Source organism: Gadus morhua, chromosome 16, assembly GCF_902167405.1.
Source record: "Gadus morhua chromosome 16, gadMor3.0, whole genome shotgun sequence".
Taxonomy (NCBI): domain Eukaryota; kingdom Metazoa; phylum Chordata; class Actinopteri; order Gadiformes; family Gadidae; genus Gadus; species Gadus morhua.
In genome coordinates this window covers 17,191,828-17,331,998 of record NC_044063.1, presented here as the reverse complement: position 1 = coordinate 17,331,998, position 140,171 = coordinate 17,191,828, and the positions used below count along the sequence as shown (strand labels likewise).

Sequence of the window (140,171 nt, the reverse complement as noted above, 5' to 3'; positions counted from 1 at the left end):
TGGAGGATAGAGGCATGATAGCCATCAGGTCAGAGGGCACCTTAATAGACCCCCGGTTGTTGACCTTCACACAGAGAGGAGGTAGTTAATCCATGAAATGGGCTACTGTTCAAGCCCCCCCCCCCATCCACCCATCCATCCATCTATCCCCCAAAAGTAGGCCTATCATCTATGGAATGTGACAGTTGTGTACCACGATATCAATGGCCAAACGTAGTTGCAACACACACACACACACACTTGTGTCCGCAAACACGCACATATATAGGCTACACCGCACAGAGGTATAATTGAAAAGTGCATAACAATTATAGCCACAGGGCCAAATCCTTAATAATAAACCGCTGATATGCATATTTCCCAGAAGCAATCATTGCATTGACAAGACCACAAACTACCATTTGAGATATATTGTGCTCTGATATATAATAAAACCATGATGAGGATGAGTTGTGGGGTTAGCCATACCCTCAATCATACTTTTGTTTCTTGGGACCGGGGAGAGTGCCCATTCTCGACCGATGGGCCACTCCTAGCCCCAGCCCTGGTCCGAGTGCACCTCTTACAGGCTTACGTAAACCAGTGCACGATATTCCGCAATTAGTTTTCTTACCCACTACGAAGTGATGTGACTGACCATAACAATTTGTATCCTCTTCAAATAGTGACAAAACAGTTCATCCTTAGTCTGTCAAGCATAAGCATATAAACACCTGTTGGTAGTAATCTACTGTCCTATTAAATTAAAGGGATCTCTGACAAGCGGTTGGATTCAATTATCTTCCCAAATTATCTGAAAAGTAAATGGCTCTGCTAGAGTGTGAGGCTTTACAGGATGTTTTTTTTTTTCCGAATATGTTGTTCAGCCATAATCATAGGATCCCTATAACCAGTGGCGAAGCTAGACCTCTTTTGGGTGGCCTCAAGCCCACCCAAAAATTGCCTTAGCCCACCCTATCAGTTCGTCCTCAAATCTCATATTCAACCTCTTTTTTTTTACACAAGCATGAGAGAATGGATGTTGTACACTAATAAACAGGCTCAAATGGGCTAGTGAAATTGAGCGCAACCTTCCTGCAGGAATCTCTAACCTCTGATTTGTGGGTGGGAGACTCCTGTTTGACAAAACCAAAAATGCAGCACGAGCGCACCTAACATAGTTTCTGCTGTTTTGTCAAAAAGGCTAGCTAGTCTTTATCAGAAAATCCACTATTTCCAGCTGTGTAATAACATGACCAGGTAATAATAATATTCATTTTAAAACCTTGACATAATCTGTCAGATGTTTTAAATGACAGTTGACCACAAGGCGATTCTATGTATGCCTCCTTTTGAATTGCTTCATGGTTTAGTCGGCAGAGGCTTGTAATGCTGCGTAGCATGATAAGCATGATAAGGTGCAAGGAGCAGAAAAAGTTGACATGGGTGCTAATTTTCAATTAAGAAAAAACGCTGGCATTATTTTATCAGCTGAGGGCGTATTCATTGCCAGAACAACTGATCAACATCTAATCAACAAGTACCACATGTTCTATTACTATGAGACTCATGAAAACGCCCTCAGTTGATAAAAGGTGTCGGGGGGGGGGGGGGGGGGGGGGGGCGCGAGCAGCAGACGGGACTTAGTGTCTTATCTATTTATTTATTTTAATAAGTTACTTATTTTATTTTAAATAAACATAATACCAAGGGTCAGAAGTTTTACAACAATTTTGATCTTACAGAGTCATGACATAGGGACTTGGTGTCTTTATTCATGCTTGAAAGATGAACATATATAATTTTTTTTGAAAGGGAATAAGCTGATGAAGCTGACAAGTGACCAATGTTTACTGTTTAAAAATATTTTAAATTAAATGCAAACCCCAGTGAATCATTTGCTCTTGTTTCTCTGTTTTGAGATTCACACAGACTTAGCAGTCTTGTTTAAATGTTACAAATTGAGTTAATACACTGAAGTTGGAAATATTTTTAAGTTGTTGCAGATGTTATCTCCGCTAATTTTATTAATCTAAATAAATAAATATTAGCAGGTTCTCAATAGCAGGCTATTTCAAATCAGGGAGGGCGCCTAGGGAGGGAATGACAGTAAGTTATTGAGAATCACTGTTCTAGAACATGTTGTAGGCCTACTTGTTGATTAGCTCACGTTGTTATGGCAATCAAAATGCCCTCAGCTGATAAAATAATGCCAGCTTTTTGTTTTTTACTGAAAATTAGCACCCTTTTTTTTTGCATCAGAACAAGATTTCAGAAGATTTATAAAAATGTATTGGTCCCTGAAAGGGGGACAAGATAGTTTAGTGCTCCCGAAATAGTGGTCTGTTAATCATAGTATTAGGCTAGTACATGTTGTATTTGTTGATTTTTTTGCATAAACATACATCAATAAAAATGTATGTTGATACAATTTATAAAATTGTATTGGTCCATGAAACTAAGGTGACATAATTTAGTGCTCCCGAAATAGTGGTATGTTTCTCATATTATTGATCTAGTACATGTTGTACCAATGTGTTTCAGTAACTGTGTAAATAAAAAAAAGGGAAAATATGGTCATTTTTGAGTGAAACTTACACAAAGGAAATGTAATATACCTCAAATTTGTTTGTATAGTTCACAGCCATGGATTATTCCTTCATCCAAACGGTATTTTTTCCTTTCATCACTTTAGTGGTTCAGAACTGCATTTTTTAGCTGACATTGCCAGCTATTGGCTTAGAGTCATACAACAGCATAGTAATTAAGATAGATATAAAGGTTGTGGAATAAAAAATTTGAACAGGACTTTATTTACTTCATAGACCCCTGTGGCTTCCTGGTGTTCAGCCCCCCCAAAAGTCAGAACCTGGGATCGCCCCTGCCTATAACACTCGAGGCCCTCTTACCCGGGAGAGTCGATGAAGAGGCTGTCAACCAGCGGTACTTTGGCGCCCTCTAGTGGAGCTGTACGTAAACACAGAGCTCCCAATCCCACATTGTGGTTTTGCTGACCTCCTGACTATAAAGTCGAAATGTCTCTGAAGAAAGGTCACTTGCCTTGATTTAACCAAAACGAATGAGGATGATTTAATGTTAATGAACAAGATATTTGGCCTCCATTACCCAGACAGACGCCAACGAGCTGTTATGTCTAGAGTGATTTCACTGTCTGCTCGGTCCGTTCTCCCACTACACTCACAGTTCCTGAACTAATGGAAAAGCCGAACGATGCCCAGGCATAGTCGATTTACTTCTTTCCATCTGCCCTTATGTCCTAGGTAAACAATTGTTTATTTATAGCTTTTAGTTTGAGGGAATAATATAGTAGGAAAAAAACAATTCCATATGTATGAGATATTTAGCAGCCAGATGTCAATCTATGCCTCATTTTGTAACTTGAAGAGTAACCGAGCACTGAGTCACCATTCCTCTTGCATTAATGTCATCACCGAAATGAAAAAGGAATAGAGAGAAAACCATCTTGGTGAGCTGTTGAGTCTGATGCACGAGCTGTGAGAAGCATCCGATAGAAACATATCAGACAGACAGATAAAAAGACGAACAGAAACAGCATTTGCTCAATCCAAATCTTCTTTTGATAGGCTACTCATTTGCCCAGATATATTTTTTACAACCCACATGTTTGGCTGTCCGCTGACATCCATAATAATTATATCAATCACGTTGTTGTTAGATGTAACTCAGCTAAAACGAAAGTTAAACAATAAGTAAATATTAAGATGGCTACCATGTCGTGGTCTGTTCGAAGCTCCACGTGGTGCACCAGTCCATTGATAAGACTTGAGTCACTATATCAACTACTCTGGAGAAGCTTTGGGGCGGTTGCTAAATGGATCCAAACATTTTTTATTCCATTAAGTCAAGGTTAAATGCACCATTTTAGCTTCTTCGAAGTAAGGATATTGTAGCAATGTCAACCATCCCTTTAATGTTAATATAAAAACGATATCTTGATTGAGGGTGATTTAAGAGCTACGTTTTGAGGTGGTTTACCCTTCGTCCCTGAATCGTCACACCACTATAGCGCCTTGAGGGAAATGGTACATAACCTTATTCCTCAAAAAAGTCGGTATGTTCCTTTAAAGGCATGTACCTTTAAATGCATGTACCTTTGAAAATGTATAGGTACATGCATTTAAAGTTTAAATGCGTGTTGATTTAAATGCTGTTTGCTTTAAATGCATGTGCCAAAGCCTACAAGTGGTCTCGCCTCCCAGTAAAACATTGTAAGTCTAACTGTACGTTTTCAACTCTCATTTACAGCTTTAAAGCTATCGCTCAAGCGTTTTATCGCTCCTATCGCTTTAATCGCTCATGTCTAATAGAAAGTGAATGGGCGTTTATGGCTCAAAACGCTTTACAGCTTTTGGTGTGAACGCACAGTAGAAAGTGAATGGGCGTTTATCGATCAAAACGCTTTACAGCTGTGAACGCACAGTAAGGAGGATTTGAAAAACCACATTCAAGTTCGGCCGAACACGAGGTTATTTTACGAAGAACATTGGCCAAAACGCTACTAAACAACTATTGCATATTAAGTTTCTACTTTATTAAAAGTATAACTTTGTTATATCATAAATGACGAGTCCTTGGCTGAATGCCACTGCCAAACTCAATCAGTTCAACAATCAGTAGTGCCTTTCAAATGATGCAGGGAACGTCACTTCTCAATCAGAGCACCTGATCAGACCTTATCTGTCCCGAGTCCTTCAAGCAACATTGACCTTTTTATTATTATTACCAAATACCAGCTCTGATCATTCAAACCAACAAATAAAAAAGGCCTCCAAAAGGGTTGATTGTGTTGGGACTGTTCTAGGAGAAACAAGGTGTGTGGAAATAGAATGGAATGCAATTTTATGCGAATACAGCCGAGTTCTTCCAGTCAGAGTAGACCAGGAAGCCTGTGAACGTGCTGTCGGTCTTGCTGCTGGAGTAGAAGCCGCTGTATTCCCCCAACGCCATCTGGACCCAAACCTGGTCGCCAGGAATCAGGTGGAGCATCGTGCCGCCCGACAGTGAGGCCGGTTTGGGCCAGTTGCCATAAAACTGAAAGTAGGACGCCATGGTGTGGCCATTTTTTATCAGGTCAAACTGCAGGCTGGCGCGGTACACCGTGGCGTGGACCGCAAAGTAGTAGACCCCGGGGATCTTACAGGTGAAGCGGCCCGTCTCTCGGTTGAAGTCGCCCTGCTCGTTGAGCGTAACCTTGTCGAAGCGCACCGCGTCGCCCACCGTGAGCGGGGTGGCCACCGTCTCGGAGAGTTTGGCGGTGAAGGCGGATTTGGGAGCGACGGCGCACTCTCCTTCCTTCCCCCGCTCCCCCTTTTCCCCACGGTCTCCGTTGTCTCCGGTGATACCCCTCATTCCCAGCTCCCCTGGAGGTCAGGGGAAAGCATGTTAATGGCTTCAATTACGATCGAGGCGGTGTCTGTATTCTTGTGATGATAGTGCATGTTAATGGCTTCAATTACGATCTACGCGGTTTCTGTATTCTTTTTAAAAGGTGACGTATCATAACGCCAGGTGCGAGTGTGATTAGCCATTACAAGCCGTTTTGAAAATCGGCCTCTTCTGACATCACAAGTGGGCGTGTCCACCTAGACGTGTGTTGGATAGATCAGTCTACCCGCATACCCAGTGGACTGCAGCAAACGTTGCTCATCTATCCGTCATACGTCTAGGTGGACACGCCCACTTGTGATGTCAGAAGAGGCCGATTTTCAAAACGGATCGCAACGGCTAATCGCACTCACACCTAGCGGCTTAATGTATCACCTTTAATAACACAGATGATACTGAACACAGGGCTCACCTTGCTGTCCCCTGTCTCCCTTCTCTCCCTTCTCCGCCGGGGCGGCGTCCCTCCCATCCCGACCGTCTCTCCCCGGTTGGCCCGGGGTCCCGTGGACCCCTGAGGAGCCCGGGATACCAGGGTGTCCCGTGCACAGGCTGGGGGGGATCTTGTTGTCCTCCAGGAGGTCCGAGAGGCTCACCTGCAGGCCACAGACGAGGTTGAGCAGGAGCAGCGCCAGGAGCCTGGGGGAGGTCATCGCAGTGATCCTGCTGAGCAAAGACATAAGACGACACATTAAACAACCGACGTTCACAATGGGATGTTTAGGGAAGCAACTGTGGACAGACATCTTTCACAGGGGGCTTTTTAGATGCTGTTTAGATCTGATCGGATGGAGGTTACATTTTTATATATTTTGATAGATAATAGAATTATAATTATGAAGAGGTTTTTTTCTTGACTAATTTAAATCTTATACTTTGCAAGGATGAAGTATGTGGAAAACATAAGAAGTGCTCTACTCCATTTATAGCTTTATCTCGTCTCTGATTTTTTTTATATTAAAGTCAAACCCACCCCTCTGGGGGAATTTTTACATCAGGTTTCTGAAGGTCTCATTTTAGTTAATACAGGTGCACTTTTTGCATAATTTTCCCTAACCAAGAGTCATGTTAATGAGGAAGGTATTCCTCATAGAATGAAATGCAAGATGGGAGATCTTCACTTAGAAACACAAGTACAAATATGTTTTGAGAAAGGCAGTATATTGAATTGCTTGAATAAATTGCCCTGGCATGAAATAAAATACATTGAGAAAATGATCGACAATATAAAAAGAGAGCATGAAAATAGAATACAATACAACATAAAATTTCTCGGCCAGTAGCACAAAATACCAAAAATTCTCTATTTATTATCACCATAACATTTAGCACATACACTTTCCTCAAGCATTCAGTCAACACTGGAGCAAATGCAACACTTCTAAGTGCTGCACGACCAAGTAAAAACCACTTGATGGAGTGCAGAGTAGCTAAAGGAATCAGAAGACAGCCTAAGTAGTGTGTCTTGTCACAAACTAGCCAAAGTTTATGGTTACAACCAGTATTCAATACGAAATCTTCTGTCTGCGTGGGCGGGCTGGCCAAGGAGCAGGACAGTCAGTTGCCATTACAGGGGCTAGGAAATATATTTAATATAAATATCTGGAGTTGACTAAAACAGTCGTTATGGACATTTGAAAACTACACATCACACTCTCCGTCCATATTTAAACATATCCAAAAGATCTGTCCAGAAGAAAATGTATTAAGTAGCAAAAGGCTGTTTTGGCCCTAACTTCCAGGAGAGAAGAGGGGGAAGGGGTGGCTGTCTGAGCGCTGTGTCAGCGTTCCAGGAAGACAGCTGTCTGCTCCCACTCCTTTGTTTCCCCATGAGGTTCATACACTCTCACTGTTTCATATTTTTAATTAGAGAGCAGAGCAGGACCCCATGTTCAACCCTGCACCATGGGCATGTTTATCCTACTGCTCAACTTAATGTTAGTGTGACTGTTATACAAACACATTAATTCGGACTATTTCAACACTAGGTCCCGTTTGTTTAATGATATACATAACCAGAGATATTACTAGAATTACTCCAAGTCCAAAGGCCAAACATAAAAAGTTGGGATCTGATGCAAAGTTTATTGCATCCATATCCAAACCTTTTTCATTGTATTCGTTTTTATAAAAAAAAACTATTTAATAGTTCACAGGCTCTACTCTACTATAACATCATCCCATTTTCTTTTCTCCTAAAAATTTGTCGTTCCATCCCCCTATAAATAATCCACCATTAGGATATATATACATGACTAGCACCCACAACTGGAGAAACGAGTGTTATCAGACTTGGCTCATCTTCTGGTGTGGAATGCCCTCCACCCACAGACACTGTTAGCGTTTTATCATCTCGGTGGCTCCGTTCAACAAAAATATAAATAAAATCATGAAAAAGCAACTTACCAGATGGTGCGAGTGAAGCCGTTGTAGCGAAGCTGCCCTTCACGTCTGTGCGGATCAGAGACGAGCAAGCCGAGGTCCTTCCTACCATGAAGTGAAGCTAGGAAAAAGTGAGAAGGGCAAGGAACTCTGGAAAAGAAACGGCAGTGAAATCCAATTAGAAACAGAATAGCAGGAGTGAGATGATTTAGTGAGGGTGGAGAACAGGGAATGTGAGAGCCTACTGTAGGAAGAATTTCCTGTGCTCTTCAGCCAGCATTAATAATGGAGTGTACTGGAATGCACTTTATGTAAACAGTTAGCCTGGGGAAAACATATTTGGGAAGTTACACCAGTAAGAAGTAATAGATGTTTTTGGACAATATGTGCATGATTGCATCAGATGCCGGTGGAATTTAGTTAATCACAGCCCCAGGGAACAGGGCTGTGGTCAGTAATTATGTCACCACTACAAACAACTGAGGTTTAATCTGCCTGGCTGGCTCTCTATTACACAAAGCCATACTGTCAGAAGAGAAAGGGATAATGAGATGTCAATATACTAAGCAGACACAAAGATGGGTTTCAAAACACAGACACACATTTACCGTGTGTGGTTGTGCTGAACTAAAGCTCAACTCAATGGTTGTCAAACATAATGTGCATTTATCAAAAAGAGGAACTTTGTTTCCGTCTACTTATACCAGATGGTTTTTACACAGATTGGTAAATGTGTGCGTGTGTTTAAGTATTTATATACACGTGTGCATGCATGTATGCATGTGTGTGTGTATTTATGGATGCATGTATGCATGTATTTGAAGCGTTCATGCACATTCCCACGACACACATTAACCTTCCATATGGCTTGGATTTACTGGACTCCCAGTCCCCTTTTAGCAGCCTTAAAACCACTTATTCTGTATGGGATACACTGAGCAGGTGAGGCTTTGGTTGGGGGGAGAGGAGTGTCAATGTCCTTTGAAATGAGGCCCTTGGTTTTCATTAGCTGTGAGCTGTTCTGCCATAAGGTTGGCCATGCAGAGACTTCACAGGACCCCTGTGGAGCCAGGCGGCAATAATTGAAATGAGTTGAGGCAGTGAGACATGTTTTCAGTTAGTAGCACCGGCATCAGCACTTTGCAGGCTTGTTCTGTAATTGGCTGGTCTCATCTATAAAACACTAAGAGAGGAGGAACTGTACATTTACATTTGTTGTCCTCCGTTCAGAAAGAGTCTCTTGCTTAACATTGGTTAGTAAAAGAAAAAAAACAATACCCAAGCCTTTATTAGCGTTGGTTTGTTTCATTACCACTGGGCATATACATAAGCTTTTTACTGGCCTTAAATCACACATCCTGTGATGTGAAAAACTAGAATGCATTTGTAAACATGATCCTGATGGTGTGTTGAAAGATGAACATATCCCTTTGAAGTTTAGATCTAGAATGCAAAATGAAGTGGACACAATTCCTTTCGTGGAAAATATTTTGAAAAGAAACATATAAATCAGACTAGTCAGGGGTAAAGAGTAAAGGACACATGTTTATTATTTAAACTATCACTTAAATAAAAAAGTGCATAGAAAATAAACATGATTAGAAACTTTTCTTTTTACATGTATTTACAACTTTGCTTCCTAATTTTACATTCAACCCTATTTGTGGTTTTTCTTTTTTTTTTTACTGTTGTAATTTCCTTCATTTCTGTGATGAGTATTGAGAGAACACTGATAAACAAGACCGTCATATTATTATTATTATTATTATGAGCAGGAGGAAGTTGATAAGACAAAGGTATATTCAAGGCATTAAAAACAAGCCTGTGTATCATCCAATATTCACTTCCTGTGTGACACCAAATTCCCTCCTAGGCTGACAAGTTAAAATACAAACAAATGTTTAGTACTCGCTCAACTGCTCCAAAATGTCGATTGCAAAAATAACAATTTTGGCTTGTTGACCGTTGCTCAAAATAAATAACGTAAGTGTATTTTTTTAACCAACATTATCATCTTGGTATTATCATATATATATGTATATATATATAAAATATATATATAAAAATAGTACATGATAAGTACAACCAAAGCTTCAGAGGAAGGAGTCAGCAAGGGAGACACAAAGGGTTTTCCAAAATGAAGCAACATTTTGGTTGGGATTTCATACGTTTACTGGTCGGTCTCCACTAACCAGACTCCATTTATACACATCAAGTAAGCAGTTTCAAAATCCCTGTTAAAAATAAAATGTACAATAAAAACAGACAAAAAAAAAAAAAAAAAAGAACCGTCACTACAACAATCAGAAAACAAACATGGCTGACCTCAAGAAGTACACAACCACATTAACGGTTACATTTCTCATCACATAAATATTGTTCCTTTCCGGAAAAATAAAAAGCTAAGTAAGAAATGTAATCCGCAAAGCCCCTTTTTCATGTTGAAGGTGCATTCACAGACACAGGAGAATTGGTACTGATATCACTATACAAGATGGACGACCGTTAGTCTCATTCAGGTATACTGTAACACAAAAACCATTATAGAGTACATTGAAACATTGCTAATAACCATAAATCTGATGATTTGCTACTGTAACTAAGTTTGTCTGTCCATTCCATATATTGTATAGATACTAAAGCACAAGAAATTACTATGCATGATTTTGTATATTATCATTGTTATATATAGTATAATTACAGATGATGTGGGTGAAGAGCCACTGGTGTGGCGTGGTAAAATGAAGACAAGGATGCAACAGAGGCTGTTGACTTACTGTATAGCTGCTTATTAAGGAACACGGAAACAGATGCTATAGTCGCTAGTTATTATTTACTGGTTTACTGGTCAAGCGTTTGAAGCGGAGACCCAAGGACAGACGGAGCCCTTAGCATTAGCAACCCCCTCACCCCAAATACACGTATGAATGACCGTATTCCCTCATTCAGTAAAAACCGGTTGGTACGAGTAGGTAGAAATGCCGTCGTGATGTACCCGTCATGTCAGTACATCCCCAGTGGTTAAATTAAACAAACAAAACGTAAACCATCGCCGCCTCCCCGCTACGGGTTCATGTCATAGCTTCCCAGACCGCCATGTTTCACAGATAACACAAAGTCTCTCTCCGTGGAACAAATGGAGCCCACAGAAGGGATCGCCACAACTCAGATGTTGCTCAGGAGGATAATACATTCAGGTTTTTGTTTTTTTGTTGTATCTTAGCAGCAGAACCCAGCAAGCAAAATGCTGATGCAGAAACATGATTCACACCACCCGGTGAGAGTTGGTGTTGACTGCTCCTGGCCGGTGGGGGACCACAGCCTGGCTGATATGCACTGCACGGCCGCTAGATGTACACCGCGGCCCCTGCCTTAGCAGCGTGGGGAGTGGGAGTCAAGTGCACTTCACTAGGGGCCTGAATGCCACGTTCACAGGCCCCGTCAAGACCTATCCCACATTAAGTTTTCCTCTTTGCTAGGGGGGGGGGCCTACGGCTGGGGTTGAAAAAAACAGCTTGGTCTTAAGCGGGAGGGATGAGAAGTATCGTCCTATGTGTAATTCAGTGCCTCTATCATAACAAACGTGCAGAGGTGGAGCCCTCAGAAAGGACCGTTACAGTTTTGACTTTCTACGTGAAACGCTCCACTTCTGCTGCAAGTGTAACTGTTCTGTCCGTAATGTTTCTATGAGGGGACGCTCAGGAGGGAGGGGGCTGGCTGAACTCCAGTAATGGTCTGTGGTCAACCAGGTAAATATGCAAATCCAACGGGGAACGATCACTGGCCGCGTTGGCATGTTGGCTCCAGGATAGCAAAATAAAAATAAATCAGCAGCCGAGAAACAATAGGTTTAGTTTATCCAGCAAAACATGGAAAAAAAAAAAAGACCCTTTAAACAACTAAGGCAAAACACAAATTACTGATTTCACTTGTACATGCACTGTGCAAAGTGGTTTGAATTGGCTGGAGATATGACTTATGCTTTTCTTTATTTGCGTTGCATCAATAACATGAAGGCACCTCTTCATTATAAACTGGGCCTGCAGACGGGACCACAATCTATAGGAAACCGTTGAGTTGTGAACAGATGTGGATCTGACCAGTGTAGCCTATCCTGCCAGGGAAAAGCATTATTGTTTTTAGGTTGGTCTTGTTGTCAGAGCGTAACGCTGGGTGTTGACATTAAGGCGGGAGAGAGGAGATATTCACCTATTTAATACGGACCAATAATTTAAAGTCTCCCTCTCGAGTGCATATTAACAGAACTGCCCTCTACAACTGGAACATAGAGAATTAGAATAGAAAAGAATAAAACACAGCCCCGACCGAAATGGCCTTGGATAGAGAGCTACTGGTGGACTGCACTCAATGGAACCAAGCCACAGACCAACGGCAGTCTTTGGAATTAAAGAAAACATTCAGGCTACAAATTAAACAATAAAAATAATTAAAATCAATTTGGGAAAGAAAAACAAAACAAGAACACAACTTCGAAAAGGCAGCAGAATACAAAACGTAGAGACCAAGCATTAGTGTTTGTAAACCTCTATTTCCTACAAAAATGGCAATAAAATAAATACAATCTCTTAAAAAATATAAATACCATCATTAAGTGCTATTCACTAGTGAGTGCTTTTTTAGTTTTTTTCTGTAGAAAAATATACATTATTTACATTTCTTTTTAAAAGCAAGCATGATATTTCCCTGTCCATAATTAAGAAAGACAGATAACAAACAAGAAATTTAAAAGACTTAATACCATACAAATAAAAAAAGTTTTTAAAGTTTATAACAATTGGCTAAAAAGAAGGGAAAAATACCTCGATGGGAATTCAATTCAAGGGGCTGATGTTTGGTTTCTCTCTGCTGCTGTAATTTGGAACGTCATTAGAAATCCAAAATAACCTTAACTTCCAAAGACTTGAGCTTAATAGCGACAGCACACTTGAACCTGCAGTACTACGTCTAACAATACCTGGCGACGGCCCCAGCGGGGAGACCGACTAGACCCATAACGGGACCCCTTTGAGCACAACTCTAAGGTTCCCTCGTCCCTTGGCAGTCAGTCCACCAGTATCTCCAGCTGCCTAGCTTCCTCAAGGCCAGAAGCTTCCAAACATTAAAACCAGCTCTACCTAGCTACCTAGTCCGACTAACAAACTCTGGCTGAATTACACTGGTAAGTTATTCTAAAGCAAACAAAACAAAAACAAAGAAACTGAACTAACACTTTTTTTCTTCAGAGGTGCCTCCTTTACCTCAGTTTCTTCCTATGACCATTGCCCCTCTGCTATTGCAACCTGTACATGCAGGCTTCCCAAGACATGCTCCTGGGCATCCTGCTATTTACAGACTTTTCCTCCAGACCAGAGTCTGGGTGGGTATGGGATTGGTGACACATCCCCACAGCTCTGAAGGCTTCAGGACACGCGCGCGCACACACGCACACGCACGCACACACACACACACACACACACAACTCTGAATATTCCTTTCCAAGTCCCTAAGGCCCTTCAACAATTGCACTTTGGTGTAAAATCGATCCTTTCCGTTCACGGTTTGTTGTTTGACTTTCGATTGGAACCTCTAAGCTCTCCAGCATTGGGGTTCAAAGTAAGGTTATCCTATCTGATGAGGCCCAACCTTTCTGGTGAAATTAAGAACTGGCCAAATTAGCAAAGGAAAGAAATGGGGCTATTGTTATAAATTCCACTACAGAGAAAAGTTGAGATTTTCAATGATGTCAAGTTAATCATAAAGGAGGCACAATCATTGTCGTCTTGCTCATATCCAACAGCCCCTTCAACCAACGGCAAGAGTCATCAGGAACAAACTCCTTCCTCCACTTCTGGTGGCACGCTCCTCTCTGGAGCCAGTGCTGCTGCTCGGGTCCTTAACAGCCGGGGCCCTTACTGAAGCCGGGCCGGGCGCCAAATCATCATCATCATCATCAGTTGAGGAACCTGCGACACCTCTTGGCGCCGCAGTTGCAGGGCAGCTTGCTGCCGGCGTCCTCCACGGGGAACTTGTAGTCGTAGGTGAGCTCCTCGCCGGGGCGGACGCGGCGCGAGGCCAGGATGACGATGTGCTTCCTGCCATCCACGGCGACCACGCGCGAGTGGCAGTTGGGCTCACAGGCGTGGTTGATGAAGCGAGCGGCGTTGCCGTGCACCGTGGCGTCCACCACCTCGTGGTCGTCGATGCGGAACATGTAGCAGCCCATGCCCTGCAGCGGGAGGAATGACAAACGCTAAGTAGGTTGTTCGATGTGAAGGTTGCTGTGCTTAACAGGCTTTTCAAAGCCCCAAGCCCGACATGTGCAAATTTGGGTATATATTTGTGGCGGGAACCTACAAAATGTTTGGAATCATATTGTAAGGGGGAGAAAAGCAAACAAAACAAAAGGTCCCTTGGAGATATTAAAGAATGTAAGGGTCTTCTTTCTGCTCACTTCAAATATGACTTTTATTTTGCAAAAATGCAAAAAAGATATTGATCTGTTTCTCTCCCTCTCTCTTACCTTGCCCTCGTAGAACCTTTCGCGCCTGTCTGTGAGCACGGAGCGGATGACGTTCCCGGAGTACTCAATCACCATCTCTCCGGCCTCAATGGTTCTCTTGCAGAACAGCCCGCGACCGTGGATGGGAGATCTGGGGGGGGAAACACGCAGGGATGAGGTTATAATAGGTGACCTAACTGACAAACGTAATTGATTGTACCTGCAGGGCATTTTTATTCACGCCGTCGAATGTGTTGTTTGTGATCATTGTCATTCACCCCGTGAATGTGGATATTTTTGAGCTGGATGATTGTTAGAAATTCACTTAAAATCGGTGCGATATGATTATTATTCTTTTTTTAATTGAGCTCTAAAAACTAATTCTGCCGTGTTGATGCCAACTTTAAGGCCAGAGAGATCTAGGTTAATTGCGCCAACTCTGCATGGAAAGATCTCATATTAAACCTCAAAAAGTGAGCCTTGCATTTGAGGATGGCCGGGGTATGGAAAACGAGGGGGTGCATATGTGCATATTGTCACCCTCTTAAAGTAATGGCCTAAGTCATATTTTCAAGTTGTTGAGAAAACATAAAAAAAACTGAACCATATATATATATATATATATATATATAGAGTATATGATATTTATGAATCATTTCAAACAAAAGGTCATGACAATAGATGATTATTGATATACAAATAATGATGATAAAATTGCCTAAGTCATTCTGTCTAGTGACTTAGCCAAAATAAATTGGCCTAATTCACACTCTTGACATAGGCCACACTAAAGGGGGAGGATCACATGATCTGTTCAACTAAGGATGTTGGGGATTTTACCAGAGGTGGCCAGCATAACAAAGGGCTGATTTAGGCAAGAAAACCATTTTGGCAAAAAAGTGACTTAGGCCATTACGGCCTAAGTCACTAAGGCCATTAAGAGGGTGATGATATTGTACCTTTAACAGAAAGAAATACTGCAGTTCTGTCTGTTATATTAAGATATGTCCTATAGGTTCCTCTGTTTCCGTTCAAGTGAGGAAGATCTCTTTTCTCCTTACCTGTAAACCCCAACGGTCTCCTTGGATGTTGTTTTAAGCTGGCTGAACCTAACGGCCAGGGGGAGCTCCAAGGACAGACGCCTGCAACACCACAACATAGAGGGACACATTCAGGTTGGTGACCAGTGCTCTTCAATGCCTTGTCAAAATATATTACAACAAACCAAACTGAACATTAAAGAAGGACAGGATGCTGAGGGAGCCCACCTGGCCATCGTGAGATCCTCTTCCTCTTCCTGTGGCCGGTGCTGAGGTGGCTGGCGGTGTTTGGAGGCCAGGAAGTTGAACACGTCGAATGCAGACCTCCTAGTTGCAACAACCAGTCAGTCACCCAAAAGGAGCAGGTTCAAAACACAAGAACACACAAACACCAATGTTAGCAGGAACGATAGGACAGTACACAAAAGAGGTGGACAAGAAAGTATCTGCTTGGCAAGACTGCCATAAATTCCATAATTGTCATCTGACTGTTCATTTTATAGAGACTTTATTTGCATCAATACCTCCTTAAACAGAATTCTTCATTTATACCTGATGGCATTCATGTAAACCTTGACATCTTCTACTCCTACCCCGAAGTGAATCAAACACGGAATAGGGAATGTTCAGTAAATGGCTCCCACTGAAGAGGGGCTGATGAAGACTCGGTACCAGGGTCGGGAACCAACGCTCCTCCGGCTACAGTATGGGCCCGTCCGGGCAGGGGCTCCCTACCTGTGGTGGGTCTCTGCGCGCGCCGCCCCGTGGGGGTTGGCCGGGGGCGCGGTGGTGTCCCCGGGCTTGTGGAAGCGGAAGCGGTAGCTGCGGCAGTGTCTGGCGCCGCAGAGCTGCTCCAGCAGGAAGACCACCGCCTCGTGCACCACGCCCAGCATCCTCAGACCGTTGACGCCTGGGGCCGGAGCAGGGACACACACGCGTAGATGTGAGCATGGATCTTCAATGACTCACCAGGTTGTTGGTGTTTTAAAAAGGAGTTAGGAATAATAAATCATACACGTGCTAATGAGGATGATGATAATGATTAATGAAGCTCACCTTCGAAAGACAGCTCTTTGAGTCGGGCGTCGGAGCGAGCTTGCTGTACTTTATCAGTCAGGGATTTCCAAGCCTCTGTATTGAGAGGGCAGACAGAACATCCGTTACACACACACACACACACACACACACACACCATGAAGGCATTGTAGTACAAAGCGGTCTGGCTGTTGTAGACCGTTTTTATTCCCTCGAGAGACAGTCGAGACACATTGTATAACAATGGTAGCATTAGGCTGATTATTAAAAAGGGGCTAAATTGTTAAGTACTTTGCAGTGTTTTCCTCTCACCTTCGATACTCTCACAGCGGATGTGGAAGCCGTCCTCACTGCGGATTTCAAAGATGATGCCCTTCTTAGGCTTACTGTCTAGGACAGAGTCCTCTGCATCGCCTTCCTGCTCTGGCAGCGAGGCCACCAGGGGGGGGCCCGGGGCCCCAGAGCCCCCCCCCGGGGCCTTGTCCTTCTCCACGGCTCTCCCCGTCAGGGCACATGTTTCAGAAGACTTTGGATCGGGGACACTGGAGACAACAAGGAAGACCAAATTGGGTGAGCATCGGAGAACTGCATGAGGACTGGATTTGTGCATCCGTTGGGGTGTTGGCAGAAAACCTACCTCTTGTTGGGTGGCTTTTCTGTGGGTGTTGCCGTGTCCATAGGCCCAGATGAACTAAACTCTCTGGATCTACAGAAAACACATATTTGGTCACAAAACATTTAGCATTCCATCCAATAAATATTACAGGACTCTATTACAAGCATCGTTCAAGATAGCCTTTGGGTCTGTTCCATTACCAAAACAAGGAAACTGGTTTGCTACATACTTTCCTCACACACTAACTTGGGATGCCGCAAGTGGCTCTTAGAAATAGAAGAAGATAACATAGCCTATATTTCTATCAATCTTCCATCCTTCAATCAATTCACATGTCTCACCCCAGGTTTGCGGATGGTCGTCTTTCGGGGTTGTTGTACGGCTCCTTCTTCTGCAAGGTCTTGAGTTTCTTCCCACTAGATTTGTCGGGGCTCTGCCTGCTTCTCTTGGCCTTCTGCTTGCCTTTCCCCGCTCCACAGACGTTGAGTGTGGACGATGCAACAGCGTTGGAGCGCTGAATTTGTTCCATGGTAGTAGATCTGGAGCCCGGAGAGTGTCCGGGAGCCTTGGTGTGAGTGAACACCCCGACCATGCCCTTAGATGACCCCACTGTGGTGACTTGTCCCGGGGCTCGGGTCACACAGGCTAGGGTGCCGGTGTTCTGACTGGTCTCCATGGTCTGGGCTCTGTGGTGGGGTAGACGGTGTAGGTGCTGCAGCTGACCGACAACGCTGTCCTTCTCCCCCGGTTGTGTGACGGCCATGCTGAACGTCTGCGGGGTGGGCAGGACACAGATGCTACTGGCAATGCAGGTCTGGACAGTGGAGCCCATGTGGGACATCAGGGGGGTTCCTCCTGCTGGCTGAAGCACCATGGGCTGATCAGACAAGCCCAGGCCGTGGGGCCCGGCCTTAAAGAGGAGGTTGCCGATCGACCCGGTGAGCTCGGTGGCACCGAGGACCGGGGTCGTGAGAGACACAGATCCTGGAGCGATAAGGCCAGTCGCTCCACTGGGAGCAACCGACACAACATTTAACACAGACTGATTGGAGTTAAGACTAGAGACTGTGCAGGGCAAGAGGTGAGTGGAGTCATGACGCATACCAGCCTGGCCACCAGCAGAAATGGGCATTCTGTGCTGAAGGATAGGCTCAAAGTACATAACCCCGCCTTGTTTGGGCCTCTTGATGATGTTGGGGACCTTGCGTTGGGAGGTGGTGAACTCAACTAGTCCTCCGGGTGGACCAGGAATGCCAGCAGTGATTTGAGAGCCGGACAGGTTGATAAGGGTCATGTTTGGAGTGCCCACTTCAGATGGTGCCAGAGTTGGCTGACCGCGGGACCGAGCTAGCTTTTTGGTCTTTCTTGGCTGCAGACGGGAAATCGGTCGCTTCTTGCCATGTGCAGAGGCCAACAAAGCTGGGGAAGAGGCCATGGAAGAGGGGCTAGACACTAAAGGACCCAATTCACGAGGCCGGCCAGCGTCTGACACAAGAATCTGGGACTGGTCGTGGGGCTTGGATGACACTCCAATGAGGAGCCCTGAGGTTGTGCTGGGGATGCCAGTCTGAAAGCCTGTCTGCGTTCCTGTGAAGGTGTGGATCTGTGGGTGGTGGGACATGGTGCCCAAGACTTTTCCCCCTGCCGGGAAGATTGTAGAAGCTGAGGAAAGCCCAGTATTAAGCCCAGTGGTTAGGGTCATTGAGCTCAATACTGCGGAGGTGCTGGTGTCCATCACTCCCGTGGCACTGATCTTTTGGGGGACACCATTTGGAAGAGTCTGGAGAACGTATAGCGGCTGGAACTGTTGGTTGACCAAGATTAGCTTTTCAGGGCCTTGTTTAAGGACGGCTGGACCGGCCACCTGAGCCTGGGAAGGGCCTGGGCCGTGGATCGGGCCAGGGCTGCCCGCTGAAGCCGAGGAGGAGGCAGTGATGTATGTCTGGCCTTGATGAGGCAAAGAGGGGGAGCTAGGTAGACCCGGGGTAGCAGAGTTTCTAGCTAGGTCCTGGGTCCCCGGGGACTCCACCACTTGGCCAAGAGCAGGGCTGGGAATGAACTGTTCAGGAGTGTCGTGCTCTTCTGCCAGCGGAGTATCCCTCGTGGACAGCGCTTTGCCGTCATGCTGGTTCTGCGATGGCGACACACTGGACCCCTTTCTCTTCTTCTCAGCACTCTTCTCCCCACTAATGGCTTCTGGGTCGGCAGCCAAGCCCAGCATTGTGCGGTCTGCGGTTTCTGAGATGAGACTTCCAGCGGTGTGGTTTTGGCCGCTGCTGACAGAGGGGCGGGTGGTCAGGACAGAGAGGTCGGAGGGTAACGCCAGAGGAAGACCGTAGGGCTCTTCTACAGATATTGAGCTGCTCACACCGCTCTCAACGGCGCTGCCACCGTCACCGCTGGCGAGAGGCTGGGAGAAGTCATCGAACAGGATGTCCTTGCGCCGATTTACGTCAACGTCGACGTAGCCTAAGAGCTCTGAGGAGGAGGGCTCGGGTTGTTGGCCCAAAGCCTGCATGGACATGGAGGGAGTGTTGAGGACAAACTCCATGATGTCGGACGGCAGGATGTTGCCACAGTCGTCGCTGTTATTGTTGTCGGAATCTGACTTGAGGAGCTCAGTGCTAAGGGAAAGCTGGTTGTCAAGGGGATCTTGACCCTGGCTTTGGGATTTGACCCCACCTCCAAGAGGAAGACTATTATCTTTCTGATTCTTTCTGCCCTCCCTGTTGTTGCTTCCACCTCCTCCTCCTCCTCCACCTCCACCTCCACCCCCTGCTGCTGCTGCTGCTGCTGCTGCTGCTGCTCCACCGTTGTCCGCCTCCTTGCTTGTGTCATGGGACTCCAGTTTCTCAGCATGCCTCTCGCGGCCCTTTCTTTTGCCAGTGTTTCTGTGCGAGCTGGAAGTGGCTGAGGTGGTTGTGGCGGTGGTGGTTGTGGCGGTGGTGGTGGGACAGGTGCTGGCGTCGCTCTCTGAGCCGTCGTCCACTCCGTCCAGCTGACCGATTTGCTGCTTGCTCAAGCTTCTGTTAAACAAACAGACAAATTCAATTCTAGCCATATTTAGACAAGAGTACATCTTATAAAAAAATATTAACATTATTCATGTCATACTCACATTTGACTCAGTGCGTCGTCTCCGGAGTTGTCTTGTGCCTGCAGTTCCTCCTCATCCTTCAGGAACCTCTGCAGCTGGGAGCTCCTTCCCAGACAGCGGTCCAGCCCCTCGATCGAAGGCAAGCCCCCGCTGGGGTTTATGATGGTCCGGGTGAAGTTGTAGTAGTACGCGTCCTTGTCCCGGTGCTTCATCATACCTTCCTCTTCATCCCCGCTCTCCCCCGAGGAGGAGGTGGTGCTCCTGTCGTCTGCTCCGTCCACCTGTCCCTCGGCGGACCTCCGGCTGCCCCCGCTCCTCCTCTTGGCCACGCCCACCGGCCCCGCCCCGTCTGCGCTGCCGTAGAACGGGAGGTCCTCCTCGCCGTACGAGCGGACGCCGTAGAACGGCGTGAGGCCGAAGAACATGTTTGAGCGTGCGCGGGCGCTGCGGCGAGGGTAGCGGCGCTTGGCCGAGCCCGAGCCGTCGCTGTCGTCCTCGTGGTGCTTGTCGTCGAGGCCCCGGCCCTCCGGGTCGTCGTCCTCCGGCCCATGCCCCTCGTCCTCAGGGCCGTGCGGCAGGAGGCCGTGGTGACGGTGGTGGTGGAGGTGATGGTGGTGGCGGAGGTCGGCGAGCTCTTTGCGGCGCTCCCCGTCCTCCGGCTGGGTCTGGGAGTCGGACTCTGAGCCGTCGCTGCTGCTGGCGGACGCAGAGGAGAAGACGGCCGAGCGGGGGGAGTGGCGGGCGGCCGGGCCCGAGGAAGAGATGGTGGAGGTGGTGTTGGTGGTGGAGCAGCAGGAGGCGGTGCTGCTAGCACTGGTTCCGTTAGGGTCGGTGTTGACGTCGGTCTTGAGTGGGGTTGAATGGGGCGCTTTGGGTGGTCTTTTTTTGTCCCTGGATGACAATGAAAGCTGGTTGCCTGTCGTTTTTGAGTAACATGGGGTAAAGGTCTTCACCCCCCTCTCTGCAGATAAACTGGCCTGTGGCTGTTGTAGGCTCTCCACGGTGGGACTGTTCTTACGATCAGAAGGGAAGCCCTCCCTGCTCTTTGAGGATCGGTCTACTCCATGGCCCTCCATCTCCTCCTCAACCTTACCATGGACCTTGGCACTGTTTCCCAGGGTTGGAGCTTTGCTGCTACTGCTGTTGCAAGGGCTTGGGGTTTGTGCGGGCGTGTTGTTTACAGTGCTTGTGGTAGTTTTAGAATTATGATTCAGGGGTGAGGCTTTGTTGTTACCAATGGGCAGAGCCTTCTCACGGTCATGATCCTGGAACACCTCTTTGCTCCCCGACGTTCTACCTTTTGAGTTCTTGTCTTTGGAAGCTGGGGCCACGATGTGGGAGGGGCCACGTTGGCTGATGTCCTCCTCCACCGGAGACCTAGAAGACCACAGTGGTTTCATTGCTGCAGTGGGGGCAGGCCCTGAAGAGTAGTCTTGTGACTTCCGTGTCCCACCCTTCTGCAGGGCTGGCTGTGGGGAGCCAGATTTTCCCAAAGCAGAATCATTGTACAGAGGGGTCGGTATGGAAGGCCCGGTCCCGACTCCCGTTTCCTTCCCCGTCATGAGCTTGTCCCGAGGCTGGTTGCTGTTGCTGATAAATGTGCCAACAGGTTTGCCCTGCTTGTCTGCAGTCTTGAGGTTACAACCCTTTTGTTGTCCTGTGAGAACAGCGGTCCCAACTGGAGGAGAGGACTGGCCTGTACCAGCAGGAGTCAGCCTGGCGCCCCTAATTTCCCCTCCAACTTTAGACTGACTGCTGCTTCTTCCATCTTTCACCGGTACTTTGCTTCTCTCTGTGCTTCTGTAGTTGGGGGAGTCTCTTGAGGGCGGTCTACCCCTTTCAGAGTCTCGACTGGAAGGTCTGCTTTTCTCTTGGCCTGGGTCCTTGACTCTTTCTGTATCCCTGCCATATCGTTTATGCTTGTCAGGGTCCCTGAGCCCTGAATCTCTGCTTGACTTGTTTCTTTCAGTGTCCCTATAGCTTTGATCTGTGGAAATGGGCTTGTCCTCGTCTGCGTCTTTACTGCTGGGATCTTTGCTGGCCCCTCTTCCCTTCTCAGAGTCTCTGAGGCTCGGCTCTCTACCAAGGACTCGTCCCCTCTCCGTCTCCTTCAGCCCAGTGTCTTTGTTTAGTGGACTCCCTTTGTCTGGCTCTTTGGAGGTCAGCCTTCCCTTATCAGCATCATTCTGGCCCATGTCTCTAGGAATTCTGTACTTGTCAGAGTCCTTTGAGGTCTGTTCCCGGCATGAGCTTCTGACCTTGTCCATGTCCCTGGCGCCTGGATCTCTTGAAGATGATTGTGATTGTGGGGTTGGTGGTGGTGGTGGCGGTGGTCTGGTTCGTTCTGTGGAGTACATTCGAGTCCTCTCCCCTTCCCTCAAGGTGGAATCCTTACCGGAGCTTCTGATCTTCTCTGGGTCTCTGGCAGGTGAGGGTATGAGTGGAGGGGGTGAGGTGAGGGGTCGTGACGGGGGTGTTGGAGGGGAGGTCACCCCTCTCTGTCTGTTGGCTGGAGGAGAGAGGGAAGGGGTGCTGTGTCTCCGCGAGCCCATGTTTTGCACGCCAGAGCTCGGTAGGGGCTCTCTGCTTTGGCACCGAGCAGAATCTGAAAAACACACAAAATGTGAGGTTATGCAACATGATTACTAGTTATGACTTTTTTCGTTTTAACTGAAGGACAACCGACTTTGAATCAAAAAGAAAGAACGCTTTGAAATTGCCAAAAGACAATAGTGCTAGCAGATATATGTCGGTAAGGATAAGAGCTGAGGGATATGTTGGATGTACCTGGACTGGACATGGGTTTGGGGCATGGTGAACGCTGGCAAGGGGGGTAGCTGGGGTGTCTGTTCCTGGTATAAACTCTGAGTTTGGGAGTGTTCGTTGGGGAAAGGGCCTCTGAGCGCCTTGGCGAGTCAAATGGATCTGGAAAGTCTTTATCGGTGAGCAGAAATAACACACAATCTCTTTAATGTGCAGTTTAGGGACGTTGTCTCCTGCTATTGTATCAGCCGTTTGAACTAAATGTAGTGTGCACTTAAAAAGATAGAAAAAGAGCCATGTGACCGCAAAGCTGCAACTACCTGAGGATGAAGGTGGGCAGTGAGCTATAGTGCGGTTGTCTCCAGGAGCCATCATGCTTTTGAACGCAGACTCTGCCACCGGGGGGCGACATACAAGGATCCTACAGGTATACACGCAACGCTTCCGAGCATCCAGAGTGCTCCAATACACTCTCGAACACCTTGGAAAGAGGAGGGGCAATAAAGAACACTTTGAGTTGGTATAATTAATTAGCCATTACTACATTCAATAGAATAGACTTGTAGATTTAAAGTTGTAATTATAGCGCTCCATGTTGAGTGATAATTAACAGCTCAGGTGTAAAATTTTATTGCGTAAAACTCACTGGTACTCAATGGGGAAGAGCTTGCGCTTGCAGTCTGAAAATTCAGTAAGTATCCCCAGGCACTCGATGGTCATGGAGCCTGTAACGACATGGATTTGAATCAGCATCCTGGGAGGGATAGTAGAGCGCAAAAGGTAAACACTACAGCACCAAGGTGGTAAACCTACCGATCATCATGTGGACATTCTCAGGCTCCAGGCCCGCCAGCCACTTCCTCCTCAGACTAATCCCCTCCAAGTCCACAAGGATCCTGCGTGTCACCTCAAAACCTGACACCACCTGAAAAATAATTGATACAAAATGTTAAGCAATGCACAAACCCCTGCATCTTACAACTGAACGAGTGGCCGTGTTACACATTGGAAGTCTCACAATATATTATAACATTCAAATCCTTCACCTCGCCCTTGATGAGGTCCCTGTGCCTGGGGCAGTAGACCTTCTTGTCCTCCAGGAAGACACAGTGACACTGACGTGCACACATGAAGTGGTAATAGCTGGAGCACGAGGTCAGGCAGCAGCCCACCGTGGCTCCTGGCCGCTGACACTTCTCACAGCGCTGAAACACAGACCGCACACACACACACACACATGCAGTTCATACGTCTAGTCCATCTCCCAACGTGGATCCTTGATGCCTGGTGATTACGGTGTCGGACCCCCAGCCGAGTCAGGACTCAAACCCTGAGGTCCCCCGATGACTAACCCCCCCCCCCCCCCCCCCCCCCAACGTTCCCTGAGGACATGTTTCCGCTAGTCGCTTTAGATAGAAGCCTCTAATATGGCTAAGATGGTACATGGTAACCTATAGAGAGAACAACACCATTTCTTACCAGGTGTTTCCCTCGGAGGACAGCCATGTGGACGTTCTTCAGGGAGCCGTCGTCGTCCTCAAAGACCTCGGCGGACCACAGGGCGCAGTTGACGTGTGTCCACTCGTTCTGCCCGATGTACAGCAGCCTGCCCCCCTCCTGCAACGCACAGAGGGACATGGCCCCCGTCAGCATGTTCGCCATTGCTAAGCATAACCACTAAAGCAGGCGTGTGCGTGTGTGCGTGTCCGTGCGTGCGTGCGTGCGTGTGTGGGGTCGGCGTCTCTGCTCACATTGGTGTTTTCGTCCCCGTACTTGAGACACAGAATGCACAGGCGGTTATCGCTGACGCCCAGGGGGGGTGGGCGCTCCGGGCCCTCGTCGCGGTCTGGAGGGAGAGAGGAAGAGGTGAGTCACGACACAAGACTCATTACACACCAGACAACACCGGATGGCCTGTGTGTGTGTGGGTGTGTGGGAGAGGGGTGGAGGCCGGCCGTACCGGGGAGCAGCGGAGGTGGCGGGGGTAGGGATAGGGGCAGTGGTGCGGTGGACGTGGGGGAGTCCGGCTCTCCGGGGGTCCTGGGGCGAGGGGCTGGAATGATCTTCTTGCTGAGGAGAGGGTGCTCGAAGAGGGAGAGGCCCTCTCGCTCCTGCCACTGGGCGTAGTTATGGTCCAGGGACGGAGGCAGCACGGCGTTGGGGAGGAGGCCTCCGCTGAGAGGGGGAGAGGAGGGCGTTTAGTACAGGCTCACCGGTGGACTGGGTAGCCCCGCCCATTCTGCCAGTGATTTGGGCTGCACAAGACCTGGCCCTTGGCCCTGCACAAGGGTCTGGAGAAGAGCAATTCATTTCTTTCTGCTTCCAATACGTTTTTGCGGGAGCCAATCACCAAGCTGGCTTTTCCCCTTGGTGCGCTATTGGCTGGTTTAACACAATAATGACAGGGAAGCGACAGCAAGCAGCCAGTCGCGTACAGAGTCAGTTGAACTGGGCCCGTTGATCAAGCCTCTTGTGCTGAAGAAAATGACAGCAGCTTCCGGTGATCTAGTCTGGCTATTGCCAGACCAAGCTCACACGTAGATTGAGCTTGGTCTGGCAATAGCCAGACTAGATCACCGGAACAGGCAGCTGCTTGTGTGGCCGTTACAAAACGGTTGCGTTAGACTCTGTAAACAACAGAATAGACAGTGTTCCCGTCTAACCGTAGGCCTACAAAGTAGAACAAAAGACCGGTAAGAAGGCGGTTTGAGTTGTGTTAGATCCATGTAATGATGGAATATCAGAATATACAGCCCATCTGTATTCAAAGCTCAGGGGGTGTGTTGGTATCAAGTACCGGCCTGTTTTTGGCTCTGATACAAAGATGCCAGAGAGTACTGTGGTTTAAAAAAAATTGTTTTGGTGTTTTACAGTTGAACAGTACTTCTAGTAAGCTATTGACCTTTCAATAACCAATAAACACTAAATTTGAAGAAAATCAGGCCGCAGAATTGGGCACCCTTCTTCATCCGTTTCTTTTTAACCATTCTGAACGTAAATAATTGGCTGTGAATCTCCGATGTTTGAAAAAAAACGTTATCAGCAATGAATAAGCTGGAGAGTCAATCATTTAATTAACAATCAGGTGTAAATAGACAAGAAAACCACAAATCGGACCACACCGATTGGATTATTGGTGCAGGACATGAAATGTGAGACTGTTGGGAATGCCTCCCATATTGCCTAGAGTCAAGGCCGATAGACAGACTGGGAAACCCAATAGCCAAATGTGCTGCGTGGTTTGTGTGTGTATGCCTACGTGTGCGAGATCAATGTACTGTGATATTAACTGCAATGCACAAAATTACAATAGCACATCCTCAAAGGAAGGTCTGCTACGCAATAACTATCATCATAAATTTAATGCGATGACTTAAGCAGTAGAGGGCAAGCCATACTGCCATACACTGTTTTCCAGCCAAGGGGAGAGCACCATCACAGTGAAACACGGCCAAGTTAATTTGACGTTTACGTTTGACTAAGACTTCAATGAGAACTAGAACTGCAAGCAGTTATGCAGGGGTCCAAGAAGTGTGCATTTCGCCGGCACAACGCGACAAGAAATGTGCGTTTCGCCGGCACAACGCGAAGCATGTGTTCAAAACGCTACCCTGAACCTGTGGATACAAAGGATTTGACTGTGGTAGGAGTAGCGAGAAGTCAGTGTAGCGTTTTCGCGGCGAAATTTTGTAGAAGATATACAATTTCCTCGTTTATGGCGCCCCCTAATGGCGAAATTTCCCGAAATTTTTATCGTACGACATTAAGGTTAGCACCAACATGTGTGTAAAACTTGGAGTCGATCCGATGTGTAATTTTGAATTTTTTGGGATTTTGGATTTTCCACGTCTAATAAACCAATATTCAAAACGCTACCGTTTCGTCGTCGAAGGTCGGATCAATTCTTTTCGTGTAGGTCTGAAGATGCCGTGTGCAAAGTTTTGTGTCAATTGGTCGAGAAATGTGGGAGGAGTAGCGAAAAAACATTTTTGCGGTTTTCGCGATTTAGTGAAAAATATTCATTGACGCAAATGGGCGTGGCCTAGGTCAAAAGATGCAGCAGACTCCAGTGAATATGTGCGTACAAGTTTTTGACTGTGGGAGGTTCGGTGTGGGAGTTATAGCCCCAAACGCGTATTCCTTGGTATAGCGCCACCTAGGGACCGGCGTGTCTGGATTTTGTTATCTGAGTAGCGGTGCCGATTCTGGATCGAGTCATGCAATTGGCGCGTGTGCACCATTTACGGTTTGGGCTGTGGTTCCACTTTCACGGGGAGGTAGTATAGAAATCCTTACAAAAACAATAGGGATCCAACCTGTTGGCTTGGACCCCTAACTAGCTGCCAACACCCCACCACGTTGAGTGACCGACCTCCCTTACAGTGGACCTCCCTCACATTGGGCCATAGCGTCAGTTTAGTTGCCATATTCATCACTGGTACTAAACATTCAGGCATTTTTTTGTCCAGAAGAGTCAGCAAATGTAACATCTTTGGGAGTTCAGACAGTCAGTTAAAGAAGCAATCATTGATAAATATGCAGCCCAATTAGCCCTCAAATCTTCAGTTACTTCAGAACAAAATGTGGAAGAGTCACGGAAATCTCCCGTCCACCCTACTAGCATGACTAAGGAGTGACCTTGTGATTATATTGGGGTTGCAAAGGGTGTGGAGACGCCATGAACCCACCTTATCATCTGACTGATTGTCCATTGCTGCATTGACCCCACAGGCCCCTGCTACACAGAGGTTTTGTCCCATCTAATTGGGTGCTGCAGCTTGACTCTGGGATATAAGTGGCTCTTTATCCCTGGTCATGGTTCAGAGATAAGGAAGATTGAGCGTGAAATCCCAGAAGTAAATTGGTCACCTCGAACCAAAGTCAAGTGTTTTATTCCAAGAAGTTAAAAGGTTCTTTTTTTTTGGGGGGGGGGGGGGGGGGGGGGGTTCCACTGGGACGGTAACCAGAAACGGGTCAGTCGCGGTGAAATTGACTGTCTGAATGACAGCAGTGCTGAGCTTCTGACGGAATGATCTGGGACAAAGAATTGAGCACAAACTGCTGCTACCAGATGAAACCTTAGCTGGTGGGAGCATTGTGCTCCCACCAGAAGATCAACAAATATTAGCATTTGTTTTACATTCACCGAATGCACCATCTGCTCTCTGCTGCACTATTTATTGTGGAGTGTAGGCCATTCATTTAAATGATTATGGTGGTAGTAAAACTCACTTGGCAGAGACTTTCTGTGCTTCCCAGAAGCTGGACTCCTTGACTTTAAACCATGGGAAGACTCGTTCCATTTGCTGCAACAGAAACATTAGGGTTATATATTTGCACATCAGCATCTTGCAAAACCAATTTGGTGTGCCTCCATTCAAGTCCGAAAATAAGCTTTATTTATACCACAGAAAAATATATACGTTTATAACTGTACAATGTGTTTGTATTAATGACATTCTGGAATATCAAGTAATAGATAATGAACAGCAGAGTCTCCCTATAAAACAGAGCACATACATAAATTCAATCCGTTTCTGCATATTTATAGTGGGCTTTCTCCTACCTGGATGAAGAAGGACTTGACCATACTGTTGGCCTTGCGGCTCTCTGGCTGTCCGCCATCACTGTTCATAGCTGCCTGGAGGACTCTCACAATGTCATCGCTGAACTCCAGCTGCAGAGGAAGAACAAGGCACACCGTGAAGGACAGCGTCTTCATCTGGCCTTTGCAAGTACGCGCGCACGCCAGCTCGCATGCACGGACAGACTCCAAGGACAGTGAACCAATAAGGTCACCCTCGATTTTATATTGAAACCCACTTGACTTGGACTCTGTTCCTGCCTCCATCTTTTATGATGAGTTGTTCACTGCTCTCTGAGCTAAACCCAGGCTATTGCAGGAAATAAGTTGAACAACATCTGAAAGTTTTGCTACATCGTTTATCCACAATAACAGGATGGATTTAACGGAACTGAGAATACACAAGGGAAATGCCACAAAAACATGCCTGATGATGGAAAGCGGAAAAGCTGCACAAACAGCAACAGCAACGCTAGTTTTGTGTACATTATGACAGCAGCCCTCATAACTCCACCTCCTGGTATTAGAAATGTACCCGGCCCGGAGAGCGGACGCCAGAGGTCCGATGACGGGGGCCACACACTCACCACTGACTTGTAGCGGCCCTGGTCCAGTTTCCTCTCCACAGACTCCAGGTCCGGAGGGGAGTCGCTGGGGACGGAGGGTGTCGCCTCGGTCAGGACCGGGGGGTCAGGACCCTCGGGGGAGCGCCGGGACGGGAGGCTCTCCTCCGTCTCCGGGTTCAACTCCGGAGGCTTCGCCGCCTGGAACAATGGGAGGTTGACTTAGAACGGTCCATGTGTGGCCGTGAATGCACGCTCGGCACATTTTGAAAGAGTAATGTGGATGTTGCTGTCAGCTTTGGTACTAGATTGCTCACAAACAAAACCCGACCACAGTTTTATGCAATTAATAAGCAATGGTGGAGAAGGAGAAAATAATAAGACATCGGATGCATCATTCTTTAAAAGCAAAGAAGAGGTTTAAAGGACGTTGCTAAATTGAATGAACCTATAAATGTATATTCTTCCGGCAGTGCATTACTCGCCATCGTCTGTCTACGTGGGACAGACATGCTACGGGCGCGGAGCTCGTACTAATAATACCCATAACAACAACACCAGCGTCCCCTTCTCACTTGTCTGTAGCGCAGCACGTGTGTGGACGTGCGTGAGTTGAGCAGCGCCGTCAGGACGTGGCGCACGCAGCCCTGCAGCTTCTCCTCCAGGGCCGTCCTCCACGCCGCCGGCTGGCGCTCCTTGCAGCAGGTGGAGCAGGTGTACGGCAGGCTCTCCGGCAGCTTGGACACCAGCTCGTACAGCTCGTCTGGAGGGGGGGGACGGGAGGAGGCAGAAGGCGACGAGCCCGTTAATAGTCGCGTTCGGGGTATCGCCCACAGGCAGGGACGCAAACACACGGACAGACGGACAGAAGGACAGATGGACGCACAAACCTGTGAGGTTCTCGCACTTGGCGTGGACCCAGTGCTCGCAGCGGGCGCACTGCATCATCTTGCTGTCGTAGTCGTCGTCGTCGTAGCACTTGTCACACAGTGGACAGAAGTTCCCTGGAGGGAGACGGGATCACAGCAGGGGTTCGGTTAAGTTTTTGTTTTTTTACGGGATTCGGTCAATGAGAACAAACGGTGGTACCATACGCTTGGGATGTGGATGGGCTACAACACCCTCGCAGACAGAAATACGACTTTAGGATTCAGAGGACTGTAGACACAAATGTCTGCAGCAGAAGCCCATGCAGAATTCGTACAAATATATGCATTTCATTCTCAAAATAATCTCGGTGCCCTACATTACAGCATTCGGAAACGTCCCTAGTCCCCCGTGTTTACGCATCAAAATAATGAAAAACGGGGGTAAACAGCGCTGTCAGGGATAAAGTTAAGTCAGTAGATCCAGAGAAAATATGACAGTAAAAACCTCTAAACGGAAACGACTTGTCAACCAATGCAGCCAGCCGCCCGTGCATCCATGACCCATTACAGGAAGTGAGAGGCCCTCCCACCAGGGCTGCTGGCCGTGCTAGCCACTAACTTCTGCTAGTTTCAAATGCGGTACTTGAGGACTTCCGCACATCTGATCTCACCTTTAGCAAAGAGCTTGGCACAGTCATGGCACATGGAGAAGTCATGTGACCACTGGGCATCGAAGGACTTCCCTGGTTTGGTGGCGCCGCAGCTCTTGCAGTGCACACACTTGGTGCACACCTAGAAACCAGACAGCACAGCCATTAATACATGGTGGGAGGCGGACATAGTGAAGAAGATGGTAAATTGTGGTCATAGTGTATAGTCAATCACAATATAAATTTGTTTCCAAGACCTATTTCTACTATATCTACCGTTTCTGACCTATTCAATCCAATCAATTGAAGCGTTGCATTAATGAACGTGTATATAGGTGTGACCTTGACCTTCAATGATTTAAATCTTTAAGCAGGAGACACTATGTTGACGTCTATAAAAAAGTTGTTTGCAAAGTTCACAAGATTTTTGTCTCAGGACATTCAGCGTGACCTTGCATAACTCAAGAGGTTTGATGGTGATTTTGTTTGCAATTTGCCGCATTACGTTTTGCTTTCAATAAATGTTGTTATCGTTTGTTTGATAACCCCTTTGTGTAAAGGAAGAGGCACTATCCAATCATTTTAAAGTAGAAAACATTCTATAGACGGTTAGTCTAGGAGGATACACAATGTCATGAAAAAAAAAAAATGTTTGGCAGCATTTCGAAACCATTAACCATGTCTCAAAAATCATTCAGCCACATATATAACAAAATATAACACGTCTCGACGATCAGTCGACAATGGGTCTGGCGTGAATAATCCAAGTCGACTGATCAAATTCCTGGTCAAGGAAACCCCTTTGTAGCAACGTGGTTTATATCAGAACAAAAAATACAAGTCGAGTAACAAGACATCAGGCTACAGCCCACACTGGACCACATCCATCTGTGAGGGCGCCAGCTGAAGATAAGCGAGTCCGTACCCAGACTCTCTTCTTCTTGGTGGGCTTGGTGGGGTGCCGGGGGTCCAGGCAGTCAGGGTGATAGCTGTTACGGCACTCGTCGCACTCCAGCAGCTGCTGCTGCTGAGGAAGTGAGATGGGACGAGGGGTTCAAACACTTCTGAGTCCACTGCATTACTATGCGGCGACAGACTGAGCATGCCTGAGTGTGGTCTTGGGCAGTCGCTATATGAGGCACCGCAGACGCACCGTTTAAATTAAATATTTGAGCACAGCATAATACCGTTTTATGAGTTGAAATAACAAGACGCAGGCCTTTATTTTATATGATGTCTTTCAGTCGACGCAATGCCAAGTAAAACTAAGTGATTGGTTTCCAGTTAATATACCCCTGAACAAAATAACTTGATTTAAGGAGGTCAAATAAAATGTTTTATGTCCGTCCCTTGATGAATAGATAGCAATTATTCCACGTTATTGACAAGAAGTTATTAGCTTGGCTTCCCTAGCTTTAGCAACAGCTCATTAAACGGATTAGTAAGCCCCAAGTCAATAATGTTGCAGTGTTTACCACTGAAAACGGCTTTATTCAGATTTGGAGGTCGGAAATTTCAACAAAGTCCGGCACCGTCCCTCTATACATTATCCCTCCCCACATGGGTGCATGAATAAAACATGTAATGGAATCCATAATTTTAATCTTTTGCAAGAGAGGTGGGATCGGTGCAGGGCGAACACACACACACACACACACACACACACACACACACACACACACACCCTTACCTTGGACTTGTGAGGCTGCCGTCCGCACACCTGGCAGAAGCGGCAGCGCCGACAGCACCAGTTCTCCCACTGCTCCTTAAGGGGACGCTCTTTCTCCCCCAGGCAAAAGAGATGGAAGGGTTCGCAGCATACCTGGCAGAACACAAACTGGGAAGGGAACAAGAACCACAGTCAGGTTGGTAGCAGCCCAACAGTTCAACCTCACTTTTGCGCTGACCACATTAGACGACCCAGGTTTGACTCCTGCCTGAGGGCCTATGCTACATGTCATCCCCTTTCTATTTCAACCTACTTCCTGACGGTCTCCCACCACTCTCCTGTCCATTAAGGCGTAAAATGACCTAACAGCCACCAAACATATCAACAGTCAGAGTGCAGCAGTTGAACTCAGCCTCACACCACATAAGTGCAATGAGGCAGCCAACTATGTGGCATGAGCTAGAGGTCAAATGCTGCACAGGTGGCCTTACTGGGGTCCTCCCACACAAGCAAACCAGTTGATGATGTAATCCGGTTTATTATAGAGTTGGAGCGATATTATATGCAGACCAGGTGTTGCATGCTGCCATGTCAGAGATCTCCCCGAGTGTGAGTTAGGACGGCTTGTTTATCTTGTAAGCCTTTGATTGCCAAAAGCACCAAAAGGTGTTCAGCCTCACCCAGCACCAGGGTCTATTCAGTCTGACCCGGGCCAGGTGAAGCTACTTAAACCAGCCATCAACCCCCCCCACACACACACACACACACACACACACACACACACACACACACACACACACACACACACACACACACACACACACACACACACACACACACACACACACACACACACACACACACACACACCACAAAGGAATTGTGGAGCCGGTTGATGAAGCAAATTGAACACATTGGAGAGAAGTGTTTCTCTTCTCACCTCCACATTGCCGCTGCTGGCACACAGGAAGCAAAGCACCCTAGGTGTGACAGGCACAGAAGTCAGCAGGCTGAGGCCGCCAGCCTCCCACACCTTCTCCACGTCATGGTCCCTCTTGAAATCCACTCTGATGCGATGCACTCCGTCGAAGGGCGCTACAGACTTGGCCTGGCCGCTGGTCGAGGGAGTGCTCAGCCAGTTTAAAGTACTGCTACTGGGGGGTTTAGCGACCAGCGGCTGCTCCTAGGGGACACAGAAGGGCAGCAGAATGTGCAAAGTGAGGAGTGATATTGGCCATGAGTGGACAGCAGGTAGAAGTGAGGTTTGACTAATGAAAATGTCAAATATATGAAAGGTGTACAAAGCCTTAAGCAGGCAGGATTAAGCCAAGTAAACACTCACACACACACTGTGTGTGTGTAAACACACACACACACACACACACACACACACACACACACACACACACACACACACACACACACACACACACACACACACACACACACACACACACACACACACACACACACACACACACACACACACACGAGTAATAGCTTTACTGGCACACATTAACCTTTTAGTTTCTTAATAGCCACAACTCAGTAATAACAGGAGAGAGGATGTCATTTTGATGTACAGATTATTCACCAGAGTTTAAAAACACACAGCCTTGCTACGGATAATTAGATAGTGCAGCCTGCCAACTGCACTTACCTTGTCTTTTGGGCTTTGTTTACAGGGTGGTGGAAAAGAGACAGGAGTGAACCTTTTTGGCTGTTTCAACTCATGGGCTACATGAAACAAAAGAACAGGTGCACAAAAGAAACACAACATTTAGTCAGGATTGTCAAGTGTATGATCTCAAGAAGACGTGAGGAGATAAGACAGAAGCACTACCTGTAGTAGTTGCAGCAGATGAATACTGCTGTTGTGACGGCTGCTGCTGCTGCAGGGGCTTCTTTGAGTCACTCAGCGGAATTTTGGACGGGGCATCTTTCTTTGGAGGTGCCTGATTGGCTGAGGCCTGTGGCAGCTGCTGCAGCTCCTGCTGCTGCTGGGATTGTGTCGACGGGGAGGGAGAGTTTTGGGCCGAAGAGGACGAGGAGGAGGAAGATGAAGACGATGACGAAGAAGTCGAAGAGGAAGAGGAGGACGACGACGACGAGGAGAGCGACTGCTGCTGTTTGTGTCCCTTCCGGCTAGTGACACTGCCGGTCTTGGAGGACTGCTTGGAGTCGGGCGACAGGGTGGGGGTGATGGCCACAGATTGGGGCTGGGATGCGCTAGGGGGCGGAGGGGCTTCCTCTGAAGGGCTGGACGACGTGGCCACAGGGGAGAACTGAAGCGGTCTCAACTTCTCCTCGCCTGGCTTCGGGGGAGGAGTTTCGCTCTTTCTGCGTGGAGGCTCCTCCTTGGTTTGTGCAGCTTGTGGAGGCTTGAGCCCGGGCTCCGAGCCCACGCCCTTGACGGGATTAAGGCCTTCCTTCTTCTCCGACAGCCTGTTCTTCTTCTTGTCCTTCTTGCTCTTTCCCTGCTTCTGGATGAACATTTTCGAGGGCATCCACTGCAAGTTCTGACATTTCCGCACCCTGTGGAAAAACAGATAGAGTTAGAGTTGAACTATGCAAGGTAAATCTGCTAAACATACACACCAAGAAGCCTTTTCACATCTTTCACATTTCTATTTGCTTTATTTCCCAGACTGTGACTCACTTGCAGCATTGCTTTTTAATGTTTCGACCTCCGAACTTGGGCTTGTCCAGACAGTTGGTGCAGACGCCACAATCCTCCGGAACCTGACAGCCCGAGCACTGGCCACAGCGCCGCGACCTCCGGCCCTTCTTCGGAGGGGCATCCTGGGGGGTCTTCACCCGCGTCTCCCTGGGCTTCAGGGGAGGGGATTGAGGCTCCGCCTCCTCAGAGCCCGCCACCGATGACTTGTCTGTCGGATCATTTATCTCGTTACCAATCGGCTTACACACACCCCATTCTATTATGTGCCCGTTACAATAAGAGGCTCAAAGTAAATGCCCCCCCCCCCCCCCCCCCCCAACACTACAGACTCACTAGTACTGTGCCGCTGTGCCTGTGGACGGACTGTGCTCTTACCATCGTTCCCCATGGAAGACAAGATCTTCTCCCGCTCCTCCCAGGGCAAGGCACTGAGTGTGGGCATGTCGTCAGGGAACACTGCCCGGTTGCGACCCAGGGCCACGGCGGCCCGACGACAGACGTGCTTGATGCGTGGGCCGCGGACCGATGCCTCCGACGAGTCGCTCTCCTGGCTCTGCGTTACAGAGGAGATAAAGAAATAAGAGCCAAATTGGACAACAAGTGTCGACTGAAGCCCAGAGATACAAGTGATTACAGCAGGGAGAGCAGTATCTGCCAAAGTCTCCACTGAGAATACTCTAATATATTATGTTTATATAAAGATAATATGGCATCTCAAAACTCTTAAAAGCCTCACTTTTCATAAAAAAATATTGGCTGCTACAAAATGGAGATATTTTTCAGCAACAATGCGATTGTTGCTCCTCTTTTCTGCAGGATGCAAGATACAGAATTCCCCTCATGTACATTTGAGGGAATTAACCCATCAAGTTTCAGTATGAGTACTTATGCGTACGGTGATGTTTGAAGCTTGACAGTTGGTCCAATTTAACAATTGGACCAACTGGCAAATTACATGGCAAATTACCATGACTTACTGATATTGTGTTCATACTGAAAAGGTAATATTACTCATTAAAAAAAAAGGAGCGCGAAAGGGTTATGTCAACCGACCTGGATCTTAGGCTGGTCCGGAGCCTTGAGCGCCTTGCTCTTCTCTATCTTGAAGAGCTGGGCCTTGGCCTTCTTTAGCAGGCCCACCACCTGCTTGTCCGTCACAGGTTGTTTCTCAGCCTGGGCCAGCATGGAGACCAATGAGGGGGCTGGGTGCTGTGGGCGCCCCGGCTGCCCGGGAAGGCCTGCTGACGGCTGGCTTACGGCACTTGGTTTCTCCATCTCCTTCTCCTCCTCCGCCGGCTCCGCCTCCCTGTCTGAAGGTCTGCCCTTCTTATGCAGGCGTCCCTTGGCGGAATACTGCGTAGCGGCCGAGGGGAGCATGGGCCTCTCCGAAGGAGCGGGCTCGGGAGCCACATCGGACAGCGTGGACTTCTTCCTCCCGGGGGCCTTCTTAGGCACCAGGGACGCCCCCTCATCGGTCTCCCTCCCATCGACGATGAAGAGGCTGGAAGCTACATTCGGGGACGCGTCGGGGGCGGGAACCTTCCCGCCCTTCTTCTCCCCCCAATCCCGTTTCCCCTCCCTCTTGTTCTCCTTCTCCCTTTCTCTGCTCCTGTCCAAATCCTTCTCCTTCGGAGCGGATTCCTGAGAGGGCGGCAGGCTTCTCTCGCGTCTCTCTCCCTTCCCGGCCCCCCGGCCCGTCTCCTGGCCACTGGAGGGGAAGAGGGGGAAGAGTTGGGAAGTGCCGGAGGAGGACGTGGAGGACGAAGAGACCGGTTGCTCCGTGACTCCTCTTCGGCAATCTCGGGCCCCCTGTGCGGCGATGGCCAGAGGCGGAGCGGAGAAGGGGCTGAAAGCAGGAGTTAAGGCACTAGTGGCTAGTGGACCGGCCGACGCCCCCGGCAACGAGCCGGGGTTACTGCTGGAGACCGAGCATGACAACGCGGAGCGCTCAGAGGAGCCCTTCCCCCGCGGGACATGGCCCATTTGGCTGCTGCGCCGGGTCATGGAATGGGAGGGAGACCGGGCGTGGGCGTGGAGCATGCCCAAGGCCCGCCTCCTCTTGCGTCGTAAGGCTCTTCCGGAGCTATGAGAAGACTGGTGAGGGGAGAGGGAGCCGGGGCTGCTCCCGGAGGAGGGCTGCAGCGTGACCGACTCGAAGATGCGCGAGTGGGCCTCGCTCGGGGTGAAGCGCGGGGCGCGCAGCAGCGGGCTGCGCTTCTGGAGCGGGGCTTCGAACCGGGACGAGGACGGGTGCTGGTGCGACGCGGGGTGGTGCAAGGGGGTGAACAGACGGGTTCCCGCCGGGGCGCCGCCGCCCGGCGCCTGGAACTGCACCTGGGCGGCTCCCCCGCCCCCACCTTGGGGCATCAGCCCCACGTCTTGCGCCGTGAGGGGGGCCGGGCGGAAGTTGTCGAACACGGGCTTGCGGATGAGGCCCTCCTTGGCGTACTTAGCGGAGGAGAAGCACTGCTGCTCGTTGCGGGGCTGCGACGTCCAACGGAAGGTGGGCTGCCTCAGGATGGAGCAGATGCGTTTGTCCTGCGACCTGGAGAGCACAGAGGGCCCGGGCAGGAAGGGGGTGACGGGGTGAGGCATCACCCAGGGGGACTGGGCGTGGTGGTCGCTGATGGCCGAGGCGGCGGAGGAGGCCGACTGGGGGGGCTGCGGGGGGATGAGAAGGGGAGGGGGTGGGGGAGAGGAAGAGGAGGAGGCCGTGGAGGACGCTTGCTGAGGGCCACCGAGGGCGGAGGAGGACATCAACACCCCCGTCGCTGGGCTTATAATGGGCTTCTTGGCCCCGGTCGTCAGCGTCCCTCTCCCCCTCGGACCCAGACCTGGCCGGCTCACTCCCTGAGCCCTGCGGACGCCCCGGTCCCGCTCAACGACCACGTGTTCCCGCTCCGAAGAGGGGGAGGACGGCCTTGAGCTGTGCAGCAAACTGTCCTCCATCTCGCCCTGGGAGGATGGGAAGGGCTCATCCGTCTCCGACGGGGCCTGCGTGGCTTCCGAAGCCTGGGAGTCGCAGGAGGAGTCGTCCAGGCTAGGGCTGCTCGATCTGGAAGACTCGGCGGAGGAGAGCTGGGAGGAGTGCTGCGACAGGGCACTGGAGCCGCAGGAGGCCGCGCTGCTGCTGAAGCGTCCGTTGGCTGTGCTGTTGGCGCTGTTGTTGAGCAGGCCGCCGGCGGGGGACGCGATGCTGGGGTCTGGGGCCGGGGGAGGGGGGGGAGGCAGGGAGTCCGCCGGGGCGGCGGGCCCGGTACCAGAAGCGGCGGCAGCGGCGGCGGCTGTAGAGGACACCAGGACAGGAGAGGGGGACGAGGAAGAGGCCGAGGTGAGCTGGGGGGGCGTGGAGACGGACATGGGGGGCGTCTCTAGCCGCGCCATCTTCATGTGGTGCGGAGGGGTCCCGAAGCTGCCCTCGTCTTCGATGAAGCGCTTTGGGGTTTTGATGATGCGCAGTGAGACCGTGCTCACCACGGGCATGATGAACTGCCTGATGTTCTTGAGCTGGGTCCTCCTCCGCCTCCTGATGCCGGCGTCCGCCGCGCCGGCACCCGGGCCCCCGATGGCCACGGCCTCCTTCTCCAGGAGCTTCTTCTTCTGCGCCCCTTTCTTGGCCCGCTGCAGCAGCTGCTTGGCGATGGTGGCGTCGGTGCGCTTGGACGACGCCATCCTGACTGGCTTGACGTGCCGGGGGCTTTGTCTGAGCCCCAGGGGTCTGCCCAGCTTGGAGGGCGGCGGGGAGGAGTCTCTGTGCTCGGGGTAGCCCTCCGCCTGCTGGTCCGGGCCGCCGTGGAAGGCCCCGGGGTGAGGCACGCCGCCCGAGAGCCGGGCCGCCGCCGCCTCCGCCTCCGCCTTGAGCCGCTCGGCGGAGGGCGGGCGGCCGCGGCGGCGCCGGGGAACGCCCGGTAGCGCTTTGAGGCGCGACTTGAGCGGGCTGAGCTTCACTTCCCTCAGCCGCTTGAGCTTGGTGACTTTGGATTCGCCGCGGGCCACTTTGGGGGGCAGCTTGGTCTCAGGGTCCCGCGGATGGGCGCCGCCCAACAGCGCTCGTCGGGCCGACGACTTCCTGTCCTTCTCCTCCTGCGTCTCCGCGGCCGGCGCCGGCCCGCCGTCCTCCCCCGCCGCCGCATGGCCGCCGGCGTGCCAGGCCCTCTGGCTGTTGGAGGACGGGGGGCGGCCTCTCCTCTTCTCCCCCGACCCGGATCCCGGGGGCCTCCCGGGGAGCCGTTTGACCCGGTCAGCTGACCGCTCGGGGGCCCGGTCCGGCTTCCCCGGCGCCGGGGAGCTGGGGGACGAGGGGGAGCTCAAAGATGCTGTGGCTTTCTGGGCAGTCAGGGACCGTGGGGGGCGACCTCTGGGCTTCTTCTCCTGCGGGAGCGCACCTGAGGGGTCGACCACACAATAGAGAGGGAGGCATGAGGTCGGACCTGTGGTTTGAACACAACAATGCATTTTACTCAAAAAAGGCATGCAGTCGGTGAAAAAGCAATCCCTAGAATGATGTAGTGACCCGTGTTTCATGCGTTTTACATTTCCACGTTATTAATGCACGAATAACAACAAGGAGACGTTAAGAAGGATTTACCTGTTGAGGTGCCTGTAGGGCTCTGTATTCTTGTGTGTTCAGGGACTGTTCCAAATCCACAAAACGGTTCTTCCTTCAAGGAATAGAGAAGATAAATATTTAGGAATTATCATATAACTTATTGCTAAAATGTATAAAATAGATTAAAATAAAAAAAACAAATACAACAAGGGGTAATTCTTCAAATTGAAATGGAGGAACCCAGAATGCCACAGAACTGTTGCTTGACCTGGTATCTAGCCTACATTTGAGTCAGACAAGCCTCAGTGCTTCATGGAAATACCAACATACTCAATCTCACTTTGGCATGCTGACTCACTTCTGTGCTCTCATGTGTCTCTGTGCTTTTGGGATGAGGTGCACGCAGTTACACACAGTTCAGACCACAACCCAAAGCCCCATTTTGAATAGGAGCCCATAAAAGCCGCACCAAATGACTAATAGATATGCCAAAACCATTGCTTTCCTGTTCCCTGAAGGTAAAATGCTCTGCTGGTGAATCATACCGAAGAATGTAAATTCTCTTGTCGAAGACGACCGCGAAGACACAAGGTGCAAAACCATGGAGAGCCTTTCTCAGAGGGACAACGACAGAGTTCAGCTCAGCCTGAACAGCATTGTGTGATCAATGGTCTTCCATTTCACCGGACCTCATAGGTGCTGCTGGCAGCACACAATATGGGCGGCCTGACCACCTGACTTGCTCACCACCCCAGGTAGCCGTGGCAGCAGCGGTTGCTATGGTGTCCGCACAAACAGTGATGTCATTCATCCAAGAGTCACTTTATACTAGGAGAGAGGTCTCCGTTTTCAAGTTAGCAGTCTTCTCTTGCCCACTTATATCTGCATTTCATTTTTTAAGTTGAATAGTCATAAGGTTGTAGTAACACTCCTCGGATGAGGCATAGACCCATATCCATTACAGCCTCATACCTTCTGAGCAGAGAAAGCTGATTAACTCTCTCTGTATGTGTGTGTGTGGGGGGTTTATTTATAGCACAATTTCGAGCTGCAGTCAAGATCTGCACGGCCCAGTTGTAGGTGTCCCTATCCAGCAAAGGTTTACATTAGTTGTGAGTGTATAAACGTGTGCACAATTGCACATACACAGAAGTGATAGCTTCATCTCTCCCAAAGAGAAACACAAATGATGTATCCAAATTTACCCTGAATCAAAACATAGGGGCAATCCCTAGTCAAATAAGCACTGTTTGATAGCCAATATCAAGACTTGGGTTTATTAACTGGGAGAGTGGGACATTCAATCATTCCCATTTCCTCAAGCAATAACGCCTGACATGTTTTGATTATTTAACATGAGGCATGGATCTCCTACATTGCCATACGAATGATTACACAGTACACTTGACACAGTGTGAATACTACTGATCTCCTCAGAGTCCTCTGCCCTCCCCACGGCTACAGGGGTGCAGGCTGCTGATGCAGAGCACTCGGGGGGGGGGGGTGTACAAATGGACAGCTCTGACTCGCTGGGAAGTGCGAGTAGTGCTCAATGACATCACAGGCAGGCTTGCGGCACATTAACACATGCTGGTGCCATGCGCAAAACACACCCATGTGTGCACACATACATGCGCGCACACACACACACACACACACACACACACACACACACACACACACACACACACACACACACACACACACACTGCCCCTCCTCCTTTGCTCTGCGTCAGCCACACATTCAGGCTCTTGTGGCGAAAGAATCACCGGCAGCCCATTGAGCCCCTCCTCACGTGAACCGAGCAGAAGGATGTAAACAACTGAGGGAAGGGCAGGGGAGTGTGTGTGTGTGTGTGTGGGGGAGGGTTGGGCGTGCAGGAGGAGGGAAGGCTTGCGGGTGAAGGGGGACATGGAAACAGCGCCTTGACCACATGCTCCACAAAACAACAGAAGGAGCCGGATCTATACGGTGTCTCCTGGGAGCCGCCGGGGATGAAAGGGGCTTTTTGCGGGAGGGAGTGGGGTTGGGGTAGAGGGGGATTCAACACGCTCACACAGAAGCTAGCCTAAATCCTAATCTAAACAGGCCTCCCACACGCTACAAGGGCTCTCGCTCTCCTTTTCATCGGCCCCAGCGCCTGCTCCTTGTGCAGCCATGCGCTAAAACGCACACATAAACACGCGCCGTCTCTCCCTCAGCTTCCTCCCTGCCCGCCCGCCCGCCCGCCAGCCAGCCCGCCCACTGGCTGCTGGAGCGTGGAGAAGCAGCATGTGTAAGGCAAGGCACGCCATGAGTTCCACGGTAGGGCGGCCGGGGCTGATAGGAAGGCAGCTTGTAAGTAAACAAACTGTAGTAGACTCGGGTGAAGGCTGCAGGTAACGGGCCGTGATGTCATGAGCAATGGTGACGTCATTAGTATCGTCACGCCAGAGTAGAGGAAGAGGAGAATAAATAAGCGTGGGTTTTGAAAGACTAGTCTATGTGAATATTTTTCTTCAATGGGTGAGAAAATAATATACCTTAACATAATTGTACCATTGTCAGATTATACCCACGTCTTCCGGGTAAACTGATTTTTCATTTCTAGAAAGGTTACAGACAGATCTAAACTATCACAAGGGACCAGTCTTGAAACTAGATGAACCACAGAGAGCAATTGATTCCTCTGGGGAAGTTACAGTATTATTTGCAGTTTAGAGGGCCTGTCCCCAGCAAGGCTGAACGGATATGGTTAAGGTTCTGCAGCATGTCACTGAGAGCCCACGCACTGGGTGAGAAAGCTGACATAATTATCACTTCTTTGTTCTCCAGCATGGCCTGAAGTACAACTCAAACAGATAGATGACTACTTCCATTAACTTTCTCACCAAAGCTTAACCAATACCAATTCAACAAACAGTAGGGAAAGAAATACGAGCGCAATCCAGTTAATAGCTACATGAACCACATGCAGCGAAGAGGCTCTGTGCCATCAGAGAACAACCATCAACCACTTCAAGTGGTTCAAACCATAATTAGTTCAAGTCAGTATCAACTATTCCAGTCACTGAAATAGTTGATACAGAGCAGGATGATTAAGTTAAGCTCAAACATCCAAGGAATCCATATGTGTACGAGACAGACCGCGATGTTCCCTGTAATCAGAATCAGAAAACTCAGTATGGCTTATTCTGCATACATTCATTCATTCAGGAATTGAGTGTGTAACGGCTAATCATTATTCAGCATAGGCAACGGCGTTGACAGGAAAAGGGATGCGTTTTTTGTTGGGTGTTCAAACCGAAGAAAAACTACAGTCATGGTGCGATTTAACAAATGATTAATTTGGGACTATGCTCGGAAACCCAAAACATAATATTGGATCCAGCAGATATACTCTGTTATAGCGCAATATCTGGGTTGGGACTGGGAGGCGGCACAGAGACTGGGGCTGAAACCAGAAACTGCAACGGGCAGAGTTACGCCTTTTTTCATTACCGATATTGTACAGATGAAAAACACCTTCACGCCAGTTGAAGAAGTTTTCAGAAGTGGCATTTATTGAATGCATTTCAACAGTGGCCTGTCTACACAGTGTCGATTTGAAACCGTCACAGACACTTAACATTAACATCTCCAGTGCGGCATCCGTGAAATTTTGGGGAAATGAGAGTTCATTTTGTTTCCAAGTATAAATTATCAGGGCTGCTATATTTGTCATTCATTTTTACTTTATGGTAATTTTGTGATCATTTTCCCAGCAGGTCTTGTTAGTGTTTTGCCAGTAAATCAAAATAAGTAAATAAAGAGGGTCTGAAGCCCTTTGAGGCTGTAACCGTGGGAACTCTACGGGACCCCAGAAATAAACACAACGGAATTTGATTGAAGTCAAAAGTCAACACAGAATTGGTCTGACATATTGCCTCGACAAACAACTTGTCTGTTTCACAACCAATGGATGACCAAGACATCCAAAGAAAGTAACACTGTACATGGAGGAACGCTGTTGAAGATCTCTACATGTAGGATTTCTGCCCTTCCTGGAATGTTAACTGGTGATGAGCTCATGTTCTGTGCCCTTCCAATGACACTACCCTGCTTAAAGGAAAAGGCAGCTATTCCAAGAATTACTTCCGCCAACAACCAAGCACAAAACTTGACAGTGCAATAAACGATTCCCATGTCAAATAAATTGTATGGTTTTGTTGTCACAATAAACAATCAACAAATGGGGTGTGTGTGTGTGTCAAACTACTAAACATTTGCTCGGAGGTGTGCACACAAAACAAACATACAGCGAGAGAGGGCTTGCTTCCTACACCTTGAGCAAATGTCTGGGATAGTTGTGGACCCCAGCAGGAGGGCTAGCTGTGGTGGTTGTTCACACGCACACAAGCAGGAGAGCAAGCAAACACCAAGTTGGTGCTCCAAGTAAAAACAAAAGACACGAGGAGACACGCCTCCACCGAGTTGCAATAGAGGGGACACACACACACACACACACACACACACACACACACACACACACACACACACACACACACACACACACACACACACACACACACACACACACACACACACACACACACACACACACACACAGGTGAAATCCTTTGCCCGCCTGCTGTAGCAGAATAAAGGCGTTGATGGGAGGGTCTGTGACTAATTCTCCTCCCAGTGCTGCCCCGTGGGGAGGAGGGCTCGCCTCGCACCCTTTGATATCCTTGCCTGTGCTCTTTCAGCCGCCCACACTTTGTGAGAGCCAGAATAAAGACACAATGCTTCCTGCTCCAGTCCACACTCTGTGCTGGGGATGGAGAGGAGGGGATGGGGGAAGGGGCATTTAAATAGGCCAAACACCTGCTGGACCCAAGCCCCTTCCACAAAGTAACCATTGGAGAAAGAGGACATTTTGTTTTGATACTTCTATTTAGCCAGACTTTTGTACAGAAGATTAAACATTGGTCCCAATCTGTGAGTCAGTGGAATAACAACCAAATAGAAAAACCGTTATTTTGAAACTCTTCCAAAGTATGTTTACATGTGCCGTCTGGACGGATCAGTGTATGCGCTTAGTGTTTGAAGGAGAGGCTTTACATTTTAAATATGAGTAAATAGTAAACCGTGACTATATCTGTGAATATATTTTTAATAACTATTTAGGTGGACTGAATTTCCAGCATGTACATGTAAAAGCAAATAGACCCCCACCTCCTATTTAAGAAGAACCAAGAAGCAGAGCACTTTGAGACACCCGCAATGGGCTCGAGTAATCTATTCCAAAGTGGCAGCTGTCACAAGAAAAAGTGTCCTGCCTCTCAAATTGTCTCTCTCAGAAGTGCATTTGGTTCATTCTGCCCGGCTGGAGGGAGGGAGTGGGGGAGCAGGGTCGGGGGGAGTAAAGTGTCTCTTTTGGGGCTGGCCCCATGGGCTCAGAACGCTGCAGTGCACCTGACAAAACCTGCCCCGGTCTGGCCAGGCAGGCATAACATCCTGTCTAGATACATCCAAGCTACTGCTATTGTTTCACTTATACGGCTCTCAATAATTGTTATAACAATATAATGCATATTCTAAAAATAATTCTCCTTGTTCAAATGTTTAAAAAGTGCAACGTCAAAAGTATAAAGGTAACAAATGACGTTTTGACTGTTTGATAATAATCCTTGCACTTTTGATTAAAATACAAATGTGTTAAAAACCAAATGGATGAATAGTGAATCGCGTACACCCCACGGTACACTCCCACCGCAATGAACGCGTGCTCCTCATCATGAAAAAGGAAGATGGTAGTTCGCTAAAGCGAACACACCCCCACATCACAAGGTCCGCCGAGAAGAGGCTCGTTGTTATTGTAGCGCCCGATCATCGGCGGAGGCTGCTGCATCACAGCGACCCGAACCAAGCACAAAATAGGAAACAGGCGTTGTGGATACTTGGATAAACGTAAAGGTCTCAAGAATGAGATCTTACGTCATCGCCAGCATTGACCACAAACATTAAATTATATTGCAACCAGCTACGCAGAGTGTGTGTGTGTGTGTGTGCGCGTGCGTGTGTGTAGAGGAGGAGGAGGGGGGGGGGCAAGAACATGTCCACCTCCCATTTTCCTATGCATCAGCAATAGCCCCAATGGCTAGCGTGGCGTAATGCGTAGCATGGTAGCTGTTTTGGCTAAACATTGCAATAGCTTGTAGAAGTGTGTAATCGGGCTAGCTACGCGCTAAACCAAGCCACCCACCGCATAGCGGCGTCTGAACGAGTGTAAACACAGCGGGTCGATGTGTAACTCGTAACTCTCTCAGGCAGAGCCTAGTTGAACCCCAAGATGTTAGCTTGCTAGCTAGCCAGCCTGCTAGGCTAGCCAAGCCTCGCTGTAAGGTTGACACCTCGCTGAGAGCAGACAGCCCCAGACCCCCCCCCCCCCCCCCAAATACACGATTAGCTATTTAGCTCCTTAGCTAGCTCACTGGGAGGTTATTGTACACAAGCATTGAGACGGGGCTCTGGTGCGGGTTAGGACGGCTTCCCTCTGGCAAGGGGATACACCGTTGCCCTAAGAACTATAGCTGGACCACCATTCAACCATCTTGGCACATCAAGTTGACATGTTGTGATTTGAAACTGGTCTCCGTTAACTGGGATATTCAGTGGGGTAGACGTCTAGGGAGACAGCACCCCTTTACTAAGGTTATCGTTGCACATGATATGGAAGATCTTGTGGTTATTAAAGTGTGTCCAGATATCTCCACATGTCTCGATCTCACATCTAGATAAGTGGTGGGTAGTTACACTGGTGCTAGACACACCAGAATACACCACACTCACAGATAGTGAAATGTGATTTTTTTAAAAAGCACTCTCATTGTACGGGATGGGTTTGGTAACCAACAAATGAAGATGTGGTTTGACCGTAGAGAGGGCAGTGATGCTAAGAGTAGTGTTAGCCAGCATCTCTACAAACATGAACAGAAGTCTGTACATTAAACAGCTCCATCGCTAGATAACAACACAGTGGTCTACATCCAGGACCACAGTATGACCCGTCGGGCTCCTGGATGGTTTAATGATAAAAGGCCAGCAACCCACTCAAAGTTGCTGAGCATCTTTGAGATGCCAAGTTAGTCCATCAGTCGCACTTGGGTCCAGGATCAGATAGTCAGGACTTGATGGAGCAGCACATCCTCCTAATAGGTGTAAGGTAGTTACTCAAAGGAGGTCCCAGACTACGCGTTGTGCTCTTATCTCAGAGGTTCTGTTGTGGTTCTCAGATGGGTCCGGTTCTTACCTCCCCGCTGCTCGTGTCACTCGATTCTCCCAAAACATCCCGAAATGTCTGCAGGTTGGTACCGATCACAGAGGAGACCTGGAGCGCTGCATCAAACCCGGGTCCGAGCCCAGTGGTCGGCTGGTGGGTCTCCGAGGCACTCCTGAGGGATGCAGTGACCCTCACCCGGCCCGCTCTCCTCCCGGTACCGGAGTTGCTGCTCCCTCCGGGCCGAGCGGGGAACCGCCACCGACAGCTGTGCGCCATTTTACACTCTGCCTGTCTGCCCTGCGATCAGAGAAGTCGGTGGGCGGAACCCTAAACCAGCACTCCACATAAACAAGCTCCACCAAAGCATTCTGCTCTCACTGGTCGAGAGATTATTATCCATGTTGCGGGGTTGAGTCGAAGAAACCCCGACAATGCATTTCCTTAGAGCTCCCATTAACACTCTGTGTAGCTAAATCCAAAACACGTTCAGGGGCTTTGCCCGGGAAAGGAAACTTAGTTGAAACACAAGAACAAAACCGTTATGTTACCGACCACTGACCGAGGAATAGAGCATAGAGAATAGATGTGTCGGGTTCTGCTCTCTCCAGTCTACTCTCTCCACTCACAATATATGAAACACAAATTTATTCACATTGCATTTAGAATTTGTTAATTAATGTTTTGATCGATTTTCCTTTTAATTTTCCTTTCAAATGATTGGTGTTCAATGCTTGTATTTATTTACTCCTTTATTTTGTTTTTATTGTATAATTATAATATTATTATTATATAATTACTATTTTTTTCTTAGAAAAAAAAGTTTCCATGTGCTTGGCAGAGATGACTATGAATTGTAATGGGGATTAATTGGACAACATTTTATAATGCTACAAACATATTGTATATAATAATATATAATAATAGTGTCTGGAAGGGATAATTAATGCAAAGCATGCCACTGTGTTTTCAAAACTGGCCATGAGCTTTCCAAATCCTTTGTATGAAGATATTTGAGAATTATATATTTAAAGCAATGTTATATTTTAGATATAATTCCGCGAAGGTAGTTAGCCAAAATACCGATGCTTATCTAACACACACTGAGAACACACGCCTACTACGAAATCCATCCATCCATCCATCCATCCATCCATACAGTACATACATGAAAGATGCTTAACACAACCATTCAAGTAAGAGTGTGCTGAGAACCCTGTGGGGTATCCTTTTGGAGTCGGACAACAAACCCAAGAAGGACAGATTCCTCTGACAACACAGATTTATATTCTAGTCTGCCTGTCTGCTGCTGCATTCAGCCTAATGTTGATGAACTAGACTCTAGAGTACAATGGTCCTTAACTGAATAAACAAAGCATTGCAAATCATGTCTAGCTATTACTGATGTTAATTTGTTTTGCCTACTTGATGCAGGCTCACAGATATAAAACCACATTTCATATGTAATATTTGTTACTGGACGAAGTACTGCACATCAAAGACTAATTAAAGTCAACAAATCTAAATAATAAATCTGCAAAAGGAAGTTTGAAATGTGAAATGAATACCAGAATGATGTATCACAGGTATCAAATTCAAATGTATTATCTCTGATTATAGAGATGATATATTCATCAACACTGCTGATGAATAAGAGATAACACATCACTGCTTAGACATCATTTCCCTGATGTTATTCGGTTAAACTTATGAATATCATGAATAACTGAATAGCATGTGGTCCAGAAAGGTATTCTATGAAGATCCACAGCTAAACAGCAAGAAGTCCAAGGGTTCTTAAATGGAAACACACACACACACACACACACACACACACACACACACACACACACACACACCTTAATTTATTCTAAATCATGAGTGTAGTCGCTGGTGCAACAAATTCCGTGTTATTTTTTAAAAAAGGAGTAATTTAGGCCTAATATTTAGTCATTTAGCAGGCAATTGTTTTCCAAAGTGAATGACTAAAGATACAGGTCATTAGGAGCGGTTGGCGGTTAGGAACCTTGCTTAATGCTTTCCATTGTGCAGACCGGAGACATAACACTCTCGACACAAATCAGCATGTATTCTCTCCCGATTCCTGAACCATTCTCACCCTTTGGAAGCACTGCATTCTGATACACAACCGAGGTAGGTGAGAGGGATATTGTGGAAGACATGAACATAGTCTTGCAGGATATTAAACAGAAAATGCCATCAAATACAAATTATAAAATGTGAAACAAAAAGGTTAAATCTGGTGATATTTTTGAGTGAAACTATAACAAATAACCATATCTTAAATAATAACAGTTCTTTTATTTCTGAATCATACTGTACACCAAAAATTAAGAATGTCATAATCACAATGAAAACTTCATTATATTTGAACCAAGTGATTATTCAATTGGTAGATATTCAACATGAATGCATGCCACCAAAAACATAATCTTTCTCACATCATATTCTTTTACAAACCTTTCACTTCCTTCCATCTTAAACCTTATATCCCAAAACTAGTCAAGCTTCTCATATATATCTATATATGTATTGTACTTCTCATTCTATCGATATCCTAAAACACATATTTGTATGCCAAAGGTAATGTTGTCTCTTACAGTATGAAATACGTTTTTTGAATAATTAACCTTAATGCAAGGCTCTTTGTTTTGAGGCACCAGCTCCGAAGGTTGAGAACGGTTTGCCGCACAATGTTATTGTAATACCACAAACTATTGTTTATAAGGGGTTCTCTATGTTATATTAATTGATTTGGTATCTGAACACGTTTATATTATGCTGCAAGTATGGACAAAAGACAAGATCCTTTGTTAAGCCGTCTTCCAAAAGTTCCAAAGTTTCCAAAAATACTTAACTCTTCAGTAAAAAAAGCATGTTTTGGCAGACCAACGAGACAGGCAGAGGTTAAAACAGTACATTGATCAAATCCTGTTAAAGTCACAGTTTAGAATGACAACGAACTGGTAGTTAGCTGATATTAGCGGACAGGCAGGAGAGCCTATACTGTGCTGTTTCACCATGATGATATTTTTCATCGTCGTGAATGATGGAGGTACGACGACCTTCTCCTCACAGCACGGGGCCAGAGTTTGTTCTCGACCGTCATCACAACCTGGGCAAGTCAGTTGAACTTAAAGGCTGCGTGTGAGACTGGTGGAAAGTCACTCTGAACCGGGAGAGAGCGAGCCATTCCACAGAGCTAAGCACGTCATGGATCAAGCCGAGGGACAGAAGAGCGGGCTAGACTAGTAGAGGTTGGGGGGGGGGGGGGGGGAATAACAGAATTACAGTCATTGTTCTTCTCATGGAGTGACCAAATTTAGCCACTCTGGCCCATCTGCAAGCTCTCCTGTTTATGCTTGGCCAGCCACTGTAGAATCTGCTGTTTGAGCTCCTCGTTCGGCCTGATCTGGTCCATGGTGAGAGGACTACGATTGAAAGGGTCTGTCTGGTCACTGTGAAAGAGAAGCAATACATTTAGTGACACAGAGAGTAGCAAAAGAATCAGAATGATTTCATGCATAAATCATGTCCCGAAGTCTGTCATTATATAGTAGAATTTCATCATTCAAACAAGCCAGGCAGAAGCAACGGACCTGAGTAGATGTCTCGCTATGGTGGAGCGGTCGACGGTCACGTTAGACGAGGGCAGCAGAACGGGGTCCAGCATCATGGTGGACATGATGGGGTCCAGAAACTCATCTGGGGCATCTGCATACGTCTCCTCTTCCTGCTGATGCCTGTCTGCATGAGACTGCAGAACAAATCTTTCTTTCAGTACATATATAAAATGTACGTAACCAAATATAAGGCAAGGCAAGGCAAGGCAACTTTATTTATATAGCACTTTTCATACACAAGGCAGACTCAAAGTGCTTCACATATAAACATTGTCATACAATAAAATAAAATAATAGATAAGTAAAAGAAAAACATATGCAAAGAAACGGGTAAAATAGAAAAAGGCATTTTAGGATTAAAATAGAAAATAAAGGCAAAGTTAAAAAAGCTTTTTAGAAAGTGCAATGTATTTAAGATTGTAGCAGAAAGCTATAGCAAACATAAAAGTCTTCAGTCTTGTTTTAAAGGTGCTCAGAGTTGGGGCAAGTCTTAAATCCTCTGGGAGTTTATTCCAGCTATTTGTTGCATAGTAACTAAATCCTGCTTTCCCATGTTTTGTGTTTACTCTGGGGATAATTAACAGATTGGTCTCGGAGGATCTTAATGGTCTAGAAGGCTGATGTATTGGAAGCATATCAGTTAAATATTTTGGGCCTAAACCATGTAGGGATTTATAGGTTAGCAACATGATTTTAAAATCAATTCTCTGACCTACAGGAAGCCAATGTAACGATTTCAGAATTGGTGTAATATGATCACATTTTTTGGTCTTTGTTAGAACTCTAGCAGCAGCATTCTGAACAAGCTGAAGCTTCCTCAGAGTTTGTTTTGGGAGACCTGTAAGGAGACCATTGCAGTAATCAAGCTTACTAGTGATAAAGGCATGTACAAGTTTTTGTAAGTCTTCGGTGGACATGAGCCCTCTAAGTCTTGCTACATTTTTAAGGTGATAATATGCAGATTTTGTAACTGATTTGATGTGACTGTCAAAATGTAAATCTGAATCCATGATAACCCCTAGATTTCTGGCTTTGATTGAGGTTTTCAGGGACAGAGAGTGAAGGTGTTGGGTTACTTTAAGCCTTTCCGTTTTAGAACCAAATACAATTATCTCTGTTTTGTCCTCATTTAGTTGAAGGAAATTTCGGCACATCCATTCCTCCACTGACTCAATGCACTGGCACAGCAGATCTATGGGCCGATAGTCATTTGGTGATAGCGATACATAGATTTGCGTATCATCAGCATAGCAATGATGGTCAATATTGTTATTTTGCAGGATTTGCCCTAGTGGGAGCATGTAGATGTTGAATAAAGAGGGTCCTAAGAACGAACCTTGTGGGACTCCACATGTAACGTTGGTTGATTCTGATACAAAGTCGCCAATGGAAACAAAGTAGTTCCTATTTTGTAGGTAGGACCTGAACCAATTTAAGACAGTGCCTGAAAGCCCCAGCCAGTTTTCTAACCTTTCCAGAAGTAATGTATGGTCTACAGTGTCGAATGCAGCACTGAGGTCAAGTAGCATTAGTATTGAGGTTTTGCCAGAGTCTGTGTTAAGACAGATGTCGTTTACAACTTTAATAAGGGCGGTCTCAGTGCTGTGCAGGGGTCGAAGTCCTGATTGGAAGGTGTCATAGCAACCAGTTGATGCCAGGAAGTGATTTAGTTGCTGGAGGACAACTTTCTCAATGATTTTACTTATGAAGGGTAGATTTGATATTGGTCTGTAGTTGTTAATAATAGAGGCATCTAGGCTCCGCTTTTTTAAGAGGGGTTTAATAACTGCAGTTTTCAAAGCTTTTGGGAACTTGCCTGACTGGAGAGAGTTGTTAACTATCTGCAATATGTCTACTGCTAGGCAGTCGAAAACATTCTTAAAGAGGTTGGTAGGTATAGTATCAAGGCAACAGGTGGATGGCTTTAGTTGTGTCACAGTTTCCACAAGGTTTTGAGAGTCTATAACATTAAAGCATGCCATCCTTGCCACGTAATTTTTGCCTGAACAGGGTGGTAGTCCAACATTTTTGTTTGACGTGGAGATATTGATGGCGTGTCTGATACCTGAATTTATGTATAAAAAGGAAACCCTCAATACGAACGGCACCGCGAAGAGCCTCCCTCACCTTGATTTTGTCCGCGAGAAGGACAAAGGCGATGATCATGTCTCCAGGCTTGTTGATCTTCCTCAGCACCCTGGCCGTCTGGGAGAAGAGGATGGAGGAGTAAGAACGCCCGTCTTTGGGCACCGTGGCGCAGAAGTTCTCTTCATCGCTGTCAACGACAAGAGCATAAAGAACACTTCCTGTTTAAGTAGCTTCTCGGGCGTTAACTTGTGATGATATGAATATGATATGAAATATGAAAATTAACAGCAGAATCAACACAGGGCTTGTTATGTTTGAGTGTGCGTTTGTGATTTGGAAAAACACAGATAAAGTATGCGTCATCGGTCTGGCAAAAATATAAATGTTAATACAGTTCAGCCACCTGCTATGATCCCTATGGACTTCTGACGCAGAACAGATCTGATGAACAGAGACGTACCAAAGGTCTTGCAAGTTTACATCTGGCATTCATTTAGGGGATGAAGAAACAAACACATATATTTGAAACATACCCAAGGTTCAGGTAGATGGTGCAGATGTCTGAGACCAGTTGCTGAGGCTTGAAGTCAAACTCACTGAAGTCCTTGACTTTGAGGGCGCCCATCTTGGGCCCTACGAGATGCTGCAGGAAGTAGTTGAGCATGGAGATTATCCTCTCCGCCAGGAATGGGTGCACAAAGATGCCTTTGATCTCTGCAAGAGTCAGTCAGGGCCAACGAAACAGAAACACGGGTCTTAGTAATGGTGAGAGGTAGAGTGCAGCACCTGAATAACGACATCATCGCTCATAGAGCCGGAATCTCTGTCTGGTCTGACCTGAGGTGAGGAAGGCCAGCGTGCCGATGGTCTCATTGGACATGATGTTGTGGAAGCGTCCCAGTTGCCCCAACATCTGCAAGCTGGACTCTTTCTCCCTGCGGGCGTCGGGTGCGAGCCCCTCCCACTCTCCGCGGTCACGCTCCAGCTGCAGGACTTTTATTTTACTCAAGTACTGCAGAAGAAGGTTTGTTGTCAACAAATCGAATGAGCTGAAGACCAAAAAAAATGGCACCGTCACTGCTGTAAGTGAGGGAGGGTTTAATGAAGTGAATAAAATGGGTGACACATTAATAAATAATGATTGCGGTGTAACACTTGAAAGGGCGTTGAGAGACCCATCATCGTTAACATATTTTCTCATCTGGGCTCATAAAGTACAGACGCATCTTATATTAATTGGGTGTTCAGAAAGTCACTCTTTATCATGCAATGGTAAGCCATGGAAATTGTGCAACATTTCGTGCCCCATTTCACCTGAATAGCCTCGTCCAGCAGGAAGATAGCATCGTTCATCAGCAGGTTGAGGTACCTCAGGAACAGAGGAGGGTTCATGGCCTCCAGGTTGACAGAAGCATAGGCAGCCAGACTCTGAGGACGGGAGAAGAGCATTAACAAAAACATTGACTGATGCCGTTGGCAGATCCTCCACATAACTTAACATTATATTCCTAATAACAAATGTCTATCTCTGAAATGTTGCAAGCGAGTCCTACCTTGACGCTCTCCCTGTAGCTTTCCTTGGTCCACATATACTTGAGGATGGGATACATAGGTCTTCTGTAGTTGAACTTCTGCTCAAACTGATGCGGGTCACCTGATTAGGCGAGTGTGTGGGATTAAGTGAGGGAAAGAATTATTTTACATAAACACTAATGCATTATTTCCTAAAGTATTGGTCAACGTTGTGTCATGAGAACCTCAAGGGACCAGTTATGTAATAGTGTGTCTACTGTGGACTTCCTACCATGACTCACCGGTGAACTCTATGTCTACGAACACAGTGATGAGCGCCTCAGCCAGCTGAGCTGCGTGTCTGTAGGCGCAGAAGACTCGTTCGCGCTGAAACATTGTCTGAGTAGCGCCTGGCGTAACAGGCTCCATGTGGGGCATGACTGCCTCCAGAACCTCCGCCATCTTTGCCCGCAAGTGGGGATTCTTCATCCTGTCATGTAGGTGAGTTAGGTTGACAATGACATCTGATGCCTTTTCTTGAAGGGCCCCCACTTTACTATCAGATTGGGGCATCATTAGCCATTATAAGCCCTTTTAGAACCTGCCCTGCCCAACAAGATGTATGATGGATAGATGGGCCTACCAGTTACTACAGTACACTGGGTAGGCTGCCATCTATCCAGCATACATCTAGGCGGTCACTTCAACTTGTGATTGCCATTTGAATCTGAAACATTGAAATGTACTGATTATGTACCTCTCTACATTGCCCATGAAGACGGTGATGAAGTTGAGAACATGTTCGAGACTTTCCGCAGAGGACTCCAAAACGTCGTCCGCAAATCGCCGCAGGAAGATGAAGAAATCTCCCAGGTTCTCAGCAAAAAACTCTTGAAAGATGAAAAAAAAAAACAGTACGTCACTACCTGAAATACTGATCGTCGGCCTGACTGAAAACAACAATAATGCACTGAAATCAAATAGTGCATATCCAAAAAGGCAATGAAAACGACGTTAAAACTGGACGGTGCACACACACACACACACACACACACACACACACACACACACACACACACACACACACACACACACACACACACACACACACACACACACACACACACACACACACACACACACACACCTGGCACGTAGCAGAGCACGGTGCCGTTGTGTACGGGCGCCAGGGGGAAGGTGAGGGGTACGTGCTCCAAGCCCGAGCCCTGGTTCCCCACGGCCAGCTGCACCAGCAGGGCGGCGGAGGAGGCCTGCAGGTTGAGGCAGCACTGCAGCATGGCGGGCTGCGTGGCCACCGCCTTGGTGGACAGGTACAGGACCATGAGCCGCTCAAACTGCTCCAGGAGCTGCTCCGACAGGGGGCTGCCCGAACGCTGGGCCTCCTGCCACGTGCCCTGGAGGCGATGCAGATTCTGGTTCATCTTCACCATCTGCTCGTGGAGCCTGGAAGGTGGACGCACGGACAAGCACAGCTAATATATATAGAGATGGATGTGTACCCCACACAGGTGCGTGAGAAGACAAGAGGAGAAGGATGGAGAGGTTATTGCTGACATATGGTGGGAACATAAGGGACATATGCCGAGCTGGGATGAGAGCGGTGAAACTGCCGTCAGTGTGGGCGGTGAACACGCTCGCTGACTTAATGTTCCATGTGTTGCATCTTGCGCTTGAACACTTGTGTGCGTGTGTGCGTGTGTGTGTGTACACGTGTGTGTATGAACGCGCGTGCGTGTACCTGTGGAAGCCGAGGTGCAGGGTGAGCTGTGTGAGGATGAGGTTCTCCGTCAGCAGGCTGTAGGACTGGCAGAACTCAGCCTGGTGCTGCGGCGGGGAGGGGATCAGACACGTCTCCTTGTCCAGGCCTGGTGGGCATAAAGAGGGAATCATCTAGTCTCGCTCTCAACCCCCCCATGGCTGTACGTGTAAAAGGAATCGGAAATAGCTCTGCTTGTGTTATAATACTGGAGCACCAAGAAATTATCCTAAACAAAAACATTTACGACAAAATTATTCCCCAAAGAAAAATAAATGAAAAAAGCATCTAGTGAATAAGGGAATAAAGTTGCTGTGGGTTCTTGTTCCACGGCCGTGTATTCACCTCTAGCGTGCACGTTGCGGTTCCGCCGCTCCTCCTCACTGAGCTCTTTGAGTGCGCAGTAGGAGGGGTTAAAGGTCAGCAGTTTGGGCGAGCGCGGCCTGCAGAAGGGCTGGCACAGCTTCAGCAGCGCCGCGCCCAGGTTGAGGAAGAAGGCGTCCGAGGCGTACATCTGGACGAAGATCTCGGGCATCTGATTGGCCCATATCTTGGTGCGGCCGGCGTTGGCCTGCAGGCAGCCGCCCAGCCAGGAGAGCAGCATATGGCGCGTCTCGCCGGAGCGCTGCATCAGGTTCTTCAGCGTCTGGTGGAGCTTGGCGTGGAACTGGCCCATGAACTACAGACCGCAGGACGTCATTCAGAATCATCGTCCCATAAATAATGTATGGTAGTCCTATGTGCATACCGTCCTAGAGTCCCTCGAAAGGCGCTTCATGAATCCAAGATAGAATAATCATCATCCTCCTCCTCATCATCATATTACTATTATAAGCAGTGCCATTGTAGTTTTGCTTTTTGAATCGCTACTGTTTGAGTCTGTAAACACTCTTATCAAGCATTCTTAAATTTGTCTTGAAAACAGTTTGATTTACTGATTGAGTTCACAATACCCGCTACATTAAGTCTTCACACATTTAAATAATGAAGTCAATATATTTGTATTGTTAATGAATGTATGGGAAAAACGATTGTCTTGAGTAAGTCAGTTATCCGCCATCAACAGCAGAATTTTTCTTAGCATCGATTATGTATGATAATGACATCTGCATTACTCCCTGTACTAATTGAATCTCCTAGATGCAAAAAATCATTGGAGGATGAATAAAAACATCAATGCAGTATTTGGATTGTCCACGTATTGGATTATTTACTTTAAGGACTCATTTATTTCCAATGGCCTTATCCCTGACTTATAACGGTATGCTCTCCTTACCTGGTGTATGTTGGCTTCCTGGATCTTGGTCTCCTGGGCGCTGGAGCGGGAGGGGCTGGTGAAGTACCGGTGCCCCTCCACCACGCCTGGAGTCTTCAGCAGGCAAGAGATACTGAGCACCGCACCAAGTAAGCTCTTCTGGTACTGCAAACCATTCGACGGGTCTTTGGGCTGGATGTGCTCCACCAAAACCTGCACACGATGGATAGCAAAACGTCAAGACTCGGAGGGCAGGGGATGTCAAACCTCATACGGGAACATTGTTAGGTTGGAAGACTGTGGCGTCATGCGTTGGGTTGTTCCTTTGTGTGGGTACAAGATAATAAAGCAGATCCTATGCACAATAGAGGTGACGATGTCGTGGTACAGACCATAGCGATGTCCTTCTGATGGCTGAAGTAAAGGAGCACCTCCAGGTAGGAGTAGAGCAGAGGCTGGCAGAGGTCCATGTCTTTGACGCGCCCATGGAAGATGTCCAGCACAGGTCCCATCACCTCTCCGAAGGTACGCACCTCCTGCTCAGCCAGAAGGCCAGCGATCACCTCCTCCGCGAATTCTACCATCTCCTCCGGCTCTACATGTTAAAACAGGAGACATTAGCATCTCCTGTTAGAGATTTGAGGACAACCGAGACATACGGTAGGCTACACAGGAGATTAGAGTAAAACAGAGGCAAACCGCAGTATATACCAGAGATTAGGGTACAACACAGAGATACAGTAGCATTTACAAGAGATTAGAGTACAACCAAAACAAACAGTAGGGTAAACAGGAGATTAGTAACAGGATTAGAGAACATTCGAGACGGAGTGGTATATACAGGAGATTAGAGTAAACATTAGTGTAATCTGGCAAAAAGAGAGAGGAAGAACATTAAACCAGGGAAGAAGGTCCTCCAAGTGACTGAAGAAGGACCCTAAGAAAGAGCCAGGCAGGAGTTGACGCTTGGAACTAGAAACCTACGTGATCCTGTGAGTCCCTCCAGCAGCAGGTCCAGGAGTTGTTCGTAGACGTTCTGGCTGGTGTAGATCTCGGGGGTGAGCAGGACCGTCCTGGTGTTGGCCACGGTCAGATCCTTACAGCTGACAGCGAAGGGCAGCAACTTCTCTGGGACCTTCGTCACCTGGTGCCGTTTATTTACATTGTTACAATGATGTGGAATGATTGAGTGTCTAAGTTGCTAGCCGGTATTCCTTTTTAAATCATCCATCATCAATCAAGTAATATTAATTCTTATAATAATACAAATAATCAGAGCAATACAAAACATCTCATCGTTTAGTTCCACTAGTCCCAATAGTAAAATAAACCGCTAGTGCTGAGGCACCTCTTCCTTGGCCCTTTGGTAACAGGCAAACAGATAGGGGATGGCACACTTGTCCCCTGCGTCCCGGTCCGCCGACATGTTGACGGCGCTGCAGGAGGTCATGTAGATGAGGTAGTGTCCCGGTTCAGGCATCAGCAGGCGGGTGAACAGAGCCTAGCGGGGGATGGACCCAAACACACAGATTGTTTATCGCTGCTACAAGCCAACAAAATGATAGCGCAAAATTATTATATGGGAAGTTTCTAGATATTTGTATTTTAATAAGCTTTATCAATCAGTTAAACCAAAGTGCCAGAGGTAGAAATTAAGACTATGCATTTTGGAATAGGCTATCACCCTTCCCTGTTGAAATACTGAAATTATTAGCTTGATGTCTGTTTTAAATATACCTTGATTCATTGCCCCTTTGATAATCATTAAACATACCACAGCATTAAACAATTACAGTGAAATATGGGACTTTATTAGATGTAGTTATAAGACACTAAGACGAAAATGCATTGAAAGAATTAATCATCTTTTAATCTACTTTGAGACAAGGTGACGCCCCTCTGCATGGAGAGTGGTTGAACGAATGAGTCATGGGTGACCATTGTCCTTGGCTAATGTGAACGTCTGTCTTGAAAGACTTCACAGACCAGCATTCAAGAGAGAATTTGCAGCACTACCAACCTGTCCGATGTTGTCCATGTCAAGCCAGTCTTGACCGTCCAGGTCGGCCGCCATCTCCTCCAGGAACACACAGCGAGCAGGGATGCCGTTTCCCGCTCTCAAACTTGGGTCACCTAGGAGGACAAAAGGTATATTGAGCACATACTAGTGGTAACTAAATAACCCAAAATTATAAAAACTGAAAATGTTAATTTCAAATCATATTTGTATAATTGCATTAATTTTTTTTTTTATTAAAACACTAAAAATTAAGTTAAAAGTTAACACTGCGGAACTCACCTAATGAGCTTCTAACCTCATCCTCGTTTACTTTGCTCATATTTACTTCAGCCAGACTTGGGATACCAAAAGACAATAACTGAGGCCTTTTATTCCTTGTTACCGGACTGTCCTGACTCATCACTAAGCTGTCCCAGAAGACGCCACCAGAGTCATCTTACACTCCCTTACATCCCTGCAGCCTCTCAGAGCAGGGTGAGTCATGTCTTGCTTACTGGAAACATCAAATTAGACTTGCATGAGGCACAGAAGCAGTCAGCAACACACCTGAGTGAGCACACAGGATACTGGCCACGAACAAAGACCACACTTTGGTGAAATTAACTTGCCCGATTCGTCAGACAGATTTACGGTTAATAAAGCCAGAACATGAAGGGGTTTAGGGAATTGTGTGACTTCCTCATGATGTCATGACATGACATGATGTCATGAGGACTGCCTCAGGAAAACATGCTACACAGTTACAATCAAAACGACTGTTTACCCAGAAGCAGGGTCTTTCACTAAATCTGATACGGAATACTAAGGCCCAATCCCATTTCTAACCCTTACCCCTTCCCCTTACCCCTCCCCTTTGTTTTGAAGGGGTAAGGGGTAGAAATGGGATTGGGCCAAAGAGAAGTCTAACGAAGCTCAATAAGACATCATTCTAATTGAATGTTTTGCCGCAACCTAAAAATATAGCAGGAAAAAAGCAGATTGTATGTTACACGTTGTCGAGTGTGTTAGACTCACTGTTGTCCAGGGTGACGAGGAATATCCTCTGAATCATGTGGTTGACGTTAAGCTGCTCGCAGAGCTCCTGCCGCGACCGGAACGAGCGGCTGATCTCCGCCACCGAATCATCGTTGTCATCGATGCTGTCTGACACAGAGTTCTCCGACTCTGAATGACTCTCCCCCGAGTCTTCCACTGTTTTGTTTAAAGAGCGGAAATAAAAAGGCAGGTATGCATTGTTGCACTTGATGAACTAGAAAATAGGCTTGTATGTCAACAACAAAGATGTAGGAAAAGAAAGGGAAAAGCCCTGTTCACTCAGAGTTGAGCTTGTCTGCTATAATTTGTGAGAAAGTATTTTTTATGCTATGCTATTGAATGTATACAATTAATAAGAATAACAATAAGAGTATTAGCCAAACTAGAAATCCTAGAAAACCAAAGTTCAATGCTGAAAGTCGAACTGCACTCACATGGTGGTTCTGCTGAAAGCGGCGGTTGCTGACCAGATGCAAACTGCTTGGCATCAGCCAGGGAGCTAAAGAGGGCAGCAAAGGGGTTGCAAGATATGTTCTGGTTGTTGTTGCCCTGGTCAGTCATCTCACTAGGGCTCCACACGCTTCAATCCATCCAAGGATAGTCAACAGAAGCTTCTGGAGGCCAAAAGACTGGCCTTGGAAGAAAGGTGGAAACTAAGAAGATATTGTAGAAGGCCTGGGTAAAAAAAGGACAACAACATTTAGAAATGTGAACAATATTATTGATGCAAAGGTTATCAAAATAGATGGTTGACCGTAAATAACATAAATCGGATTTGTCCCAAACATGACTGCGTTTGGTAACAACTTTCAATTACCTTCAAAGGGTGCACAATCCTATCTAATTGTGTTCTGTATGGAGTTGCCGTTGGTAATGATAGGTTCCCTTATTTATATTCCTGAAGATACAAGGGTGGATCGTGGGTTCAGGAACTGAAGCATGGAGCCATCAAGACAGAAGGCTGACTGAATGATGTGCTGCTACGTTGTGTTTCTGCTCAGATGGACACATTATTTCTTGAATTTGGGATAAACTTAACATTCATTATGCATTGCGGGCTACCAAATGAGGTCTGCAACTGCAGCATGTCCTTATCTAACCGCAAGTTATTAAGAGGACGTTGCAATTACAACCATGGAGATACCTATTTAGGAAAATATTACTCTAATATGATCGTATTTTATAGCAATAAACTCACAAATATTGCACTTCTACGGATAACTTGTATCGTGCTCTTTATATAAGAATGCTTATGGTTTTTACAAAAATACAACTTTTGACATGTATGAACAGCTTTCTGTCAATAATACAATATTTCAAAGCGTTCTGAAGTAACTGGACGCTTCACAGACTTTAAGAAAGAGAGTTGCTGCTACATGACAAGCGTTTTCTTTGGAAACCAATGGCTTGAAGATTCAAAGAGGGTGACCCTACCTGTCTGTAGAGGAGCAGTATTTGTGGGGTGATGGCCGTAAATACAATCAGATAAGACGTTTATGCCCCTGCATATGACTCTCCATTGAGGTAATTGCGACTAATAGGTCGCAATAGCCCGTATCAACATTACAAACAGTACCTTCCAATCGCATTTCAGTTGCAGACAGGTAAACCTTGCGTCCCGAGAGGCTAGGAGCCACTGCCCTCATAAATAAAGGTTCACCTGTCAAACATAGTAGTCCTTATGTAGCCTGTAGCCGCACTAGCTAGCCTCCTGTAGGGTCAACACCACTGGGTTTTGCAACCATCCCCACAGACGACTACACTGTCATCACTGGTTATCGGAGTATGTTATAAACGTGTCATCGACCAAATGCTTTCGTACCTGGTAGAAGAGTAGAACGGTGTATTGTGAAGGAAATACGCTACTGCCAAACCTTGCGGCTCCTCAGCGCTCACTTCTTGTACACGTCATCAGAGTGCGACAAAGCTTCTCCAGCCTAAATACTGAATAAACTGAAATATACACCACATTTAACCCCAATTTAATTTAACATTAAAATGTATCTTCACCCACTAAACTATAAGTAACATTAATAAGAAAATAATACATTTAACGGCTAACCAAAAAAACATTGGATTCTGAAACCCTATTAAAATGCTCCTTCTAAATTACCTGAATGCACTGAATATATTTTGAAGGCGACATCTTTATCGTTATAAAAACATTACATTTGTGTGGCGTTTCTCCATGACATGCAAAATACTGTTGCAAGGATAAGGTGTATGTAAAAATATATATTTGTATCCAACAGGGGGCAGCAAAGGGCCTTGCCCAACTCATAGGTTCTTCTTCATCGTTCTTGAAAGCCTTTGTAGAGCGCACTTTAGAGGCAGCAGCCATAGACATCATGGCAGCAGCTGCGGGGAGTAGTGGCCCGCCAGATTAGGATCTACTAAATCATGAAACACCTTAAGGCAAATAAAAAAAAAAAATAGTTTGGTTGTTACTTTAATTGTGTGGAACAATAGCAAAGGTACAAATCATAAAACAATAAAAACAAAAAATAGCAACAGATGTACTTTTTGTATGAAACAATTGTAAAATTGTTGTCAAACAAATTATATATCAACAAACAATGGTTGCAATAATCTCTGCTCTGATTGCATAAACACTTTCTACACACAATGTAGTCATTCTCTGTCAATACTTTATTTAAAATGTGATGATGGATATAAAAGGTGAGTGTGTAGCGGTTTCAGGCTATATCAATGTACATTACAACAGAGTAATATATTCAACATTCCTTCTATTATTTTAACACTTTAGTGTAAACAGTTGCAACAACCTGTTTCTGAGTGTTGCGAAGAATCAAACCTCTTAGGTTTGCATTGTGATATTGTAGAAATCTGGATTCATACCATTTGAAATGTAAATTTCAACACATAAGACACAAAAATAGCGACTAAAGTGAAGTGTGGACCAACATACCATTTTAACTTTGATATTATACATAGTATAAAATGTAAAAAAAGAAAAACAATGACTAGGTTATTTATGATTAACCGATATATACTATCATCCTCATCATCATCATCATCATCATCATCGTCATCATAATATTCAGTCATATTGCTTGGCAAATAATATATAAGAGTAGGGGGTTTTGCACACGAAAGTACTAAATACAATCTTATAGATAACAGCTATCGTATAAACTAAGAAGTCATCCCATCCATTTTCCTTTCATAATTGCAATAATCTTCTATTAAATAATGTAACTTTGCTTACCAAAAATACCAACAAACTTCTACATGTACAGTTTGGTGATAGTTTTGTTGTTATACAAAAAAGCTTTTATATGTTTACAGTGACAGGTGTAATAGTCTTACAAAAAAAGAAAAAAAAGTCTCCATTTGTCACATTCCCTATTTCAAGGAGGGCTTAGCTTCTTAATGAAATGTAGACAAATGTACATTTGCCCATTGGTTTGTTCACAGGTGCTCCAGACTTCCAACAGTGGAGCTGAAGGAGTTGCATTGTAAACTAATTTACTCATAAACACATGGTCCTGGCTGCTGGTCCTGAGTCTGCTTGGTTCCTCTATCCCTGTAGGATGTCCCGGCTACATCTGGGCCCCATGTTCCGCCAGGCAGTCTCTCTGACTGGCCTGGCTCTCCACGCCAGTGTGAGTGTGTGTGTGTGTGTGTGTGTGTGACACGGTGTTCCAGTGAGTGCTGCTCCACATCATTTGCTGTGCTGCGCCCGCTTGCCCAGCCTGAGCCACTGCTTCCAGGGGGACTGGGCTTTCTCCTGGTCCACTTCCAACCCCCAGGAGGTGGGCTGGCCGGTCCGAGGGGAGGTTGCTGGTGTGGTGTTGGGCTTTCTGAAGAAGGACATGCCATTGGAGTGCGGAGGATTTCTCTGCAGTTGCTCTGACTGTTGCTGTGCTTTCAGCTGCTGGTTGATGATGATCTGGATGTCCTCCTAGGTTTGATACGTGTACAAGTAGGAATTAGGGTGAGAATTGGATACAGTATTTTAAATAATTTGTTTGTTTAATCATACAAGAGTTATATACAAGTTATAACAATGTTCCCCATTCGTATCAGACAAAAAGTACTCTTGCCACTAGAGGTCCCCAGTCGCTAAGCAAATGGATTAGTCATGGCTCAGGCAAAAGTCTGTGAACACCTGTTGCAATTAGTCATGCATCTGACAGGGCTGTAAGGGGGTTGGACATGTCAGGGATCAGCCATTGAGGAGATAGTAGGCCTATTTGAGATTAACAAGGTGTTTTTTTTCCAGATCCAAGACATTGATAATGGTCTTCTAGTAAAACAAAATATATATCTTTACCATTTGGTCGAAAGTCTCATCAGAAGCAAATTTCAATGTCACAGTTGTGCACATTTTGAGCATGGGTAAAGCCAATGGGAATTGAACTCCTAGCTTTGGCTGGTTGTGTTAATGACATGATCGACCACTTTAGCTGCACAGGACCTTGAAGCACTCACACAGCATAGTAACATGTTCAGCCTTCATAAAGACCCTACCTGCCAGGCCTCTAGCTCCTGTGACAGCACCAGTTTGCGCTGGATGGCTTCCAGAAGCTGGTTGTTCAGAGACATCATCTCATTTTTACTCCTCACAAGCTCCATCTCCATTAGGTTCTTCCTATTGTGATAAAAGCAATGAGTCATTAACCCACAATGCTAAATACATCAGCCATCAAACATTTCTATCGTAAAAGTATTACGCGAACATGCAAAAGCCATCTTGTATAGCTGCCATCATCGTTAAGCTCATGATCAATTCTGAAAGCATTGAGCTGTGTTATTAAGCGCTAAATTAAACATAGCTTTGGTTCCACCATATAAAGCTGTAGTTTTGATTACTATGAAAAAACATAAAATTAATCAATTCATGTATTTTGTAACGTAAAAATGGCTATGCATAAGAAACAACACTGTAGCAGCTTACTTGGCTATGGCTTCATCTCGATCTTTGATGGCCTGTTGTACGACCTCTTTCTGCTCCTGTTGGTGTTCCAGTTCTGTCCGCAACTCTGCATTCTTCTGCTGCAAATCAGTGTTCTGGAAAGGTAGAAACACCAAAGAATAAAGTCACACCACTGCTAGCCTTTTAGCTCTAGGTTTGGTAAGAGCACACATCCTAATTATGGGTGAGAGTGCAGACAATGTAAAGAGCACTCATTTCCTGTATATCTGGTCAAACGATTTTGGTTTGAACAATGTTCTGGCTCAAAGTGACTTAAATTACTTTCACTGACTTTCACCTTTTTACTTTTTACGAGTATCAATTGTTCATTCAACTGCTTTATTTGATCTTTAATTAACAAGTGTCCTTTTTGCTCCTCATTTAACAAAGGAAAGCTGTAGTAGACATATACTAGCATTTCCATACTTCCACAGTGCTTTCGGATATGAATATGTAAATAATTGAGTTGTAAATAATTTAGTTGTGAAGATGTCGTTGCATTACTATTATGTTAATCACTATAGAATCAACTAGAAGCTTACACTTAGAAAATGAAAGTACTTTTTTTTTTGTTATCAAGTGGAAGAGGCTCAACCAATAATGCTATGCATCCATCCATCCATATATATATATAGATGGATATATATGGATGGATACATAGCATTATTGGTTGAGCCTCTTCCACTTGATAACAAAAAAAAAAAGTATATATATATATATATATATATATATATATATATATATATATATATATATATATATATATATATATATATACATATACATACATACATACATACATACATACATACATACATACATACATACATACATACATACATACATACATACATACATACATATATATAAATATATAACTCAACAGGAAAGATATAATATATCTATAAAAATATATATATATAACTCTACAGGAAAGACTACTGTCCCAGCAGCACGGTAGCATTGACTGAAACCCGGAGAGCCCAACTAATAAAGCACGCCCCGGGCGCTACCCTCCACAAAGCTGTTCCTCTTGTCTCTGCGTTACCTGATCCCGGAGCTCTGAAGCGCTCGGGTTCCCACACAGATCACTCCTCCAATCCACAAAGGCTGAATTCATCTCCTAGAAGACAGACGTTAACAGAAAGAAAGAGAAGGAGAGGCAGGGAGAACGAGACAGAGAGAGAGCCAGAGAGTGAGTGGAGGATCTGGTATCAGGCAGTGCATTCCACACAGATTGACCAAAAAAATAGCGAGTTTTGTAACGTTGACCTATTTGCATTCATTGTCTGCCCTGGGGGAGGCTTTCTCTGTGTTCGTATATTCAAGTTGTTTATGGTATATCGGAAAAAACACTTGCAAAATAAAATGTCAATATAATATATATAATATAAATCTATGTCTACCTAGAAGGATGTATTACACATTTTCTATGGCACCGTTCAGAGGCTGACCTACATAATATACAACTCCTCTGCTATTGTCAAGCAAAATTGATGTCAAATAGCAACAGCATCATTTCCAGCTAACTTCTGGCAACTGAATCTACCGCACCCACCTGTGGGCAGCCGGAGTCGGCCAGGCTTCTTGCCGTGTCCGTCAGCTGGCAGAGCAAGGCTTTCATGTCCCCCCCAACATGAAGGCACCCTGGTGCATCCGTGCCCCGGGTCAACGGAAGAAGCAACTGGATTGCCAAAGACACTTCTTGCCTCACCTAAGACAATAAAAGCAGGACCTCGTTTTTAAGCTTTTGGGTTGTAGTTGGCGGTAAATAGGTGGCTAAAGCTTCATTGATACATGCTGAAAAATAAGATCAAAATCCTTCTTGGAAGCTGGAGGTTGCCCTACATGACCCCGACTGATCACAGATACTGTGGGATGATTGTAAGGCCGTTGGAAGCATGCGAAAGAGGCGGACCGAAACTATCCACTACAAACCAAGTGCTGGCCCCTCCTTCAATAAAAAAAAGAATCAGCATGTCCTCAATCGCATATCATCCACAGTGACCTCATACTACACTCACCACCGTGGTAGTCTACCTTACTCCTAGCTTACAGCGTTATAATACCTAATGAAACAAAGGAATTGACACACTACACGGTACAACCGTTAGTGTTTGAAATCCGATTATAGACCTCTCAAAGATTTTCTATTGTCACGGCTCTGTTCTAACGGTGAATGTACAATAGACACGCAAACGTGTATTCAGTCTTCCAATAAGGCAACATTCCTACATTGTTAGGACAGGAACTGTAGGGAACAGGATGTGTGGTGAATGGCTCATGGGTGTAGTTATAAATCACATCATCCTGATACGAAAACACAACATCACAGTAGCCAATCAGAGAGTAAGAACTAGACAAATCTTCTTGTCTTTTACAGTTATTATTGCAATGAGCTTTATCCTGATCCCCTAGGCTGAAAGCCCATGTTCTTGTGTCGTTTATATATCTTTTTTACATTAAAAGTCAGGATGTTTATGTATATACCATTGCAAAGTAAGTCTTGTGAATACCAACACACAGAGAACTGGACAAACAGGATGTAATTCCATTATGTTCCAGTATGGAGATAAAATACAGTTATTGAGACATTTTAATGCCAGTGGGAGAAGTGAAATCTGGAAATCAAAACAAAAATCAAAGGATATTAAGAGATTAGGTGTCTCCATACCATTTTACTCTGGCTCTCAAATGGGCATGAATGCCAACACAAATAAACACTTTGTAACTTTTTGACCATGAGAACTCAGTAACTTATTAAAGTACATTGTAGTCTTTGTTGACAACTCAACACAGAATTGGCCCACTGTTGCAAACTAAACTGTACCAAGGTAAAGCCAGTGTTGCACCTCCTACCTGCCATACCTCAGGTATCACTGTTTTGTTGTTATATCAAATCACATGGCCTCACCAACAGTAGCCGCCTCAAGCCGAGCCTTATTATTTTGTTAACACAAGAATATATTGTGCAGGAAAGCTTTAAAGACTTTATAGACAGGATCTTCATTTTCTTTAATAGAGGGTAGGTTAATACGCCTGTAAGTCTATAACTAAATCCCTGAACATTAGTTTGATAGCTCTACCCAACTGTGAGTTACGTGGAAAATAAAATAACAAAAAAAATGATGGAAAAGTACATGGAAAATATAGACGTAATCAATCACACCTTTGCACCATCAATCATTCCTTTAACAACTAGTGCTTGTGTGATGTCATGTTTAGTCTTTCAATTATTGTTTTTTTATTGCTGTATGATGTCACTGATTTGGTAGCAACATAACAATGACTATGAAGAATAAAACCTGCCCTCAATGTCTGTGAAGCAAGACTTCCTGAACTGTGGTCGATCAAAAGGCACACGTCATTCGTGTGCATTTGATTCCATCAGCAGAACTACAAGGTGCATTTGGTTAGCTCCTTAAATTGTGTTTCAAATTAATCGATACAATTTCCCTCTTTAGGAAAATCTCTACATGTGGGAATAGTAACGAGTTTATAAAAAAAAAAAAACACATTTGAACTCCACTTTCCCTGACTTGAGATAAGCAACTTGCTGAGCAGGAATGATCGGTTCTGGGGAGGTCATTTAGTTATGCGTCTAAATACAGAGTCACAGATTATGATCTCTGTCTACCCTCTAGCAATGCCATTTCGTTTTTGTATTCTCTTGAATACCATTCAGCTACACTGCAGTCAGCTCAGCAGCACCAAATGCAGGTCACTATTTTGTGTTTTTGTTCAAATGCACCCTTTCAAAGTATGAGTTTCTGGCTCCATACCTGTTCTGTGCTGAGGCCCATCTCTGCTGTAGCCAGGCTGCTCTCCAGCTCTGACAGCAGGGAGGAGTCCCCGTGGCTCCTGGCCTCCTGGAAGGACACCTCCTCCTGCAGCTCATCCAGCTGGATCTGCAGCTCCCGGGATCGGCCATGCTCCTTCTCTACCTCCCCCCGCGCCTCGCTCAGCTGCACACACACACACACACACACACAAACACACACGCACACACTTAAGAACTGTGTTCAAACTATAATATTTTAAATGCTTATTATATACAGTTGAAATTATATATAGGGTGCCTACATATAATAAATCAGGGATTACTAAACAAAACCTACATGTGCAATAGACTGGGCACAGATTACTTGTTTACTGATGTTTCTATAAAATCCTTCAAAGACGGCCAGAAGAAAATCCTGATACACTAGATTCCAATCTAATGCCAAACGAATGACGTTGCAAATGTTGCAGCATAGTGCTGGAATCCAGAATTACAAGTAATAAGTGACACAATTGCAGAGATGAGGTGATAACCTGGTAGTGCTTCCAAAATCTGACCGAAACCCAAGTAACTCACAGAGAGTTCTTGCCCTGGCCATTTTCAGTCCACTTACACCGTGTGGGTTTGGAAGTGTTTGCGTATCTCTGTATAATGAACGTACCTTCTTCTTCTTCGTAGCATTTGAGAGTATTTGTATTGTGTTTGAGTATACCTGTGTATCATTTCAGCATGTGTGTGTGTGCGAGTGCATGCGTGCTCCTGTCTGTCTGTCTGTCTGTCTGTCTGTCTGTCTGTCTGTCTGTCTGTCTGTCTGTCTGTCTGTCTGTCTGTCTGTCTGTCTGTCTGTCTGTCTGTCTGTCTGTCTGTCTGTCTGTCTGTCTGTCTGTCTGTCTGTCTGTCTGTCTGTCTGTCTGTCTGTCTGTCTGTCTGTCTGTCTGTCTGTCTGTCTGTCTGTCTACCTGTTGGCTCTGCTGCTGGTTGTGCTGGTCCTGCAGGGCCAGCTGAGTTTGTATGGAGGCTAGGCTCTCCCTCAGCTCTGCGTTCTCCTGACACATACTCGCCAGACGCTCCTCCAAAGCCTGCTCCCTCTGGGTCAGACGCATCACCTAGATGGGCCCAGGCATGCCAGATTAGCCCATATGTTACACTGCAATGTTTAGCCCAGTGATGGCTACCACTTATAAAATCAATGGTTTTCAATGGCCAGTGCCATTGAAAACAGTCCCAATGAAAATGGGAGCGGTCGAATCGATATCGAATAGCTTTAGGAAATCAATGGCGATACCCAGCCTGGGTTAGGATTGAGTTAGGCTATGGTTTTATAGTATCAGCTTTATTCATAATAAAAAATGTAATACAATTATAAATGATTATATCCTATTTTAAATAAATCAATTCAGGCCATGTGTAATTTAAAGTGACTTTAGTTGTTGGTGGGTAATGCCGCTCCTACCTGCTCCCTCATGGCACTGATCAGCTCGTCGTCCTGGGTACTGCTATGGGTTCCCGCTTGGTTGAGCTGTTCCTTTAGAGCTTGCAGCTCACTGGACATGGCTCTCTCCACCTCCATGGCCTGCCAACACAGCATTTACCCAAGGCAATTAACACTGGCGCAGTTAGAAAAAGGGAAATCATTGAAGCCTTTTAATTATGATGCAGTGTAACCATCAATTAGCCTACCACAGAAATAAAAATACTTTGCAGTAAATTGAGAGTTGGCCTTTCAATGTTGGGATTAAAGGGGTCATGTTGTGTTCTTCTGCTCCATGGGCCAAACTCAACTCTGCCTGTTGACAAACTTCTGCTGGTTCAGCCCCCTGTCCCCATTTTCTGAAGCATGAAGGGACCAAAACAATAGGGACGGCTTCCTTTGAATATCATAAAATGGCATCAAACGTGGACTCTACAACCACAAGACTGTTCCAACAGTAACAATTTGCTCCCAAACGATGAAAGACTAGTATCTTTGTCCCAATCCCCACTCCGCCCCACCCTGGGACTCCTGGTACCCCTTACTCAGCGTTTCGGCGGGCCCCTGTCAGATCCCATCAATGCCACACAATAGAGGATGAAAGGCCAGACTGTGTGGCAGATGGAGCCAGGGGCCGGGCATCTTGGCCATGGCATTGACATGGCAGTGCCACATTAGACAACCAAGTGGCCGGGCGGGGGTATTGGGAGGGGAAAGAGAACATCTGTATTACTATCTGCGTAAATGGGTACAAAGGATAAGCCTGTGGGGTGGGGGGGCTGGAGGGTGTTGTGGGATAGGCCGCAGGTTTATGTGGGTGTGCTGAGCGCCGATAGCGGGACAGCAAAAGGGAAACCGAAAGACATCTTGAGGGGCCCGCTTGGAGACGCTTGGTGCGTAGGTGGGGAACGCGCGCCAGCCTCCATTATCCCCCATGGGGACCATTTAGCACAGAGGCACGCCGCGTCCTCACAATAGAGGCAGCGACCCACTGGGAATTAACAGAGTCCCCCGGCTGGAAGGAGGACGCTCCGTTTGCTGGGAGCACAAAGGACCCGCCAGGGGGATGTCCCCTCAACGGGCCCCTTTGCCGCTCCCCCATCCACCCCCTCCCCCCACTTCCCCAAAACGTCAGCCTCCAGCCGAAGCAGTATGCCGGGTTGTCCGACGACAGCTGAGTACCCCAGCGATTGGTGCAGCACGGCGGGGATCACTCTGAGGGTGTGACCCAAACAAGCCATTTCCCCCAGGATAGAGAGGTGTTTGGGGGGGGGGGGGAAATCTATATTGTGTTCTGCTTCATGTTAGCGAGCCCCCAGGACGCTCTGCACTAGAAGCCAAAAGGTCAGGGGCTGCCTCAAACCTGGCCACTCTTTTGAAAAATAACGGAAGCCCGGCGTGAAGCATGTTACAGGTGTCTGGTGTCCTCAGTATATTGTGTTTTATTTTGAGATATTTGGAACGGTTTGACTTTAACAGTCTTCCAATTATATAACTATGACGTGAGGTTCAGTCATTTTTTGCCCAAGTATCTGTACTTCTACTTGGGGTAAGACTGTCTGTACTTTTACCTCCTCTGCCCACCACTCATGCCTGCAGGAAGTGACCATGTGACAGGTCTTAACAGTAGCTTTATTTAAGCTGTTGGTAAGCGTACTAGGATTAAAATAGATTCAACTATGACTCACTGGGACCAATACATTGAATGAAACAGGTTTATTCATTGGCCATTATTTAAACCTTATATGCATTGTTTATTTTCGAACTAATTTATTCTTATTGTTGCTACTGTAGATAGTCTTTTCTGTCTCTGACAGTGTTTGACTACATGAGCACATATTCCAAGCAAACTTGAGTATTTTCTTATGAAACTACTCAATACTTCCATTACAGGCCAACACTTTGTCCCAACAAGACCTCAATATCAGCATTTCTGAGAAGTGATTTGTTATGAAGCCAAAGATATGTGTTCAAACGAAGTAGAAATGGAAGTGTTTCAAAGTCTATCCACATTCTTTTTGATGCCTCAGATGGTATATAAATCACATAACCTTGAGGCGGTACATGTTTAGATGAATCAGTTCTATGATTGAGCCCCTCTCAGCAATGTGCCAGCAACTCCATGGGATCACCTCCCCACACCAAATAAACAGTGATGGGTAAAAACACAGTTTATGCCAGACTCTTATCTATTGGGATTGCAGAATATATCAACAAAAATATCTTTCTATCAAATCCCCCAAAACATTTACTTATTTACTATCTGAACATCACATTTGGTCCTTTCTTTGCTATATGTCTTGTATACACTAGCTTTGTGCTTTTTCACACCACAATTTCCTTTTCAGTAGTACCACATGATTAAATAGGAAACTCTAATCAAGCATAACTCCAGACACTACCAGTCTGAGGTTGCTAGTTAGAGGTCTGTGGTAAGCGTTGTCTTCACTCCTATCTAGTTTTCCATGATGATACCTACTCCCTCCCCTACATTCTTGCAAAGCACTGGTTAAAATGGCAGATTCTCAGAGATACCGAGTTCCATTAAAACCAATCTTATCCCAGCCTTTAAGCCGGGAAACTTTCCTTATCTGTGTCAAATTCAACGATTTCCAGTTGCCAAAATAATATACCTTAACATTTATTCTTTTACACGCAATCTCAACCTCCTTTTCTATAAATAAACTGTAAATAAACCCCCCTAATCTTACCATGCAGATAATCCCCTCCACAGGTGAGTGTAAGGGGGGATCTGACTCACTCACCGTGTAAGCCACTGCTGCTAACTTTGCAGGAGGGGAACTCAAATCCACCTCCAGAGGAGATGGACTGGAGTCATCACAGAAGGAGCCAGCAGACTTCACACGCTTCATGTTCCTCAACACAGGTTTCCTTTCTCCCTTTGGGGTTTTCCAGAAACCGAAGATCTATTCTATGCGAATGGTAGCTGATTCCACTTAGCCAAAAACAGCCCTTTCTATGACATTCTCCTTCTCTTCAATACAACCTTCTCCTTGAACAGAAAAATGCTTCTGCTACTAAGTTATTTCCTGGCATTGCTCCTGACAGACTTTGGTCTGCTCTGGTCACCTTATGCATAGTTCCTTATTTTCAGGACTTTGACACCCTGGGGGAATGCTTGATTTTAAATAGTTGATGTCATACTAGCAAGTTAGCCATTACATAGTTATTCTTTCAACCACCCTGCATAGCTGAAAAGCTTGTCAATCCTCTGTTGCTGTTGACGTTACACCATAATAATGTGGCGCAAAGCTATCCCTCGCGGCCTGCCTGTCTGTCTGTCCTCCCGTTCTAATCAGAACCTTGTTGTTCCTAATTGATAAGAAACCATGAAGAGTTCAGTGCCCGATTTGGTTACACAACACATTTTTATATAACTGATTAAGGTTTAATTATTTGTAAGGTTTAAGAAGATTAAAAATGTTACATAGGTTAAAGGTTACATATTGATGGGTACCATTTTATTTGTGTCATATTTAATAAAAGCAAAAAGGTTCTTGACCATAGTGTATGGTGGTTTCCTTCTAGCCTAGAGCTACATTCAAACAAGGCTCATGATCCCTGACTCTGTTTATATACATGCAGTGTCCATCCAGTCCAGGAACCTGGCATTAGATTACCCACTGAGTTAAATTCAACCTCCTAGTACATGGTTTGAGGATTTTTTTCTTTGGTTGATCATATTGCATCTACATTTGATTTCATATGCAGATAGTAGACATTTCCTTCACACACACACACACACACACACACACACACACACACACACACACACACACACACACACACACACACACACACACACACACACACACACACACACACACACACACACACACACACACTATGGTGGCCTTGCTGGAGGACAGATAAACTGTTGAACTGATACCTCTGAGGTTGAATGAACACACAGTTACACTGCACAGATTGGGTAACAGGCCTCTTTTATAAGGCTTTGTTTCTCAGTTACTTGAAAAGCTGTTTTCTGTTTCAGCTACCTGTTTCACCACCACACTTCTATCCATTCTTGTTTCATAGGACATGATTTTGTTATCTTTTGTTATAATCCAAACGGGATGATGTGAGACATACGACACACAAAAACAGAGAAAAGACAAGAATTCTACAATGGCATCGGTCCCCTAAGTCTTCGCTTAACAAAAACCTCCGCCGCACCTAACCCTACTGCCGTTCATCAACCAACGTGGCGCGATGGAGTACTCACGGTACGGAGCTGCTCTCGCAGTCGCTGGGCGTGTTCGGCGTGGTGCTGCTGGGCCTGGCCCTTCTCCCTCTCGGCCTCGTCAACGGCCTGAGTCAGCCTCTCCACCTGGGCCCTCAGCTCACTCACATCACGCTCCAGCTCCCCCACCTGGCTCTCCCACTGCAACTGGCAGCTGGTCAGCTTCAGACGCAGCTCATGCCTGCCCTGCTCCAGCAACTGGCGGGGCGGGAGGTAGAGAAGATCAGAGAACACAACACGGTACACAAGTACACTAGTACACAAGACATGGGGTAGACTAGTGCAACTTATAGTGACAACGTAAACTTTAAAGTTTTTGTGTGATAAGAAAATGCATGGAGTTGTCTTGAGGAGACCTGGCCTTAGAAAAAATGTAATATATTTTGTTGATATAGAAGAGTAAAATTAAAAACCCATGTTTCTACCCAAGCCATGATGTGATGGGAGATTGAGATGGGAGATGGTTGTCCACTTGGCAATTCAACTATTTTATTAGTTATGTGATGAGGTAGAAATATGCAGTTGTGTGAGATAACGTTTAGCTATTTTGTTAACCACAAACACTTTTAAACATTCACAAACCTCTAACATTTAAGCCCTGAGGGAGATTGTGGTGCATCAGGCCCAAACTCCACTTACGTTTTGTTTATCTAAAGCTATTCCAATGAGACGGCCACAATTCCTATTGGATGGCATATTTGTGGCAACATATTGCCAAACATAAATATTTGTGCAAACCTTAAATGTTAAGTCCCAAAATTTAAAAACGGCTAGTCTGCTATTGGTTCAGCGTCCGCCCAGTGTCACCTGCAGACTGCATGGAGGTTTTCCACGGACGAACTTGTGGCATTGCATCCAAAACGAGACAAACTTGCGCGCACACAACGCGCACTACAACAAGTAAAGACCAGTCAAGGAAAACTTTACTCGGGAGAATATTAAGCACTTTTTAACCAAAGAATACAATACTACTTCGACATTTCCTGAGTAGATGAATATTTCTTTATCTTGGTGATGGTGCGAAAATCTGTTCCACGTCACGGAAGTCATATATAGCCTTCTTACATTACTACTACTACTACTATTATATGTAGTCAAAATTCAATTTAAAGAGGTATTTAAAGAAAAACCTACCTCAAGTTTGTCTGTGCATTGCTCCTGAAGCTTTTCGCTCCGATCTTTCAACTGACGGTTTTCCAGCAGCAATGCGTTTCCCAGCTGCGCTGCCAAAATAACCTCTTCCTCCTTTTGTTTCAAAGCGGCGAGAAGTTCACTCGGGTCTTGATCATCTGTTATTTCCTCCGTCCCATAATCAAAGAAGCCGTCCTCAAACTCCATGTTCATGGATTTCAACCCCAATTGATCCATTCGATCCATGATGTATCCTAATCAGTCGTTTAAATATCCAATATTTCCAATATATTTTACAGACTTTAATAAATATATAATATTAAATATTGACTTAAATGGAGTCGTGTAGCAGCCCTAGCGATAGGCCAATTAATTTAATAAAAAAGGATAAGGTTTCCTCACAACAATGAGCACCTTGTTGTAGGTCTACCTCACTGCCTCTGAGATACCATCAGGGTTCAAGACGGGCTCTAGCGAAAAGGGGCGGACCTTCTGTCACTTGCAGGTGATGTCCTCCAAAGGTAGATAACGTCACTAAAACAGTATGTCGCTAAGCAACCGTTGATTATTTACGTCCAGTCCACACCTGTTCAATGCCAACTCAAATATGCTGGCCAATTTAAGAAATAGATATGCCATTCTGAGTAGGCCTAAGCCTGATAACCACAACACAGCACAAATAACACGGCTGATGTTTGGAAGTAGGCTATGCCTTTAGAATTTCAACATAAGAAACAGCAATACAAATAGGTTTTATTTTTGATAATGAAGCTAATTAAATTAGCTTCATTATCAAGGGAAACATATTCCAGGTAAAATGAAAAAAGGAAAACATAGCCTACAAAAAAAAAAGAAAAAAAAAAAGTATGGTGAATAATACAATTATGTATCAGTGGGGCTTCCAGTTAAAAGTATGTTTCATACTACTGCATATAATAATGGTACAAACGAGAGAATGGTTCTCTCGTTCTAACACGGGCGAGATCTACGGTACGAACCGAGCTCCGGCTCCGCGATATCGGGACAGAAGCGACGTTGTATCAAACAGGGGGGCGGGGCGTACGCAACATGTACAGCCGTTCAAAGACACAGGACTTCTCTCATGACCGAATAATATTAAAATGTTCCCGATTTTGCCGACAGGTTTGATAATCCAACGCAAACAATTTCACATGCTTAATCTACTATCTCATGGAATTGTCGACCTATATGGATTATATGATTAAAGCCGTAGGCCTACTGCGTTCGACTGATAACCAGATGGTTGCTAAATTGTTGGTAGATCGGGATATTCCTCTTGCTTTTTCCGATAGGCCTACCTGGGAAGTTATGCTATTTGTAGGTTACTTTTGTGAACAATTAGATGTATAACAGTGATGCTGTAGCCTATATATCGACATAACTTGTATGAACAATTAAAGGCCTACAGTATTTTAAAAAAACTCACACACATAAATCATCATAAAGACTGTCCTTTCTTTTATTTGACAATTTGCATCAGAATAAAGCCTTCCACTACAATCCTGTGTATTCAGATCAGAGAGGTTGTGCATCCTGCATACGAGCCTCCAATCACCAAAGTCAAATAAATGTAAGGTAAATGTCCTTTTAGTTTTCAAATTGTTACTGCTTTCTAATGTTCTGCTCTTGGGATTTTCGGTCATCAGGCATACAAAAAGTCGTATTAGTAAATAATAATTAATTATCACAGCAGTAACAGGGACCTTGTAGTAAACACAATGGCATTTCAAAGTTAGCCCAAAAACTATTTTCTGGTTATGGATAGTCATTTGATCCTTTTCTGGTTATGGAAGGACATTTGAGATTGTAGGCTTTAAACCAGAGTCGTTATCCTTTGTCCTTGGGACCTGGTTGTAAAAAGGAGGATGCCTTGAGCATACACTGATCGAAACAGTGACCTCTAATGATATAATATTCCTTCCATCCAATTAAACTGCAAGCCCCTCACAGAACATACTATGTTATTCATGAAATAGTTAATATTACAAAAAAATATTTGCTAACAGCGATGCAAGTTCCTACTGGAATCCATAGACAAATAACAGGAACAATTTACACACACCATGCATATCTCTCTAGAGATTGATATGTTTCATTGTTAGGTTTGATATGTTTAAGTTTATCTTACAGATGGTTCAGTTAATGTATTGGGTTGTATTAGGTTGTTTAAGTGGAATCACCCAAGTGATACATGGGTTGTTGGGGGAAAATAAGTTGAATTTAGTTGCAGCACCCAGTTGGTTGTGTGCCACAGCACCCCCCTGTGGTGGATCCTGGAACATCACTCCTGTGATGGATCAGCTCAAATGGATTCACAGCGCCCGCCTGTAGGAATAGTTCTACATTAACATCATCCTCTCACATTTTCAGAAAATATTCTTTTACTCACAATACTGTTACTCACAGCATTTAGTTGAAACCGTTGATTAATAAATAACGATTGTAGGATATATAATCCAATAAATGGTGTCAATGCACCAGTACAAGGTGTATGGGGAACTTGGATATATCATTGACATGATTTATGGCCATGCAGATTTGTGGTTCAGCATTCCGTGTATCAGAGGAAATGCGTAACTCATTATATCAGCATGTCAAAGTAGGTTCATCTGCTCTCTGTGAACAAGGCCTCATGATTTTATGATTATTATTATCACCAGCAGCCTTTGTATCATCCGTTTGCATATATTCTGTACATATATTGATAACGGTTTGAGTGTGAGCAATCTCAACGTCCCCATTAGCATATAACCAGCTTGTTGGATGAAATGTAACAGAATACCAGCAGAGCTCTCTTTGGCCTGTCACACAATCAGGGTGGATCATACAATCGTTACCTCGTGTGCTCAAAAACAAAAAGCACCTCTAGTTCCACATGTCTTTATTTTGGGTCAAACTGTGCTCCTTACTTTAGGGCTCGCACCACAGGTTTGAGACGGCCCCCCGGGCGGCAGCATGGTGAACTTATCAGAGAACCTGGAACGGGTCAGGATCTCAGCCACATCCCCGTCCACCTCCACTACCTCGTTCACCTGAAATACACAACAAATATACTCCCATTATCCCGTTAAGTCCCCATATCATCATATCAACAATAACTTTTTTTCATTGATAGTTTGCTTTATGTCCTCTATTTTCTCAATCGACCCCAAGCCGCTTGACCAGCAGTCCAACTGACCTTGAAGGTGTACTGAGAGTCCAAGCTAAAGCTCTCCTCCATCCCAGTGATGCCGCCCTGGTACACCACCTCACGGGGTTTACCAGCGCCCCGGGGAACTTTGAACAGGCGGTAAGTGGCTGAGAGGAATTTGAAGTCGCCTTTGTTCCGAAAGGGGTAGAAAGAAAATATATTGAACGTGCTAAATTGCCACAACATTGATACCCAAGCAGAACGACTATAACGGTACATGAATAGAAAAACAAACCCAGAATGTCCTGCATCTCTTTGTTGAACACTTTGATGGCGGCTCCGCTGACAAAGCGCGGAGGGCTGAAGCCCACCTCCTCCGCCAGCTGCATCAGATCCTCCCACCAGAGGGCTCCACTGAGGCACTCGCCTGTCAACATGAACAAGTTCTCAGTGTTTCCCAGAACCCACCTGCCATTCGATCATTTTGTGTAGAAGATTGTCTACCATTTTTAAAAACAAGCCATAAATACCCCAGAGAACATTGCTGTTTCTTATTTCCTCTGTTAATCTTCCACTGCTGTAGACGTCGCTGAAGTAGAGCTCACCACCTTCCTGATTACAAAGTGTCAAAAACAACAACTAAAAAACCTTTTAGGCCGCAGAGAGGAGAAAAGAACAGCCATATTCATGATATTCATTTGGAAAGGCAGGTTTTGCCAACATTAGTAATGTGAGTGTAAGGTTGTACACTGTTGGTTTAGATCAGAAATGTTCTGGTGGAAGTTAAGTAACCCTTTGCCATTGAAGGCCAGATAGCTACACTGAGATTTTCTGTAGCACACTAGTTTGTTTAATTGTGGGTGATACAGTTTGGTATATAATGCATAGTTAAGGGGGACATATTATACCACCTGTTGTGAGTGTGATTAGCAGTACAAGCCATTTGGAAATCTGCGTCTACACATTTCCAAATACGAGTTCTGATATTTATACAAATACACTAAGAGTTTTAAAACTAGATTTTCTAAATGCTCGGATCTTTTCACCATCCCATGTTGTAAGGTGGTCGCAGAAAGAGAATGTTCAAAGGGGTAGTGAAATAACACAGTATACCTTGAGAACACGGTAAGCTTCCTGCAAAACTGGCTTCTTGTCTGGACACAGATTCACCGCACCATTGGAACTAGGGAAAAAAAATAAAATAAAATGATAGCACTTCAATTAAATTCATATGAATATGTACCAACTATATAAAGAAATATGTTACAATGAAGAAAAATTTGAAAGAAAAGAGGATAGCCAAGCTTACATGCAGATATCATATGCGCTTCCCTCAATCCCAGCTTCATTCAAGGCCTCGAGGTATCCCTGGACAAACCGGATGTTCGGTGCTTTATAGCCAAACGCTTGTGTGTGGTAGTCAGTGTAGGTTCTGGCAACCTCCAGCTAGCCAAACAAGAGCAAGAACAAAACCATACAGATATTAGGGTCACGTGTTTAGGAAGCATCCCTCTTTGACCTAAAATAAAAAAAAGGTCATATTGATTACAAATATATCACTCATATATTGGATCAAATTGGTCCTGTCATTATTGTGACTCGTGTTGTGGATAAACACAACACTTTGACTAAATGAGAGAGGTCGAGAGAGCCACATTTCAGAGATAAAGACTTAATGATCACTAGTGAACAAGTAACCTCAAAACCTGAGTTGGTCTGCAAAGAACTTTGGTTTTGGATCAGGCTTCAGGTTATATTGACCAAGCACAACACCCTATGCATTGGACCAATAAATGGGTCCCAATGCCTCCCGTGTCCCGTCCCTAGATCCACATTAACTGAACATGCACTTATCTTCAGTCTCCGGATCCTCAGTAGATTACAACGTAAGGAGTTGACATCTTAAATTTTACATTTATATCAGATGTAAAGTATGTATGTACAGACATAATAAACCTTAATACCATAATAAATGTGCTCATGAGATGGGATGTCTACAATCCCTGACTTGAGGTAGTTTACATGTTTAACAAACCCAAACTTCAGTAAAGTAGCCATGTTTAATGGGGGATCCTTTCTTCTTTGTGGCCGTCAAAAAGGCCTCTCCGTTTTGGATGGGGTGAGCCAGATACAGAGAGGTTTACAGCTTTGAGGGGTCAAAGTCAGTAAAGTGACTGGGGTTCATCTCAGGCGGCAGAAGGTGTAAATGAGTAACAAATGTGGAGGCCAATCAGAATGTAGTCCTTCGTTGACTCTGTGCTTTTCCACACTTATTTCATTCATCTAGGCAAACAAAACTAATTATGTTGCTCCTTAAGGTGACATTGTGCATCGAAGTGAATCCAGATTAGGCAAAGCGAAAGGTGTTGAATACTTTAGCAGACAGCATATTTCTTTTTTAATTTTCTTGAAAAAAAAAGATTTTTTTTTTGTTTTGTACAACGTATGTCATGGTACTAACTAATAACTAGTTGGTCTTTGGTCTGGTTTCAAGCGTGTTGTAATAAGATTAGATTAGATTCAACGTTATTGTCATTGTGCAGCGTACAAGTACAGAGGCAACGGAATGCATTTAGCGTCTGACCAGAAGTGCAAAAAGCAGTAAAGTGCAGAGTATGTACATGGAATAATATAGATAGTGCGGTATGAACAGTATTAACTCACCAGCTTCTCAGTCATGTCAATGCCGGTGACATTGCCCTTCTCTCCCACCAGCTTACTCAGCATGTAGCAGTCCCTCCCACTCCCACTGCCCAGGTCAAGTACCTGGCAGGCCTCCATGCACTCTGGCACCACCAGGCCACAGCCATAGTACCTGTTGGAATAACGGTTAGAATGGGATGAGGGGAATCAGCATCATATTTGTCAAGACTCATCTCTTAGTGTGAGTGTCGTTCAATTGACACTACACCCATTACATGTGGCTACTGTGGTTTAACCTCGTTTTAAGTGTCAATCTCACTGAAAGAATAATGAAAAATTCTATATCAATAGAAAGATATTTGAATGTTTTGTTACAGTTGGTTAACAACTGTGACAAAACCAACAGAAAAGGTAGCGCTATGTATGATTAAAAGTCGGCATAAACCAAAAAGAGGAAGCAGGACCCAATACCAAAGGGTAATAAACCATGACAAGATACAAAACAAAAGGAGTGGAGTGGGAGTTCCCCAACCGTTGTAAGAGCTCTTGGTGTTGAAGGAATTGGAGAAAGCTTATGAAACAATGCATCAATGTTGGCACGCTGTTAGCCGGTAAAGACTTAATTGTGGTTGAACGTTGACCCAACGCAAGGTGGTTTACCGACCCATTACATCCTTGCGGACCATCCTTGCACCCACTGCAAGGGCCTGACGTGCGCCTCCCAAAAATGTTAACCTTGTGTCGCAGCGACACAGCAGCAAGGGCTGTGATTGGTTCGCTAACTAAAACCCAACGCAGAATCAAAACAGGTTCACGACTGCGTCAAACCTACTGCGTGGTCATTGCATTGCGTCAACGTGGAACCATAACTAAACCATAACTTATGGCTTAATCACAGTTGAAGTCCCAAAGGGCTGAACCCATAGCCCTAGCCCCCCAAAGGGCGAACTCCCTTATTTATCAAGGAAGAATAGTTCAATTGTGTTATAGTGTTTGGGCTAAGGGGTTATTATTATAGTAAGGGTACTTACTTGGCAATGACTTCAGGGTGCACCATATTAAGAGCATGGCGGATGTGGGCAGGGACAGGCCCGGAGGAGGCCACACAGGCATCGGTCTTCAAATCCGTGGTTTTCTTCAAAACCTTACCATAGAACTCCTAAGATTGGACAAAAGATTGCCATTGTAACAAAAACATGAAAAGCACATATCAGCAACAGAGCTGTAGAATATTACATTCACTGACCGCAGTTTCATTTTTTTTTTTTCATAAAGTCCCCACAGCAGGTTTTAAAATATTCACACACAATACAGTTATATACTTTAAATAAGAATTAAGAAGAGAGCACATACTTTGACTTTCAGGTGTGTGGCGGTTTCCTTGAAGCATTTCTCAATTGAACTGGTAAAGAGAAAATGATGAGTCATAATTAACTTTGTAAGGGCAGGGTGCTAATTGGGATGAAGTTATGTATGTTCCCCTAGACATTCAAACAGAACTGGTGAAAATATAAATAAGATATACAATACAAATATATATATATTTCTCTGTTGTTTCTTTTTTCAGGCCCTTCAGACAGTTTGTTTGTATGAATATGTTTCTGTCCCAGAATTACCGTTGCAGTTTTTCGGATTGAATCAGTTCATTAAAAAAAGTGGTTAAAATGTGTTTCAAAATATATTGAATATATAAAGAAAAATGCATGTCTTACTTTACTACACCATTGTTGACTGTACCGATATTATTTTATTATTGTAAAAATAGTAGGCCTATACATTATAAAACCTGCCATTGGTTGTGGAATAGTAGTGTGATTAATGTTGACAATAAATAAGTAATTAAGTTAATTAGAGATGAATGCACAACCTTTGGCTATATTCTACATTTTGAAATAGTATTACATTTTTATTAATTGTTTTATAGGCATTCGCCCCGCCTGTGCCACAGGGGCTGGCCTGCATCACTATATTTTCCATTATACACTTTTTCTGTTCCTTCTACTGTTCCTTTCTAGCTTCGACGTATCACTTTTATTGTCTAACATTGGAGACCCCTACTACAAAACTTAGATATTTTATATTTATATAAATTCTAAATAAAAACATGTTTGGTTTTTAAGTTTTGTAGTAGGTCTAATCTTATAATAAATGTAGCTATTGTATGCAGATAGCCCAAAAATAAAGTTAACGAACTTTATTGGGCACTTATTCATGATTAATTATAGTTTTTCTTACCCCCCTGTTGCAGCCATCTTGCGCTATGCAAAAAGTTTCGTTGATGGAATGCAGTAGCCTAGTTGTTTTCTGTTAGTTACAGTGATTGTCAAAAAACCTACAATACCCTGAACATATAATATCACATGCATCCACTGCACACCTATCAATGCAAAATCAGATCAACCCCAAAAGGCATGTCAAAGTTACCCGACAAACCTTCCTGAAAAGATTATCACGCCCCATTTCTATTCAACCTTAGCTCTGACCCATGTTAGCCGTTCCTGTTAAGACCCGCCCACACTGCCTAAAATCACGCCATGATGGACGTTTGACACGCTGCTTGCATAACTGACTGAGTGTTACTTTTTTTTCATATGCTTAAACTATAGGTTATACAAATATGAATAGTATTTGATATACCCCAAGTTTACAGACCAAGGAGCGACAGCGACATCTTGGGGCAAATTATGCCTACTACGACACAAACGCAGCACGCAGCTGTACTTGAAAATAAATTCCCCACCCAGGTAACATCTTATGATGTTATATAGATCTGCCGCTCTTTAATAAAGACGCTCTTTTTTATAATGATTGTTTTTACTAATTTATGCATCCTTTTTTTGTTGAATAAAGAATGTCAGAGGTCCAAATTCGGACTTTGACTGGTTTGGTACCAATGGGGATGAGTGTGCATTTATGTGTGCAATGAGATGGTAGATTGTTGCTTCTAATCTGAATAATTACTTACTTGCAGAATTAAAAATTGATATCCATATTCTGCGTCACGAACCCCGGAAGTAGCAATATGCTAATAAACCACTCGCTGTAGTGACGAATCTTCACGTTGTAAACAAGGAAATGGATAGCTGCATGAACCCTGAACCTATATAGGTACATTGTTTCCTGCTGTAGGTTCTTCAATGGAGAGGTTTATAACAACGATATCTGCCATCAAGTCTCTTGGGTGGGTCAACATACGATACTCTGTTTGAACTATGTTTTGTCTGGCTATAGTTTCGTTAACTATTCAGCTGGTAGAACTATATTAGTGATTAAGCTAACGCGTAAACCCAGTTATTTAATAGCTATTCACTTGTATTCTCCAGTTACCCAGATACCGCATGCGTAAGACACTGCTGTTGTGATGAGCTGCCCTGTCCTCTGCTCTCCTGGTTGGTGGCAGAGCTGTTGGTGATCCACCCAGAGTTACAAGGTAAACAACAACTGAGATGTTTGTGTTCATAGTGTCAAGGCAGGAGCTGGTTGCACAATATTGCAATAAAAGCTGCAAACGTAAACATTTCAGATAATAAAAGGTCCATCCTGCTGGTAGGAGAACTGAGAGAATTATTGGAAACCATGCACTGTCCAATCACTATGCTGTCATCAGACACGCTAAGTCCTGCTCTTCTCAACAAGATCACTGGTGAGAAAAGATCTGAGGTTCATGCACCGTTCTTGCTTTGGTGCTTTGATTCACCCTACCCTCTAAAGAAAGCTTGTATATTTTCTGTTTCAGCGTTCCTTGTATCTGAACTAGAAGCAGCTCGTATACTTAAGTACAAGGCAGCACACCCTGATGACCAAACCAGTGCAGGTAAAACTGAATTAGAGCAGAGGGTCGAGGAGCCCACCCATCAAAACACAGAGCTCTGTCAGTCACTGGAAGACTGCAAGGTGGACATGGGCATGAGACGGGAAGAGATGTCCACAGAATTTGCCTTGCTGCTCCAAGCACTTGACATGGATGCCTCCTCTCAGTATCCAGATGTGTTGCAGGAGGTGAGACTGATGCTAAATGGGCTGCAGTTAATTAATTTATTTTTTTATTTTTTTTATTCAATTCAATTGTTATTTTTTAAAGCATACTGACACTCACTACAATTTACTGTTTGTTCAAGGTGGAGACGAGGATTGCTCAGTTATCATTAAAAGATATGAGTGATCCACTTCTTAATTCCAGTCTCAACTCAGAGCAATGGGTATGTTGGCATAGATTACTTTCTTCAAACCCAGCATACAAGTTATTCAGTTCCTAGCAATAAAACAATCCTTTGCTTTTCCACCTTCAGAGGCAGGTTGAAAGGATAAACCAAGTCTTGCTGAAAGAGTATGCATGTCGACAGCAAATGATTGTCAAACGCTTTGAGGTCACGCTGCAGTCTTTTGCATGGGGAGATAAAGGAAAGGTAAGCATACTTAAATGGCTGGCATAGATGACTTTGCTGTCCTAATTATTCAAATGAATCCTTTGGCTTCTTCTGATATTTTAGTGTATCCTGTGTATTGTTATTTGTCTACAGGGGTATGATCAAATACTCTCCTCAGTGCCCCCACTATCTTCTCTGGCACCATCATCTCAAGTGTCCATGCCTCTTCTGCTTGCTGCAAGAATGGATCAGTCTTGCATCCTGCCAGTTAAGGCTGGACCAAGTACGGCCATCTACAAGGTAAGGCGCAATGCAACATACAACTGTTTCCGTGGTTTAGAGTGATAATGTTTTTTAATTCCTGAAAAAAAATAAAGAAAATAATCAACTACAGCTACTCGGGTGGATGGATCGGAGGATAACACTTTATTAATCCCCAAAGGGAAATGTAGGTGTTTCAGCAGTATAATCAGACCGAACTGTGCAGATAAGATCCAGATAATACCTTGCTCTTGCCTCTTCAAGGATATAATGTTTCAACATTGCAATATATTATGTCATGATTTTTAAATATTTTGATCTATAACAAAGGTAGGATTTAATTTATTTTAGACGCCTACAACCATTGGCTTTTTGTTTTCAGGTACTGATGGGCAGTGTCCCCGACAGAGGCGGGCGGCCTGGGGAGATCGAGCCCCCCATGCCGCGCTGGGAGGGGAGACGAGAGAAGGGAAGGGGAGGAGGGGGAAGAGGAGGAGGAGGAGGGGGGGGGCATCCTCAACGAAGCAAATTCTCAGGAAAAAAGAAAGGGAAAAGGGAGTAAACTACTTTTTGGCAATTGCAACAAAAAACAGAAAAAAATCATGTATTCTTTTGAATTTATTTTTTCTAAGGGTATTTTATGATTTTGTAATCCTCTAAAATGAAAGATTTGTACTTCATATATAAAGAGCCATAGATTTAAATAAACATGCTTATGAAGGTTAAATATGCAATATTAATACTTTTGCGACCAGACTTTTTTTTAAATATATTTTGTAGACATTACAAAATGAATAAAGACTTGCCAATGTATGATGCAGAATTTTTGTACGATTTATTGTAAAATTTCCCTTCTTAAATAGTGTCAACTAGAGATTATTTATAACCGTGTTGTATATGATTCCACTCCATTACTAATGAGGAATAATACAAATATCCTCCAGTTTTTTTTTCACAAAAAAAACTGGACAATCATTAGGGATAAATGGCTGGTTAGCAATGGGAATCGGATAGATAATGTATTATGACAAAAATAATAATATATATAACACAAAGTCACATTTGGTCTGGCAAGGGTGGCACTGCATGATTTCATTATGGATGCATCAGTTTAGTTGAAAGAAGACTCATTTGATTTGTACAAATCATAAGCTTTTGTACGAAAGCATTCTTTAAAAATGTAGCTAAAACTTTTGAATAGTTTTTCTCCCTTTTATTTCATGAATGCTAAGACACTTAAATGCTACGAAATTATTCACCTACAAAATGTCAAGGAAATAGCTTCTCTATATAAAATGTTGCGTTACTATTATTCTACCTCCTTGGATGGCCCTTGTCTTTTATGTCCTATTTATGTTTATTTATTCAGTACTGTATTTCCATGTTCAAACCGGATGTTGCCCGTGTAATAGATAATGTAACACTCAGTCAGGAAGTTCCGGTTTATCAGAAGGTCAACTCCTGCTTCGCAGTAAACTCAACCTTAGTGCTTCTCAACTCAATCTTCGGAAACATTCATATTAAAAACAACCATGCCAAGAGGAAGCAGAAGTCGGGGCTCACGGATGGCCCCTCCAGCCAGGTAAGCCTACAAGACTGAGGATTTCTGGCAGTAGACGTTACGTAGCTGATGTAATGTGGCGGTGGCGGTAGGACAGCTTCTAGACGTTTTGTCAATGGAAGAGCATCCTTAGATAACAGGCTGTCGTAAACCCAATGATTAGATATCAAATGTAACTATTGTATATTACCTGGCAGATTTGAAAACCTTATTGAAAAAATGCCCAATTGAACTTCATAATTAAGATGTCCTTACGTCACAAGGTGTGAAGCATGGGATGCCTGAAACGTTTTTCATGCGCCCCTAACTTTACAACATGAGACGTTAGGACAACTGAATTGTAAAGCACTGAAATAACACGGAATATAACAACCAAAAGAGCATCATTGACCGCTTGGAAGAAGCTTGTGTGATCACCATGTGAGGGATCTTTTGGTGACTGTATACATTGTATTAAGGACATGTTCATTGTTGTTGCAGCCGGTCCCCACCACCCATGAGGGCAGCTCCTCCTCGCTCATATGCCCCAGTCCCCACCCAAGCGGCTCCATCTGCCATGGCTGCTCCAGCAGCAGCAGCAGCGCCCAGGCAACCTGGTATGTTTGCCCAGATGGCTACCACAGCTGCCGGGGTAGCAGTGGGCTCTGCAGTAGGACACACCATCGGCCATGCCATGACCGGAGGCTTCGGTGGAGGAAATTCAGAGGCTAAACCTGACGTCACGTATCAGGTAAATTAAGCAAGCCTCTTAAGAGATTTCAGATACCATTTGGGCCGGGCACAGTAGCAGAAGATTTGTCTGTATCCCTTTTGAGGGAGGTAGGCTGACTTACCTCACACAGAAAAATAATGAAAGCCAAACATAATGCTAGGATATGTGATCGAGCAATCCACTATCCGGCAGAACCCCATGGGGACAAGAATCGAAATGGGTGGAAACTGGAAATCATGTTTCCATCTACTTTCACAACATGAATCATGAGCTTTATGCTAGAGATGGTTGTGATCAGACACGGCAAAGAGATTGTTTTTCATGTTTTAATTGATTTGGTATTGGTCTCATAGACTTTCTGCACAGATATATACATTTGCAAATTGATGGCAATAGTGTGTCTAAGAAGTGATTGCTGTTCCTCTAGGGACAGTGGTAGGAGGCTAGTTCAGTCCCTTTTTTAAAATTCTTTGATTGTTTGGACACTATCATAACAATGAGCTTGGTGTTCCCCAGGAGCCTAACGCGGCACAGCCACAATACCAGCAGCAGCCACAGTCTATGTACCCACAGCAGCCACAGTCCATGTACCAGCAGGAGGCCCCACAGCAGCAGGCATGCTCCTATGAGCTCAAGCAGTTCATAGACTGTGCCCAGAATCAGAGGGATTTCAGTATGTGCGAGGGCTTCAGTGAGGTGCTGAAACAGTGCAAGTTTGCAAATGGTAAGTCGAAACTATGAGTTGCCTGTGTTTTAATGAGTGGGCTAAGACTTCTACATCTATTCTTAACTTTATTGAGAACCTGCTCCGATGCATGTGTACACATACACACACAGACAGACGTGTACAAGAAGTGTCCCCATCCATAGAGGATTGGCTGGTCGAGATAGAATTATACACAAATGTAAAACATTTCGGCTTCTCACCTTTAATTGCAACCTAAGCCTCAAGATAATGTACCTATTCGTTTGTATAGATGGAAAGTCAAAAGTTTAGCATTCACATTTTAGTTCTAACTAACAAATGTTGCAAAATCGTTTGCATACAATACCATAATCCCTTTCGCAGATTATTGTAAATACAAAATGTGTTTTGTTTTGAGAGTTTGTTTTTATACATGACCCAGAAATGACACTGTCTATAAAAATGTTTTTTTACTCTACAGGTATGTCCTGATGTTGAGATGTCTACAAGACTGAAAACGCTCTGTATGCCATAGCATACACTAGGCAGTTCATTAGATAATTAATAAGTGATCATTTATAATTTTTGCCACAGCATATATTCTATGACTTGGTCTTATAAATAGTGTTGATTATAATGTGGTTTGTTTTCACTTAAACATCGGTGTGATTTAATGAGCATCACTGCACATTTCACATTCCACATTTCATGTAGAACTCAATAAAGCTTGTTGATGATCAAAAATTGCTGTATTTGTGTACTTCATGAATTAATAAATGCCATGACCCTTGAAACAATGATCATGAAAGAACGTGTATTTTGTTATTTGAATGAACCTTCTATGAAAATGCGCTCAGGGTCGTGCTGTTTGGAAGTCGGCTGTTTGGACATTTATTTTTAGCAATCGGCATCTGACATTACAGCTCGCCCTTTGGGACTGCGGATAATCGGCCGCTCTAACGTGCAGCCGAACAACCCTATGTTTACGCGTCTAATGTTTTTACGTTTCTTACGCTATTAAGAGTTCAATAATGAAGAATTCCCGCTGTTCGTAAGAGTGCATCGGACACTTGCCAGCACGCTGAGGTATGTCACTGTCGTCTTCTCATTGGATTGAATCGTCATTGATTTATAAAAGGTCAAACGTATGAAGGCGAAAACGGAACAATCTGCTGTGTAATGTACGTCAGCCTCGTTTATTAATCACGTATTGTAATGGTTAAATAGATTTAGCTTTGCAACGCGATTCATTTATCGTGTTGTCCACGTACACTGTATCCAGTACGCATAGTTTACTCGCATGAAGATCATAGGAACATTAAAACATACATGAAGTTGGACTGTATAATATTCCATCATGCAGTGCATTTCCTAACATTCTTCTAGGTTCAGAGAATCGTTTTCGAGCTGTTATGAGTAGATAAAGTCGGTAGTGTATTTGATTTGTAATTAAACAGTCAAGACTACTATAACACATTTGTATTCTGTGTTGCTTGTCATTGGTCTGCTGTGAAGTCAAGGCACATTGTTGACTAGCTGTGTCACACCGAGATGACCAAAGAGGAGGACATCCCAGACTGGGTGGGAGCCCAGGAGTTCTACGACAAATATGATCCCAAGGAGATTCTGGGAAGGTATGCTCTCGGAAATACGGCTCAACATTCCCGGGACACCTGTTCGATGGACAATATCTTTAGTTTAAAAGCGTCTTGACATCGTTTAGGAACGTGTGTACAAATATACATACACATATATTGCATAAAGAATATATAGTATTCCAAACCTATGATTGGTTTTAGTTGTGTTGTGGTCACCCTTTTAAGCCTTCCTTTTTGTTTAACTTACTGTGCTTTTGAAAATTGTGTTAAGGTCATTCACAGCAGAAGGTTTAATGAGCATAATTGGCTGGGGCAGTGTTAATAGAACACGGTGTCCCTTAAGAGTAGCAGCTGTTTCTAATTGTAATAAATGGAAGCATGCTGCGGGGTCAGTAACCAGTGTACTCTTCTCTATGCCAAATACCCCTCTTTTAAGTTGAGTCACATGTTAAGTTAATTAAGAAAAGATAAACCAGTACATGTATAGCCTACCTAATTTGATCAGCCCCAAATCTGTCTGGGGGACTGCTGGACTGGAAGAATACAAATGTAATCAACAGTATATCGGAGCTGTCTGTTAAGTATTTATATAAAAAAAAAGGATTAAAAATGTACAATACATTTTTATTCTTTCTTTTACACAAAAAATATATAACTTCTAATTATGAAATCAATTCTTTTAGGTATTTAGGATTTCAGTCACACCATAAACGTTTGCGATTGATATATCAGGCTCATTGTCATTCCCAACCACTTTCAGATGGGTGTGCTGTTACGTAATCAAAGGGCCCCCCTCTGAGAGGGTGGGCATTCAACGAACTAGACTTGGTTTGGACAAAGGTTTAGAATGAATGGTTGCTTACGCTGATTCATTATGTAAAAGTTGGCTTGGATTCCCACAAGCAAGTCATTGGGTCACCCTATGAGGACATTTTGTCACCCTATGAAGGCCAATGTGTGCTCTGCTGGCATTCCACACGTGATAAGAGTTAACAGCTAGTAGGGGGACCAAGAGTCAGTAGAGCTACTGTATCCTTTATCCATTATATTTATACTATCAATGTTCCCATACTCAGTTCTAAGTGCCTCTGGATAATGGTGTCTTCTAAATGACGGTTTGAAGCAGTGCATGTGACAGTGACCATTACAAAGGAGATTCTAATGAACAGAGTCGCACATATACTCAATGGATCTTGGTTTTGAAAATCTGCCTCTTCTGACATGACAAGTGGGAGTGTCCACCTAGATGTGTGCTGGATAGATCAGTCTACCAGCGGACCCAGTGGAGTGTAGCAAACGTTGCTCATCTATCAAGCACCATCTAGGTGGACACGACCACTTGTGATGTCAGAAGAGGCAGATTTTCAAAAATGCTTGTAAAGGCTAATCTCCCTCACACCTGGTGGTATAATATGTCACTCTTAAGTAGATCTAACTATTAGATCTAATATATAACTAGCACGCTTGGTGTGTGTCGTCTGTCTCTCCCCATCCCATCAGGGGGGTGAGCAGTGTGGTGCGCCGGTGTGTCGACAAACTCAGCGCTCAGGAGTACGCCGTGAAGATCATCGACATCACCCCTTCGGACCAGCTGACCGGGCAGGAGATCGAGGAGATCCGGTCTGCCACTGAGAAAGAGATCGCCATCTTGAAGATGGTCTGCGGGCAGGAGAACATCAGTGAGCACTTTGGTTAATCCATGGTTCCATCGTTCACACATGAAAGTTGTCAGTCGATTTCTTTGTTCTGTCAAGGGATCGAAGCACAGTTGTAGAACCGCTCTTTGGTCTTTAATACAGTGATAAAACAAAACAAAAACATTTGTGTCACTATATATTATTGCATTACCTGAATATTTTCCAACGTTGATTCTTATTGCTTCTCTCCAGTTCAGCTCAAAGATTGCTATGAGTCCAACGCCTTCTTCTTCCTGGTGTTTGACCTGTAAGTGAAACAGAACTGATTCCCTGGTTCCAAATATTTAATGGAATCTTATCTTAATTGTTTTTCCTTTTTTGAAGGATGAAGAGGGGTGAACTTTTTGACTACCTCACTGAAAAGGTTACCCTCAGTGAGAAGGAAACCAGGTCAGAACCTTCATAATCTTATCATTATGAATTCTACTGTTTCACGATGATCTCTAATATCATAATCTAACCTTCTGTGGGAGTTCGATCTTTGATGCTTCTTGAGTCAATGTTATTCTTCAATGACTTCCTTTCATTCATTATCATACAATTGAATAAACGCTTGCTGAAGCAGTCTGATGAGGATGGTGTGTCCTCCACAGGAATATCATGCGTGCTCTGCTGGAAGTGGTCCAGTTTCTCCACTCCCAGAATATTGTCCATAGGGATCTGAAGCCTGAGAACATCCTGCTGGATGACCAGATGAAAATCAAACTCACCGACTTCGGTTTTTCTATACAGACCGAGCCAGGACAGAAGCTTTCCGGTTTGAGAAAATTCACTCCCAACACACAGCTGATGTGCACTTTAAAAAGTTTTTTAGTGGGCCAATGACAACCACAACAAAAAATTGGTGGACAAAAATATATGTGTTCTAAAATATAGAGGCACAAAATAAATGTGTTTAAGCTCTCTGAAAGAGGTCAGCCAAGTTCTTAAAGGTAAAGCTCTTTAGTGTTGAGTTTCCAGACCTTCTCACATGCGGTTCGCCGGCCCAACAAAGGTCAAATGTAACTGCTCACATAACATGTGTTTACTGCTCTGTTACTGAAATGTTCAGAGCGCGATGCATGCATCTTTTAAAGGGAACAACAGAAGTGGACTGGAAACTTGCAAGGCTTTTAATTAGACAAAGGTATAATTATGTAATATACATTTATAAATATTATTCTTAGTGTTTTTACTGTATAAACTAGCATGTAACTTTGCTACAACTTCAGACTTCCCAGTATGTTCATCTCTTCTTTGTGGATCTGCCTTTAAATCCAGAGGTGTGTGGGACCCCCGGGTACCTGGCCCCCGAGATCATCGAGTGCTCCATGAACGCCACTCCTGTGGGATATGATACAGCTGTGGACATGTGAGTTTCCAGAGACCTTTCCTATTCCGCATCCACTGGCTAAAAACAAGTGTTACGTGTTTTATCGTCTTCACTAGGCCCTTGACACTTCAAGGCCTTTTCTGTAGCCACGCAGTACACAATTTATTGCAGCTTATAACCCTGCAAACGTTCCCCAGGGGGATTGGTGAACTCCAGCACCCACTAAAGAGACCATGTCTGGCTCATGGGTTGTCCTTGCAGATGGAGTTCAGGTGTCATTATGTACACTCTGCTGGCGGGCTCTCCTCCTTTCTGGCACCGGAAACAGATGCTGATGCTGCGCATGATCCTGGGTGGGAAGTATGACTTCTCCTCTCCCGAATGGGAGGATCGCTCGGACACCGTCAAGGACTTGGTACGCTGTTCACTCGGAAGGAAGACCTATTTTTTTTTTTAATGTCATTTTGCAGCTGAGGCGGCCTGCTTTAGCGTCCCCCCCTCCCCCTCCTTGCCCCTTGTTAACTAGGTGTTATAAAACTTGCATCGACATTGTATGTATCACATTGTGCTGGACATTTATTAAATCATTACATTTTCAGATCTCCCGCATGCTGGTGGTCGATCCAAAGCAGAGATACACAGCCAGAGATGCCCTCAACCACCCTTTCTTCTCCCAATACGTGGTGGCCGAAGTACGACAGTTTACCCCTTACAGACGGTTCAAGGTGAGATGGCCGAATGTTTGCTGGACATTACACCACAGCAAACGAGTAAATTACATTGACATTTTTGTTATGGAAAAATTATATAGGCTACAAACAAGAATGTGGATTTCTGATTGGGCCATCACCTTAAGCGTTTTTGTGGCTAAAGGCTATGAAAATCGAGCACATCTGATGGCACATGACTATCTGCTTTCTATGGGATATTTATCCTTATTGCAGGAGCTATTGGCTTACATTCCCCTTTGTTCCCCAGGTCATTTGCATGACTGTCCTAGCCACAATGCGGATCTACTGCAATTACCGCCGCGCCAAGCCCGTTACCAAGGAGGTTATCAAGAGTGACCCGTACGCAGTCAAGCCCATCCGCAAGCTCATCGATGCTTGTGCTTTCAAGATCTACGGTCATTGGGTTAAGAAGGGCCAGGCTCAGAACAGAGCCGCTCTTTTTGAAAACAGTCCCAAGGTCATCCTGCTTTCCCTCGCTGCAGAAGCCGATGACTCAACCCTCCACACCTGGTAGTGAAGTACGGCTGTTACTCAGGAACTGCTTTGAGGGGATTATGTGGGGACACATCCCCACTCAGGAACACTAGGCGTTACCAGTGGCTAGCTCGGTAAAGAGGGCGTGCTCTTGATATTCAAGTATGGAGCAGAATACAAGGTAATGCAGTTGGAAGTTAACCAAAAATGTTAAGTAAAATGCATGGATATACTCAGTGTATGAGGGCACATACCACACTAGTTAATGGCAATTATCAGTCTGCTAGTATCAAGGGTTTAGCGAAGATGTTCAGTCTTTCCTTTCGACGGTTAAGTACAGGAGTTTTATTTTCAATGATCCCACCTGCATACTTGAAATCATGTTTAGAGGCCACCCATATGGATATGTACAATGTCAAACTTTACATTATATAAGTTGACAATTCAATAAACATGACTATTTTTGATCCATCCATCTCAATCTTTTTACCATTAAAAAAATTACAAACACATCAATGGTCTTTAGAAATGCATTTAATCCAATAATAGTCAAACTTTGCTGGACAAGATCAAAACAAAGAAAGGCTTAGCCAACGACATTCAAAGCCATGGGTTTCCTCGAGCCAGAACCCATGTGGATTCTCCAGTACTCAGAGCTCTAGTCACTCACTGCTGACTTCAGTGATGAGTTACACGTCGGCATGCTTAAATGTAATCTCCAAGCTGGATGGTTTCTAAGGGTCTGTGGGTATAAGGAGTACACTGTAGTCAATTATGGTGAATGAAATGACGTGTACAGTTTTGCATTGGCAAGTAATCTTGTGGTTACAAATGAGAATTTGTTACACAGGTTGAACCATCTGCATGTTAAAGTGTTCGTAATAGCAGAAAGCTTGATTAAAAAGACCACATGTGCTATCTTTTAGTCACACACACACACACACTGAAGCACTTCTATACAAAGACGGCAGGTAAGGCAAAGTAAAGAACAATGTATCTTAAGTCAACCAGGCTGATGACATTTGTATTCACGTTGACACTAGGATACAAATACGGAGCAGTACTCCTACCCTTGTAGAGGTCAGGTGTGAAAGGTTCTCTAGCATGGTGTCTGGCTGCATTGACCATTGAGAGGCTAACACAGAATTCGTCCACGCATCAATAACTTGGAACTTCATTTACATTAAAATATGAGTTACCTTTATCCGCCACTCATTTGGCAACTCAAGAGACACCATCCCGCTTCACGGCACTGGACTTTTCTTGCTACAAATGAGAATATGTAAAAAATTTGACACATGTTGAACAGTCAGTGCATGTTTGGGTGTTAGAGCAGAAAGCTTGATTAAAACGGTAGTGCGTGCTATCCATGTGTAGTGCTAAGCAGACAAATATAATTTACTTAATATATAGGACATGCCAACAACTTGATGTCTTTTTTTGTGTGAGCAAAACAAATAAATATAGATGCATCTAGGCACTCAAGACTGCAGGTGTCGTTTCCATTAACGATTTATAAAGGGCTTTACCACTGAAGTCCACTACAAATGGTTCCTTGAATAGTGTTCAATTCGGAGTTGTGCCATTGACAAGTAGGGGTTCCTGTCTGTTTCTGAACCTAAACCTGGAAACAGAGGCAATTAAGAATTAAAGGTTAAATTCCTTAGTGTACAAAACCCATACTCAAAAAGCGAACATTTACAACCTAACAATGGCAGATTGAGCCCACATTGTACCAAGAATACTCAGAAGTAGCAGGTAAGACACAGCACAGAAAAAACGGACTCTTGGCCAAACGGGCTGATTACATTTGTATTCACAGTGACACTAGGATAAAAATACAGAGCAGTACTTCTATACTTGTAGAGGTCATGTGTGAGAGGTTCTCTAGCATGGTGTCTGGCTGCATTGACCATTGAGGGGCTAACACAGAATTCGTCCACGCATCATTAACTTGAACTTTGATTTACATTAAAATATGAGTTACCTTAACCCACCGCTCATTTGGCTGGCCAGGAGACATCATTTTGTATACATACACTTGCACTAAATACTACAGCTGTAGATTCCATTCAAATAATTAGAAGGACATTACCTCCGACGTCCACGCCAAATGGTCCCTTGGATAGTGCTCAATTCGGCTATGTACCATTGACAATTTGGCGTTTCTGCCTGGGCCTTAACTTGAACCTGGAAAAGGGGAGATATTTCAATCAAATGCATGTCTTAATTCATGATTTCAAAATCCTTGAGGGACCCTTAATGCTCAAAACCCAAATATTTTCTACCCAACAATGCCCGATTGCACCCATGTTGTCCCAAGAATACTCAGTCTGAGTTAGTCAACCCGTGTCAAAGAGCAGGGGAGACACAATAACGTTACAGAACAAACTGAATAAGAAAGCTGGTTACATTTGTATTCACGTTGACACTAGGATACAAATACTGAGCAGTACTCCTATCCTTGTAGAGGTCATGTGTGAACGATTCTCTTGCATGGTGTCTGGCTGCATTGACCACTGAGAGGCTAACACAGAATTCATCCACGCATCAATAACTTGAACTTTAATTTACATTCAAATCCACCACTCAATTGGGGCCAGCCAAGAGCTACCAATCTGCCTCAATGCAGCCATCATTTTATTATTGAAGGCATATTATATATACACTGCCACTAAATACTACAGCTGTAGTTCCCATTGAAGATGTATAGGGTTTTACCACTCATTTCCACTCCAAATGGTAGTGCTCAATTCTGAGTTATACCATTGACAAGTTGGGGTTTCTGCCGGGTTCTGAAGTTGAAGCTGCAAAAGGGGAGATAATGTTGATCAGTTTCATGGTGTCGAATGACAGATTGAGCCCACGTTGTCCCAAGAATACTCGCTACAAGTAAGTTAAACGTGTCAAGGTAGGTAGAGAAGACACAATAACGTTACAGAACAAAATAATTCTTAGTCAAAAAAGCTGATGACATTTGTATTCACGTTGACACTAGGATACAAATACGGATCAGTACTCCCATCCTTGTAGCGGTCAGGTGTGAAAGGTTCTCTAGCATGGTGTCTGGCTGCATTGACCACGGAGAGGCTAACACAGAATTCGTCCACGCATCATTTACTTGAACTTTAAGTTATAATCAAATACAAGATTACCTTCATCCACTCATTTCGACCCGTCCAGAGCCACCATCACGGCACTGAAAGAAACGATTAGAATGCAGTATTAAAAAGGCTGCGTTCCCAGTAAGGCCTTGTATTCAGCACACGTGGTACTGCACTATGGATCGATATATTATAACATGGATCAAATCGACATGCACACTATTCTTATAAATGTGCATGGCTAAATAATTTTGTAAGGTTATTCGCTGAGATTACTCAGCCATACAGCGAATGGTGAGCGAGATTACTTGATTTTGGTGTCTGACTATGGTTGCCGTGGACATCAGCAACACAGCGTTCTACCATGCAATATAAAGTTATATTTACCTTTCTGCCGATCTTTGTAGAGAGACATGCGTTTTTCCAAGATGCCCACCTATCACCGTCTGGGGCTGCTTCAGCTTCTGGAGGGCCTGCAGGACCCTTAAAATGGGTGAGCATAACGGAGCTGGTTACTTTTTGTAGGACTTCTATGCTTGTTTTAACCACGTGTGTACGCAGGTCGAGGGTCGTCCGCTCTTCTTCTTGTTGTCAGATTCCGGCAGTTTGGACGCTGTCTAGCGTACTACTGCCCTCCACAGGTCCGATGATGAACTAGATTTCTACAAACAGTCCTGTACTGTGCAGGAACTGCAAAACTGCCCTGGAGATTAGTTTATGGTTCTCACAGTGTCCAAACGGGACACTGTGAGAACTCCAAGTCCCAACAGTCTACCGAATAATGCATGTCTTTCTGTCCTGTATTTTCTAAACTCCAGAAAAACATGTTTTACTGTCTCAGAACTCCCACATTCACATAAACCAGACACATATTTTCCTACAATGAATAAAAAGTGATTTGGCCCACAGTGACCCAGCCTTAATCTACAGCTTAACTGAATCCCTACAGGACTGAAAAGTGCAGGTACATCTTTTTTAACTTGAGATTGTTAAGAGAAATAGTGTCTACACCTTCTTTCTTTTCCCACCCTCTCTGCCATTCCATCATTAAGCCTTCTTTAATTATTTCTCTCAGCTCCTCTCCCCCAGGATATATGAACATCTACCTCTCTAGTCAAACTCTGTTTTTCAATCTGATCCACCCGCTCATTCCCCCAAATACCAGCGTGTCCCGGAACCGAGCAAAAGGTGATGTTAAAGCCAATTAAAAAAAATACAGTTAGGATGTCAGTAATAATATCAGCTCAATCCTTAGATTTCCCCCCTCTTTGGTCATCAGCTCTGGTGTGCACTGTGCTGGGATTGATTTTAGACTTCCGGGACCAGATGGGCGGGGCGTATGATTGTGGGCCTGGCACAGCACATTCCATATTTTGCGAAAATAGGGAGATGAAGTTTGTAGAGTAAGAATATACATATTCACAACTCTGTCTTAATAGCGACGTACTTAAATATATTAACGTAAGGGAGCTATTTGTATGCAAGCGCGGCCCTATGCGGTCGGCACATAATAAATATCCAATGCGGCCGGTAATAAATATCATTACATTTATTACACAGAGTACTTTCAAAAGTCAGTGATTAGTTAATCTCAGGCGTTGTGGGCGGGATCACTCGCCGGTTCTCTTTTGATTGGCTCTGAGCTCAGCCTCCATGCTTTCTCTCCCTCGCCACTAAACTCAATGACTTGTGAAAAGGTTCTGCCTTAGAAGTCCCTGCCTGTTATATCATCGTCGCTGTAACCAGTAAGTTCCAACAAGAAGTTGCTGAATACGTTAACTTACTTTGTGGATCGACCGTATTGCAGTCCGATTTTCGTTTTTGCATTTGCGAAGTGGCTGCACGTGAATCAAATAAAAAGGTTGTGCTTATTTCCATTCAGGTAACCATGCCATTCATAAAGCTAACGCAGATTCCACTAAAAGTTTATGTTCAAATTAAAATGTCTCTTACACGGATTGATGCATCGTTCGTTTGGAGTTGCAGGGAGTGTAAAATGGCGTGCTGATTATCAAGTGGCAGTGTTTAGTGTTTCTGCTCCATCTATTTTCTTTTCTCTCTAACCGGGTGACGCAACATCGCCAGACAATGTCTACCCAGGCCCATCAGTCAGTCAGAGCGGCCTGTTTTTGTCATGCATTCTTCAAATACTCTATCGCAATTCGTTATCAAGTGCAAAAGGAAAATGCAGATTTCCGACTGCCGTTTGGAAAATAGCCGCAGACCTACTTGCACAAAACGACAAGTAGATCTCCGGTTGAGAATGAAAGACCTGCTGTAACTACGTTTTCAACTCGTGACCAACCATTATCAAATGACTCAATGGATAATGGTCGATTCTGACTCTCTGTGACCCAGTTTAAAGCTCAAATGAAACGCTATACATGCAAGCTATTCGAATTCTAGTGTCGACAAATGATGGATGCTTTCCTCTTTTTTTTTCCTTTTTCTAGAACGATGACGACTCAATCCCAGACACAGGAGATGTTCAGGAGAGCAGAAGCTGTCTGCTTTGATGTAGACAGCACAGTTATCAAAGAAGAGGGCATTGATGAACTGGCCAAATTCTGTGGTGTCGGGGATGCAGTCACTGAAATGTATGTCTGATGCTTTGCCCTAAATTGGTGGATTTTGTCATTCACCATCACATTTCTCAGCCATTGTTCTATTCAGTCAGGTTTACACCATTTTAATATTGTATTTTGCTTCTGTAACCCCTGAAGGACACGTAATGCCATGGGTGGATCGGTCACATTCAAGAAAGCCCTTTCTGAACGATTGTCCATCATACGCTGCTCTAGAGAACAAGTGAACAAACTGATCACAGACCACCCCCCTCAGTTGACTGCAGGTATTAAGTAAGTGTGTGTAGATCACAATTGGTTTCATTTATATTTCCTATCCTAAAAAGTTGTGAATGTCATTGTAAATTATGAATCACAACACATATTAGAATGACTTTATATAATGTACGTATTATGTGAGATCTGGTAAGATAAGGAAAATTCAACATTAGATTATACCACACCCTGTTTTCTCCTTATCAAACTGGGGGTTCTCATTGAGCTTTTGTCTCTCCAGGGAACTTGTGGACCGGCTTCACGAGCGCAATGTCAAGGTCTTCCTCATATCTGGGGGGTTCCGCTGCATCGTTGAACATGTAGCGACTCAACTCGATATTCCTCTCGACCACGTCTATGCAAACAGGCTCAAGTTCTACTTCAATGGTAAATGATCACTCGGTATTTAGTCATATCAAGCTTTATCAATCACTGGTTCCCATAGGATTCATGGAATCAATAACTTCTAACTTATTTAAGCCACCTGTGTAGAACAGCTGGTGTATGATGGTTTGATGGTGTACTTCTATGCAACAACCAAAAGCAAGCAATGTTTTTCTTGTTGTATCGTTTGTCTGGGAAATGGTAGATGGGACCCAAATAAAAGTTTGCAAGACTTTATTCAAAGGGTGGACACTGAACATGTGCAGCAGCTGCCTCAATGTAGCGGACCACAGGTTTAAGGAAACAGAGAAGACTAGGTCTACTTCAAGTTTGTACTATTTAGTGACGTCTTTCAGTGAGGTTGCAGATTAACCAACAGAATACCCCCACCCTCCCTTTCCAACGACATAGGAGAAGCTACGGTGGCCTGTAAGTTGCCGGTAGGTACTACCAAACTGTCGTCTACAACAAAAGGAAGTAGCAAAATGTCAAGGGAGGAGGTTCCTTGATGGATTGGTATTTTATTTTGTAATTTAGTCTGATATGTCACTTAACGTGATATGGCAATTATGATTACAAATATAAAACACTTCCTCTCTAGAGTCGTTTGTACGTTCTGGGCTACTGTAGAAATATGGTGGTGCAACAGGTGCTTCATATGTAGAAATAAAGGGCTCATGCTAACGTAAACCCATTCTTATTTTCATTGGTTTATACTCTTAAACACCCGCTAGATTCCACTCAATTCTACACACTGCACCTTTAATCCTGCCAAGGAAATGTTGAACTCAAAGGCGAGCAGGAGAAACGCTTTCATTTGCATGTGGGTTTTTCCTTTTATCAGTTATGATTAATTATATGAAACTTATTGAAGAACTCAAAGCCAGGTCATGCTTTGTAATTTTTCAACATTTTATTCACCACGCTATATCTTTGAAACTAATAACACTAATAATACAAATAATTTATAACTACATTATTACCAAACAATAATGCTAGCCATACTGGGTCCCTTTAAAGAAACATGCACATGGTTTGTTATTTCAGGTGAATACGCAGGGTTTGACGACAGCCAGCCCACAGCAGAGAGTGGTGGGAAAGGTCGTGTGATCAACATGCTGAAGGAACAGTATGGCTTCAAGACGGTGGTGATGATCGGAGATGGGGCCACTGACCTGGAGGCCTGCCCCCCTGCTGTGAGTGTCCTGTCGGACTGCGCTTTGATGCACTTATGTTTCTCTTATAATCAATTGAGAAACACGTTTGCTGTCTTTGCTTTTCAGAGTGCCTTCATTGGATTTGGTGGGAATGTCGTTAGACCACAGGTCAAAGAAAGGAGTTTGTGGTATGTCACAAGTTTTGGAGAACTACTTAAGGAACTGGAGAAGATCTAGAAGGAACAGCTGCGCTGGTACTCTCTTTACTATGGTTTATGCACCTTATGGTGTGCCTTTATTTGTTTTATCCAGTGTGTTTTCTGTCAAGATTTTTTTATCGATAAATGTTTGCACTACAATAGTGAGTTAATTTAGATATTTTAGGGGGTTGTTCCCCCCCCCCTATTAATTTTTATACTAGAGAATGTAACTAATTACAATAAACCACAAACTATATATTTAAGGAGTTCAGTATTTTGAGCACTTTTTGCATCAACACTTTAGTAAAAGTCATGAAGAAAAATGTGCAACGAGCAAGAAATGTTGAACATCTGTATGAAACCTAAGGAGTATAAAAGACAACTGCATATTTATCTGTCAAGTAAGGTGGTGTGTGTTTACCAGCAAGGGAACAGTATTAACTATTAGTTAGGGCTAGTGTTAGTTAATTAGTGACAAGAACACGTTGCATACACTTTTTTTCCATGTTTATTCAGTAGGTGACACAAAACTTAAAACCGTTTTATCGCCATGCTTTAAGCATGTTATAACCAATAACACATTTTTCAAACGTAACATGCAATCTTGACAAAGTGAAAAATAAATAAATCCTTTTTCACCAAATTAAATCAAAGTTTGTTTGTTTTTTTACTGATAAGAAAAGCCAGATACATATTCAGTGCCTATCGCAACATGCTGCAATTAAAATGATTTGACCTAAATCTGTATGCTCAAAGGAATATACAATGGAGAATTTAATGTTTAATATACACTGATGATTGCCATGTTAGTATATGTGCCACTTCGCAATGTACATACATTATGCAATGTTAATATTTACATAACATAATAAATAGCCACTGCATTATAAAATGAGTGTACGTAGCTTTTTCATAACTTACAACGGTAACTTCCCATTCATCACGCTATAAAGGGGATTCATTTGTTGTAATAATAGGACCCAAAAGGACAGCTTTATGGTACTTCTTTCTGTTTTTGGCTCACAATACAATCCGACAAAACACTTTAGGGCCACGGTTGCCATTTCACTGACAATGAAAGTAGTATTTCTGTAGTTTATCTGCGTTCTGTCTTTGATGCTATGTTTTGAATAAGTAACAAGAGTTGGCCCTCCTAAGAACCAAAAACCAATAACTTTGAAGGGAGGATGTGTTGCTTGGCAACAGCGAGGAGTTTGAAACCTGTGATGGCAGTGATGTTCATAACGGATAAAGCATTCCGGAAGTTCTCATTGGGTTTCAGACGGCTTCAGTTTACTTCAGCGGGGACGCCTTAGTCGGGATCATGATCCTGGAGTCCATGTGCTGAATAAGAGGAACTGGAGAAAATGGAAAAAGGTTGAAAAAATGGAGGACTACAGATTTCTCACACCCCAGAAATCGTGTTGTGTAGTCCAGAGTGGAGAGTTAAGGGCTGATTATGGTCCCACTTTCCCGCAACCCAAGGGGGTTACGGATCCCTTACGTCGTTGCGGACCCTCCTTGCGTCCACCGCAAGGGCCTGACGTGCGCCTCCCAAATTGTAACCTTCCGTCGAGGTGACTCGGCAGCAAGGGCTGAGATTGGTCTGCTTACTAAAACCGACGCAGAACCATAAAGGTTCAAGACTGCGTCGGAAGTGTCTGCTGGGTCATTGCGTTGGAACCATAATCAGCCCTTTACGCAATGTTTTTCCTTCCTTCATTGTTTGTGGTGGCATTGTCCTCACCTGTGTAATACACCACCTCGTCCCAGCCTTCGTGCTGCCATGCAGCGTTCCTTGTGTTTTCCCTGGATTGGAGGTCTTTGTAAGCTGCAACGACAAACACCCAATCACACCAATGCTGTATGCATTGATTCAATACTCTAAGAGCTGTCCGCCAATATCGTATGACATATCTCAAAGTTAAACATATATTTAACATGCCAACAAAGCATTGGGATATATTTTAAGGATTTGAGTAGATCACGGATAAGCACATTACAGGCTTCATACAACTGGAAAGGGATTATATTGTCTGACAGTAAGTAGTCACAACCAACCAAAATATAAGCTGTAGTGGAGGCCATGTTAATTACATTTGGATATAAAATAAATATTACACTTTAGAATTGTGTTTTGCACACAGAGGTTGAAGAACCCCTATTATACAACCAGGTGCGAGTGTGATTAGCCATTACATGCAGTTTCTAAAACTGCCCTTCCCTGTGCCTTGGTGACATCAGACAGTTTGTGAAACAGCTTGTAAGGGCTTATCACATCACCCCTATTAATTAACTTGAATTTATATGCATCACTGCATGCATCTTACCCCAAAGATGATGCACCATATAGAGGTTTCCGATCTGGGAGAAGAAGCCGCCTACCGCCTCACTATTGTGCTGGCGATAGCCGATGGCTCTGGCCCTGCAGAGAGAAACCGGTTGCATCACAGACCCAATTAGGTCTTTCCACTTCGCAGAATTTGTTATTATTGGAGACCACAGAGAATTAAGGTTGCATTGTCTGAGATCGGGCCCCTCCCAGATAGTAGGTGGAAGACTGTCAGACTTAAGCAAACTCAATGAAGGCGTTCCGTCAGGTCTAACTGGCTGTGTAACAGTGTGAAGCCAACCGGTTAAGCTCTGTGGCGTGAGTGGGAGGGGTTTGGGAGCGTTGATAGTACGATTATTTGAAACAATGGAGGTACAGCCAGCATTTTTTATTTTTTTGATTATGGGTTATAGGATGTCATTTTATTGATGTAATTATTGAACTCACCATTGATTAGCATTGACTACAGATGGGTCCAAATTATTTTAAGCTACGAATTTGTTGATGTTACACATTGAGACCTTAACAATCATAATGTATTGTTATTATTATTATTATTATTATTATTATTTCTTCTGACTGTCTTGCATTGGGAGAAAGTGTGCATTAGACCAGAATGTTTTATATATTGTTTAAATATTTATTACCCAAAGAAAATAAGATAAAGTAATTGAAATTATACCAAAAAGACAATTATATCATGCTTTGACAAGTGATTTAGCAGAAACAGCATTCAATGTTTCTCCATTAGTATATTCCCTTTTTTCGTTGCCATAAATTACTTTAATGATTAATTGAGTCAACGTTTGAAATGCTCAAACCTCTCGTTTCATTTCAGGGTTGTATTTGAAACCATTATATAATAATGGTTTCTATCTAAAATAAAAATAAAAAGGAAAACATTATTAAAAGCAAGGTTAAAAGCAAGTTAAATTGAATAGCTCAAATTGTGTTTACATTGCAGACAAATAAAAGGCTATAATGACACATACATCTTATCTTAGTTGGAAGTCAGTTCATCACCATAACTCTTTACTTAGCAGCTAATTTATTTATTTTAGAGAAGCCAATATGTGGGTTTCAATTGTATGAATTTTAACCATAACAATCTTATTTGAGTAATTTAGCTAATGATTTATCTTTCGTGAAAAGGACTTGTGATAGTGATGCTTCGACTCAAGGAAGCCATCAGGTAGGTGGCCATGTCACACAGAGCACCAAAACGAAAAGGAAGGGAACAGAACCGGGATGCGGGGAGTGGAGCACCCTGGCCTCTGCACCACCCTAGCCTCTCCATCCCTAGTCTCTGGACCACCCTATCCACCACCACCACTAGGCCGGGAGCCAAATAGAAACATATCAAAATAGGCTCCGTCTGGGGAGTGGTTCCTATTAATGAGGGAGAACTGGTTTCATGTGATCCAAGTGTTCTGTAAGTACAGTGAAATAGAGAAAGAAATCAGGCTGTCTTACCAGTAATTACCCCACTCAATCATGGTTCCAGGCTAGGGAGAAAAAATGAAAAGAATCTTTAAGCAGAGGATCACCAGTCCTGATGAATGTTGTACCTTAATAAAAAGGCTTCAATGATGTGTTGCATAACTTCACCTTTAGGATCGCTACAATTATTTTCTGCAACAAATGTGTGCAACAAGTTCCTCAACATACGTTTCTCAGTCTGTGATAATGATTCAGGGACATAACCATCTAATGTATGAGGAATTATAATTTAAGTTAAAAAGGCATGCAAGAGGGGAAGACTTTGAAATTAAATCGTTCTTTGGAGAAAAAACAAACAATGGATACGGTTGAAATCTCCAAACACAGGTCCAGACTGAAATTAAAGGGCATCACAGTGAAAAGGTCAATAAAGGTTCAGTTACATGCCTTACCTACATGCCTGGCCCTAATTCTCATTATCATACACAGCATCCGCTGAATACATAAAAAATAAAATCAATGTATAACTTGTGGTGTAACTAGGACCTTCTTTTATATTTGCTTAAGGAAAACCAATCAAGTGTATGTCAGTATCACATAAGTAAATGTTTCGTCAGACCAGATCTATTAGGCTACAGTATTTATTCACAACACTCACTAGGCCTTTCCAGACATTGAATACAATGCCCCCCCCCCCCCCCCCCCCCCCCCCCCCCCGTCAGCTGCTCACCCTGAGCTGGTAGGACCTGAGCTCATAGATGTTTGGGCCTTCCCGGGGAACCGGCTCGTTCCAGAAGCTGAACTCGAGGAGGAGCTGGTTCCTACGAGACAGCAGCATCTTACCCCGCTCCTTGCGGTACTCCACAAACTCCTGGAACAAAAAATAAAACAGGTAAATCCATAGATAGAATTCTGCAACACATTGTTGGTCAGCCATTGCTGGTGGACTCAATAACATTGATAGTAAAACACAAGTGACATGTGAGGCCGTACCTTGTTTTCCCTGAGCTTGGTCATCACTTCTGTAAGAGCTGGGTAGCCTCCTCTGTAGCGCCACAGGTGGACTGAAGCAAAACAGAAGCAGCATTTAACAGACGTGGAATGGATGATTGCATTTAAAGAGTTAAGGTCGGAGGGCTTCAGTATACAAAGCATACTGAAGTTATCCGTACATGTTTTTATTACATCAAGATTAAGATTCGGGTCTCGCAATCCAAACTTCTTTACCATTTACATTCTCATTTAGCAGCACAAAGCCATTTTGACACCGGTTAAAATGAAACAGGGAATGCTTGTTTAAAATGAACACTCACGCGAGATGGATGTAACTAATAAATGTGCACGTATATATCGAGCAATGTTATTATACACAACAAGGGTCCGCTCCATGGTCATTTCTACAGCGGCTCCTCCGTGCCCAACACACCAATAGAGGTCAGTAAAAAGTCAACAAAGTCCAAGAATAGCCGTCTCAGAATACACCAAAGAAGCCCCGAAGGAAACCACTCGAGATCAACTTAAACTATGCTGCAATGAAATAATGTGTGTAACATGCAAGCAAAATAACATGAAAGAGCACCTATTATGCTTTTTTTTACTTTTATGACCTATAAACGTTTTTATAATGATTTATAGTCATGTTTAACCATACTAAAGTGTCAAATAATGACGTACATGCATTTAGACGTATTCACTGCTAACCGTCTGGGGCGGCTGTGCAGAGCGCTTAACACTAGGGACGCCGGTCGCCATTAACTTGTTCAAATTTCCGGGATTTATCTACATAGGTCAATCCGGATTTTCCATGTGTGGTAATGCTGCAACATGCTCTTCCAGAAGGTAACCAATCACAAAAGAGTGGGGTTGGCAGGAGGTGGGCGCGGGGGCGGAGAAGGACGAAGCCGAGTGTTGACAGAGAATGCTGAAAGCGCCCAGATGAGAGGAGTTTCCCGAAAATCTACATCGTTTTTTTGTACTGTGATTCGTGTCAGGTTGCTCTATAGGAGTCATTAATAAGAAATTAAGACCAGAAAAGGAGTACAATAGCAGATCTATAAACATTAATTTGTGCTGGTGATTGAACACAGTCCTACCAGCCTGATCCTGCTCTCCATACCAGGTGTTCCAAGTCCCCACGAGCTCACAGGGGTAGTACTTATCAGCATGGATGGCTGGCAGGATCTCCTCACTGAGGGCAATGAACAACAGCACTACATTTGTAACGTCATCTCTTTAAAGTGTGATTTAAAGAGCCACTGACAAATTGAAGGACATCCATAATGTAGTTAAACTATTGGAGACTTGCATTGATATATGTTAGGTTATTATACATGATCTTAGGTGAATGTAAGTATTCATTCAGATAATAAATAAGGTAGTCGGTTCATGTCTTTTTCCATCAAGTAGTAGTTTAAAAGAGGTGTATATGTGGATTAGAAGCAGAGTTCCTCTGGGTCATCTTAAGTAACAGCCAGGGTATTCTTTGATTGGCTGAAGCCAAGCTGGCATGCCAATCAACTCACAGGAATAGCTCTGTTGACATTTTCAACACAGACAAATACTAGACTATTACTATTGCTATTATTTGACCAGGTCTCATAATAAAATGCTTTAACTTCTGCTGCTGCCGCAAGCTAATACTAATATGATTATAAATAAATAGTAGAAACTTCTAAATAAAACATACAAACACTTACCATATTTTATTGTATGCATCAAGGCACTCAGGCTTGACATTGTGAACTGCAAATAAAATTAGGTTATAAAAAACAAATGTGTGTTGATGATATTAATATTGATATTAAATAACACTCATTAGAGTGACTTACACTGGATTTTGTACAAGTTGCTTTCCTCATTCTTGGTCAGCAGGTTTGCATGTGCATCTTTCCTGGGATCAACTTTCCTTACAAAGAGAGATTTGAACCAGCTGTCCTCTTTGTATCTGGTGCTCGATACGGCCAGGCCTCTGCAAATTAAATCAAATCAAACCACTACAAAAAGAACTATGAACAATATCCTATCAAAAAGTTGTATAATGTTCCTATAATAGTTATATCCTTTTTTTTTTAGTAGCCTGATTATTAAGGCCTTGAACCATGTCAAGTGCAGCCATAATCCGTATTAGTGTCATAATGTTGCCCATTGTACATCATGGACATGTTCATAAGACCTTCATTACATATTAGTATTTACTATGACCTTATATCATTGCTTCGTTTTTTTTCTGGGCAAAGGTTAGACAGGTCAATGCCATCTAATATGTTTAATAAACATCTAATTTTTACATGGCAAAATCATAAGAAATCAACAACATGACCTTGAGCTTACGAAGCTTCAACATTAGAGACCAACATGCATCTCAAATGATGGACCTGTCCTTTATAGCAAAGGTACGAGTTGTCATTTCTTCTACAACTCACTGAAGAGACACGTAATAGTTTAAGCTTGGTTTGATCTTGCCAGAAGCACAGTGGCTAGAAGGGCTAGCTTCTCGTCAGAAGCATAGTGGCTAGTAGGCTAGCTTCAGTGCCTTCCCCTGTACAGGAGGGTTAGCGGGACACGGTAGCACTTTAATAAAGTCCGGAGACTTACACAATGCCAACGTCAAGCACAACATACATACAAAGCGATAATGGTCCAACCTGCTCAAAATGACGGCATGCCCTGCGGAGTTGGCCATGTTATTGGCCAGATATAGGCCATTGCTTATTCTCTGAAGGACTCGGGTCGCCATCTTCCAGCTGTAAGTGAAGAAAGTCGCTCCCTCTGCTATCCACAGGGCGGCGGTAGTCCGCCATGCTTGGTTGGAGTGGTTTGGGGTGCGATGCCTGGTGCTGAAAACACATATTTTCATCATCCGAGACTTTTTAGGAAGGCCTAATTCACCTAATTTAAGACAATTCCATTAATTCATAAACTATTTTGGAATCGTCGTTAGTGTCTAAGAGGTAATGCAGTGAAACATATCTAGATTCATCCATATTATTAAAGCACTCGACATGAGTGCATTCTTGTTTGTTATGTTTTTTATTTTATTTTTACCAAATAAAGAGCAGAACTGTTGCAATGGCATTTTGCCCTATATGGAAAGATAAATGGTTGCTGTATGAAGGAATTCAGAAGAACTGATTTATAATATAAAATACGCAAAGTGGAGCCAGTCAATCCGTGGTCCTATAAGGAATGCCTGCCATTCTTGGATTAAATCAAACAGTTGGACAGGTTTGCTGTAACATTTAATGAAATCAATCAAAAGGTAGGTCTACACAAGGATACTTTTTGCGTGCTTCAAAAGAAAATATTTAATATTGCACTTGAGACAGATTTTTATCATTATCCTTTGGCCTCTGTCTGTAGTTGTCTGTGTTTCTGACTCTCTCTTTCTGCCTCTGTCTCTGTGTCTCACATTCTGCCTCAGTAGCTCTCATTCTGTCTCACATGAAACCAGTCTGTCTGTGTGTCTGTCTCACTCTCTGTCGCTCTCTCTCTTAATCCATCTCTCTCTCTCTCTCTCTCTCTCTCTCTCTCTCTCTCTCTCTCTCTCTCTCTCTCTCTCTCTCTCTCTCTCTCTCTCTCTCTCTCTCTCTCTCTCTCTCTCTCTCTCTCTCTCTCTCTCTCTCTCTCTCTCTCTGAATGTCTGAAGGTGAAAAAAAAATCACAATAACAACATACCATTGGACAAAAAGCCAATTTGTAACCCAATGTATCAACTAGCTAAGCTGAACAAAAAAATGACGCATCTCGACGCATCTCTTCCAGGGTAGAAAACAATCCTCTCCTCCCTCCTTGTTAGCTTTGGATCCATAATTGACTATGCGTTATCTGTTCTTTAATAAATGCAGTAGAAATTGTGAGAACATTTTCGGGACATGACAACATGACAACTTGTTTTGTATACTCAATTTTTATCATGCACAATGGTTGCAAAAATAATATTCAACAATAACTCGGTATCCTTTTATTTTTATTTTTTTTAGAAATTCCCTGCATGGAAGCATTCATGTGCATACATTTTATCTACAAAATAATAAGTTTGGTAGTTATAGTTGCAGTATAATATAGTCCTGTCATGATCCTAAGAATACCAGGCATAAACTCAAAGATAAATGACATCATCGTCACAATCTCAATGTGCAGTCTACCATTGGAAATAGCTTAATAATAGTAATACCACTACTACTACTACTACTACTAATACTACTTCTACTACTACTACTAATGATAATAATAATGAAAGTCATGAAAATAACTATCATATAATATGATTAATTGAATAATAATGGCACACCATGTAATACCAATGCAATCTTTTATTTTGGGGAGTGCACATAGAGACACATTCTTCTCCTCAGACCTTCTTCTCACTTCTTCTGGCAACTGTTGGTATTCGACAGAATATGGGTCTGGGGAGTACAGGATTCCTGTGTTCTGGCTCCGGTGTGACATGCTTGTCTAACCTTTGTGTCTCGACCGCCGAAGCATTGCACGCTTCTCCCCGGATACTCAGACGGTGGTGTCAAAAGGTGTGGATGAAAAATGACATGGCCTGCTGCTTTCGAGGCCAGAGGAATTTGATTATGCACAGGCCAGATCTGCATCATGAAGTATGTTTGCCTACGTCAGGCCTGACGTTTACATTCCTCCGTCAAATAGCAGACAGATGGCTCCGCTAAGCTCATCCAGCGGTGGGCATCGTTGAGTCCCTTTAGTTTTGACACATTGGTGGGGTGTCCTTGTGACGGTTTTATCGACTATATATTTTTCAAATTCTTAATGCAGGCCAAAGCATCATCCTGAATTACAGTTTTTCTCAGTCGCATTGGTACATTTCTCGAATCATCCTCAACATTTGCAAAACAGTAAATACATTTCTCAAAACAATTCGGACAAATAGCCAAACACCATGGATTACCTGCAAAAGCCAATCTCTTGCTCAAAATCCTTAGTTCATCTCTCAAAAGTAAATATCTGTGTCAAAGAACATGTCAGTGCCATCAGAATGACAAGTCCTTGTGTCATTATGTACGGATAAGACAGTCAAATTGCTTAGTCATGTTGTCAATATAACAGTGTACTCTGCAGGGATGTTCTGATGTAAACTATTGAAGACAAGTATTGTAAATTGTAAGTTACACCTTAGTGTATGTGTGAGATTGATTGCAAGAGACTGAACAAGATTCACATTTACGCTTTGACTGTTTGTACTGTAATTTTTTGCTAGAAATGTGAACATAGGACAATCTCCTTACGGTAAATTGTGCATGCATTGCTGTAGGAATTACATTGTAGTCTTCCTACACCTCCTGACGTTCCTGTCTGTTTGGCCACAAATTCTCATTCTCACGCAGCCTCACTCCTCTTCTTCTTCTTTTTCTCTCTGGCTGTTGACACCGTCCAATTCCTTGTCCTTCCATTGTCAGACAATGTAACATTGTGTTGTCCTCCAGCTATATATATACTTGCCAGTTCATGGTTCATAAGATGCACCTTTGAGCTATTTCAGTAAACTGGTTGATCGTTGCTTGATCGTTGCTTGATCTAAAGCTTCACACATTTCCCTTCCTTAGAGAAGTTCAAGATTCACCAGGTAGCAATCTTCCAATTCAGGACAGAATTAGAAAAAAGTCTAATGGAAATGTATAAAAATATGCTTGACATATTATGACAACCTTTTCAACCATTTTGCAAGTAAAGACTTATGCAATGAACTCATGCCTAAATGTTGTGGGGGTGAGACTATTCAATAGAGACCCATGCCATGACAATACATTTTGATCAACATGACATAAGCAATTGGTAATGTAGGAAAGAGCAGAGAATTGTACATAATCATTTGCATGAATGTACCAAAGCATTTGCAACTTGTTCAAAGAAATGAGAAACTGCTTTTTTGATGTGCACAAGTGACACAATGATGTGAAGATTGAACAGGTAGTTTTGAGAATTTCAATTCTGATCTGGGAAATGTACCAAAGCGACGGAGAAAACTGTAATATGATTTGATTTTAACTGTAACATTAAGTGGGATTATAATATGGCACATCATTTCACTTTTAAGCAAACAATTTAACCCATAGTGTTGAGGGATTAAAGTCCATCTATATTCTGAAATGTTTTAATTTTTACTAAATTGATCATCATTGATTCATAATATTAGCTTCAGACATAGTTCTCACGACTATCTAATAATCACACACACACAGATCTCTCTTGCAAAGGGGTGTCAAACCTCAATGGGACTTTCTGAACGAATAAAGGTTTAATTGAAAAAATATGTATTTTTTGTAAAATGTATTTTTTTCTATATATTATTATAGGTTGTTACCAACAGACGTTATGTTAATATTAAAATTGGCATATGGTCATACACTCACCGTTCATCATAGAGCAAAGTCCCAGAGTTTTGGATAACTCCAAGACCCTTGGAGTAGAGTCTAAACTCCATGAAGACGTGGCCTGGTTTTGGTTTTCAGGTATTTAGTTGACTAGCCTAGACTAAACAAGCACGCATTGATGATGGTTTATTTCATGTTAAATTGTTGAATTTGATTTGTGCGTGCAAGTTTTAATTAACCAGGATTAACATTACTTCATCTATTAATACATTTTAGCATCTTGAAGATGTCATTGTTTATACCTTACAACTGCTTCTTGCTAAATGTTATTATTACGTCAATGACTCAATTTAATCTGCTTTGATAATGGCAACACAACTGAGAGAAATTCATTGCGTAGTTGAGTTCCAGAGCAGACTCATTTTAGTACACTTTTCTGTAGACAAATTAAAGCAAGACAAATAATATGGATTATGGTTGCAAAATGTTGAAACTAACCAATTCATAAAATGTATCATTATGATGATTAAAAAAATCAGTGAGAAAAAGATTTCACATTTTTGTGAAAAATTGTAAGGAATAAAATAAGCATAGAATGCTCATATTAGAACTCATCGAATCCGTGTATCAATTGTATGTTGCCAGTTAAATCAATTTCAAACTTTAACCCCCTTGAACAATGGTATTTCCAATAGAACATTACCAATGAATTATGTACTCCGAGACGCAGTGAGAGAACCAGTTCATTGCAGGACATAACAACACATGGTTTTACTTTAAAGTGGACAATCTTCAAAAGTTTATTTTAACATTGCTCTGGCTTTTTTAATAAGACGCTCATGTTCTTTGGTGTTTATAATGCAGATACACGCATATCTCAACCGACGGGGTGATCCAGGCTAATTAGGAAAATCGATTAAAAATGGATGACTGCCGACATAGGACTACGCCCTTGTCGAAGGAAGCCAAAGGGTGCCATCATATGCATCCTAGGACTCTTTGCTGTTTGGAATGATTACATTTTTGTTTTGGTTGTTGTGGTTCTTCTGGTAGTTTTTTGTTCTAGTGGTTTTTTTTTTTTCTGGTTGTTGTTGTTGCCCCCATTGTTTCCCTTTGTCTTTCTGTTCCAGAAATGTATCCAAAAAGGTGTCATATAGATTAAGAACCAAACGCGGTCAAACAAAACATCAGGCATCTCCTATCCCACATGCGATAGTATTGTTTGCAAGTGATCATAGTTTGTATTACAAGTGACATCCCGGGTGCTAATTTGTGCCAAAAAGAAACAATAAGCCCAATACGGCTGCCATCCTTGGGGTTTAGCGTTTGGCAACGTAAGGTAATCACATAAATACATACACATCTCCTGCATGTATTGTTTGACAGTGTGACTTTGCTCCAAGTCATAAAGATGGTTATGTCGGTGATTGATGAAATCCGTTTGATTATATAAATCCCAAGATTTGCAATAAATCATCATCACTAAATATTCCGGCAGGCAAGGGTGTATTCAATCTTCAGGATGGCCAGTTACTCATGTGAACTTCACAGGCCCACATTATGTGCACTACACAAATATGCTTGACTTCGAGTATATTGTGGGAACAAGCTGACCATCAATATTTTGTTTCAGATTGTTTCCCCACCAGAATAGTTTTCCTGACATTACCAGTGGGTATGATTTGTTGCTATGCTTTGGGAGTGTGTAATCATATGTAGAACAAGTCTGGAAAATAGAACAATGACACAGGCTAGTTTCTCGACACATTCATTCATTCATTCATTTATTCTGGAAGAGTGTGGCTTGAGACTGTAGATTTCTGCCAGCTCCACTTTTATTGTGCCCATTGCTATTCAACTCACTTAAGTGTCAGCCAAACATATGATGTATTTTGTGCCAATATGACCTTGCAATGAAACTGCATTTATTCATTCCCTTTGAATGTCGATGCTACCCAGATGTGAATCTTTGAATTGTTAAGAAAAGTGCACAGTTTCGCATTTGCATCTTTGTCATGTCAACTTTGTTAGAGAGTCTTTGTGGTTGTATGTGTGTGTCTGTATGTTTATGTGTAGTGTTTGAGTCTGTGTATTTCTGTGTGTGTGTGTGTGTGTGTGTGTGTGTGTGTGTGTGTGTGTGTGTGTGTGTGTGTGTGTGTGTGTGTGTGTTTGTGTGTGTTGTGGCATCCCGCCACGTAAACCTCGGCCTGGACGGGCCAGAGGGGCCGTGAGGGACGGGATATACCACCCCCACCCACCAGCCGGCGACGGAGAGCATCCCTTTCGCCTCCCCAATCAGGGTGATTGGTGGACGCCTGGCCGGTGGCAGGGGAGCCCTCTTAAAAGGAGGTCCAGGACAGCACAGCACGGCACGGGAGCAAGGAGGAAGTGTTCGTGTCCGGGAGAGGCTAGAGGCCAGAGGCCCACGGAGGCCCTAGAGACCGCGTCTCCTTCATTGTATTTAAGTTGTACTCAATAAATGCCTTTAACGGCGTATCCGCACGCAAAAAGTGTCGTTCATCCGTGGAACCTGGCCCAACCGAGCACCGGGTTACCACTGTGTGTGTGTGTGTGTGTGTGTGTGTGTGTGTGTGTGTGTGTGTGTGTGTGTGTGTGTGTGTGTGTGTGTGTGTGTGTGTGTCTGTGTGTGTGTGTGTGTGCCCATCTGTTTGTTTCAGTGTGTAATCATGGCTGCATTATAAGTCATGTTGAGTGGAGATAGCAATGCAGTATGTTAAAATTCAACTATGTTCCCACAGTGGATTATCTTGGAATTCAAAACATATCTGATAAATCCATATGGTGGAGGGACGCATGCATGGATGAATGGACGGACGGACTAATGGACAAACTCAAGAGGAGGTGTACACAAATCCACACATTGACGTTTTACTCATGGCAGTCAAATCGTCTGCCTGACAAACACTCAAGGAAAATGCAACTTCTAGACACTGTCGAGTGTAAACACAACATGAACCCATTCAGGAAGGTTAATTTGTCCTTCCTGCACTCTACGGTCCAAAGGCAGTAGTGGAGGAATTCCTGTGTCAAACCAATGGGGAGTGCTGAATTGATGGTAAACTACTGATGACCTGTGTAATTGAAATGAACACTCACCGTTCATCATAGAGTAAAGTCCCACCGGTCATCTGATACAATAGCACAGCTGAAGCAACAGGCGGAGATGAGCAGAATATGTCTCGAAAATGACCGTCATTTGTTGCACATCTTGCATCACATTTTAATTCAAGGGAAATTCAAGGAAAATAAATGTTTGTACAATCCGGGTCCGTTTTGTAGTAGAAATATTTACTGGACGCTTGAACCCGATGACAAACAAAGAGCGTTATTCGGAAATAACACCAGCACTGTTTGAATTAGCCGACACAAATTCTGATTAATATATATATTTTATCAAGTGTTTGTATACCTAATGTTGGGAAGTCTTTATTTGACTGGATAACACTTTAATGGAGACATTGTAGATACCAACCTTTTAAATGAAGTATGTTTTGCAAAATAAAACTTGTGTAATTTGTTCCATGAATCATTTAATCAAATAAAGTAATTGTTAACATGGTAGAATGTTGCTGTGAGTTAAGACAACCTCCTCCAAACCATATCCAATCAAAGTTCACACCTCCCTCACCCGTTGTTTACTTTGCTTACCTGCTCACACGCCTTCTTTAAAAGCAGCCTTACATGGTAACCTTCCTTCTCTCTCAATGACCGTTTACCAACACAAACAGTCTGAGTATGTAGTTCAGGAAGTTTGGGAAGGTAAATATGGAAAGTTCTACCCCCTACCCCCCTTGTTACAATGCCATTCGAGTTACTAAACCGCCACCAACATTCATACAAAACACCTGGTAAGTCACTGGCTTCCCTTATTTTTCGGAAAAGCAAAAGAAACTTGGGGTTATTTGGTCTCATGCACAATGTGTCTCCACTTGAAGAAGAATGGTGATCTGACTAAATTGGCGTTCACCCATCCCAGATGTAACCTTTATGAATATGTTAAAACCATCCCTCAAAAATGTGATAGTCTACTCCTCTTATGAATCAAAACAATGATTCATTAGAGTCATGAACGCTGACCTGGAACTTCTACCCAGGCGATAAACAATGTGTTTTTTCTCTCTGTTGTTAATGAGGTGCTAGAGCATTTCACATTTGAGTTCTGTGTTGCATTCAATATAATCCATCCCAGTGCTCATGTATCGTATGCACTGGGAAATCCTAATAAATCCTTCATAAACCTGGCTCATGTGTTCAGTTATTTTGTTGTATGTGATGTTTCCTGAATCTGTTTCCTCTTATCCATTAATAAGATCCATAAGTAACAAAAAATAAAGTATCCAATTTTGATCATATTTGTCTGTTACACTGATAAATCATCCGTGATGGAAGAAACCTTATCGTGTGTGTTGGAGATATTTGGTGGCAAAAGTCCTTTGAGTTTGTACGAGTAACATTTGACTATTAATATTACTGTTACCAATACATTGTTGTGCTGTGGATTGAGAGAGGGCTGCTGAGATGTATTCAGCCAAGCAAACCTGTCCTTGAGCAAAATGTTTTCAGACGGTTTGTCTGTTTCACAGAGAATGAGGTTAGTGGATATAGGTTGCTGCACCCGAGTTAGATATTTCCAATATCCCACAAGGTCTTGATTAGGGAAATCCTTTCAGGTTACGAATCAGAATCGTATCAAACCTACCATTATTCTAGGCTCCAGTGTAGCTGATTTCTGAGTTTGTCAATGTATTTTTATTTTATATTTTGCAGTGTTGAGCTCATAGGAATGTCCGATGGCATTGAGGAATGTACATTTTCATATATACCAGAGGTCATGGGAAATTACTGAGGCCACCTCTCCCTGCAAGTCATCTGTTTATGTTTAGTGAAATTGTTTTTGCATGATATTCCTGTAGTATAAAGCCCTCTCACATAGCCTTCACGTATCCTCTGGTTCCAACCATGGGTGGAAGTCTTTGTAAATCTGTCTTAACTTAACTTTATAGATGTGTGCTGACAACACTTTGGAAATGCTTAATATTCGATTGAAATTACATCTGAAGGCAAGCAGGAGCTAAATACTGTGCGTGTGTGTGACTTTGAGCCTGTGCACATGTGTGTGCATGAGTGTGAGCGTGTGAGTGCGCGTGTGAGTGTATACATGATATAGATTCATTTTTTACATTTTTAACAAAAAACAGTCGTTTATACCAAGAATCTGTCAAACAAAAAAAACAGATAGCGCTAAACGTTTCCAACTGGAGGGGTTTCTTAATGAAAACGAGCTTCCAAAGCTCCAGGGAGGTGTGCATGTTAATATATCGCCGTCTGCAGACAGGTGGACGGGATAAGGGGGTATTAAGGTCAGTTGTGAGAGCAGTTAGTTATATATCGTTTTAACTTAGGTAATGCTTGTATTATTTGTTCAAAAACCGAATTACTTTGTAAGGTGAAAACAATTGAAAAATATGTAATAATCATTTGATCTATGTTGGATGATGGATTTTGCTCTTCTGTAAAGAGTCCTCAGGGCCGAGCATTTTTCTGAGGAACATTACCTAACTGTGCTGCAGCCTTCCACTGCACCTTGGAAGGCAGAGCATTGTAGTGTTTGGTAATGGATTAAAATAGAATAATGTGAAGGATTAGTTAGATGAAATCGCATCAAATTGGCTCATGTGTTTTGTGAGAAGAACATCAAGTCGCATGATTGTTTTGAACATTTTAAAACGTGGATCCAAGACCCTATCTGAATCAACAACCCTCCCCTCCATGGTTAATAAAGCCTTAACTTATCTTTGTTCTGTTATCGTCTATAATGAAACCACGTAGATCACTTATTCTCTATAGACATTTAACATTAAGACACAAAGCGCATCGCTTCATGAATTCTGACAAACAATGGTTGGAAAAAGGGTGAGATGTCAGAAGAAACATCCATGTCAACATAAATTGTTTCCATGATTAATCTTTGTTAAAATGGTCTGTTCCTGGAGGTAGCCTCTTCTTGGACAGTAGATAAAACAAATCTCCTCAACAACTTCATCTAATCATTATCTCTACTCTGACCAGCCAAACTTGCATACACACCTGCACAGGTACACACACATACACGCTCACACACGCACACACACACACACACACACACACACACACACACACACACACACACACACACACACACACACACACACACACACACACACACCCACACACACACACGCACACACACGCACACACACCCAAACACACACGCACACACACACACACACACACACACACACACACACACACACACACACACACACACACACACACACACACACACACACACACACACACACACACACACACACACACGTGCGTGCGTGCGTATCCACATAACATATCACCCTAATGATTATAATCGTTATGAGGCAAAAAAAAAGCCAGAGGCATTTCATGTTGCCAAGATTAGAATTTCATTTTGAAATCCAAAGTCTAGTCATTGCTAAGAAAGCGTGACATTTGAAACAAATCGCGTCTGGAGCATGACTTGTCCGCTGCCATGAGTCAACGGCGATATGTCAGCACTGCTTCACATTCCCGGCCTGTTTGTGTTTGTCTCAGAGAAACCTTGGCAAGTGCCGCTCATTTATTTTCTTCGAATTTGTGACTGCCATGAGGTGAGCGACTCAGCACTGCTCTGATCTGTCCAACACACAGCTGCACAGGGAACAAAGGGATACGTCGTTTGGCTTTTATTTGAAAAATGTGAACTTTATGTACCCAATTTGACCTCTGACATGTGTTGATCGATGTGGCAGTTACCTAATGCATGTGGCGTCGTTGCCAATAGTGATATTAAAATGTTATACGGAAGATGTTATCCAGTCCCACAGTGAATTGGAAAGAATTCTGTATTTTATTTAATGTATTTTGGCCACAGTATGTGGTAATGCTTCCCTATCAAAAAGCATTATTACAACTATTGAGAAAGGGAATTGCCTTCTCTACTAAAGCAATTTAAAAAAATTGTACAGGACATGTCAACCAGTGCAACTTTATGTTGTCTCTCTTCAAATTATTTTTCTTAGAAGTGTACATACCACACGACCACATTGCTGCTTTTACAGCCGTGAAAGTTAGAGGTTCTCTTTAAGGCTTATTTTGATCGAATTATGTTGAAACTTGTTCATTGTTGTATAAGAGAAAGTATTGGTAACACACACACACACACACACACACACACACACACACACACACACGCACACACAGACACACACACACACACACACACACACACACACACACACACACACACACACACACACACACACACACACACACACACACACACACAAAACACATTTCTGTATATTGGTTATTTATATAGTTATATTGTTAGATTTTCTTCAGTTACTTTGGTCTGGCGATGTCAGGCTAGCCCAACCCGTCTTAAAGGCAAGGAGGGAAACAAGCATCTTTGCCAAACAATAAATCACTTTCATTTGACAAACATCATGTCTTCGCATATGTAAAAGTGTAATTTGTATATAAAAATATCACTAGAGCCAATAAGTGTAGGCCCGTGTCCCAGCCCACGGCATGCGAAGTACACTTTCGTCATATCTTCTTGATGGACGAACAAGGAGAGGCGAAGCAGTAGTTCAGTAGAAGCTGTAACAGTAGCAGGCCATGTTTTACTCCTTGGCCTAATTACACAACTAATCAACAAAAGCAACTAATTCAATGAACTCCCGGCGGGTGAGTGGGATAACCCCCCCTGAGTCTCTGTTACCCTCCACCATCACATAGTATACATCATTGAGAAGCTCCGAAAATGTTGTTTGTTAATGTGGTTAGCCTGTTGTGAGGCTGGCTATAACGACTAACAAATGTTATCTGGAAGACGTTAATACGCCGTTTCAGAGTGTATTTTGTTTCATGGAGTGGGTATTAAGTAAATGTGTGGTGTGTGAGTGAAACTGTTGACTACTGTAATCAATCAATTCCTTTGAGCAACTTGCAGCCACTCTCACTCTTGGATTATGTTAATGAGGATGTTAGATACCTTACAGAAAGCCCTTCTGCTAACACATAGAAGACATGGTATTGAATCCAAGACTTGTTTTTAATGAGGCCCGTCATAAACCTTCACCTCCAGGCCAGAAGTTTGAGAAAATATCTGAACACAAAAGGGCCCAAAATTTAATCGACATGCCATACCACTGTTACACAAGAACAACGTTTGGGGAAAACGTCTGGAAGACTATCCAATGTTTCTGTTATGTCTTGTATATCAATCTTTTGACAAGGGTATAATTCAATTTTGACAAATCATTCAATGGTAGAAAATACTATATTGATATAATTTAGTACAAATCCATGGAAGCTTATGTTTCTAAATGTTTCTTCAAATTATTTTGCAATGATAACTGGATGGTCTTGCCTCTATCTATATCAAACGTATGCATTGATTGTAGGTAGTCAGGTGTTGGACCAACAACAGGAGCTGCAGAGACCCCTGGTGGCCAGGACTAAGTAAGGCACCGCAAGATGCGGGTTGTTTTGCAAGCCTTTGCTGCGTTTACGAGCCACCATTCCCCAAAACAAAGTTCTCACAAGGCACAAATTCATTACAAACAGATACTTTTCCGCCAGAAAATATAAAACACTAATGTGCTTACTGCTAACATCAATACCTGTAATGGGGGTTTTCTGTTTAATTTTGCTACGAACACGACTAATGGAGCCCGTTGACATGGTTATGAGATCATGTGACCATGAGAGCCGTCCCTCTGCCAAACGAGTCTTCTCTGCACATCAAAGCTGCCGATCCCTCCCAGGGCTCGGGGCTCATGACAGAGCGAGCCACAGAGGCTGAGAGGGCTGATTAGGGCAAACGAAAAGCAGCCCTCTCGGACCAAAGATAACAACACGAGTTAGGGGGAAGGCATGGCGGGAACAACGGAGCGAGGCCAAAGACATTCCGGTGACGTTGCAGACCGAGGGGGGCTATTATATGATATAATAATACGGTTCTGACAGAATGACGGCTTGTTCTATAGGTTGTCACGTTCAAGAGTGGCCCTTGGATGCGTTTTCCACCACAACAACCCTTTTTTATTCAAAACGTGTTGAGGTTTAAGAAAAAACAACAAAGGCCTAGATGATAATTGCCTTGACACATTTATGACTTGAGTGGTGATACTATTCTTTGGTCAATTGCAAACACTACAAAAATCACGTTGTGTCTCGATTGTTACCATTTACAGACTAAAGACTTTCATCCCATCTTTCCATGTTGTGTTGCTGTTGAAACAGATCCAGCAAATCATTTAAAGGGTATGAATTGCACACTATTGGCTTAGACACTTCAACATCTGTATAGACTGGTCTCTTGGAGGAATACGTTATTTCCAAATAAATTATTCAAACGCTCTTCTGGCAAACATGAGCTCGATGGACAAAATGCCCTCCTATTTTACAAGTTGTTTTTTTTGCCCTCTCCATGCCTCTGATTAAATGGCCAATAGTCCAATGTCATTGTTTTACAAAGTAATTGGTCACCAATTGGATCCCTGTATAACACACTATGAGGGTCTCATAAAATCTCGGGGAGGCAAAGAGGGATTTTCCTCAGAATTGCCTATAGTAAATAATATGTTTTATCTATTATATGCCTGTCGGGTCGAATTACAGAGAAAGGAATTTCAAAAAGAGTAGACATGTTCTGAAGCTGACTCAAGCAATTTACTCTATGACTGACATCATTCAAAGTTATTCCGTGCGTCATAATGGATCCAATGTATATTATAAAGTTCAAACAACCATCATTATTTTCTTATTAAACATAAAAAAAACTTTTAGATGCCATAAACGAACATTGTTTCCCATCTAATCCCTCCATCCTTTCGAGAGAGATTTATATTTACTTCAAGCTGCACAATGCGGGAGCAGAGAATATTCAAATCGAGTTTACAAGAGGAGACATTGTGGGGAATGCCATCTGTGAACAAAGGGATGTCGTTTGAGAGGAATGATGCGTATAATGACAAAATTACAAATGAAAATTATCCACACATTCTTTTATCCAAAATATTGTGATAAGAATCCACACATTGACACCTGTTTGAAATCACATACATGCAAACCAATGTTAGGATTGAATCAGTATATATGATGCCTTCTGTCTTACTGCCATACACATTTAAACTCTGTTAATCGGTGGTATACTTTGGTGGTTCCAAGTAAAGATTGCTTACATTATCACAGATGGATTGTTAGGTGAGCCGATATAGTCATAATGACGTCTTAAAATGCAACAACTAAGCCGCTGCGGTTAGTGCAATGTTCTTGTACTTGTAGTGCAATGTCCATAAACATTCCCCGTTGTCGAATGTGAAACATGGAAAAATGATCCAGCTGGCCAGAGAAGGGTCAGCGATGAAAAGAGTAATCACTGAGAGCCTGTCTATCTGCAATCCTGGATATGACTTTGGGAATGACTTTAGATTGCGTGTTGCCACTCTGTTGAGCATTGGAGCATGTTGCCCCATCTTTTTACCCCACCTACCTCATTGTAACGCAGGCCCTTGTCTGACCGCAAAAATTTTGGATGTGGTATGATGTAAAAAAAAAAAAGAGCAGAAGTATTCAGCCTTGATTGTTGGCAGTGAATCCCTCCTTTGTAAAGTTATGTAGATATGGTGGTCGATCTTTTGATCAGGGACATTGGAAAGTGAAATAATGTTTATCTTTCTGAGAAGACGTGTTTTCATTCAGAGGATGTACGGATATAGAACTTTGGAGGCTGTGTGGCGCCCACTCACACAGAGTGTGTTTTATCTCTTCTATTGAGCAATTGTCTGGATAGGGGAGCAGGAAAGGACTTCCTCTTGCAGCATCAGCCAACAGATTTACAGCACTTGGGCCTGCATTAACACCAGTGGAGTCCAGTAGAGGTGGTGGCTGGCTGACTCCATCATCCATTACAAAGTCTGCAGAAAGGGCCTCAGTGGTGCTTCCAATGTGTCGTATCACAGCATGTCTTGGGTCACACCTCCCAAAAATACACTGATGGGCCGTTAATGACCTTTTTATCGTCTTGGATTGGAGTGGAGGGCTGGATGAGTGCAAATGATTTCGCAAGAGTGGGAGATCACGCCAGGTCCTGTTGCGAAGTTGTCCTCTTCCCACGTCTGTAACACTCTAAATATGTTGGCCCTTCCAACGGCACACTAGGTTTATGGCCGTTACATTCTGTGTGGGGCTGTTAGTAGGAGGAGCGTCGAGGTGTTATGATATGCTCGGTTAGGGTTGATGCTACAAACTTTTTTTAAGAAGAACTAAAGCAGTTTCACTGCCAGCAGGTCAGGATCAAGAGCAGCGCACTCCAAGCAAGTCTGAAGAGTGAGACACTGCACTCCCAGCAGGTCTGTCGAGTGAGACATTGCACTCCCAGCATGTCTTGAGAGTGAGACACTGCACTCCCAGCCTGTCTGGAGGGTAGACACCTCACTCCCAGCCGATCTGGAGAGTGAGACACCTCATTCACAGCATGTATGGATAGTGAGACACCTCACCCGAAGCAGGTCAGGAGAGTGAGACACCTCACCCCCAACAGGTCTGGAGAGTGAGACACTGCACTCCCAGAATTTCAGGAGGGTGAGATACCTCATTCCCAGCTGTTCTGGAGCTAGAGCACCTCACTCCCAACAGGTCAGGAGAGTGAGACACCTCACAGCGTGCAGGTCTGGAGCTAGAGCAACGCACCTCACTCCTACCAGTTCTGGAGAGAGGAAGTCGGGCAATGTAAGGTGTTTTTATTTCCCTTGTGTCAACTTTCCGACTGCTTACTTCATAACCTCTTTCACTCCCCCCCCCCCCCCCCTACACACACACACACACACACACACAGAACAATGATGCCAGGCCCTTCCTGATCATGTTTGCTGGACACAGACGTTACGCAGTGGTTTTGCCCCATTAAACACTCACATTGTCGCGCCAAAAACCACATCCAGCAATCAACAGCACAGGGCTCGCAGTGGAGCCATGCGACAGGGCCCTCTGCACTGGGATCGCTACATAGCCAGGTGGCGGAGAGATTGCACAGGACAGATCCCTCAAAACTTGACATTTCCTAGTACAGCTGCACAGTGTACCTATTAATGGAGAACGGTTTGCATTGAATCGTGTGGAGATTATTTGTTCAATAGGTCTACGTTTATTTTCCTTTTTCATTTGCAAACTCTAATGAACAAAGTTCTGGTTTGGTGCTGCGTAATTAAGGTTCTAAAGGTAATGCTTGGTGGAGAAAACAGACAAACCAAGAAGCATGACTTTATTGCCTGAATATGATTTTGCAAAGCGGAGACAAAGAGTAACGAGGCAGAGTATGTGTTACTGTCAGTTCAGCTATTAAAACAACTCCATATTTTCAACTTTAACTTTATCCAACCACCGGCTCAAATTGACCTCAATAACAGCATTTAATGAAAACAAGTGTACACAAATAATTAAAATGATGGAATATTTATTTTCATTCTATGTAGAATAACAAACTGAGATTTCCAACTGACACTTGGAGACCAGAGCCAAAAGTTATTGAACAATATCCTCATTCAATCCAACGACCCCTTGATCTTGTTGCAGTACCAGATCCATAAACACATGCTCGTGGTATATACGATGGCTGGTGTAAGTGTTGTAACTGGGGACTTCCACACGATGGACTGTGGCCTCAGCTGGTCATGTTTAGATGTTATGCGAGTCTGTGCACGCACCATGATGTTCAGAATACGGTCCAGCATGGTGTAAATAAGCCTCAGCGCCTCTCGGGAGAATGTGGGAACAGCGGCCTTAATCAACAACAGGGCAGGGGATTGTGTTTTAGGCCCCTATTTCGCAATGCTGAACCGCGCAAATTGGAAATGCTACAAATTTTTCAAGGCGGGAATTACATTCGCGGCGCCTTTGGGGCTTAACGGGGGATGATTCAAGTTTCTTCTTTTTTTTTCTTTTCTTGACTTAAGTGTTTCCCTGACTTGTACAGTCTCCATGACTGCATGACTTGGAACAGCAAGTGTTTGGAATGGTATCATATGCAATTCCAACTTTTTCCTTGGGTTAAGTTATCTTCAGTAAGTATTAAGGTGTGTCTTTGGAACTGATATGACCATGCTGGACACATGTTCTCATACGATGAATTCCTGTCCAAGATGGAGCCATAACGATAAAGATCAACTGTGTGCTATAGCCTTTAAAGAGCAGAGAGAACGTGTGTACCGTGTGCTCAATGACAACCATCCAAGATGCATGGAATGGAGCCTGGCTTTATTGTATCAAAAATGTGGTCATTCTGTTCTGTTGGCTTGAGAAAGGATTTAAACAAAATCTTAAGGGAAATGCAGAATGTTTTCAGGTCTTCAAGAATAATTTAGCAACGATGATAAAAAAGAGAATGGGCAAAATAAAGCTTTATAGTATAAAAACAGAACGCTCTTTACAGGACTATTAGTGCTGTTTCAGAGAGGAATGTAGAAAAGCCAATTGTAAATCCACAAGCTTCACAATATTAAATTCAACTGACTACTGCAGAGGGAGTAAATGGGAATACCCCGCCTAAAGGATTATCTTTTCATGTAAATCCGGTCAAACCTTGTATGAAGGCACAATGGGATATATTAGTTACTATTGCCTGGAGAAATTAGTTACTCTACCCCATTTGAATACTCAGCTGGAAGTGATACAGGCGGACTCCGAGGAGCTCGGCAGAGTGGTCCAATGTTCGCTAACAGCTACAGTTCCTGCATGATTTGTGGATGATGTATGGAGCTCGGTCCCAAGGGACGGAAAACCTCAGGGTGTCTGGCAGATGCTGTTTCCACGGTGACGAGGCCGGGGAACAATGTTGGCCATTGATTTGTCTTAGCTTTTCTGTTTTGGCCTTCCTATTACAATTCTTTCAACCAAGTTTAACACACGGGATGGCAGACGAGTTGCAGGGTGCATGTTGTCAGGCAATGGTTCACCGTATTTAACATATGTAAACACATGCTCCATATGGATTTACTCTGGGTCTTTCCTCTTTCTTTTTTTAAATTCTTTCCTGATGTAATGTATCTTGTGTAAAAGACCATTCATGAAATGGATCAATTATGAGTGATGATTGTGTGTGTGTGTGTGTGTGTGTGTGTGTGTGTGTGTGTGTGTGTGTGTGTGTGTGTGTGTGTGTGTGTGTGTGTGTGTGTGTGTGTGTGTGTGTGTGTGTGTGTGTGCATTCGTGCGTGTCCATGTGTATGTGTGTGTGTGTGTGATACAGAGAGAGAGAGGGATAGAGAGAGAGAGAGAGAGAGAGAGAGAGAGAGAGAGAGAGAGAGAGAGAGAGAGAGAGATGTGGACATTAAGTTAACAGAACATCATAGAAAATTCGTCACAGAGCCAACGAGAGACAGCTGCAATTAAAGCAAATAAAACCATGTGTCTCTATCAGAGACGAGTGATGGTCCAGGACATCTACAGGTGCTTCATCAACTCACTGGCCAACTAAAATAGTCCTCATCACTAACAACAACAGCTGCTCAGGGCAACCACAGTGGTTGCAATGTGATATACACAGGAGTAGGAGATTTAATCAATTAGGTCACTAGTTTGGATTCTAAGGAATGATTTCTGTCTTTTTTTTTGCAGATGCTTGCTTGCTTGGAAACCCCCTTCTTGTTCGTGGGGAAAAGTTTGGATTTCAGCAATATTGTTCAAATCGATCCGAGGAAAGACCACCTGGAAATATGAAAGTTCACCTTAGAACAACCCAGCCACAATTTAAATTTAATTATTCTTAACAACTTATTTTGTGGTCATCAAGGGGCCACACTTCATGAGATTTCTTGCATCTTTGTACCTGCACTGAGAGTTAGAGTTCAGCTTTTGAATGAACTACTACTGCATGCTGTAGTACATACTGTATGCTACTGCACATACATGTATATTTGCCACTGGAAATTTAGCATTAGGGCTTTCACATCGCACATTATTACCTGATATTCAGGCCTTGATGACCTTTATCGAAGTTCATTTATACACAGGGAGGAATGCGGCATTCTTTTTTGGTCTACGATAATGAAATAAACTATACCATGGCCCAAATACGGCATAAAAAATGTATCACTGATTAATATATAATCTCCACTATGAATAATTTTGAGTGTCAGTCTGTTTCAATTAGCTCAATGCTTGGACAAAGCAATAACGCTTGTGTGGTTCAATATTATTGTCTATGAGGTTATTTTCTACCATTTTATTCTGTTTATTTACACAGCTGCCTGCGCGGTTTGACTGGAATACATTGTGGAAAGCTCTGATGTGGTCTGAAACCTCAGCAGTACAGAAAGGGCATGGAGGCAGTTGTGAGTGTCTAACTTGCAAGTTGTGTTCAGGTCTGTTCGCCAGATAAAAGGTCACCGCTCAGTTACTCTTGTTCCATTCGCACAGTTAGCGTTTAGCATTTTGAATGAATCCCCGGGGTGACATCGATCTAGTAAAACACTCACTTTGTTCTAACCTTTTCAAGCATTTTCACGTTGTAAGTCCAAATCCAACCAAAGCCCCATTCCCCTCAACACCTAGAAGACATCCCCATGGCTGATCATTAATCAGTTTGGGCTTCACTGCCTCACTCTGAAAGATCATGCTGTGAGACCACAGAAGATAAAGCACAGGCTCCACTAACCGGCTAATGTTTCTGTAGTGGTTTGTTCTCTGGCACCTTTGAACATTTATTGAGTTCAGGTTGTGCAACAAAGCCGTTTCGTTTTTTTGCGTAAATATTACAAAAATCTGAAGCAAAATATACGAATAACCTACTTGATTCTTATGTTAGGTATGCTCAAAGTGTGCCAGACATAAATTACCTTGTGTGCATGATTAACATGTTAAGGTATCTAGACCTGAAACACTTTAAGTATGCACTTAATGTTCCAATATTGTCCCTAAACAATGAACGTGTATTAATTGCGGGGTATTTGTCTCTCTCATAGGCTGTCAGATATTAAGTTACACTGCAGGACTAGAATATTAATCTGAATAAAATGTTCTTGGCCGCCTCTGTCCTTCTGAAGAGAAGTCATGTTTAGTCAATGTAGACAAAACATTACATTTATGAGTCACACACATAACTGTAGAAAGGTTTTAAATCCAACATGTTTGTTTAACATAGACAGTTTGTTTAATGGAGTAGAGAGCACTTCAACTGAATCTTTTGAGAAATCCTTAATAATAAATGTAGCTATCCATACCTAGGAGACCTCATCCAAATCAAGTTTCTTCTCCCCTGTCTGCTCCTTCATCACATGTAACTCACACAAGTCACTTCGGACAAAAGTGTCTGATAACAGGATAAAACTGTCTACCTGAACAAGTTAAGATATTATTTAAAGAGACTAGTTGGCTTGCGTATTGCCTATGTAGAATAATAATCATAAATGTAGTCTTTGCAACTGACACAAGGCAAAGAGCTGTGTAGAAGGCTGTAAAGAAAACATGCAGTATTGGACATGGGGAATTTTTATAGACAATGTTCCTGCATGGCCAGGTGGGGATCTGCATTTAACCTGGGGCCTCTGCTCCACATCGCAGACTGCACTATGTCAGCGATACTCCAGACTATGGCACAGTGTGGACTAGAAATCTATCTTATGTGATTTCAGTCTAGGCAAACATCCGACCTGGCGAGCGATTTTATGCAGCTGCCTAGGGAATGTTGTAGCACTGCCGAAGGAACAGAGCTAGGGTGGGGCCATACAGGGGTGCATGAGCAATGCTAGATTGTTGGTTTGTTTCTAGTAGGTGAAAGAAAACGATTGAGGACACAAGGGATTACCTTTGGGAGACAGGTTGATGTACATGCCCCCTTAGGCGTAGAGACGACCACATTGTACGGTATTTTTTAAATTCGGATAACGTCATTCCCCTTCCTTCTCCTATATCTTCTCTCGTCTTGTTCCCCTCGTGATCTGATGTTTTCTCTATGAGGCATTCATTCAGATTCAATGAAATATAATAAACATAAGACATGATGACGGTATTATATTTAAGGGCATTCTGTATGCATGTGTTTGCTGTTTTGACAGCCCCAAAGCTCTAAAGCATGTTTAGAGAGTTTGTTTAGAGAATGAACATAAATAGATCACGTCAGACATGTTAAACTTTATTTATATTGCATGTTTTATTCACCTGTGAGGCCAGAAATAAATAGAAATTCAAATAAAGAAATAGATTATGCTTAAGTAGAAATGAATAGAGGGCATTTTTTTCCTAATACTACTACTATATCTATATCTATAGATATATATACTGTATATATATATGTATGTATATATATATATATATATATATATATATATATATATATATATATATACACATATATATATGTCTCAGTGGCGAGCAGTGACTTTTAAAGGCTGATGAGACAGTAGCATTGTATTTGTTACATGCAGAGGAGCCTCCAACCATCAGCACAATGATACAGAGGTTTAATTCCTTTTACACCAAGCAGATTGAAAACATTCACCAATCTAAAATCCATCTCTCCTCCATACATTTAACATCCAACCTCTGGCGCGGAACCCAAGAAAACAACATTTATCTCAAAACGACTGCGCATCGTTAACCCCTTCAGGCTTCAAGTTAAAAATAGATACTCCCTTAGTTGCATTGGGTCTTTTTTTTATTCAAGCTCAGAGAAAGTCCAGAGACAGGCCTCATATCATCACCCGCATTGGATGTCCAGCATCATGCCCTTCTCGGGTGTCCCATCACCTTGAGCGGCTGTCTCTGAGGCTAGGGATCAGGGGCGCTTCTTGGCTCTCTCTGCTTCTGCTGTGGCTTGTGTCTGTCTGGCTGGCTGATAGCTCTTAAAGACCCCTTGGGACGGACAGCAAGTGGGGTCCTGTCTCTGTGGTCCGGTCAACAGACGCTGAAGGTCGGACCCCCTGTGTTTTTTTTGTCTACTTCTCCCTTTTTTTGTCAAATCATGATGTGTTTGATTATTCTGGATTATGATGTGTTCTCGTATGATGTAAACAAGGGTCACTTGAGAATTTCACTTGCTTTGTCCAATCCTCAAATCAGGACGTCTGGCCCTGATACGTCACCGTTGGAGAATGCAACCTGAGCAAAGTCTAACTGTTCATCCATCTCATTAGTCAAGGTTTGCTTTGCATGTCAACACATGGAGACCTCCAACATTCTTCAGGCAGACGTTCGAGAGAAAGCCTCCTGCATTATGCTGAGACACAGAAGAGCTGACAGACCTGGCGTGGACGATAGAGGTTGTATGGCTCACCAAAGCTATTGACATACAAAAAGAGTACAACTTGATTGTACGTTGATAACAGTCCAACACAGCTTTTGATTTACCTTTGAAAGGTGCACTGTAAATTGTTCTTCCCTCATGCAACATTAACCAACTAATTCAACCTCTATAACTAATTATAAGTCTTGAAGAAAATAAATGCAAGAATGAATGAGCATGATTAATGAATCTTTGACCTTTGTTACGACATTAACTTGGTCAATACATTTTTTATTAGTACAATAATTTTCAGACAATATACTTTAGTAAAAATACCATCTGTGAATTTGTGAGTTTGTTCAGTTGATTATTTACATAATTGCCTAATTATCTTTAAAATCGTCATAAAATTGTCCACAAGGTAACTTGACTTGGCCTCAGCACAGTATCAACAGCCCTCCCAAGTTGGATAATTTTGATAGTTTGAAAGACAAAATATGTTTTTCTTTGAATTTGCCAACTACAATAGCGGCTAAACCAACAAGAGCTGCTCAACCAATAATAATTTGTTTCACTATGACAGCAGTGTTAAAAAGGGCCAGAAAGATAAAAATGTTTCTAATGAAAAGTGACTCCATCACCTCCCTACCGTGTTGCCAACTTTTTATAATGTTCCTGATGGTTCCAAAACCATTGGGACCTTGACGTTGCATTGTCTAATCACTATCAGTTCTATATGCCTACAGATCCCCAGAAAACCTGTGCCTACCTTTCACATTGAGACTTCCCCTTAATTTAAGAAAATGCCAGTACTTAAAACAACTGCCATCACAAAGATTCATGGCCCCCATATTCAGCTTGACAACTCGCCGCAATAATATTTATTTTACAGCTATGTTTCAAAGACGAAACAGTCGGTTGCTTTTGGTAACGGAAACTCCTCGGCATGGGGGTGTTTGTGGCACTAGGCGCTCAGGTCCGTTGTGTTGGCATTCTTTCCTCCCAAGTCATTTTATGATATTGTAAAAAACCTGACGGAAAGAAAACCCTGTTTGTTCCAAGTTTCCCTAACAGCTCAACATGGTGGCGTGGGATTATGGTGGGGCTGGCTGCTCGATGACTGATAAGTGCACTAATTGGTTCCCAAGGTGGATGTGGCAGTTCCTCTTGATTGTTTAAAAATCTGAAGATTGTTGGCAAGTGTGTCTTTTTCTTGGGGAGGGACTGCTTTTGCCTGCAATGTTTGAGCAGTGTGAGAACTTGCCAGCCTATCTAGGAATTCAATCAAGTTTGTCAAGTGTTTTCCCTCCAGCGGTGTTCAAGAAAAAGAGTTGCTAATTCATACAGTACATTAAGGGTCCCTCACTAAGTAAACCTATGAGGGACATAAGGAAATTATAACAATGTCCAGGAAGTGAGTCGTCCTATCAGAAAAAACAGGTTGAAATGTCACTTGCCTTACAGTTTTTCTCAATCATTTGAACACGTTTTCTGTAACTATAGCTCAATTTCTCAAAACTCAAAACAAAAACCTGAGAAGAGTTAATCATTTTGTCAAAACTACACAAATTCTTCCATCAAACAGTAAACACAGCTATCATATGAATATCTCTTAGAGAGCATAAATTAAACACTGGTGTGATCAACTCAAAACACTTCCATCAAAATACTATTTACATATGTTTTGGCTTTATGAGGCCATGTTACATATTCCAATGTATACAATTGTTTAGAAATAGCTTTATTTTTTAGAGTTGCAATTAGGTGGTACATATAGTATAAAGACTGTTGCCATATTGTAATACAATACTGTGAATATATCATATAAATATTGCAATAACACATATCGTATCAGAATAGGATACAATGCATATTTGTCTATCCAATGAGCTCCAATGGGCTAAAGGCAGCTTCCCAGAGTCATACTGTACACCTATAGTTGATGGTGCAACAATACACCAATGTTACCTATTTTGGTAAATTACAGGTCATTAATTGCACTGATAAGTAAAATGAAAAACACCACAGTAAGAAAATATTTAGACTGTATTTCGGGGGATGTAACGATGAAATCAGGGCAAGTACAAGTACAAAAAGGTAACAAAGCAAATATATATATTTTTACTGTAATGCAGTAAAATGTTCAGCTGAACTGACTGAATAAAAGGTTTTTGTAGGCCAACAAAAAATAAAAATAAGAATATAAATGAGGGGAAACAGATCTACATGTAAATCAGTATGTATCCCACCTCCAATCCTGATCAGGCCAAAGGACCATATCTACAACACAGAAGAGCTCACCGAGTCCTCTTTTATGCTCTGACACATGATTTAATGGTTTTGCCTGTTGAGTTTGAAAAGGTGAGAAGTGAGGCTTATTGGTAATTAGTTGTTGTGTTTTGAAGGCCAGTGTGATCCAGATGAACCAAGTGTGCTAAATGATGAGATTTGTGCTTAGAGTTTAGCAAAAATGTGACAAGAGTGGAATTGTGCCTAGAGTTTAGCATTCTGGAGTCTTGTAGTTGATATATGAGCTTTTCAGAATTGTGTGCATAGTTCCATTTTTGTTTGTGTATACAATCGAGAAAAACTGTAATGGAGCTTTAAGCAATTCCTCATAATCCAAAAGGTATTTCACTGAGGTGTGTGTTTAGTAAATTACATCTTTATCAAAAAAAGGAAATGATTTTATTTATTATTTTCAATTGAAAGGTTGCAGAACTTAGTTGGCTCTCAAGGGCTTTGGGAATGTGTTGGATTCTTGTTTTCGGTACAGTTCACATGCTTTGCTTTAAATCATGCTGTGTACCATATTGCACCAACCAATCCGCTTGACGGATGTGGTATTCCAAGCATGTTTGCTCTTCGAGCTCTGGCTGAAAAGAGGTTCACCAGCAGATAATTTTTTTGAAGGCCTGTGCTTCCCCTCTCTCGTCTGCTCTTCGGTAGTCCTTGGCCCACCCCACTCCTCTTTAAAGGCCTGAGAAATGTTCTGATAAGACTAATAAAAAAAAAAAAACGGTTTCTCCATTTGTCTGAATTATAAATCATGCAAGTGCTTTGGTTTGTCAGCACAGCACTTTTCTAAAGATGTGACTTGTATAAAGCAAACACGTTGCTAGGGCCTGATGAAGGAAGGGTGGAGGAATGCCGTCAATTGGGTTTCCATGTACAAAACAATTAGAAAAAAACATGCAAGGTAAGAATATGCACATGTCACAGGACCCTAGACCCCACGTGTACAGAAAGGGCAGGCAAAGGAGAGATATATTGCATGAAAATATACATCTTAGGTTCTGTATTTATGTACTTTCTGTATGTATGCACTGTTCATCCCATGCATGTGTTATTATTTTGTATTCATTTTCTTTGAATCTGCAACTTCCAGCTAGAACATTTTTCCAGCGTGGTGGCTTCCTATTTGCTACCCATCTGCGCTTGAGCAAGTTGGACATGGGTTTGGACAACGTTTTTATCACAACACAAAGACTTCGACATAACGTCCAAACTTTTAACTATACACATTCTGTTGATCATTATAGTTGATTTTTTTATAATCATGCATGTTTCACTATTAATATAAATAGTGATCTCCATAGCACAACCCTCTTGTATCTGCAACAGCTGTACACTCATTGTAAATATGCTTCCATTGTGAATTCAATTTCAGATGGTGTGAATTTGAATATTTTTACAAATGATACGCCAAAAATCATAACTTTTCTGAAGAGGGCCTGAAAAGGCATTCTATTTAGTTTGCAACACAATGTTTAGATATATTGTTGACAAGCAAATTGAACTAGAACACAGACAATACATCATGAGTGATCGAAATTATAACAGGCTCCATCACTCCAAATACCCCCCCCCCCGTCCCCACGGCTGACCAGGAATCCACGTGAGATGCTTGTTGGCTCAGGATCTGAAGCCAACTACGAAATGTATTAGTCACAACGGAGGAGCCGAGAGAGTGAATGCATTGAGACTGGGTTATAGAGCTTGAGTCTACACAACACTTCCTACAAAGTGGAGCGTAGAAGAGGAAAATGGGCCAAATATGAGTCACCGAGCTGCCTGGTCTGGCTCTCACCAGAACTCATCAGTTTTCCCCCCGGTGCCTTGGCCTGGACTGGATGTAAGTTGGAACCTGCAGCGCATAGAGAGTAATGTCACCACAGAGAGCCCACATCTGGAGTGTGGTCTGGATGTCTGTTATTCACCTTGGAGGTGCGCCAGTCTGCTATGCCTTGTTTGGTGGTGACACCAGAATTCATTAAAAGCCATTACAAAAAAAGTACGCTCAACACTGAATCAGAGCATCCATGCTCTTCCCTACTTTGGTCTGTTATCTCCTCCGGGGGAGAGGAGGTGATCCATCTCTCTTTGGGGTTTCAAATCCAACATAGCCAGAGTTTTTTTTAGGTATGTTTTTGCTGCATTGACTCAACCAATTGATGGGTTTTAAATGTGTGCGGGCACTGTCACCCATTCACCAAAGCAGGAATACAGTGCGAGAGGCTGATGAAGTAGTGGAGTGTTGTAGAGAGCTACGCTCTCAGAGAGCCCATGAAATAGCCAGGGCCAAACTTCAATCTGTGATCATCAGAGGATAACTGTCTCAGCTCTAAGCCGGGACAGCAGTCCCCGGCAACATGTAAACACTTATCAAGTGAACAAAGGATCATTGTACCACGCTGTGGCCAGTGTGTTCTACAGCAATGTCCCAATACTGCAACAATAAATACACACAAAGAGAAAACTTAACTGTGTTCACTAAAGCTGTGTGGAATACTCTAGATAACGTAAATAAAGAGACAACATGGTTCTTATAAGCCCACCGATGCAGAGCGTGTGAAATTTGTCATGAAAGCCATATGAAAGTGAGGCATTTTATCAGTGATTGCATGCTATACATGATCTGTGTCTCGTCAGTTACCAAACCAGAAATAACTCACTGCCACTAATGAAATGAGGAAACTGTATTTAACTCAGCTTGATGGAAATCGTAATAGACATATTGCAAAACAAGATGCAACTTTCTATAGATTTATATCATCAAAGTCATAACTTTGTCTTAAATTGTGGTTAGGACATTTTTATTTTTTTTATTTTTTTTATTATTAATATATATATATTTTTTATTATTTCTTGGTGACTGGGTGACTGAAACTTTATTCGACATCTTTCATAAGGTTTTTTATACTGCACTATTAAAGTTGGTTCAATGACTAGACATCAATTCAGTCTTCATTTTTTTAGATATTGGCTTCCCATCCAGCTTTAACCGGAGGGTATTGCAATATAACAGCAGATATGTATATTTCAGTAAAAAATGAAAGGACAAATCCTCCAAATGTCAAAGAAAATCAACACTTTATCAAGATGATAATCATCATTATCATCAATCATCTTGGGTTGATAGTGGACCGGTTATTTTTATATAACCACGCAAACCTCACTGAGTGATGAACAAGGTCTGGTGCTCACAATGCCCGATGAATTTTCTGAAACCTGTGTGATGTAGAGGCAAATGTTGCAGAAAATTTATAACAACCAGTGTTGAAAAAAACAAAAAAACAAAATAAGTAAATAAATAAATATATATATATATATATATATTGGAGCGCAAAGGTACAGATCACATCTTCGAAACTTTGTTGATAGCCCTTTGACCCGATGTATGTGCATAGAACCTAGGAATGACTGATTCATATTTTTAAATAAGCCAACAAATATCCAAGCGATAAATGGCAATGGATTTGTTTCAACAGAGAAAGTAGAACAGCTGTTGGTTCTAGAGGAATAATTTATATAGAAAGCTTTACCACAATTCTCTCTTTTTTTTTCTTGATAAAAAAGTACCACAAACCTGACTTCCCTGCTATTTGGCCCATACACCACATGTTTGCCTTATGGCAGACTTTAGTAATCTGCCTAAATTCAACATAAATACAACATGAAATATTTCCGAATATGTTTGGATAGTATTGGCATGCCAACCTTCCATGATAACAATAATTGATTTGAACGCAATCGGCTGATGACAGCAATATGCGATTTATACCCCTGACTAACTTACTTTTAAATGTTCATTATGAAAACCTGGCGCGTTCATTCAATACCACTCAATCTTGTTTACAGTTGAAGTGAAATTAATATGCTATTGTTATGCATGGGTAAATGTGAACGGAGTCATTGTTTTTCTTTAATGGGGTTCAAAGTCTTGCCATGCCATCATTTCTCACACTATGCTTGATGGAGATCCCAATTCCAAAATTTGTGACACAGTCAGATCTATGTGAACTTTATTTGTTCTCTCCAACTGTTTGTAGTACAACAGCCCCCTTTTGGCAAAAACACCCTGTGACTTTGCCCAAAGGAAGAGCCCCAGACATGAACCAAAGCAGACATTTAGTCTGAAAAAATCTTCATTCTTCATTCCAGAATTATCCCCTACCTCTGGAACAGGGCTCGGATAATTAGGGCCATCAGTCCAAAACCAAACATGGAAGGAACGGTGTATATGCCGTGCAAAACACAACATTAGCTCAGTGTCCTCCGAATGTTTGCACGATAACTAATGATTATCTGTAATCACCAGGAGTGGGAGACGTTCCAGTCTGCTCTCTCTCTCTGCTATTGAATCAAGTGAATGGCTCATGCAGTGAGGCTCACCTGGGATGCAGACAGCACTGCCTTGCGTATTGTTTTGGACGTGCAAATGTGCCGCTTTACTGCTGTCAGTTAGCATTGGTTCTAAAAACACTGACACTAAACAGTGAGGGAAAACATATCAATGATCTTATTGACTGGGGCTCCTTTGGGCCCCCTTGAATCATTGCTTGTCCTCGTTCGGCACCAAAAGCTGACTAAATATCTTCTGCTCGGGTTTAATCACTTGCATGTGGGGACAGAACATTTGATGTATGGTATGATGTAGCAATCCTGCAAACCATTCATGAGACTTATACCTGTTTTGGCATTTTGTTTTGGTGTTGCAGCATGTCTGGAGTCTTGCACGCCAACTTCATTCCCCAGGAAAAATTCTTCATGACTTCATTTAAACCTCTTTCGGACTTCATCTCCTTCTCCCAATTAAAAGCAGCATAACTCTGGACTTCATCCCACGAAAGGAAGTCAGCGTGGGGGAATTGGATATGAATGGTGAATGTCAGAGAGATGAAGAATTCTGTGTACCTTGGACCGTGGCGAGGCACTATTTGTGTGCATGTAACCAGCCACGTCACTCATTTCTAGGTCTGAAAAATAATTACTTTGGTCACAACTTCTGCCAGGTGAATGGAACTCCAGCCAAACACTTTTTTTTTTAAATCTCAGACATTTGCCCCATGACAGCATTGAAAAATGGCCCACGACAGCCTAGCAAGGTGTTTCTAGGAAGAAAGTACACATTGGGTTTCCATGCTGCCCACTGTGGATGAAGACCCTGTCAATGGTAGTCCTCAAGACACAAGGGTTAGGCTCCTTTAGACATCAAATCTGGGAGATTGATTACAGCTACAGTTAAACGACATTTATCCGATAATCAATCAGTGGACATTTGCTTTAACTCCAGATAAGGTTTAAATAAGGGGCGGTTGTACTCGCGTTGAATTGAGCTGTTTCTGATGTGTTCAAGGTAATGAAATTATTGGCTGTTATTACCTTGCGAGGTTGAAAACTCTACCTGATGCAGACTCCTGGGTATCATTAGAACACAGTATCACCTCATACATTATTTCCTTCTGTGCTTTATGCTTTTACAGCATGTTGAATCCCTGCCTTGAAAAGTTTCCGAAAACTGGAATTCTGTCAATGAACAGAATTTTGACGCAGTTCCAACAGAACGCACAGGTACCTATTCTGCGGTCTCTCTGCACTCGTGAAGAGGCAACAGAATAAGCCAGATGTCTTAATAAATGCACAGCATGGATAGTCAGTACCAATGCTGCACATGTTTGCTGCATCTTCCAACACATGCGCTGCTGAGGTCACTCAGCGGGGAAGAGGAGGACCAGACAGGCAGGTGAATGTTGGCCAATCGTTTGTGACCTCCCTTCCATGACCCAGGCCACATGGTCCGACCGAGCCTTCCTGCTGGCGACGTTGTGACCGTTGACCCGGCCCTGAACACTAAAGCAGACTCTTTTTATCGTGTTCCTGCTGTTTTATCATGATGTCATCCCCCTGTGATGCGAACGCTTCTCTCAGTGCCGCGCTGCAGAACGGGGTTTCACAACAGCCTCTCTCCAGGCTCACCTTCAGACTTTAATGCCGACCCCCAGGGACCGAGCTGTGACCGGCTGTATTGCTGTGTTTCATTTTCTAAG

At 43.6% G+C, this 140,171-nt stretch overlaps 10 protein-coding genes, 2 long non-coding RNA genes and 4 other non-coding genes across 24 annotated transcripts; 4 read left to right on the top strand and 12 right to left on the bottom strand.

The window, feature by feature from the left end:
* Window positions 1-4,530: 4,530 nt before the first annotated feature.
* Window positions 4,531-8,109, bottom strand: c1qtnf5 (C1q and TNF related 5). 3 transcript variants are annotated; one of them, XM_030382050.1, is made up of 4 exons: window positions 8,031-8,109; window positions 7,810-7,935; window positions 5,819-6,069; window positions 4,531-5,381 (listed from the first exon to the last, which is right to left on the bottom strand). In XM_030382050.1, exons 1-4 carry the CDS (start codon window positions 8,063-8,065, stop codon window positions 4,861-4,863), a joined length of 933 nt encoding a protein of 310 aa, XP_030237910.1. In that variant the 5' UTR covers window positions 8,066-8,109; the 3' UTR covers window positions 4,531-4,860. The 3 variants fall into 3 exon arrangements, with proteins under 3 accessions (XP_030237910.1, XP_030237911.1, XP_030237912.1); XM_030382051.1 differs by having other exon boundaries at window positions 5,819-6,066; window positions 8,031-8,106; XM_030382052.1 differs by lacking the exon at window positions 8,031-8,109 and having other exon boundaries at window positions 5,819-6,066; window positions 7,810-8,024.
* Window positions 8,110-9,310: 1,201 nt separating this feature from the next.
* On the bottom strand, window positions 9,311-46,989 carry kmt2a (lysine (K)-specific methyltransferase 2A). The gene is given in 35 exon segments (XM_030380516.1): window positions 9,311-14,011; window positions 14,306-14,435; window positions 15,346-15,426; window positions 15,553-15,651; window positions 16,060-16,234; window positions 16,381-16,455; window positions 16,672-16,901; window positions 16,997-17,065; window positions 17,317-20,001; window positions 20,094-22,677; window positions 22,860-23,006; window positions 23,156-23,316; window positions 23,482-23,560; window positions 23,649-23,760; window positions 23,882-24,040; window positions 24,315-24,452; window positions 24,587-24,681; window positions 24,796-25,010; window positions 28,068-28,141; window positions 28,402-28,512; window positions 29,007-29,183; window positions 29,558-29,745; window positions 29,873-29,986; window positions 30,523-30,643; window positions 31,427-31,528; window positions 32,192-32,338; window positions 33,111-33,353; window positions 33,831-33,907; window positions 34,014-34,705; window positions 34,830-35,058; window positions 35,226-35,403; window positions 35,904-39,235; window positions 39,439-39,511; window positions 46,674-46,935; window positions 46,937-46,989. Coding segments are annotated over 35 exon segments (13,683 nt in total). The 3' UTR covers window positions 9,311-13,735.
* A 1,953-nt stretch (window positions 46,990-48,942) lies between these two features.
* Window positions 48,943-61,902, bottom strand: ube4a (ubiquitination factor E4A (UFD2 homolog, yeast)). 3 transcript variants are annotated; one of them, XM_030381658.1, is made up of 21 exons: window positions 61,794-61,902; window positions 60,789-60,869; window positions 60,406-60,646; window positions 59,951-60,127; window positions 58,937-59,049; window positions 58,265-58,417; window positions 57,901-58,060; window positions 57,309-57,511; window positions 56,938-57,129; window positions 56,007-56,340; window positions 55,644-55,770; window positions 55,032-55,348; window positions 54,642-54,774; window positions 54,187-54,374; window positions 53,926-54,026; window positions 53,687-53,800; window positions 53,210-53,384; window positions 52,906-53,086; window positions 52,412-52,559; window positions 50,261-50,418; window positions 48,943-50,119 (listed from the first exon to the last, which is right to left on the bottom strand). In XM_030381658.1, the coding sequence occupies exons 3-21, from the start codon at window positions 60,530-60,532 to the stop codon at window positions 49,984-49,986; spliced, it is 3,237 nt and encodes a 1,078-aa protein (XP_030237518.1). In that variant the 5' UTR covers window positions 60,533-60,646; window positions 60,789-60,869; window positions 61,794-61,902; the 3' UTR covers window positions 48,943-49,983. The 3 variants fall into 3 exon arrangements, with proteins under 3 accessions (XP_030237518.1, XP_030237519.1, XP_030237520.1); XM_030381659.1 differs by having other exon boundaries at window positions 60,789-60,964; window positions 61,794-61,882; XM_030381660.1 differs by lacking the exon at window positions 60,789-60,869 and having other exon boundaries at window positions 61,794-61,899.
* A 502-nt stretch (window positions 61,903-62,404) lies between these two features.
* On the bottom strand, window positions 62,405-76,012 carry si:ch211-235m3.5 (BICD family-like cargo adapter 1). The gene is made up of 10 exons (XM_030381662.1): window positions 75,561-76,012; window positions 74,409-74,624; window positions 70,145-70,264; window positions 69,651-69,797; window positions 68,693-68,875; window positions 66,469-66,624; window positions 65,959-66,033; window positions 64,893-65,005; window positions 64,466-64,586; window positions 62,405-63,896 (listed from the first exon to the last, which is right to left on the bottom strand). The coding sequence occupies exons 1-10, from the start codon at window positions 75,801-75,803 to the stop codon at window positions 63,657-63,659; spliced, it is 1,614 nt and encodes a 537-aa protein (XP_030237522.1). The 5' UTR covers window positions 75,804-76,012; the 3' UTR covers window positions 62,405-63,656.
* Window positions 76,013-77,013: 1,001 nt separating this feature from the next.
* LOC115561529 (arsenite methyltransferase) lies at window positions 77,014-83,859 on the bottom strand. The gene is made up of 11 exons (XM_030381665.1): window positions 83,587-83,859; window positions 82,705-82,753; window positions 82,383-82,510; window positions 81,373-81,523; window positions 80,018-80,154; window positions 79,822-79,891; window positions 79,239-79,320; window positions 79,004-79,135; window positions 78,757-78,896; window positions 78,488-78,610; window positions 77,014-77,903 (listed from the first exon to the last, which is right to left on the bottom strand). The coding sequence occupies exons 1-11, from the start codon at window positions 83,601-83,603 to the stop codon at window positions 77,799-77,801; spliced, it is 1,134 nt and encodes a 377-aa protein (XP_030237525.1). The 5' UTR covers window positions 83,604-83,859; the 3' UTR covers window positions 77,014-77,798.
* Window positions 83,860-84,268: 409 nt separating this feature from the next.
* Window positions 84,269-86,802, top strand: im:7138535 (protein FAM98B). Its single transcript, XM_030381666.1, has 8 exons — window positions 84,269-84,532; window positions 84,675-84,781; window positions 84,875-84,994; window positions 85,088-85,350; window positions 85,470-85,550; window positions 85,641-85,757; window positions 85,872-86,018; window positions 86,362-86,802. Exons 1-8 carry the CDS (start codon window positions 84,489-84,491, stop codon window positions 86,539-86,541), a joined length of 1,059 nt encoding a protein of 352 aa, XP_030237526.1. The 5' UTR covers window positions 84,269-84,488; the 3' UTR covers window positions 86,542-86,802.
* A 667-nt stretch (window positions 86,803-87,469) lies between these two features.
* Window positions 87,470-89,737, top strand: chchd2 (coiled-coil-helix-coiled-coil-helix domain containing 2). The gene is made up of 4 exons (XM_030381671.1): window positions 87,470-87,561; window positions 88,021-88,270; window positions 88,769-88,976; window positions 89,419-89,737. Exons 1-4 carry the CDS (start codon window positions 87,512-87,514, stop codon window positions 89,427-89,429), a joined length of 519 nt encoding a protein of 172 aa, XP_030237531.1. The 5' UTR covers window positions 87,470-87,511; the 3' UTR covers window positions 89,430-89,737.
* A 98-nt stretch (window positions 89,738-89,835) lies between these two features.
* On the top strand, window positions 89,836-95,222 carry LOC115561528 (phosphorylase b kinase gamma catalytic chain, skeletal muscle/heart isoform). 2 transcript variants are annotated; one of them, XM_030381663.1, is made up of 10 exons: window positions 89,836-90,023; window positions 90,445-90,571; window positions 92,036-92,214; window positions 92,425-92,479; window positions 92,557-92,622; window positions 92,826-92,989; window positions 93,493-93,583; window positions 93,806-93,959; window positions 94,144-94,269; window positions 94,523-95,222. In XM_030381663.1, exons 2-10 carry the CDS (start codon window positions 90,489-90,491, stop codon window positions 94,787-94,789), a joined length of 1,185 nt encoding a protein of 394 aa, XP_030237523.1. In that variant the 5' UTR covers window positions 89,836-90,023; window positions 90,445-90,488; the 3' UTR covers window positions 94,790-95,222. The 2 variants fall into 2 exon arrangements, with proteins under 2 accessions (XP_030237523.1, XP_030237524.1); XM_030381664.1 differs by having other exon boundaries at window positions 89,849-90,023; window positions 90,453-90,571.
* A 43-nt stretch (window positions 95,223-95,265) lies between these two features.
* LOC115561535 (uncharacterized) lies at window positions 95,266-98,535 on the bottom strand. 2 transcript variants are annotated; one of them, XR_003979934.1, is made up of 7 exons: window positions 98,241-98,535; window positions 97,905-97,948; window positions 97,471-97,556; window positions 96,845-96,939; window positions 96,279-96,373; window positions 95,949-96,015; window positions 95,266-95,491 (listed from the first exon to the last, which is right to left on the bottom strand). It is a non-coding gene; the product is annotated as an uncharacterized LOC115561535 (long non-coding RNA). The 2 variants fall into 2 exon arrangements; XR_003979935.1 differs by having other exon boundaries at window positions 97,516-97,556.
* Window positions 95,770-95,906, bottom strand: LOC115529006 (small nucleolar RNA SNORA15). Its single transcript, XR_003973433.1, has one exon. It is a non-coding gene; the product is annotated as a small nucleolar RNA SNORA15 (small nucleolar RNA).
* LOC115529008 (small nucleolar RNA SNORA15) lies at window positions 96,558-96,694 on the bottom strand. Its single transcript, XR_003973435.1, has one exon. It is a non-coding gene; the product is annotated as a small nucleolar RNA SNORA15 (small nucleolar RNA).
* LOC115529005 (small nucleolar RNA SNORA15) lies at window positions 97,162-97,298 on the bottom strand. Its single transcript, XR_003973432.1, has one exon. It is a non-coding gene; the product is annotated as a small nucleolar RNA SNORA15 (small nucleolar RNA).
* On the bottom strand, window positions 97,725-97,861 carry LOC115529007 (small nucleolar RNA SNORA15). Its single transcript, XR_003973434.1, has one exon. It is a non-coding gene; the product is annotated as a small nucleolar RNA SNORA15 (small nucleolar RNA).
* A 914-nt stretch (window positions 98,536-99,449) lies between the features above and the next one.
* On the top strand, window positions 99,450-103,326 carry psph (phosphoserine phosphatase). 3 transcript variants are annotated; one of them, XM_030381668.1, is made up of 6 exons: window positions 99,450-99,598; window positions 100,307-100,450; window positions 100,577-100,711; window positions 100,935-101,080; window positions 102,125-102,273; window positions 102,361-103,326. In XM_030381668.1, exons 2-6 carry the CDS (start codon window positions 100,311-100,313, stop codon window positions 102,469-102,471), a joined length of 681 nt encoding a protein of 226 aa, XP_030237528.1. In that variant the 5' UTR covers window positions 99,450-99,598; window positions 100,307-100,310; the 3' UTR covers window positions 102,472-103,326. The 3 variants fall into 3 exon arrangements, with proteins under 3 accessions (XP_030237528.1, XP_030237529.1, XP_030237530.1); XM_030381669.1 differs by having other exon boundaries at window positions 99,479-99,735; XM_030381670.1 differs by having other exon boundaries at window positions 99,504-99,714.
* LOC115561531 (protein NipSnap homolog 2) lies at window positions 102,925-110,010 on the bottom strand. The gene is made up of 10 exons (XM_030381667.1): window positions 109,851-110,010; window positions 109,035-109,174; window positions 108,903-108,948; window positions 108,300-108,394; window positions 107,200-107,270; window positions 106,937-107,077; window positions 106,240-106,271; window positions 104,765-104,859; window positions 104,182-104,265; window positions 102,925-103,792 (listed from the first exon to the last, which is right to left on the bottom strand). Exons 1-10 carry the CDS (start codon window positions 109,940-109,942, stop codon window positions 103,728-103,730), a joined length of 861 nt encoding a protein of 286 aa, XP_030237527.1. The 5' UTR covers window positions 109,943-110,010; the 3' UTR covers window positions 102,925-103,727.
* A 24,087-nt stretch (window positions 110,011-134,097) lies between these two features.
* LOC115561221 (uncharacterized) lies at window positions 134,098-139,010 on the bottom strand. Its single transcript, XR_003979881.1, has 3 exons — window positions 138,813-139,010; window positions 137,296-137,352; window positions 134,098-135,988 (listed from the first exon to the last, which is right to left on the bottom strand). It is a non-coding gene; the product is annotated as an uncharacterized LOC115561221 (long non-coding RNA).
* Between the last annotated feature and the right edge of the window lie 1,161 nt (window positions 139,011-140,171).

Coding starts and splice junctions, on each gene's coding strand:
- LOC115561529 (XM_030381665.1), bottom strand. Junction 81,524..82,382: donor CACCCTGAAGTCATTGCCAA/GTAAGTACCCTT, acceptor TTATTCCAACAG/GTACTATGGCTGTGGCCTGG. Junction 80,155..81,372: donor TTGACATGACTGAGAAGCTG/GTGAGTTAATAC, acceptor TTGTTTGGCTAG/CTGGAGGTTGCCAGAACCTA.
- chchd2 (XM_030381671.1), top strand. CDS start 87,512: ATGCCAAGAGGAAGCAGAAGTCGGGGCTCACGGATGGCCCCTCCAGCC. Junction 87,562..88,020: donor CGGATGGCCCCTCCAGCCAG/GTAAGCCTACAA, acceptor TTGTTGTTGCAG/CCGGTCCCCACCACCCATGA. Junction 88,271..88,768: donor AACCTGACGTCACGTATCAG/GTAAATTAAGCA, acceptor GGTGTTCCCCAG/GAGCCTAACGCGGCACAGCC.
- LOC115561528 (XM_030381663.1), top strand. CDS start 90,489: ATGACCAAAGAGGAGGACATCCCAGACTGGGTGGGAGCCCAGGAGTTC. Junction 92,623..92,825: donor CTCAGTGAGAAGGAAACCAG/GTCAGAACCTTC, acceptor TGTCCTCCACAG/GAATATCATGCGTGCTCTGC. Junction 92,990..93,492: donor GCCAGGACAGAAGCTTTCCG/GTTTGAGAAAAT, acceptor CTTTAAATCCAG/AGGTGTGTGGGACCCCCGGG.
- si:ch211-235m3.5 (XM_030381662.1), bottom strand. CDS start 75,803: ATGGATCGAATGGATCAATTGGGGTTGAAATCCATGAACATGGAGTTT. Junction 68,876..69,650: donor ACCAGCAGCAGAGCCAACAG/GTAGACAGACAG, acceptor GTGTGTGTGCAG/CTGAGCGAGGCGCGGGGGGA. Junction 63,897..64,465: donor AGGAGCTAGAGGCCTGGCAG/GTAGGGTCTTTA, acceptor TATCAAACCTAG/GAGGACATCCAGATCATCAT.
- psph (XM_030381668.1), top strand. CDS start 100,311: ATGACGACTCAATCCCAGACACAGGAGATGTTCAGGAGAGCAGAAGCT. Junction 101,081..102,124: donor GCTCAAGTTCTACTTCAATG/GTAAATGATCAC, acceptor TTGTTATTTCAG/GTGAATACGCAGGGTTTGAC. Junction 102,274..102,360: donor TGGAGGCCTGCCCCCCTGCT/GTGAGTGTCCTG, acceptor TTTGCTTTTCAG/AGTGCCTTCATTGGATTTGG.
- im:7138535 (XM_030381666.1), top strand. CDS start 84,489: ATGGAGAGGTTTATAACAACGATATCTGCCATCAAGTCTCTTGG. Junction 84,995..85,087: donor TCTTCTCAACAAGATCACTG/GTGAGAAAAGAT, acceptor TTTCTGTTTCAG/CGTTCCTTGTATCTGAACTA. Junction 85,351..85,469: donor ATCCAGATGTGTTGCAGGAG/GTGAGACTGATG, acceptor TGTTTGTTCAAG/GTGGAGACGAGGATTGCTCA.
- LOC115561531 (XM_030381667.1), bottom strand. CDS start 109,942: ATGGCGACCCGAGTCCTTCAGAGAATAAGCAATGGCCTATATCTGGCC. Junction 108,395..108,902: donor GATGCATACAATAAAATATG/GTAAGTGTTTGT, acceptor CATTGCCCTCAG/TGAGGAGATCCTGCCAGCCA. Junction 104,860..106,239: donor ATTGAGTGGGGTAATTACTG/GTAAGACAGCCT, acceptor TTCTCTCTGCAG/GGCCAGAGCCATCGGCTATC.
- ube4a (XM_030381658.1), bottom strand. CDS start 60,532: ATGACTGACCAGGGCAACAACAACCAGAACATATCTTGCAACCCCTTT. Junction 53,801..53,925: donor GCTACAGGGAGAGCGTCAAG/GTAGGACTCGCT, acceptor TCCCGTCCTCAG/AGTCTGGCTGCCTATGCTTC. Junction 53,087..53,209: donor GCTGGCCTTCCTCACCTCAG/GTCAGACCAGAC, acceptor TGACTCTTGCAG/AGATCAAAGGCATCTTTGTG.
- c1qtnf5 (XM_030382050.1), bottom strand. CDS start 8,065: ATGCTGGCTGAAGAGCACAGGAAATTCTTCCTACA. Junction 7,936..8,030: donor CACAGGAAATTCTTCCTACA/GTAGGCTCTCAC, acceptor TTTCTTTTCCAG/AGTTCCTTGCCCTTCTCACT. Junction 5,382..5,818: donor GGGAGACAGGGGACAGCAAG/GTGAGCCCTGTG, acceptor CCTGACCTCCAG/GGGAGCTGGGAATGAGGGGT.